Below are 144,179 nucleotides of genomic sequence, written 5' to 3'. Positions count from 1 at the left end.
ATTATGTGGCAGAACGACTAATACGGAAAATATAATGAATTTCCAGTGGATAAAGTTATTATGTGTAAAAGTTTGTATTAAGGGCGAGATGCTAAATCTTCCTGCAGGAATTTAACCAAAGAGAACCCAAACCCGAACCTAAACAACCTTACTGTTGGGTTATGCCATTAAAGTTGCGCATTCTGGAGAATAGGCCTAGATGGCTACTTGTTGTTGCTTTTGAGATTTCAAGAAGTGGGTTTGCTTAAGAGGGAAGGAAAAGATATCCTATTGATGCATGCTTTTCTGCCATGCTTACTCTATTTTCTTTTTACTTCGCTCTTTTCTCATTTTGTTATTTTTCTTTCAGCTCTCTCTATTTTTCTAACCTTCGTTTTTTGTGGCTACTAATCCTATTTATACTAGATTAATCTCATGGGATTTCACTATTTAACCCAATGGGCTTCACCAAGTGTTTCTGGTCTGCGGTGGACACCCCTTCAGAGTTACCCATCAACCCATTGGTTGCCCGTCCACTACCACTACTGGACTGCCTAGTGTACTCTCTTTCTTCCACTACTTGTTACATGACAAACTTTCCTATTGTTCCCTCTTATTAAGACCCTTTCCTCTCCGTTTTAATGAATAAGGCCTTAGGGTTTCTCATTACCTACCTCTCTGGCATGCATCAAGTGGTCCCAGTCGTTTATCACATCTTTTGGGCAAAATGCCATCCCAGCAAAGCATTCCTAAAAGAGGCCTTGGCTAGAAATCGAAAATAGGCTCTTTTCCCCCCTTCATCAAACCACACCCTCTAAAACCCTTGATTGTGGGCCTATCTTCCTTGTATTGGTTGGGTACAGGTTGGTGGTACTTCGACCATTGTGTACTTGCTCCATTATCCTCTATTTTTATTTTCTTTCATTCCACGTCATTTCTGCCATTACAGATTGGTTTTGTTTTGTTCTGCTACGTGTTTCATCTGCTCGTGTTTATCCCTTGGGGAAAAAGGCATGGGTTTTTGGGTTTTCCTTATGTCCTTTTGTCTCTTCCTGGGCTTATGAGTTCGCTTGGCATAGCTCCCTGCCATAACAGCCTATTAGGCTTTTATCCCTTTTCTTCTACCTTTTTGACATGCTAGCCCATTGAGCTTTTACCTTTTTCCTTGGGCTCTCATGGCCTATTTGTCTTACTTCTGCCTCTTACTACTCCCGTGGGCCTGCTGGCCTGTTGGGCTTTTACCTCTTTTTTTAGGCTCTCATGGCCCGTTTATTTTGCTTTTAGCTCTTGCTATACTAAGTAAGTTATATAAAAATATTAGACTCTTTTCTAAATGAATGCTATTAATTTTTATTTTGATAAGTAATAAAGATGTATATTCCAAAAAAACTACCTCATGCTGAAAATCATAAGGCAGATATAAAAATTACAGAAAAAGATGATAAAAAACAGAAAGAAAAAGATACTAATTACAAAGAAGGGAGCTAAGGAACATAGGGAGAGAATCACTAGGGGTGAGTCCCCAAGCCCTAGACCAATCAAAAAGGGAATCATTGAAAGAAGCCAATAACTGATCATTGGAACTTTCCATGTCCTCAAACATCCTCCAATTTTACTCCCTCTACAGACACCACATTAAACACAGCGGAGCTAAATTCCAAATGCTAGACGAATGCTTTCCAAGACAATTCCACCAACCAAATAAAGTATCCGCAATTAATCTTGGCAAGACCCAAGAAATCTCAAAAGATCTAAACACCAAACCCCACAAACGGTAAGTCTGACCATAATGTAGTAGCAAATGATCCATTGTCTCCCCGTTACAACGACACCAGTCAACAAAACCCATCCCTCTACCCTTCAAATTATCACCTATAAGGATTATATCCCATACAGCAATCCACACAAAGAAAGAAACACGCTGAGGGGCCTTAACCTTCCAAACACCTTTCTAAGGAAATATAATGGGCGAGGGTCCTCTTAATTTATTATAAAACAACCGGATATCAAAATTCTCATTCTTTGTCAACTTCCATTGCATACGATCTCCATTCTCAGTTAGAGGTAAATTAGAACCCAAAGTACAGAGAAATGCATCCACATTACCCATTTCCCAATCATTTGGTCTCCGAATGAAATGAACATCCCAGCTTCTCTATTCCTTTATCCCCAACTGCTCAAGAGAAGAGGCCACTTAAGCCCCTTTATTGGAGGAAATCCCATACACAACTAGAAAGGTCAATTGAAATGGAGAATTCCCACACCATTGATCTATCCAAAGCTTCACTCTATCCCCCACCCTTACCTCAAACCGAATATTTTTACTAAAAACTTCCCAGCCCATTCAGATGCTTCTCTATAAACCACACCCATGTACCCCTTTATCTAACTCGGAAGTCCAACCCCCCCCCCCCATTCTTCCCCAAACTTTAGAGATACTACCCTTCTCCAAAGCCTTGTCTCCTCAACCCCAAATCGCCATAACCATTTTCTAGTAAGGTTTTATTAAAAGTAGTTAATTTCCTTACTCCTAACCCACCATTTTCCAGAGGTGCACACACCTTATCCCATCCCACCAGATGTGTCTTGGAGTCCCCCCACAAAACATCCCGTTGCAACCTCTCGATTTTATTGGCAACATGCGTAAGGATTGTAAAAAGAGATAAGAAGTAAGTCTAAAGACTAGATAATGTACTCTTAAGCAACACTAGTCTTCCACCCTTTGACAAATATATCTTCTTCCAACGAGCCAACTTACGCTCAATTTTCTCCAATATTGGATTCCATATAGTCGGGGATTGTAGGACGCCCCCAGTGGCATACCAAGATAAGTTATAGGCAAATACCCAATCCGGTAACCCAAGATCTCTACCAAGACATGAATATTAGAAACCTCCTCAATGGGAACCATCTCACTTTTCAAAGCATTAACCTTTAATCCTATCACAACCTGGAAACAAAGAAGGAGCATCCAAACATGTAGAATCTGCTCCTCATCTGTATCACAAAACAAAATGGTATCATCTGTAAACAAAAAATGTGAGACACATACCCCTTCACCACGTCTACCATCAGCCCTGAAACCTCGAAGTAAACTAGCACCTTCAACTCTTTTCAACATCTTACTGAAAACCTCCATCATTACCAGAAACAACATAGGAGATAGCGGATCCCCTTGTCTCAATCCCATCAAACTCCCAAAAAAGTCAACTAGAGACCCATTAACCAAAACAGAGAATTAGACTGTAGATATACATGTATGGATCCACCTACACCACCTCACCCTAAATCCCATTCTCTTCAGCAAATCTAGAAGAGCCTCTCAATTCACATGATCATAGGCTTTCTCAATGTCCATCTTACAAATAACCCCCAGAATCTTACTCTTCACCCTACTATCCATACACTCATTAGCAATAAGAACTTAATCAAGTATCTGTCTACCACCCACAAAACTGTTCTGAAACTCAGATATCAACTAATCCAAAACCTCTTTCAGGCGGTTTGCCAAAACCGTAGCCAAGATCTTGTATACACTCCCCACCAAGCTAATAGGTCTAAAATCTCAGATATTAGAGGCACCATTCTTCTTAGGGATTAGGGCTATGAAGGTTGCATTAAGAGATTTTTCAAACTTACTATGTTGATAAAATTCTTCAAACACAACTAAAACATCTCTTTCTACGACTTCCCAACAATGGTGATAGAAAGCCATAGAGAAACCATCAGGACTTGGAGCTTTATCTCCTTCCAACTCTTTAACAACACGAAGAATCTCCTCCTTTTCAAATCTCCGTTCAAGCCAATCCCTCTCCAACCCTTCAATCTGATCAAACTCCAAACCTTCCACAAAAGGCCTCCACTCCTCTGTCTCTTTGTACAAGTTTATATAAAACTGTACCACTTGGTCCGCCATCTCTGATTCGTTCTCATAAATAACCCTATCCACCTTCAACATACTAATATAATTATACCTTCTTCGGGAGTTAGCCACCTTATGGAAGAATTTGGTATTGTTGTCCCCTTCCTTGATGCAAAGCATCCTCGATTTCTGTCTCCACGAAACTTCTTCCAAAGAAAGAAGGTTATGTATTTGAGATCTCATCACAACCCTCTCATCTATCTCCACTTCAGAAAGACCAAACTCAATTTCCTTAGCATCCAATAATTTCAGGGCCTCCAACAACTCTTTCTTCTGACAATCTACATTTTCAAACTCATTATGGTTCCACTGAATAATGTCTCCTTTCAGAGCCTTCAACTTCTTAGCAAGCACAAAACTGGGAGTACCTAAGAAAGAGTATTGATTCCATCACGAATGAACCCCATCTGTGAACCCCTCTGTCTTTAACCACATGTTCTCAAACCTAAAAGGACACTTCCCCCTCAATATCCTCCCTACCTCCACTAAAATGGGGAGGTGGTCTGAGAGATGACGAGGTAAGACCCGCTGGATCACATCTGGATAGTGGTCCTTCTAATCATGAGAAACCAAAACCCTACCTATCCTAGACATCGAAGGCTGATCCGAGCCACTAGATCAAGTATAACTCCCTCCCTCTAACGGCAAATCTATCAAATTAAGATCCTCAATGAACTCATAAAAATTCTCCATAGCTTGAGTAAGGTGCGATCCCTCCAACCATTCACTTGGGAAATGAACAACATTAAAGTCCCCTATGTAACACCATGGAACATCCCAAAGTTGCTAAATTCCAGTAAGCTCATCCCACATATGCCGCCTTAAGTTATTATCATTTGGGCCATAAACCCTAGAGCATGCCCAAATAAAACCATCCCCCACACCCTGCCACCGAACCGATATGGAAAAGTAACCCACCATTACCTCTAATTTTTCTAAAGCCTTCATATCCCACATCATCAAAACCCCACCAGCTGTTTGATCCGCATCCAAAGCCACCAAGTCAACATAAGAACAACTCCACAAGCTACAAACCAACTGTCTATACATACCAACAAGCTCAATTTCTTGAAGGCAAACTACATCACAATTCCACTCTTATAGTAAATTTCTAACCACCAAACGTTTCTGTGAATCATTTAATCCTGGAACATTCCATGACACCATTTTCAACTTCATAAAAACTATGAATTCCCTACTCCAATCTCAGTGTTGCAGTCAAAGAAGACTATCTACCATCATAATTAACGGAGAAAATCAGATTCCTTAACTCCCTCTTCCCTTTGTCCTTGGACACAGTTTTTCGGTAGGCTGCATCTTTTCTATGTAACAGATTGGCAGCCTCAATCTCCCTCTCAAGCCTTTGTAAAAGCATAATACACATCTCCTCATGTCGACCCTAGAAAAAGCCCCATCATTTTACTAAAACCGGGGATTCTATGTTTCACCCAATTAAAAATATTCAGCGGACTTGCAAACCCCATCACCTCAATAGTATTATGCAGCTCCATAGACATAGCCAACCCCATAGGATTGATAGTCATTAGAGGGGAGAGGCTATCCATATTACCCAAATCCAAGGCTGCATTTACTGCTTCTACCTCAGTCAATACTCCTAACTCAAAATAACCATAATCTGCCAGCACCGATAACTGCCCAACTTGATGGGAAGTATCTATCCCCTGAACATCACTTGCACAATAAACCCAACCACCTTTGTCTCCATCTTAAACACCCAACCCCACAATCTCATCTCTCGACAAAATCAGTCCAAAATTGGACGGTAAAAGCCCAACTAATGCCCTGACACCCTCTAATTCTGCCCTATCCACTGTGCTTAAAGGCTCACCGACCTGAGACCCATTGGAAACAGGACACAAAGCCTCCTTCGGTGACTTCGCAAGGCAACCCATCATCTCGGAATGAGGATCGGGCTTCTCGTAGTCACCCTCAGGGTTCCTCATTGTCCTCGTGGAGTGGGTTAAGTCTGCCTTAGGTTTGTCCAGTATCCTCAGTGTGTCCCTAGTGCAAAACCCATCGGAAAAAGAGCACTTGGCCACTACTGTGGGTTTCGCAAGACGACTCGTTGTCTCAGTTGGGCCAACCATGATCACATTGTCATCATCAGAGCTTGTCACCGACGTCGATGTTTGGTTTTGCACTTTATCAGCCTGAATTTCTGGCGCTGGTGAATTCCCGGCGTGAAATCCACCAGTAGCTGTGACATCGACCACCATCGATGGCTCAACTTGTTGACCTAACTCCTCATTCTGACTTACAGAAGCTTTGTGAAAAGCATTGGAGATCACCACCGTCGCTGACACATGGGCTTCTGGCGTTAGTGATCTTGGGTCAGTCAGCAAGGAGCTATCATCCATTTCCATCCTTATTGGGCTTGTGGGCTCTGAGTTAGGCAGATTTGGGAAGCCCACCTATTGGTCATTTAGGTCCGAGCCCACCACCTCTTTTTTTTTTGCCCATGTGTCTTTAGAATTGTCAAAACCCACCAAGCGCTCTTTTTGACTTCTTGTGACCCTTTTAAAACTCTTTAATCCACCTTTATTGTGATTCCATGCAGCACGCCTTTTTCCTTCCCCCTTTACCTCCACAATCAAGCCTTCTTCTGTCCAGAAATACTTCATTAGTTCACGTTCTATCCCATATACAGGTTCATTCGAATTTGAATTAAATTTCAATGGGAATCTCTTTTTTTTCCTACTGGATTTTCCTCTCCCAAATTAAAGTCCACATTAATGCATCGAGAAACCACATCTCCTCCTCCCAAAGTCGTCAAACCTGGTTTGCTTATCGGCATTTCACTTAGCCCCAACTTTTCTACAATCGAGTTCTGCTTCACCTCCCTAGTCTCCCCTAATTGTAATTTCCCCTTATCATGAACGCTGGATAGATGTGACAGATTTCTGCCCCTTGCTTGCACCTAATGCCCACGAACTGTATCCGCAAAAGTCTTAAACGGTTAAGTCCTTGAAATATCCTTCCAAGTTTGAGCAACAAATTTCGAGTGACCAAATCTACCATTCACAAATTGGTCAGGTTCCAACATCTTCCTTAATTCCAATCCAAAAACTCTCGATCCATTCTTTGCTTTGCCCTCTGGACTAATAACAGACCTCTTAGACCCGCCAACTTTGAATTCAGTCAGTAGTAAAAAAAAGCCAAAAGAGTTGGAACTCTGTTGCAAGGTATACACTATATCACCCTCCCTGAACGTATAGAAAAGCTTAGGACTAATCCCAACGACAACCTATTCTATACTCTTCATCAACCATTGTGTCGCATTCTTACCCATGAAGACCGATTTCATAAAGTATTTCCTCAGTTCAAAAATCCTTAAAGAAAAATACCGTCCCCCTTCCTCAACCCCTAGCTGAAAAGATTTGGATTCGATAAAAAAAACTAAGAGAACCACCCATAATAGATAGACTAAAAGAAGAAAACCACTAATTATCTGGCTAATTTGAGGTAGCCGGGCCTCTCACAAGTTTCAAGCATGAATCATGAAACAAAATTGCATGAAACAAAATTTGGTCTATCTATTATGAAACAAAACTCCAAGAACCACCCATATTAATATTTGTAAAAATTGCGCATGAAACAAAATTTTAAATTAAGTGCATAGTTATTTGAAATCAATATGCTATTAACATCTTCCCATTAAAAAAAAAAATTGCTATTAACATTTGAATACAAAACCTTCATTATGAATTTTACATCTCAAAAAGTGGAAAAAAAAGATTTTAAATAAAAAATTAACTATATTTTTTAATTATCTGATATCATAAAAAATTGTATTAACCTCAAAGTATATTAATACTAGTATTATGCCCGTGCAATCATGCACGACTTAATAAAAAAAAAATTTTGATAATATAATTAAATTGAATAACAATTAAAATGAAAAAAAAAGTTACATGGAAGATGTATATTATGTAAGTTCAAGTTTGGCCATTTTAAAAAAAATATTATAAAATATTTTAAAAAGTATGGCAAATTGTAAAAATAGTATAACAATTATTAATGAAATCTCTCTCTCTCTCTCTCTCTCTCTCTCTCTCTCTCTCTCTCTATGTGTGTGTGTGTGTGTGTATATATAAATATAGAAGATAAAAACAAAAAAATATTTTTTTTTTTAAATCTAAAAAGTAATTGAATTTTGTTTATTTGTCCTTATATCTAATTACAATGATCAATAAAAACTTTTATAATTTTTTTTAATAATTCCTATTTATTTATGAAGAGGGGATCATCCTAAAAGAATTAATTCAAAATTTAAGATTAAAAAATAAATTGTACTTGTACACCTAGAAGAAATTTAATTTTTATTTCTTATTTAATATTTAAATACATTTTTTTTAGTGTTGATTTTATTCAAGTGGTTATAAGTTATATCACACATTCTAACTGTGGGGAGTAAAAGAACCCAAGTGGGCATATGGGCCTTTGGACTGTAGTATGGAGGGTCGACCTGCTCCAGAGTTAAGAATTTGTTGACTCTGCGAATTGGCCCATCTGCCGAGGGTCCGAGGATACAGCCGAGGGCGAACTTCTCCTCGAACAGATCCAAGAGAACTCAAAAGCTTCATTATAAAGGTCAAGGCACAGTTCTGGAAAGACTAATGGTTAAAGGGGGAAACTCTGAATCTTCGAGGTACACCGGTGTTAGAAAAATACCAAAAGAAAAGGCTGCCACCTCCACATTAAAGACTCTGCACCTATCTCCCTGGCCGCATTAATGGGGAAGTGACCCCTGAACAGTAGAACTGAAACTTCTGGTCACTATTCAAAGGCACTAAGAAAAGAAATATCTAGGGGGGAGGAGGTTGGAGTAACACGTGGATAAAGTATCAGGAAAAGAAGTATTTAAGGGGGATGAACGCTAGAGAAAAGGGGGGCGGTCGGTAACTAAGAAAGAAATTAAGAATTGTAACTTTTAAGAGAGAAAGAGAAATAATACAGAAGTAGTCCTCGGCTTACGTCCGAGGAGGTCTATTTGCAATTATCATTTGTTATTTACAAGTGTTTGTAACTCTTAGCCTGTTATCAAGTTCTCAGTACCTCTAACCTAGATTTCAAGCCCACACTCTACAAATTTTATTGTTTAAGGCTCTTTGGGCCTGAGCCCGTAATTGTCTTTGGGTCCAGGTGCAATTGTGCACTTACACTAACTTAATAATAAATAAAAATATAATACCCTAACTTAATGTAACATTTTAACTTACTAATAAATAAATATAACACCCTAACTTAAAGTAATGTTTGTAATTGTATTGTGCTTTATCCTTTAAGAACACATATATTATTTATTTTTTCTCATAAAAAAACACGGATATTAATATTACACATGAAAAAAATAATGAATTCAATAATTCAATAGATGGCGACTTTGATGAGGTGGCGCTTAATACCTTTAAGGTAGGCCTCCCTACAGATCACTACCTGAGAAAGTCTTTGACTAAAAAGCCTGTTCGCAGTGTACGTCGCCTCATGGACCGTATTGACGAGTATAAGAGAGTGGAGGAAGACCAACAGCAAGGAAAGGGAAAGGAGAAGGTTATCCCGCAGGAGAGAAGGGATTTCAGGTCGGACAAATACCACAATAATAGGCCGAGGAGAGATTACGTTGGACGGCCGCCTCGGCGGCACCTCGAGCCGTGAACCTTGTATTTCGGGAACCGCACATCGATTCTTGGAGAAAGTTCGTAAGGAACCCTTTTTTAAATGGCTCGATAAGATGGCGGGGAGACCCCTGCGAAGAGGAATCGTAACCTCTTTTGCCGATACCACCGGGATGTGGGCCACACCTACGAACTCGGGACCCCGTGGAACCATCTGGAGCACTCGTCGGTGAGGGAAAATTGAAGCAAGCGGTACTTGTGTCGGCCCGGCTGGGCGGTGTCGGTCAAGTTGGCTCGAACAACCAGAGGAACAATACATCTCGGCCGGCATTGGGAACAATTAATGTTATCTTCGCTGCCCCGGTAGGACCGGCTCGGGTCCCACTAGGGTAATGGCGGTTTCCCATCCTTCGGCCGAGGATGTGGGTCGCAGGCCGAAGAGATTGAAGTGGCACTTTGCCCGTCTTAGATTTCTCCGAGGAGGATAAGGTGGGGACTATCCGGCCCCCGTGACGATGCTCTTGTGGTCACCCTCGGAATAGGGAACTATGATGTGAGGAGGGTGATGATAGATCGGGCAGCGGTGCGATATCATGTACCACGATCCGTTTAAGGGGTTAAGGTTGAAGTTGGAAGACCTTACTCCTTATGATTCGCCGCTTATAAGCTTCGAAGGGAGAGCCGTTGTGCGAAGGGACAAATCTGTTTGCCGTTCAATCCGCTCGGAAACGGTTGAGGTGGATTTCATTGTGGTTGACGCGTACTCACCATATACAGCCATCCTCGCCGGGCCTTGGCTGCACGCGCTTGGAGCCGTCTCCTCTACCTTACATGTTAAAGTTAAGTTCCCCTCGGGGAATGTGTTGAGGAAATCCTCGGCGACCAATCGGTAGCCGAAAGTGCATATCGGGCTGCGATATTGCATCGAACGTAATCCGAGACTTCAGCCTTTAATCACCAAAGACTTATAGCAGTTAATAGCTCCTGATTCATCTGGAGTGGTGACAGGAGATGAGACACATTGCGAGGGGTTGGAGAAGTTTCCAGTAGCCGATGACCCGTAGAGATTCTTCCAAGTCGGAGTACTTTTGCCACCCCAAGAGAAGATGGAATTGTTAGAATTCTTGAAGGACAATGTTGATGTTTTCGCGTGGGATCCTTATGAAGCTCCAGGCGTGGATCCGGGCTTCATTTGTCATCACTTAAATGTCAACCCAGCTATTATTCCGAGAAGGCAGCCACCTCGGCGCTCCTCTAGAGAACATTTCCAGGCTGTGAAGGAAGAGGTGCTTAAACTCAAGAGGGCTGGTGCTATCAAAGAGGTTTTCTACCCCGAGTGGTTGGCCCATACGGTTGTTGTCAAAAAGAAGAATGGAACGTGGAGGGTATGTGTGGACTTCACTGATCTGAACAAGGCCTGTCCTAAAGATTGGTTCCCAATGCCACGTATTGATCAATTGGTTGATGCCACTGTCGGACATCCTCGGATGAGTTTTTTGGACGCCTTCCAGGTTTACCACCAGATTCTCTTAGCATTAGAGGACCAGGAGAAAACTGCCTTCATTACACCGACGGGGAATTATCATTATAAGGTCATGCCATTCGGCTTAAAGAATGCTGGGGCTACCTATCAAAGAATGATGACCAGAATGTTCGAATAGCAAATGGGGAAAACCATTGAGGTATATGTTGACAATATGGTGGTGAAAAGCAAAACAATACCCTCACACGTGAAAGATTTGGCCGACACTTTTCAGATATTGAAAAAGTACAAGTTGCGCCTCAACGCCTCGAGTGCTCTTTCGAAGCGTGGGGTACGGAAAATTTTTGGGATACATGATTACTCATAGAGGCATAGAGGTAAATCCGGTGCGAGTGTCAAGGCTATTCGGGACTTGCGGCTCCTTGGAACCCAAAAGAAATCCGAAGCTAACGGGAATGATTGCCGCCTTGAATAGATTCATATCTCGGTCGGTAGACCGGTGTCGTCCTTTCTTCCAAGCTGTTGAATAAGTGGAAAGGGTTTCAATGGACCGAGGAATGCGAGTCGGCTTTTCAACGGCAAGCGATATCTTTCTCGGCCACCCATTTTGTCTCGTCCGGAGGCATATGAGATTTTGTTTGCTTATCGGCGGTGGCGAGTCCACGCGGTCGGCTTGGTCACGATAAGAGATGATAACGGGGTGCAAAGACCGGTATATTATGTTAGTAAGTCTTTAGGTGAAGCGAGGTGCGTTATCAACCACTTAGAGAAAGCGCTCCTAGCCGTGGTTCATGCCACGCGAAAGCTTCCCCATTATTTTCGCCTCACACAAGGGTTGTTCCGACCCGATTGCCCCTCGGGCGGTGCTACGTAGTGCCGACTACTCGGGCGGGGATAGCAAAGTGGGGGACCATCCCGAGAGCTTTTGGTGTTAAATACAAGCCTCGCACCTCGGTGAAGGGCCGTGTCCTCGCCGACTTGGTGGCGGAATTTGCCGAGCCATTGCTTTGGAAGAAACTCTAAAAGAGGCCCGCATGGGTGAAAAATCGGTTGGTGTGATCACATTGCGGTGTCTCCGATTTGGGAAGTGTATGTGGATGGGGCTGCTAATCGAGAGGGTACGGTATTGGACTTGTTCTAATGTCCCCGAAGGAATTGTCTTTGAAAAATCTTTAAGATCGCCTTCTCGGCCACTAACAATGAGGCCGAGTATGAAGCGCCTTGGCGGGCATGCGAGATGGTACGTAAAATGGGTGGAAAAGAAGTTCACGTCTTCTCGGACTCTCAACGGTGGTCGGCCTGTGTCATGGGGACCATGGAGGCTAGAGACCTGCACGTGCGGGAATATTTGGCCCAAATCAAGCGCCGACGGCTTTGAATTTGACTCCTTCGCCTTAACTCGTATCTCTCGGAGCGGAAACACCCATGCACTCCTTAGCTACGGCCGGCAACTACCTCGGCTCAAGGTTTACCTAGGGTCATCCTCGTTGAGGATTTACTAGAACCCTCTGTTGTCATTGCTAACGCGCCTCACATCCATCCCCTAATAAGGCCGGGACCTAGTTGGATTGACCCGGTCATATCTTTTCTTAGGAATGACGTCCTTCACGAGGACAAATCCGAAGCGATAAGATACGCCGAAGGCGCGCGTTTCTGGTTGTCCGAGGACGTAACCGTACTGGCCGATCCTTTTCGGGACCGTACTTGTTGTGTGTACACCACGACTCAACGGAAGGGCTTGGAAGAAGCTGCACGAAGGGATTTGTGGTAGCCACAGGAAGATCCTTAGCCCACGGAGCTCTAACTCGGGGTTATTGGTGGCCCAATATGCAAAGGGAGGCTCAAGACTATGCCGGGGAAATGCGATCGGTGTCGAGGTTCGCCCTAATATTCATCAACTTGGAAGAGTTCTTAACCCCTTTCCGATCCTTGGCCGCCGCACAGTGGGGACTAGACATAGTTGGGCCATTCCCAAGGGCAACAGGTAACAAAAGATGGCTCCTCGTGGGAACGGACTATTTCACTAAATGGGTTGAGGCCGAGCCCTTAGCAAACATTAGAGATGTTGACTCCAAAAAGTTTGTCTGGAAAAATATCGTCACTAGATTCGGTATACCACACACACTCATCTCAAACAATGGTGTTCAGTTCGATAGTAAGGCTTTCAGGAAGTATTGTGGTGACATGGGTATCATAAATAGATATTCCACTCCAGTTTATCCTCAAGGAAATGGGCAAGCCGAGGCCGTTAACAAGGTCATTGTCAGTGGGCTGAAGAAAAGGCTGGACGATGCAAAAGGCAGATGGGTAGAAGAGCTCCCTCATGTTCTGTGGACATATCGGACCACACTGCGCAGGTCCACTGGAGAAACGTCATTCTCTATGACTTATGGGGCCGAGGCGGTGATACCTTTGGAATACGGTTTCCCTACCCTAAAGACAAGTTCTTTTAGCCCGGAGAACAACGATGGACTCCTGGAGAAATGTCTCGATTTACTTGAGGAACGACGCGAGGAAGCTATGGTTCAAATGGCTTACTATCAACAGAAGCTAAAACGAGGATATGATGCCCACGTGAGGCTAAGGCCATTTGCACCTGGTGATCTTGTGCTAAGAAAGGTTGTCGGCACCTCTAAAAACCCAGCCTGGGGTAAGCTAGGACCCAACTGGGAAGGCCCCTATCGCATTGTGTCAGTAGCAGGCATAGGGTCATATCGGCTAGTTGACCTGGACGAACGAATTGTACCACGTCCATGGAATGTAAATAACCTTAGGAGATATTATTATTAATAAAGTATGCTTTTGTCAGTTAATATTTCAAAGTTATGAGTACCTCTGATGCTTGCAGCAGCTGTTCTTAAGAATCAAACAGAAACTTGGTTAAGTGTAGTCCTCGGACCACGAACCTTGTGGAAATTGATGTCTTCTCATTTGTTAAACAGAACCTTAATTATGCCCGGTCCTCAGACCTCCTACTTTGGGGAAATTAACATTTGAAGTTACAATTTTTAAGAATCAAACAGAAACTTGGTTAAGTGTAGTCCTCGGACCACGAACCTTGTGGAAATTGATGTCTTCTCATTTGTTAAAAACGTAACCTTAGTTATGCCCGGTCCTCAGACCTCCTACTTTGGGGAAATTAACATTTGAAGTTACAATTTTTAAGAATCAAACAGAAACTTGGTTAAGTGTAGTCCTCGGACCACGAACCTTGTGGAAATTGATGTCTTCTCATTTGTTAAACAGAACCTTAGTTATGCCGGGTCCTCAGACCTCCTACTTTGGGGAAATTAACATTTGAAGTTACAATTTTTAAGAATCAAACAGAAACTTGGTTAAGTGTAGTCCTCGGACCACAAACCTTGTGGAAATTGATGTCTTCTCATTTGTTAAACAGAACCTTAGTTATGCCGGGTCCTCAGACCTCCTACTTTGGGGAAATTAACATTTGAAGTTATTGTTCTTAAGAATCAAACAGAAACTTGGTTAAGTGTAGTCCTCGGACCACAAACCTTGTGGAAATTGATGTCTTCTCATTTGTTAAACAGAACCTTAGTTATGCCGAGTCCTCAGACCTCCTACTTTGGGGAAATTAACATTTGAAGTTACAATTTTTAAGAATCAAACAGAAACTTGGTTAAGTGTAGTCCTCGGACCACAAACCTTGTGGAAATTGATGTCTTCTCATTTGTTAAACAGAACCTTAGTTATGCCGGGTCCTCAGACCTCCTACTTTGGGGAAATTAACATTTGAAGTTACAATTTTTAAGAATCAAACAAAAACTTGGTTAAGTGTGGTCCTCGGACCACAAACCTTGTGGAAATTGATGTCTTCTCATTTGTTAAACAGAACCTTAGTTACGCCGGGTCCTCAGACCTCCTACTTTGGGGAAATTAACATTTGAAGTTACAATTTTTAAGAATCAAACAGAAACTTGGTTAAGTGTGGTCCTCGGACCACGAACCTTGTGGAAATTGATGTCTTCTCATTTGTTAAACAGAACCTTAGTTATGCCGGGTCCTCAGACCTCCTACTTTGGGGAAATTAACATTTGAAGTTACTGTTCTTAAGAATCAAACAGAAACTTGGTTAAGTGTAGTCCTCGGACCACAAACCTTGTGGAAATTGATGTCTTCTCATTTGTTAAACATAACCTTAGTTATGCCGGGTCCTCAGACCTCCTACTTTGGGGAAATTAACATTTGAAGTTACAATTTTTAAGAATCAAACGAAAAATTGGTTAAGTCTTATCTTCGGACCACGACTGTGATCAAAGTTAACTCCTTATTATGTCTGGGTGTTAATGCGTTACTGTTTATTAACTCGGATCTTAAGTCTTATATCTTTAAGTGATAAGCAAATTTGTGTAAGGAATGGTCCTCGGACCTTACATCCTACTAGAAACGGTGCTATACATTACAAGGGTTTGATCATTATATGAGGTTTTTTCTTCTTTTTAATTAAGGCATTGTTTAAATATCTCAACCATGTCACCTTCTGTTAACTCTTCAATAACATGCGCGTGATTATGTGGAAGTTATGATTGTGCAATCCTTGGAGTTAGATTTGTGTACTCTGAGAAACTTTTGCTATGTATTAGTGGGAAACTTTTGCGATAAGTATAAAAAGAATAAAGTAAAAACAGATGCAACACGCATGAAAATCAAATAAAGTTGTTCTTCATTAATCATTTGGACATGCATTACATATAAAGGCTGAACATGGAGAAAGAGAAGCCCTAAGCTAGGTCCTGAGCTTTTGGAGGAGGATCTCGCTGAGAAGTGCTGGTTCCCTCTGTCTCTTTTAGCTCCAACTCAAAAGGAGACAGAACATTTTTTCCTTTGTCTGCTACTTTCGTTGGAGGGACATTGGATTCCATGGCTTGGCTAAGGCCCTTCTCGGCATCTCCGCCTCCTTCCTTGTCTTTATTGGAACCCGAAGGTTCTGTAGGATCTAGAATTGGCTTCAGGACCACGGGAGGAAGAGCAGGAAGAGTTGTCTCGGGGGTAGGAGTAGCAGCAGGAGCCTCTTCAATCTCCTGTATCTCCAGGGGAAGCCAAACGTTCTCGGACTTCCTCAGATCCGAGGATAGAGGAACTCCTGCTACGTTTAAAGCTTCCCCCCAGACTTTCTGACAGTACTCCCGGCACAAAGCCGCGAAGTCCTCTGTCAGCTGCTCCTCGGTGGTTGCTACCCCTTCCTCGAAACTCGCCTGCTTGGCCGCTTGTAAAGAGAGTTGAAATGAGCTGGCTTCTTCCTTCATCAGCGCAAGTTCTTTTTCCAAATCCGAGCGTTCCCGTTGGGCTCGGGCGAGCTCATCATCTTTTTCGCGAAGGAGCTTGCGCTGCCCTTCTATCTGGGTTTTCATAGTCTTCAAGTTTGACTCGACCCCATTTTTCTCTCTCCTCAGCTCAGCCGCCTCCGAGGTAAGCTTTTCATTCTCAGTAAGAGCTGTGCCCAAGGACTTCTCTGTCTCCAGCCTAATCTCCAGCTCAGTCCTGGGCTTCTTCCGAGTGTCTTCTATAAATTTCTCGGCTACAAAGACCTCCTGAATGGCCTGTAACAAAGTGTGATGGAATCAGGAATAGTAAATAAACTTATGAATGTTGTTAAAAGTGGAATCTTCCTAAAAAGGGGTAAACTTACCAGCGCTAAATCCCTTTTTAAAGAGAGGAATAGTTGTGGCTGGCTCATTTTTTCCAAGGTCTCCATGTCCTTGGGCAATAGAAGAGGGCGCTCCAACACTTCGGCCAAGTGGTGGGCATGGCCTTGTTGAACCGCCCTTATACTGGATTGGCAGGAGATGGGTGCGCCGTCCAGTCTTAAGTCGGGGGACCAGGTGGTCGGTGCTCGGCGCACTTCGGCCTCGTCCCTGATTTCCCCGCTTTCAACTGAGCGCGCCCTACCCTTGCCTTTGTCCAGCTTCTGCTGCTGAACCGGTGGGAGTTGTTGTCGTGGTTTCTTGGGGTCCTTATTGATTGTCCCCTCAATATCCCCCTTTCTCTTCTTCTTGGGATCCTCGGCTGGAAGTTTTGGCTCAGCTGGAGGAGGGGGAGGTGGCAAAGATGGGGGAACTTGGGACGTCCCCGTCTTTTTCTCCATAACCTTCGCAGCTCTATTGGTTAGGAGACCCTTCATTCTGCCCATATCTTCCTCGGATTCGTCCTCGGGTAGAGCAACTACTAACCCAGCAATTCCAGAGGCCTCGGTGGCTTCTTCCTCCTCGTCGGAAAGTACGACGAACTGATTCCCTCGAGGTCTCTTGGTGTCTTCAAAATGGAATTGATCTATCTCCTCGTCTAGTGTATGCGAAGAAGACACCTGCTCTTCTGGAATAACAGTTGCCTGAGAGTGCACGACGAGGGGGATTGCCGGAATGGGCTGTCCATATAAAACGGTGTTAGGGGCGTCAGGGAGATCGTGGTCGTCCAGGAAGTGGGGCCGGGCTACGTTTATCTTCCTTCGCCTTCGGTCACCGGCTACTATGGCGTTTTCTATCTCCTGGAAGTCCGAGGAGATGGGAGTGTACCCCAGAATGAGATGAGCCGCTCTGAGTTGTAGGTCCTCGCTGACAAACACCTCGGAGCGCAGTACTCGGTTAAGATCTGCAACGTTGCAGTGGCTTAAGCGTGGGCGCACGTGTTGCTTATCTGTGAAGAAAGACGTGAAAGTAAACAACATGGTCAGATTCACATAGCAAGTGATAAAGTTAAACAAATGTAAATACATGTTAGTGTGCATGTTTGTGAGTATTAAGGTAAGTTTTGAGTTGGGGAGATTAATCCTAAGGTGTCGCACCTGGCTTTCCCCACTCAACTGGGCAGTGGAGGCCGTCGTGCCAGTTTCCAGAGACGATCAGGTAGTCATCCTTCATGCCTTTGTTGGATTTGGGCAGACAGGAGATTAACCTAACGACACTAGAACGGGATTTAATGTAGTAACCTACATTGGAGAGTTTATGGGACTCGTACAGAAAAACGACATCATGCCAGGAGAGGTTTAGACCCATTTGCTCGTTTAGAGCATCGACGCTACCCAAAACTCTAAAAACGTTTGGGAGGCACTGATCGGGACACAACCGGTGGTTGCGAAGGTACTCCCTAGTTACAGGTTTCATTGGGAGGGTCATCCCACCCTCTATAAAGGCTATCATTGGGATGATAACCTCTCCCTTTTTCCTAGAATCGGCCACGGCTTCCGCCGGACAATATTCTAGGCCTACGTCGCTGGGAATACGGTACTTGGCCCTAAAGCCTTCCATCCCAGCGGCGGTAACAACTAGACACTTGAATCTTTCCATTACAGAGGGACGAAAGATTAAACTCTAAGAGGGAGAATGCTTATAGTGAGAGCCGAGGACAAGGACAGAGGAGAAAAGGTTAAGAATAGAAAGAACAAAAACTTACAAAGTTGAAGGTGTGCAAATTTCCACGGTTTTCTGCAGGTAAAGTATGATGGATGATGTTTTGATGGGATTAACCCCTGGGGAATTAAATGAAGGCGCAGGTTCCCGAAGCGTCATGGCGTGCGGAAAAGCGGCCTCGAAATTATGTTTATCCCGCCCAAATTTTCGTGGAGAAACGAGGGCCGTTGGATGCCCATCTCGCCGTTGAACGTGGGGGACAAAGCGTAACTTGCAGTAATAAATGCGTGCGTTTTTTAAAATAAAAACCGCCAAGTGGCATCTTCTGGGACGCGAAACGATTTCCACACGTGCCATCACTCACGAAGTGTGTGGAGTGGGTTCTCGTCAGGTCAAAACCCTATTTTTCTCCTCGGACGTCAAAAATTAGAGTTTTGAGGGGCTATTGTGGGGGGTAAAAAGACCCTGATGGGGATGTGGGCCTTTGGGCTGTGCTAAAGAAGGCCGACCTGCTTTTGGATTCAGAATTTGTTAGTACTACGGGTCGGCCCATACGCCGAGGATCCGAGGGTCCAGCCGAGGGTGATTTTCCCCTCGGACGGACACTGGAGAACCAGGGACTTCATGGTAAAGGTTAGGGAATGACACGGTCAAGACCAATGGTTAAAAGGGGTGAACTCTTGAATGTCCTAGAAGCACCGATGTCAGAGAAATACCGAAGATAAAGGCTGCCACCTCCGCATTAAAGACCCTGCACCTACCACCCTGGCCACATTAATGGGGAAGTGACACCTGAACAGTGGAAGGGAAACTTCTGGTTACTATTCAAAGGCACTGAGAAAAGAAATATCTAGGCTAAGGGGGAGTTGGGGCAACACGTGTACAAAGTATCAAAAAGAAGAGTATTTAAGGAGCAACCTAGAACAGAAAGGGGGAGACTTTTTGGTAATCTAAAAAGGAAAAAAGACAAAAAGAGAAAGTGATAATATAAAAACAACTCTTGGCTTACGTCCGAGGAGGTTGATTTACAATATTCCTGATTGTCTCCAAGTGTTTATAGTCTTTGGCTTGTCATTTAATCCTCAAACACTTCTAACCTGGGTTTCAAGCCCACACTCTACAAATTCATATTGTTTAAGGCTCATTGGGCCTGAGCCCATAACTGTTCTTGGGGCCAGGTGCAATTGTGCGCTTACAGTATTCAATTCTATCTTTTTTTTAAAAAAAATTCTATCTTATTGGCTTTATTTTATGTATTTTTTATTTATTGAAATTCTATACTTTTTTTAGGTAATTTTATCCTATTCATTTTAGGCTTTGCTGATAATATTTTAGATAGACCAACCAACTAAATTTAATCTCTTTTTGAAATTTTAGAAAATACTTATTGTAGGTTGCACGTTTTGTTAAAACACTTAGTGTGCGTTTGGATTGGGATGGAAAATTAAAATTATTTTACTATTTTGCTTATTTTTGTTTCTATTCATGGGTCCCACTGCATTTTTTAATACTATTCATGGGCCCTACTGTATTATTTTAATTAACTTTTACCTTTATCTATAGTATTTTCAGTAATAAGTTTTCAATTTCAGCAAAATAAGCGGTATCTAACAAATATATTGTAAAAAATAAGGATTAGATAGATTAGATGAAGAATTTGGATTGTAATCAAATTAAGATTTTTATCAACTTAGAAATTATAGGAGAAGAAAAATAGTATATATTTTTTCTTAAAATTTAAAATTCTAAAAAAAATTTCTACAATTTAGTGAAACCACTTGGCACAACCATGGTTTCTAAACCCAACCTTTATTATATAGTATATGATGATATGATATGATATGATATTATATGATATGATATGATATTTAAGACCAACATGTCATCAACCAAGTTTATAAACAGCACACATGAATAAAATTCTCTAAGAAATAAAGCCATCATTGAATTTCTAAATTCTTATCTATCCATTTAATATATTTTTTAAAGCCCTTATCCATTTTAAAAATAGGAGATAGAATTTAGGAACTTTATTATAATTCCAAAAAAATTGAAGGATAGAGTCCTAAACTAATTAGACAGTCCCCACCTCTAGCCCATCTTGGCCCATATCTAACTTCAACTTCAAGCTTGCCAACAGTCCACAGTCCACAGCCCAAACTATCAAAACAAGACGCATTCACTTCAGCAAAAACTCATTCATCGGAAACTTGTTCAGCCTGGCCATGGAGTCCTCCTCATCTTCATCTTTTTCTTCTTCAAAATATTCTCTTTCTTATTGGGAGTACCTCGCTTTAATCTTTATGCGCCCCATCCTCGCAATCGCATTCGTAATTTCATTGATCTCTCTAGGTAACTATTTCTCTCCATCTCTTTTCTTCACAATTATTTGGTTTTCCATCACCTCCGTTGTTTTTGAGCGAAATTAGGATCTGGGTCGGTGAATATTTTCGCTATGATTGTTGTTTACACCTAAAGTTTCGATTTTTTTAATGGGGTTTGTGTATAGGTTGGTGGTTGGCGTGGAAGCTAGTTCTGGTTCACGTGCCTCTGGTGCAAGAGATATTCGGTTTGAGAAAAAAAACTTTCAAGGCAAAACCTCCTACACGGCGGCTATCTAAGATTTACAACAGCATGAATGCCCGAAATTCATCAGCTTCTTGATGGTAGTTTTATTTTGTCCTTTTTGTTTTGCTTTTTATATGCTTGATTTTTCTTCATGGTTCATATCAAGCTGTGTCTTGGAGTGTTTATTTTGGCTTTATTGCCTTTTGATTTTACTTTGATTGCTAATTTGTTGCTTTCTGCACAAAGAAGATGGTGTTTGTGATTATGCTTAAACTGCATCATCCCCATGGTTCCTTATTATTTGAAATTGGGGGTTGTGGCTGGTGCTAAAGACTAAAGTGATTTTGTATTGATAGTGTAGCTGCCTTGATTTATGCGGAGGATTGAATTCGAATATATCTTTGAAAACTGAAAATATTGTCCTTAACATCACTGAAATCGATATAGGGGTGCATAAGAACAATTATATTCCAGGTATATTTGTTCTAGCTACGTGAAAACGAATATTGTGAATAATGAAAGGCATGTGTTCAGAGAATGGTGATGTAGAGCTTGAGATATGATTGTAGCTTTTGTGATTGTTGCATATTTAGAATGAGATCGATTCTTTTTTCACATTCTGTATGCATAATAAGATGCATCTGGTGATGATATGCTTATGTTGCCTCTATTAGAGCTATTTGGTGTGGGGCCTTAATGAACAAGTGATGTTTTCATACTTAATGGGTAGGATTGAATTGATCACTTACCGTATGTTTGGACTTCGGATGGAAAGAAAGGGCAAGGTAATCTAAATACGGTTCCCCTTTCCTTTTCCTCCATCTCCTTCCGTTCCTAACAACCCTTAGGTTCATTAATTATGAAAAAAATCAAAGCTAGATTGGAGTTGCTTGGGTGCTCAATTTGAACGCTAAAAGCTATTTCAGGTAGTTTGTATTGTGTTGTTGACATAATATTAGGTTACTGCAAATAACTCTTGCGGTTTCTGTTTAATTTGCTTTTTTAATTATCAAAAACACTCTCGCGGTTACACTTGACTTTGGATTTCAATTTTATATCAATTTAACATAAGAACTAAAGGATTTAAAGAGCTAAAGAAAAGGAATTTGAAATAGCATCAAGCACAGGAACTTGATAAATTACCTGTCATAAACAAGGGTTTCCCCTCCCCCCTTTCCCTGCCCCCCCCCCCCCCTCCCCCACCAAACAAAAAAAGAAGAAGAAAGAATTCCTGCTTATTTAACCATTATCTCACACTATATAAAGGTAAAGGGACTCGATAAATTACCTGTCTTGGTGTAGGACTGTTGGTTTACAAAAGCTATCCCTAAGTGCGCCTTTTTGTGTTGGCTAGCTTTGAGAAATAAGCTTACTACTAGACAGAGACCTGTAGGTTACAAGGGCGATCTCCTCTGCGTTTTTTGCAGGAGTAGGATTGAGTCTTTGGAGCACTTATACTTTGATTTTTGAATGTCCCTTTTCCAATAGAATCTGAAAAGAGGTGTTAAGAAGAGGCTTATTCAATAGAAACTTTGGTTCTTGGAATGAGGAGAAGCGGGCTGTGAAAATGCCAAAAGGGAAAGATTTTTCAGAAGGTGATTGGGAAATTGGCCTGGGTTGCAGTGCTTTACATCTGGCTTGATTGATATATAAGGACTCACGATGGCAGATTCAGATCTCAGAGGCTGAAATCATTCATGTTATTGGTCAACATGTGAGGTTTAGGTTAGCTTAGTGGAAGAATGTGAGAAATACCATTAAGAATCGAGTTTTATGTAGCTTGTGGAAGTTTTTTTTTTTTGATAAGGAGTAGTTGCTCTTTTGTTTTGTTAGTTGGTCTGGTTGTCCAGTTTTTGTAATGGGGTTCTGTGCAGCTTGCTGCTTGTTGATTTCTTATGTTTATTGATTAAAATTTAGCTTATTCATAAAAAAAGAATTAAATAATTAAAAAGAAGAGGAAGAAGAAAAAATACCTGAGTCTTCTTGCAGTGCGCTTGACCTACTAATCATTTGTTCATCACGTTGAGATGATTAGTTCTACAGAATATATGACACAGGAGACAATTAAATTTGAAAGTACATGGAGAAATTAGAGAAAGGTGTCATATAGGATCCAGATTGCTAAACTTGTAATTCCTTATATTTTTAAATACCATTGCATCTTCTTATTTCCATAGCTTATAAATTTTGTTTCCTCTTTCTTTCCTGAAAGATAGAAAGCTTAGAGAGTGTTTGTTTATTCCTTGAAGTTTGAAGTCATTGAGTTTGCATTGCATTACAAGGCATGAATCTATCAAATGGTATTTTCATTTTTCAAATAATTGAAAAGAGAAGCCAACAGATTGATGGTTTGGTATTGCTATATGATAGCTCTATTTTCTATGATGGCCCTTTCTGATTGATGAGTTTGTACATAAAAGATTGGTGTCCTTATACATGCATTCTTACTACATGGTACTTGAAGTTCTGGTTTTGTGGATTATGTAATCTAACTGTGGCATAAACGGGGCATTGCAGAAAAGAAAAGGCAGCTTTGAATGAAAGAGGGATCAAAATTCTGAGTCTTGGTATGTCCTGATGGGTTAGGATTGGAGCTTCAATAGTAGCGGGGGTGAAAAATAACAAAGTGATCATATTATGCATTGAAGATATTGACTTCAGAGATTCTAGAGACTTGGAATTGGGAGATTTATTATACTCCAGTTGTATATAAATTTGTGGTCTCGTGAAAACCATGATGTATAAATCAGCTTTATTACAAAATGTATTTAAAATTAGTGGGCTTTCCCAATTTCTGACCTTCCATGTCAAATTAAGAAACAAGTGAAGAAGGAATTGGTGCCTTCCAAAGGCCATTATTCAACTGAATGTTTTTTATGTCATAAACTTGTCTGTTTGGAAGAATACAATTGATTTTCATTATTTTCCCTTTGGTAACATTTTATGTTTAGAAAATTGGTTCTAAATGGAAGATCATTAAGAACAGTTACAGCAAATAGTCTTCATACTTAGTCCACTTTGCAATAGCACGAGCTACCCAATTTGCTTTAACCCAGCCAGAAGTACAAATAGGCAAAGCTCAGTGGTTACAACTTTTAATATCCCCTCCCCCCCCCCACCAACCAAAAAAAAAAAAAGATTTAAATAAATCCGACATTTGGGTACCCTCACAAATATTTTTCTGGTTTTAACCTAAGGTTAGAGAAACTTGATAATAAAATAAAACCATTTAAAAAAAAAAACTAAATTATCTTTTTCTTCTAAATTAGTGTGGAAAAATTTCCTCCAACTCATTACATGACGATTTATAAACCTATATATGTCTATTATTTAAGTATATTACATTACAAGATTCATTGAATAAGTTATATGATTAAAAGCATATTTGGATGACTTTCTTAAAATTTATTTATTTTATGAAATACTAGGATTATTTTATCAATAGTTAACTGGGGTTATTGGAATTTTCCTCCTAACCACCAACCAATTTAACCTTACCCCCCACAGTTTTAGCATTTTAGGCCGCGGGAGCTCTCTCTCTCTATCTCTCACACACACACACACACACACACACACTCACACACGTCACAAGCACTGCCGGAACCATATACACAGTCACTGAAACTTGAGTTTGTGTTAAAATGTCTCTCTTTACCATGTCAATTCTACAGAATAGTTTGCTTCCTTCTAAGTCCATCCCTGACATTTCATTCTATCATAGTCATAAGCTCAACATCTTCCACCACCACCGCACACCCACTTTCAAATTTCAACCTCCAACGTCCACTACCGACTCAAACCATAGATACCCACAAGCCCATCTTACTTCAATCGCTTACAGAACCACCAACCATGTTAATTCAAGCTCAGAAATCAATGACACTGACATTGCTCACTGTCTTTCTCTACTGAACACTGACTGCTTGTCTGATATAAGACAAGTCCATGCTCAAGCTGTGAAGCTAAACGCTTTTGAATCAAATAGTTTGATTGGAAACAAGCTGACCATTTTGTATGCAAAGAATAAGGAGTCTCTAAAAATTGCACTTAAGGTGTTTGATGATATTCCTGAAAGAACAGTATCTGCTTATGCAGCGTTGATAAGGGCGTTTTGTCGGTTGGAGCAATGGGAAGAACTTTTTTCAGTGTTTGGATCGATGATTGATGAGGGTCTGCTCCCTAATAAATACTTGGTGCCCACAATTCTTAAAGCATGTTCCGTGATGGAAATGTTAAGGAGTGGTAAAATGATTCATGGTTATGTGATTAGGAAGGAATTGGAGTCGGATGTTTTTGTTGGAAATGCACTTATTGACTTGTATGCAAATTGTGCTGCTTTGAGACTATCAAGAAATGTATTTGATTCGATGAAGGAACGAGATGTAGTTTCATGGACTGCCCTTATTTCGGCTTGCATGGATGAAGGCTATTTGGATGAGGCAATGGAGATTTTTCATTCCATGCAGTTAAATGGAGTGAATCCTGATTTGATTTCTTGGAATGCACTTGTATACGGCTTGGCAAGGAATGGAGAGATTGCTTTGGCCCTTTTATCTTTGGAAGAGATGCAAGAAAAAGGGCTCAAGCCGAGGGTTAATTCTTGGAATGGAATCATCTCTGGGTGTGTTCAAAATGGATATTTTAAAGATGCTTTGGATACATTCAGTAATATGTTCTGTTTTCCTGAGGATCCAAATTCTGTTACAATTGCAAGCATCCTACCAGCCTGTGCGGGCTTAAAGGATCTGAATTCAGGCAGGGCTGTTCATGGATATGCTCTGAAATGTGAGCTTTGCGGAAATGTTCATGTGGAAGGATCATTAATTGATATGTATGCCAAATGTGGTAGGATTGATTATGCAGAAAAAGTTTTTGTCAAGGTGGAGAACAAGAACGCTGCTATGTGGAATGAGATGATTGCAGCTTATGTGAATGAGAGAAAAATGAAGGAGGCATTAGACCTTCTTAGATTGATGAAAAAGGATGGCCTAAGACCTGATGTGATAACTTACAACACACTACTTGCTGGGAATGCAAGAAATGGGCAAATGAAAGAGACATATGCTATGCTGTCTGAGATGATCCAGATGGGCTTGAAGCCAGATATAGTATCTTTTAATGTTTTGATTTCTGGTTTTCAACAATCTGGACTTAGTCATGAAGCTCTGAAAATGTTTCAGATCATGCAATCCAATGGTTGCTTTCTTAATCAGGTGCTCGTGGCAACTAGTCCAAATGCTGTCACAACCACTGGTGCTCTTGCAGCTTGTGCTGATCTAAATTTATTGAAACAAGGGAAGGAAATCCATGGATATGCATTGAGGAATGGGTTTGAGTCTAATATCTATGTTTCGAGTGCCTTGATTGACATGTACATGAAATGCCATACTATGGATTTGGCAACTCAAGTATTCAGGAGATTAGAGAACAGAAACACAATTTGTTTGAATATTTTGATTGCTGGCCACGTCAATAATGCACAGCTAGAAGAGGCTCTTGAACTTTTCAATGAGATGCTGCTAGAAGGAATCAAACCTAGCTCAATTACATTTTTTATTCTTCTCCCTGCCTGTGGTGATATGGGAGCTCTTAGAGTTGGGAGAGAACTACATGGCTACATCATAAAGAATCAGTTTGTTTATGATTCGAACGGTACTCTTGCAAGTGCTTTAATTGGCATGTACGCCAAGTGCAATAGCATTGTGGAGGCCAAATCAGTGTTTGACTCTGGAGTTGTAGAAGATGGTGCTCTATGGAACTCTATGATCTCTGCTTATTTGATTCATGGAATGGACAAGGATGCCATTGCCTTATTTAAACAAATGGAGTTAATGGGAATTGCACCTGACCATACCTCTTCTGCACTTCCTTCAGCTTGTGCTCATGATGGTCTAGCAGAAGAGGCACGGAAATAATTAGTTTTGATGGAGAATAGGTTTGGGATCACTGCTGATTTAAAACATTTAACATGCATTGCTGGTATTTTGGGTGGTGCTGGTTGAATTCATCATACAATTGCCATATGTGCCTGATTGTTGTGTCGGGGGTCTACACTTAACAGAGCTGAACTAAGCCCCTGATAACAGAGAATGGTTATGGTCGCATGCGCCTACAGACTCTCTTCGAGATGCAGGAATCGGCTCCTACAGTGATGAGCTTTGTAATTGTAAGGACCCCTGCCTAACTTTATAAATGTAGACTTAAAATAACCACTAGGCAAACTACTAGGCAGCAAAAGGGAGAGTGACAGATGTTTTTCCTTTGACCCAGTTTTGAGAATGAAAATGGTCCGAGCCATTCTCTTGCTTGCACACTGAGACGGTGGCCATGTTTTGGCACTAACTCTTCTACCGTTCACCATCCTATTGCCTAAATCAAAAGAATGGTTTTAACTCGCATGTTCATCTTCTCTTTCTTCCCCACCTTGCCGCAAAAGATTTCCTTCACTACTCGAAGTGGATGAGCACCTTAAAATTGAAGCCACGGGAGCATTTTGTCCATTTGATAGGTCAACACTAAAACGAAGAGAGAACATTCAAAGTCCATATGATACTAAGTTTGAGAAAAGTATAGAATGTTTTAGCAAAGCTGGCAGCACAAACAAAATGGGAAAGGGTGAACTAAAATTTTCCTATAAAGAATAATAGGTCAACACATGAATGTTCTCGAAGATACAAATTGAGTCATTGCGGCCTTCTGAAAACCAAAGTATGCGAAGTACCTGGATGTGGCAAATCAACACTAACTTGTAAAGCCTGGATGCCAAGGACCACATTTGTGTTGGCATAAGATAAGTATAACAAAACAATGTTCAACAAAGCTTCACAAGCTGATGGAAAGATCAGGCTGGCTTATAAAAAAAAGTGGCTATACTGGTACAATTTGATCTTGTCTAAAAACTATCGTTCATCTATCCCTGCAGCTGTTGCAGGGTGCTCGGTGGATTTCTCAGTGGCCACAGGGGCTTTCTTTCTACCAGGCCCTGCAGAAACTTTAACCATAGCTGGTCTTAAAAGCCGATTTCCAAGCAGAAATCCATGACGGAATTCTTGAATCACAACCCCTTCCTTGAACTCTTGAGACTCCTCACGTGCAATGGCTTCATGCAGCTATAACCAAAAAGAAAGGGGAAGCCAACAAATAAAATTAGATAGCATGTATAGATGATTTATCAAGTTGCATATCAATTCAACTAGTAACAACGACAACAAATTACAAGCATTAATTACTGCGTCGGTCATCATGATTTGGACAACTCCCAGGTTAAGAGTAGTATAATCACCTTACAACAACGAAATTAAACCTAAAGCAATAAGAAGCAAAATTGACTTTTCAATATATAAAAATGATATGATATAGAGGACGTCCTACTCTTTGTTCTTATTTTCCCCTCTAAAGTAAAAGGTGTCCGAGCAGATGCCAAACTCTATTCGACACTTATTGATTTTTTTTTTTTTTTTTTATATATTTGACAAAGGGAATGCACTGGGAATTACTTATCAAAAAGATAAAGGAAAAAAAATTGCACTGGGAATTCAATCAAGCTATGTGATCCGAAGAATGCTAAGTTTTGGCCCTACAGGGAGGGAGAATGAGAGATCACAGCCTAATGGTAACTAACCCCATTCAAGTAAGAGGAGGTCCTAGCTTTGTAGGAGAGGGATTTGGTAGTGGGAAAGGTACCCCTCATTTTGTAAGCTGCTCTTGCAGTTTGATGAGAATAGCTACAATGTGAATTCAATCAAACTACAGGACCCTAACAATCCAATCAAAATTGAATAAATCCCTAAGGAATTGACCATGAGAAAATTCCGTGTTGGATTCTCAGTGTGTACCCTATATCTAGCTTAGAATAAAGTTAAGTCAGCAACTCCAGAGAATAATCTCTCTCAGCCAGGCCAGGGTACTTATGCCTGCTTAATGGAGTTGCGTGATTCTGTTCACAGTTGAACACTTTTGTAATCTTTTACTCTTTTATCCCTGTATCCTTCCTTGTCTTAATGAAATTGTATTATTATTCAGCCAAAAAAATAAAAAACTAACAACAAAAAGGATTAGCAAACAGACATGTTGAACCTTGTTTCTGTACCTTGTCACTCAAGCCCTCAACCTCATGGTTTGAATTTTCATCCCTAATTCCCAACAAATCTGGTGCAAGAACTTTCAACCCCTCTCATGACATTAACAATAAAATCCTACAAGTTTGGTACTCACTAAAAAAAAAAAAGGCTCTCACATCTCAGATTTCTGTAAGGAGTCTCTTATCCTTGACACTTGGGAGAGCTCACAAGAATGAACAATCAAGCAAAAAGACAACATAAATACTTAACAGAGAACATGAAACTGATTTAAGTAGCAAAAGCTTTCACTTACTGAGGGATCAAATGGCTTTCCTACTGTGGCTACAACAGCCACATGTAAATTTCTCATTATCTCCACAAATTGCTTGTATATACCCTGATAACTTGCATCGATCTTTTTTTCCTTTTCTGTTTCTAGTTTAAGCTGTTGCTTGGCTCTCTCAAAATTGTCCACCATTGGCAAGAGACTCTCAATAACTTCTCCTTGGGCATCAGACCTTATGGTAAGTCTCTCCTTCTCCGATCTTTTCCTAAAATTGTCAAAATCTGCTTGTAGGCGGATATATTTCTCCTTCCCAGAAGTAATTTCTGTTGATAAAGTTAATACATTCTGGACCAATTCATTTTTCTCATTTTCTATTACATGTATCCTAGCCTCAATATCAGATATGATCTTTTCATCCCCAGCAAGAATGGCTTCCTTGTAAACTTTTATGAGGGTCGTTAAACTGGATAAATGTTGTTGATCTGCTCCGCTTTCTGATGTTTGTACATCATTCTCACCTGCCTCCTCTAAATCATTTGTCTGGGTAAGGAAAAGATAAAATGTTTACAAATTATATCAGTAAAATATTTAAAACACGATAACAATTTGAATTCATGTATGCTGATTAATGAAAATAAGAGACTTCCAACAGATATTTTCACTCATACTGTCCTATTTAGTGTCAAAAAGGAGAGAGATACAGCATGGATGACAAATTTAAAAAAACACACACACACACACAAACACAGATTCAAATAATAGAAAAAGTAAAATTCAAAATGTTGAATATTCAATATTGAAAAATTAGGACTTTGTATTAACACAGAATCCAAGATATAAGCTCTTGGGTGATAGGTGGGTACTGTGAATGTATAAAATAAAAAAAATGCAATTGGGAATACAATTAAGGAGATGCTTGATATGATGACTGAAGCATACCAACAGCATGTACTGGATTCCTGGCATTGTTAAATTTCAAAATTTTACACGTACCCTTCCCTTTCTCTAGCAAAGTAAATTTTGTTTGCTCTCTGTCATTAGTACATTTTTGCTATTAAAATAGCAAGATAATATATGTGTGTATAATTGCACCCTCAAACACATTTCCAATCAGAATGCTCACATTTCCTCAAACAATAGCTTGAGATTCAGAAAAACTCACAATGGGCAATTAAATTAGCACGTCAAAAGACGTTAAACAGGCTATTTTGGTACTTACACCATTACACATTGCAGATACAACCCCCCCTCCCTTTAGAGTAAATTAATAAATAAAAAACCCTTAATTTTAAACATGGTTAGAGTTCAAATAGACTTCGCACATTCAACTCTAGTAGGACCTATACACATCCATTGAGTCATTACAAAAGATCACTTATACCCATTTGACCTTTTATATCCGTATCACAAAGACACTTCCAATGAAAGCTACTATCATTCAGACAATATTTTTCAATAAGGAACTATAAAGGGGTTTTTATTTATTTATTTAACACACACATCTAGTCCACCATGACCTCACTTCCATCCCATTTACTATAAGAGGAGAAAGTAACATTTGAGCTAGAGCTGATTGGCAATTACGCAGCATAATAAAACGCATCCAAAGAAAAGACAAGAGAAGAGAAACAATTGACTTAACTCTCATTCAATTATCAATAAAACTATACTTTACAAAAGGCATAACATGAACATAGCTATTTATACTAAGAGTGTTTGTGTGTAACTAAATCTGTAGCAACATAGTCTCCTAGCATTTGATTGGTTAAATGGGTAACTAAAACATGCTTTGTGCAGTCCAAACATGGATTAAATTCAAAAGCAAATTGTATTAAAAGAAGTATATAACTTTTGAGGGGAAAAATAAACTTTTAAACCCTATAATTTAGGGGTTCAACAAATTAAATCAAATAATTTGAAAAGTAACTAATAATAACAATGATATAAGATTTATAATAAGTAAGAGTGAGAAGTGTACGGTGGTGGGGAGTTGGGAATCTTGGGCAGCGAGATAAGATTTGAAGGAACGGCTGCTGCGGCATTTGTTGGTGAGTGGAGATGAATTGGCGAGAGTAAAACCTAGAATCGGTCGATGAAAAAAGGATAGGGTTTTGGATTTGGAGGAAGACGAAGAAACAGAAAGGCGAGGAGGAGCGAAGAGAGAGTGATAGTGATAGTGATTAGAGAGAGAGACTGCCATTAATTACTCTTCTGTCTCTGTCTCTCTCTGTGATTGCCTTATTTCTCAGAAAAATGAAAATGAGCTTTGGGTTTGGGTTGGTGAACTACTATTCAATACACTAGTCGTGCTCGTTTGGTTTCCGGTGTTAAATTAAATAAAATACAGTTCCACCGTCTTCTCTTCTTTCTTTCTTTCTTTTTTTTTTCTTTTTTTTTTTTTTTTTTTTGCGTTTTAAAAGGGATTTTATTGCAAACCAACTACTACTTTGTAATGATTTCTATACCTCCAAACAATTCCATCAAAGACACACAAAAAAAAAAAAAAAACAATCGAAAGAATTTCATGGACCTCCATTATTTTGAATATAGTATTTGTACGAATAATCTTTATTGCCCATATCATTTTATTGGTTATCAACAACCCCCATATATATATATATATATATATATATATAGTTTTGTTTAGATCATGTTCAACCTAGATTTTCTTTTTATAATTATGTTGTCATTTATTTATGCTCATTAGGGAGTGTTTAACCTCAAATAAAATAACATGTTTGTGAACAAACACATAAGAGCATCCACAGCAGTGGAGCTAAATTTTTCGCTTTTTAGCTACACACAAAGTTACTTTATCTATTTTCCCTTCTCACATCCTACAGCAGTGGAGCTATTTTTAACTTTTAACAGAATAAAATAATATAAACACTACAATAAAATAATATTTCATTCATCCACCAACTTCCAACCACAACCACCGTCAAACCCATAAAAATTACTGTACAACCACAACCCACCGTGCCATCAAATCCCATCAAAACCAGTGAAGAAGAACAAAACAAAAACTTAGAAAAATCAACACAGCATCGAGGGGCACGATTTTAGTATCAATGGACGAGACCCATGCCCGATACTCTGTCCGATTCAGTATCGGTGGACGATACCTGCACCGAGGGGCACGGTTTCATGGTCTTCACTGACGAATCGAGCCTTAACTGATACGGACCGCCCGATTTTGCTGCCAACGGCGTGGCTCGGTCCTTCACGATCGAAATCGAAGCAAGGCAACACAGTGGATTCAACACAGCCAAACCGAAACCCATGCCCGATACTCTGTCCGATTCGGTACCGGCCGACGAGACTTGCGCCAATCATCTCTCTTGGCTTCGATCTCATCACTCTACTCGTGGGTCTGAGGCGGATGGCGGATCGGCGGCGTGGGTCTGAGGCCGATGGCGGATCAGCGGCGTGGGTCTGAGGCCGATGGCGGCGTGAGTCTGAGGCTGATCGGCGGTGGGTCGGTGACGTCGAGCTTCGGAGTTGAGAGAGATGAAACCTTCAGTGCACAGAGCACAAAGCACAGAGATGAGAGTGACTGAGAGAGAGACAGAGACAGAGACAAAGACAGAGAGAGGCTTTGAATTATTTTAATCAAACCCGAATAAAATAGTTTTTTTTTTTATAACTTTCAGCTACAGTGCTCATGTATTGATACATGAGCACTGTAGCGCAAAGCTAAAAAAATTTAGCTTTGCCTCCACTGCTGTGTATGGGATTTTGTGGTTTGAGTGGAGCTAAAATAGCAATATAGCTATTTAGCTCCACTGCTGTGAATGCTCTAAGTAATAGTTTTGACTTGAGTATTTATAATATTATATGCATATGTTTTTAATAATATACATATATAAATTTGAGATTGAATTGTATATGCTTGTAAATAATTTCATCAAATATCAAATTATTATGTGTAATTTATTAATTATTTATATTAGTCTATTTTTTTTACTAAAAATTATATAGAAGGCCCTAAGTTTATATCATGTTTCATATTAGGTTTTAGATTTTCAATTTTGTCAATGAAAGTTCCAAACTATGAACTCATTTCAATCTCAAGGCCTTTATGCTTCTATGCTATTCATTATATATTTATATTACCATTTTTTTAAAAAAACTGAAACAAAGCACTTGATTAAACTTACTTTGTGTTTCATTTATGACTTGTTCATCATAAATCAAGTTGCAACCATTCAACAAAGAGGTAGAGAGAGAAAGCAGCACACGCTTAAGAGTGAGAAAGTGAGTACCAACAAATCGAAATAAATTACTTATATGGTATTACACAAAGTTTTATTAATTGTTCCCCTTTTTCTCTACTCCATTCCTACCAAAGATCGGGTTGAATTGGCTCTGGCTCTCTCAAAGTTTTAATAATTCCTAATACAAGTTTCTACAAATCATGATTCCAAACAGTCCCCCCAACTACCCAAGCGATACGTATTTGCCCTCTTCTCAATACTTTATCAATGAAAATTTTAATTTAGATTGGTTTAAAGGAAAATACATCCAAAATCCACTACTTGGCAATCCAAACAACCATCCATGTGTATTTTAAATCATATGACCTATTACATGTGAGTCACATGATTAGTATTTAGTTTATCCAATTTAATGAGTCGCGTGATGTTTTATGAATTGTCAAATAATTGGTGATTCCTCCAAACCATTGCATGGCAACTTACAGATCCAGCAAACCATGTCCTCCAGAATAACAATTTTGAGAACAGCTTCCATTCCAGAACATGCAGATACTATATGGTAAACGGTAACGAGAAAGAAATGATATTTGCCTAATGAAATGATATTCACATGAATGAAATGTGAATTACTCTAGGATGCTTTCTGTTAAGGAATTATAAGAATAGGCTTTAATCCCTTCCATTCACAACCAAATAAGACCAAATAACCACAAATAAGGCAAACTACCGCAATTAGAAATATTGCATAACATCTCTCAAACTGACATCTTACCCTTGAGTTAAACATCCAAAACCAAGTCTACCACAGTTTCAAGTTCCTAACATAGCAAAACTAAAATAAGCCAACATAATGAAGTGACCACTGGAAGAGTCAAATGCTAATCAGCTTCCTCCTGCCTGCCTTAAGTACCTGCAGTAAAGAGGAAAGAAAGATATAGGTCATCAAAACCTTTGAGTAATGCTATGGATATTACAAATTTTACTGCATAGGCTTTACCAACTTATGTGTTAACTTTTAAACTCAACACACCAAAATTTAAAAATAAATAAAAAGGGTAAAGAGAAGATTTACTTATTATTTGAAAGTGAATTTTCTAACCCAACCTTCTTTTTTTTTTGGATGAACCCATACATATTTATGAGTGTTCTAAAACCTATGAGCTCCAACATTTAGTTTATCACTCTAATTTGGATCAAAGGATAAACTGACCTCAAAGCCAATCATCAGTAAGGCTTCAGCAGCTGTACTTTATGATCCTCACACCAAAGTATCAGTCAAATATCTTATATACATGCTAGTTTCTAAAATGTTTTAAGGACAAGCCAAGACAATTTTAAGTTCTGGAAGGAGTAGCCAACTTTTTTGAACTTCAAACAGGTAGCTGGTAATGACTTTATTGCATGATTTTTCCACTGCTTAGTAAATTCATAATATCCATCTATATGCCATAAATTAAAATGACCCCGAGTTTCTATGCATTGAACAATAAGGCAATTACAGCATTCTGTTGCACAAAATGCAGGCCCTAGATGGGCATAGTATGGAAAGCATATTCTGTAACACGTAATGCCTGAGGTAAGTGATAGAACATTCAAATTATAAACACCAAGTAAAATATTTAAAATGGACAATTATTAGTAGCCCTATATATGACACTAAGTACAACCCACATGTACCTGCTGTCACAAAAAGGACATGTACAAAATTTGAGAAGATTGATACTACAACTAATTGTACAAAATTTCTTTGGGTACTAGCATCAATTGATTTTATATGTGAACCTACAGGTTAGTCAAGTCCAGTGTGCGCATAGCGTACCTGTACAGCTATTTATCCACATGACATAGATGCAACCACTAGTTCACAAATTACATGCCCCAACAGCTGAGGCTCTCTGGCATTGGACATCAAGCCTGTCAAGCAGTTTAGTGTAACTCAAAGAATGATCCAGTGGGTTGTTTGCATCATCAGTTTCATTGTACCCTTTACTGCCATCATCTTCTGCACAACCAATGTCATCGAAGCCACTTTCAACAGGCTGATTCGTATGAATAATCTTACCAAACAACTGAAAGGACCCAGTACTAACTTTTGGTGAGCTGCAGTATTGGGTTCCAACGAATTCAGTGCCAAAGGAGGAGTGCATACTACTCTGGCTATCAGGTGATAAGTTTTCAGACTGTGAACTTCCAATATTCAGCTCAGTAGACACACTTTTCAACTTTGGCACCGTGTTGTTGCCAAAGGAATTATCAATGCACATATTGTTTTCACTTTTGAAGTTGGATAAACTGGATTTGCTGAATAGATTTTGCCTGGCTCCCTGCATGCTAGCAGGAAAAGTGTTATAATTCAACAATGTTTGGTTCATGTGTCCCATTGTTGAATTAGTATATCCTGAGAAAGGAAAGAAAAGATCACCCTCTCCATCAGTTAGCTGAACAGAGCTCTGAGGGGTTCTGAATTTCTTTGTGGGGGGTAATGCAGTGTGGACAGGTGCTGTTGGTGAAAGAACCTCAACTTGCCAAGGACTCACTCTCTTGGCATTATGCAGAACTTCAGGTTCATCCCATGTGACCTATAATATAGAGAAAGGATTACAAAAACTGAATTAGTCAATACGTAAAGCAGGTAAGAAATTTTGTGATTTGTTGTAGTATTTCAATATTATCTCAATAATTCTAAGAGATATCAAAAGTCATAATCTACTATGTCACCACAACCATACTAAATACACTTTTTTTATATAAGTAATACTAAATACACACACATATAATCATATTATTAACTTAGAAAGACAATTATACAGCTGAAACCAAGTTTCACAGCATAAAGCAAAGAAGCAAGTTGCCAGTATCCTTATCAACATTTTTTTTTTTAAAGAATAAGCTAAATTTATTCATCAAAAAACAGAGCAGAAAAAAAAAGGTACAAAGAGAACAATCTGGAAACCAAAAACAAGCTAAAACATACTACCCCCAATCAAAAACAAAAAAAAGGAATTCTCCATAAGCTACAAAGACACTTATTCTGAATAGAGCACTAGAAAACTATACTCACTATTAACTTGTATCTAACATCCTTCTTAAATATCTTAAGAATTTCACATTCGGAACAAACTCTGGTTGTATGAATTCTAGCATTATGCTTCATTTATATATGGTTTAACACAGCAACCCATGCCACCCTACCAATCAACTTTTGAAAACTTTTCATTTAAGCTCTCTCACAGCTCAATGAATCTTCTCAAGCCAACTTCCAATTCTTCTATTGAAAAGAAAACTTTATTATAGCACACCATATCCAATCAGAGAACGAGCACAAAAATAAAATATGTTCAATAGCTCAATTCTACTTCTACAAAAAAAGTCACATAACAAATCTCCTCTATATCCCCAGCCAACAAGCCACTGCCTAGTGGAAAGACTATTTTTCAGAGCTAGTCAACATAGAAAAGCATGCTTGGAAATAGCTTTAGGAGACCAAACCAGCCTCCACCAAACAACAAAAGATCTTTTCACACTACAACTAAACACCTTATTTGTAGGTGTCAACCACTCTGCCTTATCCTTCCCCACCAGCTGAATCTCATTAAGTCTGTCCCTGCACCATAACTAAGTCATCTAATCTGGCAGGATGCCAAAGCTCTTGACCATTCACTAAGCACCAAAGAAACTTTTGCAAAGACACTAGCAGCATCATAAACCATTCTAAAAACCAAACTTTGGTAGCAAAGGAATACCCCTATCAACATTAGTTCACTTTCATTGTATAGTTTATAGATCAGAAGCATAAATTCAGATAATCAGAGCATATACATGTTACACATAAACACTACGTGTACGTTTAATCTACCAATATTGTTAGGTTTGTAAAAGTGCAACAAAGCTTGCAAACTTCCAAATCTCAAAAGGTAATCAGCAAAATATAATAATATCACACACAAACAGCTTAAAAATATAGTTATACAGTGTTCACTCAAGCACACACAGAAGCACAAATGTATTTTTTTTATATAGGTAATAAGAGTATTATTAAACAAACTGTAAAACTAAAGAAAGCAAATACAAGGTGTTCATGATGGTGAACACAAGAAAATGCAACAAACAAACAATCAGCATCAACCAACAAGGAAAAACTTAAAGTGCAATACTAAGGGAAGAAATAAACTCCAAGATAGTAGAACAATCTGAGAAGCCCCAATGCCTAGACCAATCAAATAAAGTATTTTGGCATAGAGCTTGTAATTGAACCAAGGATTTCTCAGTATCCTCAAAAGAGCGCCGATTTCTTTCCGTCCAAACAATCCACATCAAACAGCCAGAAACCATATTCCATAATTATATGTATGTATGTATGTATAAAGACTTAATACATCCCCAAATCTGGATCATAATTATAAGGACTGTTTGACCTTGTAATGCTCATCCAGGACCTATAAACTAATCTTGACTGCAGCTAATGCAAAAATAACTCCAATCTGCTTCATTCTAGGAAAAGAAAACTGTATAGGATGTAAACATAAATCTTAAGGTAAACAGGAAAAACGATTTAATCCTCATCAATAAAAATATTCCCACCACCCAAAAAAAAAAAACCAGAGCCTATGCCCATGTTGATAGCATCTCATGAGACGTAACAGAAAAAGGGCACATCTGTTCCATGAGTGTACTCAGACCACCTACTTCAATGCATCAATAGAAGCAAATGCAGAGAGCTTCATCAGCCGAAAAAGAGAATGCAGCAGCTACATTACTAATATTTACCTCGATATGTTAGACCCTAGATTTCTGAAATCAGCATACGACTGCATAATTCCCCCTAAAACAAAATGGGTTCCAGTTTTTTTTTTTTTTTTTTTTTTGGGATAGGTATGATAGATTTGAACCTATGGCCCACTCCATGATTATTGCTCATTTTCGTTGGACCAATACACCAATTAGCTTTTGGTGTTCTAATACACCAATTACAGCACAGACTCAATCAATATTCAATAATTTTGGAATAAAAATCAGAAACAATCCAATCACACATAATTACAAAAATCAATGTAACAAATGAATGAATGTATGTATTGCATTATACCTGAAGCATGCGCCAAGGAGAGCCCTGCCATGGCCCACCATCCGGAACACCAGCAGCTGAAACCGTTCCCTGAAACCACGTCATCCTGGAAGAATCCTCAGTCTCCATTGCCATCCTCACTTTCATCCCAGAGGTCCAGAACACATTCAAGGCTTCTTCAACCACTTCTGCCTTCACCACAAAGTCCGACCACCCGGCCCTCGGATAATACACCACCTCAAATGGTAAACCCTGCGCCGCTAACTCCGCCGCCTCCACCACCGCCTCTGCCGATAACTTCCCCATCCCGCTCCTCGAGAATCCGTCTCTGGCACAGGCATTATCGTCCTCGGGCTTCAGTCTCGTAGTACCGCCGCCTATCTGCGAGCTCCACCTGGCGGCGGCGGCGCAGTCATTGTTAAACCGCACGGCGCGTCGGACACCGACGAACATCTGGCCCCTCGTGTTCCTCATGAACACGACGGAATCGCCGGCGACGAGCTTCTTGTGGTTGACGAACTTGCTCCAGCCGGTGGTGAGCAAGTGGCGCCTCGGAGTTCCGCGGTAGATGTGACGGAATTCCCAGACCACGCCGTGAACGTCGGTGACGGACAAGGTCTGCACCGGCGGCTCGGCCTGGTAGTTCAGCGGAGGAAAGATTGAGTCAGCGCAAAACCTCGGGACGGAGAATCCGCCGCCGTTGTTGGCATCGGACGGCGTGAGAATCTTCGCGAAGGACAAGATTTTATCCTCATCCGCAACAGCGACGTCGTTTTGGCTCCTCGAAGGCTCCGACGGACAGCCGACGAAGTTCTGTTGAGCGTGAATAGGCTGGAGGACGAGCCTGGCGAAAACCTCGTCGGTAACGGGATCGGCGAGGAAATCAACGGCGGAGATTCGGCAATGAATAAGAGGCCTGGAGAGAGCGTTAGGGGAGAGAAAAGTCGGAGGAGGAGAAGATTGCTCCACGTGGCCTTGAGGGAAGTAGTAAACCCTAGAATAAACGATGGGGATTTGGACGGAGGTGCCGGCACAGGCTCGCCAGATTTTGGAGTCGAGGCGGCGGAGATTGCCCGGCGGCGAAGGTGGGTGAAGCTGAGGTGGCATCTCGCAAAAATCTCAATCTTATTTGTTCTCTAGGGATTTGGAATAAAGATTTGAAGCATTGGTTTTGGATTTTGGGGTTATGATCAATTTATATACATAAAGAAAGTCTCCGAGTGCGAGTGTGAGAAGGAGAAAGAGAATGAGTGTGAATGGGAATGTGTGTGTGAGAGAGGGAGTGTGAGTGTGAGTGTGCCTTTCTCTCTCTAAAAAGCGTGTCTGTCTCTCTCTCTCTCTCTCTCTAAAATGTGTCTGAGCTGTGGGAGAGTGTGAGAGTGCCGTGAGAGAGAGTGTATGGGTCGGAGACGGGCACAGAAGCAAAAGCCGTGGGAGAGAGCAGTACTAGTAGTAGTAGTGGCAAATTAGAAGGATATCCTCTGATTGGTTAGAAAATTACAGTTTTAGCCACCACAACGTAACTATATCATTATCCCACTCTCATCTTATAGCGCGTTTTCTTTACGCGTTTATAATAAATATAGTATACGCCAAATACGGTAAGCTTTGTACTAGATGTAGTTCAGATGTAATTATAACTCTTTGCAAAAGCTATCTTTTTTTCGCTTTTAAGTATATCGTTTATGTTATTTAACGCTTCCCAACTCTATTTTGGCGTACACTAAGTATGTGATAAATAAAGATTCGATAAAATAATTTGGGATCAGTTCTTAGGGTGTCACAAATCAGTTTCATCTATCTGAAATAATCTAGTTTACAAATTATGTTAATTTTTTTTTCAACTAAATTTGAGGGTCAAGAGTTTCTAATTTTTTGGACTTGAAAAGAAGAAGATAAGTAGTGTAAATAAATTTGTGGGTATCAGTTAGATCAACTGATTACTGTCTGATGATGATAATGAGAGATAAAGATAATTAGTAAATAAATTTGTGGGTTTTAGTTAGTTAAATTGGTGTCTGATGATGATAATGAGTAATGATCAGACATCGAATGTCATAAGTTAAAATTCTATCGTATCTATCGAAATAAGTGTAGATTGTAAAATAATCAATGAACTATATTTATATCAACCTAAAAATTATATATATACACACATAACAAGTGCATTTAGGACATTTGTTAGTAAATCATTTTATAAAAATTTTAATACAACTTTTGGATAAGCTCATGTCTTGTGTTTCCTATGTGTTTTTTTTTTCTTCAGCTGAGCGCATCTTGCACTGTTCAATGTCAATGATCAGTGTATTTAGACATGTGAACAGTAAAATTTTGTGAACAGTAACTTTTTAATTATTATTTTTTATTGTTTTCAGTTTCATTTTTCTAGCAAAATAAACAGTATTCAAATGGACCCTAAATAAATAAAATTGTCAAAATATAAAATTATTTTTTTCCCTTTTCATAAAAAGTTTTTTTTTAAAAATGGTTCACTTAAGGGAGTGAAACATAAAGTTGGTGGTATTAAATTTTTGTTTCAAGCTTTGTCACAGCATAAAATAAAAGAAAGAAAATGCTAATGACTTGCCTTAAGGGAATAATTAACAATCAATTTTTAAAAAAAATTATTAAAAAAAAGTAATTAATGTTTTAATAGTTTTTTTTATTTTCTATAAAAGTAATGTTAAAACATTCCTAAAATATATTGTTAATCATTGACCTAAAGACATTAGTTAGTATAACCCATATAAAAGAATGTAGCGGGATGTGAAAGTGTGTGTATATTTGTGAGTGAATATTTAGATATGTACTTCAAAAAAAAAAAAATAGATATGTGAGAACAATAAAGAGAGTAGTATAAACCATTTAAAGGGTACACATGGTATTATCCATTGTCATTATATAGTGTGGAGTAGATAAATGCACACAAAAAATCATTTTTATTTAGAAAAAAAAACCGTTTAAAGAGTACAAACAGTAATACAACAGAGTGGGGGTACACTATACGGCCCTATCTGCTGATGATGACATCGAGAGATCTCATAATAATGAGAAAACATACGCATGTCTATTATACAAATTACTTTAAAGCCCCTGTCCCATTGCTGGAATTACTCGTACTGCCCACTTGGCATTAGTGACACTGACAGTAGTGTATGGAATAAATGAGACACAGAAAAAAAAATCAATGAATGATAATGAAAGCAGTGACAGAGTAAGTGGAGTCAACGAATCAGGGGGTTGGGATTTGCTGTTAATAAATAGTTGCTGTTCTGTTAAATGTAAATCTTTATTTTTAGTATTAAGGGCCGTTAGAGAGAAAATTGTTTACGGGGGAACGAAAATCGGAGAGGAAATTTGACTTGAATAATGTTAAAAATATAAATTATTTTAAAAAAAATTTTATAAACTATTAAAATAATTAGTAATTATTAGTAAATAAAAAAATAATATTAATAATAAGTCTATATAAAAATTAATAAAAAATTAGACACAACAATACATTATAAAAATATTATAAAATAATTTATGTCTATAATATCTCTCATTTGATTTTGGAAACGAAATGCGACGGCTCATTAGCACGGACTGGATTATTATGCTGTGCTGTCGTTATTTGTTTTGTGCAGACAGGACTTCTTTCTTTTTCTTTTTTTGGAAAAAATAGTAAAAAATAAAAACTTTGTTTGGTTCCAACAAGTACGGAAGTACCCAAAGGGTGTGGACCAAGTTTTTTTTTTTTTTGATAGAAAGTGTGGACCAAGATTTTGTGCAACCTTTCTAGAAGAAACAAAAAAATAATAATAATAATAATTAAAAAAAATTAGCAATTTGGTCAGGGACTTGGATGAATGGGTTCAATGCAACTCTTACAAATTAATTATCACTTGAATCTTGGCTCTTATTTTCACATTTCACAAATATTTATAGTTGTAGAGTGATTATTGCAATAAAACATGCAATTGTATCCTTTAATTACATTAAATTATGTTTGTATTATATGTATGTGTATAGGTCAAATAAAAATTATTGTTTTGTGTACTAAACAAAAATATTATTTTAAAAATAAATGTTTTTTATGATTAAACCTATAAAAATACGAGTCGCGTCAATGGATGTCTTTATAGGATTTGTTATTTGACAATTTTTAGAAAAATGATAATATCACTTTAATGAAAAATGTAAAAAAAAAACTATCAAAAAATTATATATTTTTTAAATTTTTTAAAAGCTTTTAAAAATAGTTTATAAATCAATGACCGTTGAGGCTGTGTCCATAAAATTTTTTCCTAAAAATATTTCAACTTGATGTGATTTCAATACTTTAATGACAGTATAATTGTGCCTTAAAAATGACAATATATTAATGTCTACTTTGTAAAGGTCTATGAGTCTATCATTATGTACAACAATAAGATGATCAAAATACATATTTTTACTTTGTGTTTGACAATTTATGTTAAACGTTAATATTTTCATATTTCTATTATGATATTCAGTTTAATTTTTTATATTAACTTTTTTTGTATAATTTAAATAATTAGATCTTATTGTCATATGTAATATGTATATGCATGTTAAATTTTAAATAAACAAAAATGAAATCATTTTAAATTATAATAATAATATGAGACAATTATACTTTCTTGTCTTTTTTATAGGTGAAAAAGGAATATATGAAACATTATCTCCCTCGTTAACTTATTTATATATTTTAGAAATGGTAAATTACAACTTATCCACTTATAATTTGACCAAAATTTAAGTTGGCTACATATAGTATGAAATTTGACACTTTACCTACTTGAAATTTGACCAAAATTTAAGTTATCTACTTGTAGTTTGAAATCCTATGATGCAAGTACTCTGTTGGATTCCTTTTGATCTTGTATTTTTAGGTCTTTTGTGTTTTAGAGGAGAGAGACATAAAAATTAAGTAAAATTACATATATAGCTATGTATTAAATAAAGGTGGGTTATAAAAGTCTAATTGAATTAATCTCAAATAAGTAAAGTATCAAATTTTAAATCACAAATAGGTAACTTAAATTTCAGTCAAATTACAAACAGATAGATTTTAATTTGCCCTTTTAGGAATTTGGTAAATAAATTGTATAAAAGAAGGGTGAAATATAGGTCTCTCTAGTATTGCCCTTTTAGGAATTTGGTATCTTCAATGGCGAATTACACGGTCACATGGCAAGCCAACCAACTACCATGTAATGTAAGAATGAAATTCGATACTTGGACCATCAAACTTGGCGTGAATTTTTTGTGCTTTTGTTTTTTTTTTGTTTTTTTTTGGGCTCGCTTTGCAACGCAATTTGGTTTTTTATTTTTTATTTTTAACTTCCAGACGTGGTTTGTCACTTTTATTTTTATTTTTAATGCAATGCGATGATTTATGCTTCGATAGGTGATATTAACTTTTTTTTTAATTGAGATTTGTTGCGAAAGTATAGTAATATGCTTTACATTAACGGTCATTAGACATAATTTTTGGAAAGTAATATGTTTACAATATTTTTGCATTACATTTTTGCAATGCAATGAGAAACTTTATCCGTCAATTGGTAATGCTGATTTTTTAAAATTGAGATTTACAGCGAAAGTAACAATGATTTGCTTTACATTAATGGTCATTAGACATTATTTTTGAAAAGTAATATGTTTATAATATTTTTGCATTACATTTTTGCAATGTAATGCAATACTTTATCTGTCAATTGGTGATGCTGACTATTTTAAATTGAGATTTGCTGAGAAAGTAACAGTGATTTGCTTTGCATTAATACTCATTAGACATTATTTTTGGAGAGAGTAGTAGTAGTGGCAAATTAAAAGGATACCCTCTGATTGGTTAGAAAATTACAATTTAGCCACGACAACGCATCTATATCATAATCCCACTCTCATCTTAAGGCGCATTTTCTTTAAGCGTCTTTAACAAATATGGTAAGCTTTGAACTAGATGTAGATATAGTTCAGATGCAATTATAACTCTTTGCAATAATTATCTTCTTTCTTTTTTTTTGCTTAAGTATATCGTTTATGTTATTTCACGCTTCCTCAACACTATTTTGGCGTACACTACGTATGTGATAAATAAAGATCCAAGAAAATAATTTGGGATCAATTGGGGTGTCACAAATCAGTTTCATCTATCTAAAATAATCTAGTTTACACAATTTAGGGGCCGTTTGGTAATGTTATTCTAGTAACGTTGTTTGTATTTTTTGAAAATACGTGTGGATGAAAAAGTGTGTGAAAATACGTATAATATTGTTTAAATACTGAAAACTGTTACTCAAAATACCTTACTAAACAGTCCCTTAGTCTTTTTTTTTTTTTTTTTTTAAGTTTTAACTTCTAGTGTGCGAAACGCGCTTCCCAAACGCACGTTTTGCGTTTCAGTAGTTTTTTTTTTTGTTTGAGCCGAAAAGTTTGACTTTCCCCGTGAACAGTGCACATCTTGCATTGTTCACGGACCCACAAATTTCACTTTTTAACAACTTTTTCATTAAAAATGGATCCCACGGCACTATTCACATATTAAAAAATTATTTTGCTACAGTATTTTCCAGTTTTCAGTCGTGGTTTGTGACATTTTTGCAATGCAATGCGATACTTTATCTGTCAATTGGTGATGTTAACTTTTTCATATTGAGATTTGTTGCGAAAGTTGTGGGGAGTGGAAGAACCTAAGTGGGTATTTGGGCCTTGGGTTTTATCAATGGGCGCTAGTTCGTTCTTAACTAAAGGCCTTTAAGGCCATGAGTTGGCTCACAAGCCGAGGGCCCGAGGATTCATCTGAGGAAGAGTCACTCCTCGGCCATACCAGTAACTACTTGGAGGTTCACTAGAAAGATCAGGGCAGAGTTCTGGAAAGACTGTAGGTTACAGAGGGAGTCCAAATACCCTCTAGACATTTCGGTGTAAGAGAAATATCTCAGGAAAAGGCTGTTGTCTCCACATTAAAGACCCTGCACCTACCTCCCTGGCCGCATTAATGGGGGAGTGACCCCTGAATAGTAGAAGTCAGCCTTCTTGCTATAATTCAAAGACTTCCAGAGGGTGGTGGACGAGACAGGTGGCTAATAGGGTGATTTGTGTGGCACGTGGACAAAGAGGGAAGAAGAAGAAGTATTTAAGGAGTAAAGAGGCCAAAGAAAGGGGGGCAAAAAAAATATGAAGAACTGTGGCCTTTGAGAAAAGAAAAAGACAAATAATATATAATTTCTCCTTGGTTCACGTCTGAGGAAGTTTATTTTTCCCGTTTGTCTTTTATTTGCAAACACTGTAATAATTTAGCCTGTTCATCAAGTTTCGAATATCACTAAACTAGATTGCGAGCCCACACTCTACAAATTTCATTGTTTAAGGCTCATTGGGCCTGAGCCCACGTGTGTTTTTGGGTCCAGGCGCAATTGTGCACTTACAATTAGCGCCGTCTGTGGGAATCTAGGGCGGGAGAACTCGAACACTATGGCAGGCTTAGGCTCACACCATGCAGAATCGCAGGGATCGCAACCTGAGAATCTTTTCGAGCGCCTTGAGCGCCGGAGGGATCGAGAGGGTAGCGTTCATACCGAGTATCCTAGAGCAAGTCATACTCACAGTGGAGGGGCCAGTACTGCCCATGAAGAAGGTGCTAAAGCCATGCAGAAGGAGATTAATCACCTTAAGAAGAAGCTGCGTCGCGTTAGGCGGAGGCGTGCCTCACCCTCATCCAGTACCTTTTCCGGGAAATCCCGGGGAAGTAGTTATAGTTCGAGGTCATGGTCGCCCCGTAGCAGAACATCCTCTTGCGAAGAGGATAACCTATCGGGTCGTAGGAGCAGGAAGCTCCCCTCCAGGGGCTTAGGGAATGATGCCATGAGCCGGGCGTTGCACCAGCTCTCCAGATCGCCATTCTCATGCAAGATTGAGAATGGGAGGCTCCCCAGGAGGTTCACCCAGCCTACTTTCACCATTTATAACGGCCGGACTGACCCGGTGGAACATGTGAGCCACTTTAACCAGAGAATGGCTCTGCATTCTCACAATGAGACCTTAATGTGCAAAGTCTTCCCTTCTAGCTTGGGACCTGTTGCTATGAGGTGGTTCAACGGTCTCAAATCAGGGTCTATAAGTTCGGTCGGGGAACTGACCAGAGCATTTGCGTCAAGGTTTATTACGTGCAGCAGAGTTCCTCGACCGTTGGACTCATTGTTGTCTATGGCTATGAAGGAGGGCGAGACGTTGAAAGCATACTCCGACAGGTATTGGGAGATATTTAATGAGATAGATGGTGATTTTGATGAGGTGGCGATCAATACTTTTAAGGTGGGCCTTCCAACTGATCATGACTTGAGGAAGTCCTTGACCAAAAAACCCGTACGGAGTGTACGTCGCCTCATGGACCGTATTGACGAATATAAAAGGGTCGAGGAAGACCAACAGCAGGGGAAGGGTAAGGCAAAGGTTATCCCGCAGGAGGGAAGGGATTTTAGGTCGGACAGGTATCACAACAACAAGCCGATAAGAGATTACTCCAGTCAGTTTGGCTCGGCGACACTTCAGACAGTTAATACTGTATTCCGAGAGCCGGTGTACCAGCTACTCGAGAAGGTCCGTAAGGAACCCTACTTCAGGTGACCCAGTAAGATGGCGGGGGATCCTGCCAAAAGGAATCAAAATCTCTTTTGTCAGTACCATCAAGACGTGGGTCATACTACCGAGAGCTGTCGGACTCTCTGGAATCACTTGAAGCAGCTTGTTAGCGAAGGAAAATTAAAGCAGCACCTGTACCAACCTAGCAGGCAGGGCAGTCAGTCTGGCTCGAATAATCAGAGGAATAACTCATCTTAGCCTCCTTTGGGAACGATCAACGTTATCTTTGCTGCGCCGGGCAAGACTGGCTCATGTCCTACTAGGGTGATGGCCGTTTCGGACTCCCAGGCCGAGGAGAGGGGCTCCAAGCCGAAGAGACTGAAGCTAAGTGTACTCGTTTTGGGATTTTCAGAGGAAGATAAAATTGGGACCATCCAACCCCATGACGACGCCCTAGTGGTTACTCTGAGGATAGGAAACTATGATGTGAGAAGGGTAATGATTGATCAAGGCAGCGGCGCGGATATCATGTATCCTGACTTATTTAAGGGGCTAAAATTGAAATTAGAATACCTCACCCCTTACGACTCATCGTTAATAAGTTTTGAAGGGAGAACCGTTATACCAAAGGGACAGATTCGGTTGCCCGTGCAATCTGGCTCCGAGACGGTCGAGGTGGATTTTATCGTGGTCGATGCATATTCCCCAAACACTGCCATCCTTGCCCGGCCCTGGCTGCACGCTCTAGGAGCCGTTTCCTCCACGTTGCACGTTAAGGTTAAGTTCCATTCGGGGGAGTGCATTGAAGAGATCCTCGGCAGCCAATTGATGGTCAGGCAATGCATATCGGCCGTAATGCTGTATCAGACCGAACCACAGTCCTCGACCTCGGCTATGAAAAACTTATAGCAATTAACGACTCTGGATGCGCCCGACGTGGTGACAGTAGAGGAGGCCATATGCGAGGACCTTGAGAAGTTTTTGATATCGGATGATCCCGAAAGGTTCTTCCAGGTTGGGGTATGTTTACCACACCAGGAGAAGATGGAATTGGTGGAGTTCCTAAAGAGCAACGTCGATGTTTTTGCCTGGGACCCCTATGAGGCTCCGGGGGTTGACCCAAGCTTCATTTGTCATCATTTGAATGTCAATCCTGCTATTCCTCCTAGAAGGTAGCCCCCTCGGCGTTCCTCTAGGGAGCACTCTGAAGCCGTTAGGGAAGAGGTGCTCAAGCTCAAGAGGGCTGGGGCTATTAAGGAAGTTTTCTATTCGGAGTGGCTGGCGCACACGGTTGTGGTCAAAAAGAAAAGTGGGAAATGGTGAGTGTGTGTGGACTTCATAGATTTAAACAAAGCCTGTCCAAAGGACTCATTCCCGATGCCGCGCATCGACCAGCTAGTGGATGCGACCATGGGACATCCTCGGATAAGCTTTTTGGACGCCTTCCAGGGTTATCACCAAATTCCACTGGCAGCAGAAGATCAGGAGAAAACTGCTTTTATTACTCCAACAAGGAATTATCACTATAAAGTGATGCCGTTCGGATTGAAGAATGCTGGGGCTACTTACCAAAGGATGATGACCAGAATGTTTGAGTTGCAGCTTGGAAAGACCATTGAGATATACGTGGATGACATGGTAGTGAAGAGTAAGACGATATCTGCACACGTGAAGGATTTAGACGACACTTTTCAGGTACTTAGAAAGTACAAGTTGCGTCTGAACGCTTCGAAGTGTTCTTTTGGTGTGAGTTCTGGGAAGTTCTTGGGTTACATGGTTACTCATAGGGGTATAGAGGTGAATCCAGCGCAGGTCAGAGCTATTCAGACCTTACAGCCACCTCGAAATCCTAAAGAAGTTTAGAAATTGACCGGAATGATCGCTGCTCTCAGCAGGTTCATTTCTCGGTTGGCTGACTGATGCAAGCCTTTCTTCCAACTTTTGAATAAGTGGAGGGGGTTCCAATGGTCCGAGGAGTGCGTTGTAGCCTTCCAACAACTTAAGGAATATCTTTTTCGACCACCTATTATGTCTCGGCCTAAAGTAGATGAGGTCCTGTTTGCATATCTGGCAGTGGCCATTCATGCGGTCAGCCTAGTCCTCATAAGGGACGACGGTGGGGTGCAAAGACCGGTCTACTACGTCAGTAAAACTCTGAATGAGGCCGAGGTGCGTTACCTACTTTTGGAGAAAGCACTTTTAGCCATAGTTCATGCCACGCGGAGGCTTCCTCATTATTTTCAATCCCACACCGTTGTGGTTCTGACCCAACTGCCTCTCAAGTCAGTTTTGCGCAGCGCTGACTACTCCGGAAGGGTGGCTAAATGGGGAACTATTTTGGGAGCTTATAATATCAAATACATGCCGCGCACCTCAATAAAAGGCCAGGTTCTTGCAGATTTGATGGCGGAATTCGCGGAACCATTGTTGGAGGAAGCCGTGAAGGAATCACACATGGATGAAAAATCAGTTGGCGTAATCACGGGCATAGGACCTCCCACTTGGGAAGTGTACGTTGATGGGGCAGTTAACCAGAAAGGATCTGGCATCGGACTTGTCTTGGTATCCCCTGAGGGAATTGTCTTTGAAAAATCTCTGAGGTTGGCATTCTCGGCTACCAATAATGAGGCCGAGTACGAAGCAGTCTTGGTCGGTATGAACATGGTGCATAGGATGGGCGGAAAGGGAGTTCATGTGCGTTCGGATTCTCAGTTAGTGGTCGGCCAGGTGATGGGGACCATGGAGGCTAGGGACCCTAGAATGCAAGGATATTTGACTCAAGTCAAACGTCTGCAATCTAAATTCGATTCCTTTATCCTGTCTCACGTCCCTAGAAGTGGAAATACACACGCAGACTCCTTGGCTACCTTAGCTACATCCTCGGCCCAGGGATTGCCTAGGATTATCCTTGTTGAAGATTTGTTAGAGTCAGCTCTTGCCATCGTCGGTGCACCCCGTATCCAGTTAACAAGGTCTGGGCCTAGTTGGATCGACCCTGTGATATCCTTTCTGAAAAACGACATTCTTTCCGAGGACAAGTTTGAAGCAGACAAGATCCGTCGAAAGGCGACGCGTTTCTGGTTGTCTGAGGATCAGAAGTTGTATAAACGATCGTTCTCCGGACCATACCTGTTATGTGTGAACCCCGAGTCAACGGAAGCACTTTTAGAAGAACTGCATGAGGGGATTTGTGGAAGCCACACTGAGGGAAGGTCCCTAGCTCATAGGGCCCTGACTCAGGGATATTGGTGGCCCAATATGCAGAGAGAAGCTTAGGATTATGCAAGAAAGTGTGATCAATGCCAGAGGTTCGCTCCTAACATACATCAGCCTGGAGGAGTCCTTAATCCTCTTTCCAGTCCTTGGCCTTTCGCTCAATGGGGATTGGACATAGTCGGGCCATTCCCGAGGACAGTAGGAAACAAAAGGTGGCTACTCGTGGGCACCGACTACTTTACCAAGTGGGTCGAGGCCGAGCCCTTGGCAAATATTAGGGACGTTGATTCGAAGAAGTTCATCTGGAAAAACATTGTCACTAGGTTTGGGGTACCGCATACACTCATTTCGGACAATGGGGTTTAATTTGATAGTAGAGCTTTTAAGAAATATTGTAGTGACATGGGCATCATAAATAGATACTCCACTCCAGCTTATCCTTAGGGAAATGGGCAGGCCGAGGCCGTCAACAAGGTCATAATTAGTGGACTCAAGAAAAGACTGGACGATGCGAATGGCAGATGGGTGGAAGAACTGCCGCATGTCTTATGGACGTATCGAACTACGCCGCGTAGATCCACAAGAGAAACGCCATTCTCTATGACTTATGGGGCCGAGGCAGTGATCCCTTTAGAGTCTGGTTTCCCCACACTAAGGACGAGTACTTTTAGCCCAGAAAACAACAACGGCCTCTTAGAGAAGGGCCTAGATCTAGTGGAGGAACGGCGAGAGACAACTATGGTCCAAATGGCTTATTATTAGCAGAAGCTTAAACGAGGGTATGATGCCCGTGTGAAGCTCAGGCCCCTAGCGCTTGGGGATCTGGTTCTGAGAAAAGTCATGGGTACTGCAAGAAACCCAGCTTGGGGAAAATTGGGACCAAACTGGGAAGGACCATATCGGATTATTTCTGTAGCAGGCATAGGGTCATATCGACTAGCTGATTTAGATGAAAAAGTTGTACAACGTCCATGGAATGTAAACAACCTTCGAAGGTATTATTATTAATAAAAGTCACTTTTGTCATCCGTGGTTTAAGTTATAAATGTATATGAACTTATCAATTACAACGCTTGAAGTATCAAACAGAAACTTGGTTATGCACGGTCCTCGGACTACATGCCTTGTAGAAATTGATATCTTATTGTTTGTTAAACAGAACCGTAGTTATGCCGGGTCCTCGGGCCTTCTACTTTGGGGAAATTAACATCTTAAGTCACTATTACTAAGTATCAAACAGAAACTTGGTTATGCACGGTCCTCGGACTACATGCCTTGTGAAAATTGATATCTTATTATTTGTTAAACAGAACCTTAGTTATGCCGGGTCCTCAGACCTTCTACTTTGGGGAAATTAACATCTTAAGTTACTATTACTAAGTATCAAACAGAAACTTGGTTATGCACGGTCCTCAGACTACATGCCTTGTGGAAATTGATATCTTATTATTTGTTAAACAGAACCTTAGTTATGCTAGGTCCTCGGGCCTTCTACTTTGGGGAAATTAACATCTTAAGTTACTATTACTAAGTATCAAATAGAAACTTGGTTATGCACGGTCCTCGGACTACATGCCTTGTGGAAATTGATATCTTATTATTTGTTAAACAGAACCTTAGTTATGCCGGGTCCTCTAGCCTTCCACTTTGGAAAAATTAACATCTTAAGTTACTATTACTAAGTATCAAACAGAAACTTGGTTATGCACGGTCCTCAGACTATATGCATTGTGGAAATTGATATCTTATTATTTGTTAAACAGAACCTTAGTTATGCCGGGTCCTCTGGTCTTCTACTTTGGGGAAATTAACATCTTAAGTTATTATTACTAAGTATCAAATAGAAACTTGGTTTTGTAAGGTCCTCCGACCACATGCCTTGTTAAGATTGATGTTTGATTTTTTGTCGAACAGAACTGTGGTCAAATTGAGACTTAAGTTATATATCTTCAAGTGTTAGGCAGAAATTTGATAAGGTAGGGTCCTCGGACTGCTGAAAGTGAACTTATTTATTTCACAAGTTTTGATTGTTCCGGACTGCGGAAAGTGAACTTATTTATTTCACAAGTTTTAATTGTTCCAGACTGCTGAAAGTGAACTTATTCATTTCACAAGTTTTAATTGTTCCAAACTGCTGAAAGTGAACTTATTTACTTCACAAGTTTTAATCGTTCCAAACTGCTGAAAATGGACCTATTTATCTCGTTCTTTCTGTTCTCTGTGTGCTAATGAGGACTTTGTGGTAAACATAAAGATGAAAAGATGAAGTAAACATAACTCAGATGAAAATCAAATAAAATTTTCTTCCATTAATTATGTCAATATATATTATTACATGGAAAATTTCAAGTATAGAGAAAAAGAAGCCCTAAGCTCGGCCCTAAGCTCGCGGAGGGGGGTCTTGCTGAGAAGTACTGCTAGCCTCGGTGCTTTTTAGTTCCAATTCAAAGGCAGACAGGACTTTTTTCCCTTTGTCTGTTGTAGTGATTGGAGGGACGATAGGCTCCATACGTTGGCTTAGGCCCTTCTCGGTATCCCCACTCCCTTCCTTCTCTTTATTGGAATCTGAAGGTTCTGTAGGATTTGGAATGAGCTCTGGGACTATAGGAGGAAGAGCAGGAGGAGCTGCCTCAGGGGCAAGAGCAACAGCAGGAGCCTCTTCTATCTCCTGTATGTCAAGAGGAAGCCAAACGTTCTCGGATTTCCTCAGCTCGGAGGCTGAAGGAACCCCTGCTACGTTTAAAGCTTCCCCCCAGACCTGCTGACAGTATTCTCGGCATAAGGCCGCGAAAGCCTCTATCAGCTAGTCTTCTGTTGCAGCTACCCCTTCCTCATAACTCGCCTGCTTAGCAGCCTCCAGAGAGCGCTCGAAGGTGCCGGCTTCCTCCTTCATTTGCGCGAGCTCCTTCTCCAAGTCCGAGCGTTCCTTCTGGGCCTGGGAGAGCTCATCATTCTTTTGGTGGAAAAGCTTGTGCTGCCCTTCTACTTGAGTCCTCATAGTTCTCAGGCTGGCCTCGACACCGTCTCTTTCTCTTTTCAGATAAGCCAGCTGAGAGGTGAGTTTCTCATTTTCTGCGAGGGCTTGGCCTAGGGACTTCTCAGTCTCCATCCGAATGTCAGCCTCCATTCTGGCCTTCTTCTGAGAGTCCTCTACAAACTTCTCGGCTACAAAGACTTCTTGAATAGCCTACGACAAAGTGTTAGAGAATTAGATATAGCTGAACACTCATTAATAATTCGATATTATGAAAAATGAAATATTCATAAAAAAGTTAAACTTACAAGGGCTAATTCCCTTTTTAAAGACAGGAATAGCTGAGGTTGACTCATTTTTTCCAAGGTTTCCATATCCTTGGGCAGCAGAAGAGGGCGTTCCAACGCGTCAACCAGGTGGTGGGCGTGGCCTTGTTGGACTGCCCTGATGCTGGACTGGCAAGAAATTGGTGCTCCGTCTAGTTTTAAGTCAGGAGACCAGGTAGCCGGTGCTCGGCGCACTTCGACCATGTCTCTGATCTCCCCACTCTCAATTGAACGAGCCCATCCTTTGCCCTTGTCTAGCTTCTGCTGCTGACCTGGCTGTGGCTGTTGTCGTGGCTTCTTTTGTTTTTCGCCACCAGTCTCCTCGGCCTCCCCCTTTCTTTTCTTCTTGGGCTCCTCAGCTGGAAGTTTGGGTTCGGCTGGAGGAGGGGGAGGTGGCAAAGATGGAGGAACTTAGGACCCTTCCACCCTTTTCTGGGCAACTTTCTCGCCTCTCTTAGTTAGAAGGCCTTGAAGCTTGTCCATGTCCTCCTCCTCGGAATCGTCTTCTGGATGGGCAACTACTAACCCTGCAACTCTGGAGGCCTCAGTGGGTTCTTCTTCCTCGTCAGAAAGTACGACGAACTGGTTTCCTCGGGGTCTTTCGACGTCCTTGAGCTGAAACTTGTCTATCTCGTCGTCCAATGTGTGCGAAGAGGACACTCGCTCCTCCGGGACGGCAGTTGCTTGAGAGTGCGTCGAGAGAGGGATCGCCGCAATGGGACGCGTGTACAGAATGGTGTTAGGGTCGTCGGGAATGTCGTAGTCAGTAAGAAAGTTTGGTCTGGCTACGTTTATTCTCTTGCGCCTCCTATCTCCCACGATAATCGCGTTCTCTATCTCCTGGAAGTCCGAGGATATTGGGTTGAATCCCAGTATTAGGTGAGCCGCTCTCAGCTGTAAATCTTCACTCACGAAAACTTCTGAGCGCAGCACACGGTTCAGGTCAGCGACGTTCCAATGGCTCAGGCATGGGCGCACGAGTTGCTTGTCTGAAGAAAAAGACACCCAAAAGGGCACATGTGGTCAGATTAGTAATGCATATAACAAATTAGAGTTAGACAGTTTGTGAAAGTAAATAAGCATATAAGGATTTTTAGATGGAGTTATGGGGTTGGGAAATTAGATCCTAAGGAGTCACACCTGGATCTCCCCATACGACTGGGCAGTGTGGGCCGTCGTGCCAGTTGCTTGAGGCGATGAGATAGTCGTCCTTCATGCCTTTATTAGACTTGCGCAAACAGGAAATTAACCTAACTACACTAGACCGGGATTTAATGTAATAGCCTACGTTCCTAAGTTTGTGGCATTCGTACATGAAGACAACGTCATGCTAAGTGAGGTTCAAGCCCATCTGCTCGTTTAGGGCGTCAACGCTTCCTAAGACCCTAAATACATTGGGGGCACACTGGTCAGGGCACAATCGGTGATTGCGAAGATATTCCCTAGTTACGCTTCTCATAGGGAGGGTCATCCCACCTTCTATGAAGGCAATCATAGGGATAATGACCTCTTCCGTATTCCTGGAACTACCTACGGCTTCCGCCGGACAGTATCTCAAGCCTACATCGCTGGGAATCTGGTATTTGGCCCTAAAACCTTCCATCCCAGCGGCGGTGTCAACTAAACACTTAAATCTACCCATCTATGAGAAAGGAAAGGGAAAGTTTTAAGAAGGAAAATGGTTAGGAAGGGAGCCGAGGATAGAATCCGAGGAGAAAGGATTAAAAGAAAAGGTAGGAACTTACGAGTTCGTAGTTATACGAGTTTCCACGGATTTCTTGAGAGAAAAGGCGATGACTGATGTTTTGATATGATTGAGTTCTGAAGAAATAAATGAAGGCGTATATTTCCAAAACATTATGACGTGCGTAAAGCGGCCTCGAAATTGGATTCATCCTGCCAAATTTTCGGGGGGCAATACGGACCGTTGGATGTTCATCTCACCGTTGAACGTGGGAAACAAGGTGTAACTTGCGGTCATAAATGCGCGCGTTTTTGAAATTCGAAGCGCTAGACGGCATTTTCTAGGAAGTGAAATGATTTCCACATACGTGGTGAGGTATGAAACATGTGGGGGAAGTTTAGGTCGGATCAAAACTCCATTTTTCTCCTCGGATGGGGAAAAATAAAGTTTTGAGGGGCTATTGTGGGGAGTGGAAGAACCTAAGTGGGTATTTGGGCCTTGGGCTTTATCAATGGGCGCTAGTTCGTTCTTGACTAAGGGCCTTTAGGGCCATGAGTTGGCTCATAAGCCGAGGGCCCGAGGATTCATCCGAGGAAGAGTCACTCCTCGGACATACCAGTAACTACTTGGAGGTTCACTAGAAAGATCAGGGCAGATTTCTGGAAAGACTGTAGGTTACAGAGGGAGTCCAAATACCCTCTAGACATTTCAGTGTAAGAGAAATATCTCAGGAAAAGGCTGCTGCCTCCACATTAAAGACCTTACACCTACCTCCCTGGCCGCATTAATGAAGGAGTGACCCCTGAATAGTAGAAGTCAGCCTTCTTACTATAATTCAAAGACTTCTAGAGGGTGGTGGACGGGACAGGTGGCTAATAGGGTGATTTGTGTGGCACGTGGACAAAGAGGGAAGAAGAAGAAGTATTTAAGGAGGAAAGAGGCCAAAGAAAGGGGGGCAGAAAATATATGAAGAACTGTGGCCTTTGAGAAAAGAAAAAGACAAATAATATATAATTTCTCCTCGGTTCACGTCCGAGGAAGTTTATTTTTCCCGTTTTTCTTTTATTTGCAAATACTGTAATAATTTAGCCTGTTCATCAAGTTTCGAATATCACTAAACTAGATTGCGAGCCCACACTCTACAAATTTCATTGTTTAAGGCTCATTGGGCTTGAGCCCACGTGGGTTTTTGGGTCCAGGCAAAATTGTGCACTTACAAAAGTAACAATGATTTGCTTTGCGTTAATGGTCATTAGACATTATTTTTGGAAAGTAATATGTTTACAATGTTTTTGCAATGCAATGCAATACTTTATTTGTCAATTGGTGATGCTGACTTTTTTAAATTGAGATTTGCAATGCGATACTTTATCCATCAATTGGTTATTACTGGTTTTAAATTTATCTAAAGTTATCATTGAAATTATTTTTTTATCCACTAATAATAATCTATAATCTAGAATTTGTTTTGAAAATATTGTCTGCATGACATAACATTTTACAATACTTTAACCATTGTTTAAACTTTTATTTAACTAATCTCGCTCCCTCTCTCAACTCCTTCATTGTAAGGTTTTAGTTTCCTCTTTTTCTTTTTTGGGTCAATAAAACCGAAAATTATATCTTGCACCCGGCATATGCCGGGTGCAGGATATACCGGCTCCAATAAAACGACACGTACCATTTAACTTGAGCAAAGATTTGTGTTGATATGTATACAGTAGGAGACATTTGTTAAGTGTTATCATTTTCTATGAACTTTATATTACTACTTGAAAATTTGTGTTAATGACTTGTTAAAAACTTTAGATTTCTTTTACTTGTATGTTTGTACTAAAATTTGGGAAAAGAAGTTGTGGGGAGTAAAAGGACCCAAGTGGGCATATGGGCCTTTGGACTGTAGCATGAAGGGCCGACCTGCTTCAGAATTGAACTCTACGAATTGGCCAATACGCCGAGGGTCCAAGGGTGCAGCTGAGGACGAGCTTCTCCTCGGACAAGCCCTAGAGAATTCAAAGCTTCATTATGAAGGTCAAAGCTCAACTCTAGAAAGACTAATGGTTAAAGGGGGAAACCCTGAACCTTCTCGATACCCTAGTGTTAAGGAAAATATCTAGAGCAAAGGCTGCCACCTCCGCATTAAAGAATCTGCACCTACCTCCCTGGCCGCATTAATGGGGAAGTGACCCCTGAACAGTAGGGCAGAAACTTCTAGTCAGGGTCCCAAAGGGCATCTAAAAAAGGGATATTTAAGGGGGGAGGAGGGCAAAAGGAGGGGGATCTGAATCTTTTTCTCTTTCGCTGACTCTCTCTCTCTAAAGAAAAAGAAAAGAAATTAAGGATTGTAACCTGTAAGAAAGAAAGAAAAATAATAAAGAAGTAGTCCTCGGCTCGAGTCCGAGGAGATTCATTTGCAATTATCGTTCGTTATTTACCTGTATTCGTTTATAAAAACCTGTTATCAAGCTCCCAGTACTTCTAACCTAGGTTTCAAGCCCACAGTCTACAAATTTGATTGTTTAAGGCTCATTGGGCCTGAGCCCATAATCTTCTTTGGGTCCAGGTGCAATTGTGTACTTACAATTGGCGCCGTCTGTGGGAAATCTAGTCTAGAAAGGGTTGGGATACCATGGTAGGCCTAGGTTCTCACCATGCAGAGTCACAGGGATCACAACCGGAAGATCATTTCGAACGTCTTGAACATCGAAGGGATCGTGAGGGAAGTGTCCATACAGAATACCCAGGCGCTAGCCATACTCATGGTGGGGGTAGCACCACCCACGAGGAGGGTTCTAAATCCATGCAGAAGGAAATCAATCGTTTGAAGAGAAAGTTACGCCGTGTTAAACGAAGGTTTTCACCGTCCTCGTCTAATCCTTCCTCAGAGGAGGACAGGGGAGGTGGCTACAGCTCAAGATCGCGCTCCTCCACCAGTGCAACGTCCTCCGGTGAGGAGGACGACCAGCCAACTCGCAGACGTAAGAAGCTTCATTCTAGGGGCTTAGGCAACGATGCTATGAGTAGGGCGTTGCACCAACTCTCCAAATCTCCGTTTACACGGAGGATTGAGAAAGGAAGGCTTCCCAGGAGGTTTACCCAGCCCACTTTTACCATCTACAATGGCCGGACTGATTCGGTGGAGCACGTGAGTCACTTTAACCAGAGGATGGCGGTGCACTCTCACAACGAGACCCTGATGTGTAAAGTTTTCCCCTCTAGCCTGGGACCTGTTGCTATGAGGTGGTTCAACGGCCTTAAATCGGGGTCTATAGGTTCGTTTGGGGAGCTTACTAGAGCATTCGCTTCGCGGTTCATTACGTGTAGTAGAGTACCTCGGCCATTGGACTCGCTGTTGTCCATGACCATGAGGGAAGGGGAGACATTGAAAGCATACTCCGACCGGTATTGGGAGATGTTTAATGAAATAGATGGTGACTTTGATGAGGTGGCGCTTAATACCTTTAAGGTAGGCCTTCCTACTGATCACGACCTGAGAAAGCCTTTGACTAAAAAGCCCGTCCGCAGTGTACGTCGCCTCATGGACCGTATTGACGAGTACAAGAGAGTGGAGGAAGACCAACAGCAAGGAAAGGGTAAGGAGAAGGTTATCCCGCAGGGGAGAAGGGATTTCAGGTCGGACAGGTACCACAATAACAAGCCGAGGAGAGATTACGTTGGGCAGTCCGGCTCGGTAGCACCTCAAGCCGTGAACACTGTGTTCCGAGAACCAGTACATCAGCTGCTGGAGAAAGTTCGTAAGGAACCCTTCTTCAAATGGCCTGGTAAGATGGCAGGAGACCCTACAAAGAGGAATCAGAACCTTTTCTGCCAATACCATCAGGATGTGGGCCACACTACCGAGAATTGTCGGACTCTTTGGAGCCACTTGGAGCAGCTTGTCAGTGAAGGAAAACTGAAGCAACACTTGTGCCAACCTAGCGGGCCGGGCAGTCAATCTGGCTCAAACAATCAGAGGAATAATTCATCTCTGCCGGCTTTAGGAACAATTAATGTTATTTTTGCTGCACCTGGCAGGACCGGTTCGGCTCCCACTAGGGTGATGGCAGTTTCCCATTCTCAGGCCAAGGAGGCAGGTTGCAAGCCAAAGAGGTTGAAGGCCATTTTGCCCGTCTTGGGATTCTCCGAGGAGGATAAGGCTAGTACCATTCAACCTCACGATGATGCTCTTGTGGTCACTCTTAGGATAGGGAATTATGACGTGAAGAGGGTGATGATAGACCAGGGCAGCGGTGCAGATATCATGTACCCTGATCTATTTACAGGGTTAAGACTGAAGCTGGAAGATCTTACTCCCTATGACTCGCCACTTATAAGCTTCGAAGGGAGAGCTGTTGTGCCGAGGGGACAGATCTGTTTGCCCATTCAGTCCGGATCAGAAACGGTGGAAGTGGATTTCATTGTCGTTGATGCGTACTCTCCATACACGGCCATCCTTGCCAGACCTTGGCTGCACGCTCTGGGGGCTGTCTCCTCTACCTTGCATGTTAAAGTTAAATTCCCCTCGGGGGAATGTGTTGAGGAAATCCTCGGCAGCCAATCGGTGGCCAGGCAGTGCATATCGGCTGCAGTACTGCATCAGACAGAAGCCGAGTCTTCGGCTTTAATCACCAAAGACTTATAGCAGTTAACAGCTCCTAATTCATCTGGGATGGTGACAGGAGATGAGACACATTGTAAGGAGTTAGAGAAGTTTCCAGTAGCCGATGACCTAGAGAGGTTCTTCCAAGTCGGCACACTTTTGCCACACCAAGAGAAGATCGAACTGTTAGAATTTTTGAAGGACAATATTGATGTCTTTGCGTGGGGTCCTTACGAAGCTCCAGGCGTCGATCCGAGTTTCATTTGTCATCATTTAAATGTCAACCCAGCTATTGTTCCGAGAAGGCAGCCACCTCGGCGTTCTTCCAGAGAACATTCTGAGGCTGTGAAGGAAGAGGTGCTTAAATTCAAGAGGGCTGGGGCTATCAAAGAAGTTTTCTACCCCGAGTGGTTGGCCCATACAGTTGTTGTTAAAAAGAAGAATGGAACGTGGAGGGTATGTGTGGATTTTACTGATCTGAACAAGGCTTGTCCCAAAGATTCGTTCCCAATGCCGCGTATTGATCAACTGGTGGATGCCACTGTCGGACATCCTCGGATGAGTTTTTTGGACGCCTTCCAGGGTTACCACCAGATTCCCTTGGCATTGGAGGATCAAGAGAAGATTGCCTTCATTACTCCGACGAGGAATTATCATTATAAGGTCATTCCATTTGGTTTGAAAAATGCTAGGGCTACTTACCAAAGAATGATGACCAGGATGTTCGAACAGCAATTGGGGAAGACTATTGAGGTGTATGTAGACGATATGGTGGTAAAGAGCAAAACGATACCTTCACACGTGAGAGACCTGGCTGACACCTTTCAGGTGTTAAGAAAGTACAAGTTACGCCTTAATGCCTCAAAATGCTCTTTCGGCGTTGGGTCTGAAAAGTTTTTGGGGTACATGATCACTCATAGAGGCATAGAGGTAAACCCAGCACAGGTTAAGAAATCCAGAAATTAACCGGAATGATTGCCGCCTTGAACAGATTTATATCTCGGTCAGCTGACCGATGTCGTCCTTTCTTTCAGTTGTTGAACAAGTGGAAAGGGTTTCAATGGACCGAGGACTGCGAGTTAGCTTTCCAACAGCTTAAGCGATATCTCTCTCGGCCACCCATTCTCTCTCGCCCGGAGGCACATGAGATTTTGTCTGCTTATTTGGCCGTGGCCGTCCACGCGGTCAGTCTCGTCCTCATAAGGAATGATAACGGTGTGCAAAGACCGGTATATTATGTTAGTAAGTCTTTAAATGATGCCGAGGTGCGTTATCTACCCTTGGAGAAAGCGCTTCTGGCTGTAGTTCATGCCACACGAAAGCTTCCTCATTATTTTCAGTCCCATACTGTGGTGGTTCTTACCCAATTGCCTCTCAAGGCAGTGCTACGTAGCGCTGATTACTCGGGCAGGGTAGCAAAGTGGGGGACCATCCTAGGGGCTTTTGACGTTAAATACAAGCCTCGCACCTCTGTGAAGGGCCAGGTTCTCGCTGACTTGGTGGTAGAGTTTACTGAACCATTGCCAGAAAAGACTCTAAAAGAAGCACACATGGATGGAAAATCAGTTGGTGTGATCACGGCCGCAGGGCCTTCGACTTGGAAAATGTATGTGGATGGGGCAGCTAATCAGAGAGGGTCTGGTGTGGGACTTGTTCTGATATCCCCAGAGGGAATTATCTTTGAAAAATCTCTAAGGCTGTCATTCTCGGCTACTAATAATGAAGCCGAATACGAAGCAGTTCTGGTAGGCATGAACATGTTACATAAGATGGGTGGAAAGGAAGTCCATGCGTTCTCGGACTCTCAATTAGTGGTCGGCCAGGTCATGGGGACCATGGAGGCCAGGGACCCAAGAATGCAAGAATATTTGGCCCAGGTCAAGCGTCAGCAAGCAGAATTTGACTCTTTTGTCTTAGCTCACATCTCTAGGAGTGGGAACACTCATGCCGATTCTTTGGCTACGTTAGCAACGTCCTCGGCTCAGGATTTGCCCAGGATTATCCTTGTGGAGGATTTGCTGGAGCCAACTCTTATCCCCGCCAAGGCGGCTCGCATCCATCTAATAAGGCTTGGACCTAGTTGGATGGACCCAGTCGTATCTTTTCTTAAGAACGACATCCTTCCTGAGGACAAGTCTGAAGCAGAGAAGGTGCGTCGGAAGGCTCCACGTTTTTGGCTATCCGAGGATCAGAAACTGTACAAACGATCCTTCTCAGGACCGTACTTGTTGTGTGTGCACCCTGAATCAACGAAAGCACTTCTCGAGGAACTGCATGAAGGGATTTGTGGAAGCCACACTGGGGGAAGGTCCTTAGCCCATAGGGCCCTGACTCAGGGTTATTGGTGGCCCAACATGCAGAGAGAGGCTCAGGACTATGCCAGAAAGTGTGATCAATGCCAGAGGTTCGCCCCAAATATTCATCAACCTGGAGGGGTTCTTTACCCTCTCTCCAGTCCTTGGCCTTTTGCGCAGTGGGGATTGGACATAGTGGAGCCATTTCCAAGGGCAGCAGGTAACAAAAGATGGCTGCTTGTAGGAACAGATTATTTCACTAAATGGGTTGAGGCCGAGCCTTTAGCAAATATCAGAGATGTTGATTCCAAGAAGTTCGTCTGGAAAAACATTGTCACTAGATTCGGTATACCACACGCACTTATCTCAGACAATGGCGTTCAATTTGACAGTAAGGCCTTTAGGCAATATTGTGGTGACATGGGTATCATAAATAGATACTCCACCCCAGCTTATTCTCAGGGAAATGGGCAAGCCGAGGCCGTTAACAAAGTCATAGTCAGTGGGCTCAAGAAAAGGTTAGACGACGCGAAAGGCAGATGGGTGGAGGAACTCCCACATGTCCTGTGGACGTATCGGACCACACCGCGTAGGTCCACTGGAGAAACACCATTCTCTATGACTTATGGAGTCGAGGCGGTGATACCCTTAGAATTTGGCTTTCCCACCCTGAAGACGAGCTCTTTTAGCCCGGAGAATAACAATGGACTCCTGGAGAAAGGTCTCGATTTACTCGAGGAACAACGCGAGGCAGCTATGGTCCAAATGGCTTACTATCAACAGAAGCTAAAACGGGGATATGATGCTCATGTGAAGCTAAGGCCACTAGCACCTGGTGATCTTGTACTAAGAAAGGTTGTAGGGACTTCTAAGAACCCAGCTTGGGGTAAGCGAGGACCCAACTGGGAAGGCCCCTATCGCATTGTTTCAGTAGCAGGCATAGGGTCATATCGGCTAGCTGACCTAGATGAAAGAATTGTACCACATCCGTGGAATGTAAATAACCTTAGAAGGTATTATTATTAATAAAACGTGCTTTTGTTGGTTAACATTTCAAAGTTATAAGTACCATTAACATTTGAAGTTACTACTCTTAAGAATCAAACAGAAACTTGGTTAAATGTAGTCCTCGGACCACAAACCTTGTGGAAATTGATATCTTTTCATTTGTTAAATAGAACCTTAGTTATGCCGGGTCCTCGGACCTCCTACTTTGGGAAAATTAACATTTGAAGTTACTACTCTTAAGAATCAAACAGAAACTTGGTTAAGTGTAGTCCTCGGACCACAAACCTTGTGGAAATTGATATCTTTTCATTTGTTAAACAGAACCTTAGTTATGCCGGGTCCTCGGACCTCCTACTTTGGAAAAATTAACATTTGAAATTACTACTCTTAAGAATCAAACAGAAACTTGGTTAAGTGTAGTCCTCGGACCACAAACCTTGTGGAAATTGATATCTTTTCATTTGTTAAACAGAACCTTAGTTATGCCGGGTCCTCGGACCTCCTACTTTGGGAAAATTAACATTTGAAGTTACTACTCTTAAGAATCAAACAGAAACTTGGTTAAGTGTAGTCATCGGACCACAAACCTTGTGAAAATTGATATCTTTTCATTTGTTAAACAGAACCTTAGTTATGCCGGGTCCTCGGACCTCCTACTTTGGGAAAATTTACGCTTGAAGTTACAACTGTTAAGAATCAAACAGGAACTTGTCTAAGTACAGTCCTCAGACCGCAAATCTTGTCACTGCTCTTATTCTTATCACATGTTATAGGAAAATTATTATCTCTCCATTCGTTAATTTGGATCTTAAATTCTTCATTTTTGAGTGACAAATCAATTCTTGTGAGGAATGGTCTTCGGACCTTACATCATACTGAAGGCAATATGTCAGATTACAAAGGTTTAACTGTCATATGAATTGTTTAACTTTAACATTATTTGATGTCTAAATTAAGTTGTGCGGCAGTTCTGAAGTCATAGTTATTTGCATAAGTGGAGTTGTACTTATTTATCCTGTTTTCTCTTTAACTATTTGTTATTGAAAGCTCTCATGACAAGCATAAAAAGTATAAAGTAAAACAAAGACAACTTGAACGAAAATTGAATAAAAATCTTCTTCATTAATTATATATAAAGAAGGGGAGTACAAAAAAAAAATTTCTAGACTAGGCCCTAAACTAGGGAAGGGGGTCTTGAAGGGAGCTGCTGCCAGCCTCGGTACTCTTCAACTCCAATTCAAAGGTCGACAAGGCCTGTTTCCCTTTGTCTGTTGAAGGAATGAGGGGCTCCACACTGGGGACTTCCTCCTTTTCGGCACCATCACACTTGTCCTTCTCTTTATGGGAACCTTCAGGTTCTGTAGGAGTAGGAGCAAGCTCTTGCACCATAGGAGGAAGAGCAGGAGAGGCAGGAACAGGAGGGTCTTCAATTTCCTGTATGTCTAGGGGAAGCCAAATGTTCTCGGGCTTCCTCAGTTCGGAAACTTGAGGAACCCCTGCTGCATTCATGGCCTCCCCCCAGACCTGCTGACAGTACTCACGGCACAAGGCTGCAAAAGCCTCTGTCAGCTCCTCTTATGTTTTGATAACCCCTCCTGATAACTGTCCTTTTTCGCGGCCTCCAGGGCATGCTTATGGGCGTGAGCTTCCTCTTTCGCCCGTGTAAGCTCCTTTTCCAAGTCGGAGCGTGCCTGTTGGACTTGGGCAAGCTCGTCATCCTTTTGACGGAAGAGCTTACGCTGCCCCTCCACTTGACTCCCCATCGTCTTCAAGCTGGCCTTGTCGCCGTCTTTCTCTCTTCTCAGGTCGGCCAGCTGTGAAGTGAGCTTCCCTTTCTCTGCCAGGGCCTGGCCTAGAGACTTTTCTGCCTCTTGTCTTAACTCCTGCTCCATCCCAGCGCGCTTTCGAGAGTCCTCCACGAACTTCTCGGCTGCAAAAACCTCTTGGATGGACTGCAAAAATGTTAGGAGGGTCAATGCAGTAAAGTGTTTATAAATAAATACATAATATAAGTGCGAGGTGGAACTTACCAGAGCTAAACCCCTTTTCAGTGAGAGGAACAGCTGCGGCTGGCCCATCTTCTCCAAGGATTCCATATCCTTGGGCAACAGAAGAGGACGCTCCAACACCTCGGCTAGATGGTGGGCGTGGCCTTGTTGGACTGCCCTGATGCTGGAGTGGCAGGGAATAGGGGCGCCGTCCAGCCTCAAGTCAGGAGACCAGGTGGCTGGTGCTCGTCGCACCTCGGCCACTTCCCCGATCTCCCCACTCTCAACTGAGCGGGCGCGCCCTTTGCCTTTGTCCAGCATCTGTTGTTGGGCCAGCGGCGGTTGTTGTTTTAGTTTCTTTGCTTTCTCCCCACCAGCCCCCTCGGCGTCCACCTTTCTCTTCTTCTTAAAATCATCTGTGGGAGGTTTTGTCTCGGCTGGAGGAGGGGGTGGTGGCAAAGCAGGGGGAGCTTGGGCCCCTTTTGCTCCTTTCTTTGCCACTCGGGCACCTCTATTGGTCATGAGATCCTTAAGCTTGTCCATTTCTTCTTCGATTGAACTGTCGTCTGGACGCGCTATCACTAGACTCGCGATCCCAGAGGCCTCGGCTTCTTCTTCCTCCTCGTCGGAGAGGATAACAAATGGGTTTCCGCGAGGTCGTGGAGAGTCCTCGAGCTGGAAGTGGTCTATCTCCTCGTCCAATGTGTTCGAGGAAGACACTCGCTCCTCTGGGACGTCAATAGCTTGAGAGTGCACAGCGAGGGGAACTGCCGCTATGGGCTATGTGTACAAGACGGTGTGAGGGGCGTCAGGGATGTCGTGATCTTCCAAGAAGTGAGGTCTGGCTACGTTGATTTTCCTACGCCTTCGGTCACCCGCGATTATGGCGTTCTCGATCTCCTGGAAGTCCGAGGAGACGGGATCGTATCCGAAAATCAAGTGGGCCATTCTAAGTTGTAGGTCTCTGCTAACAAACACCTCGGAGCGCAGCACCCTATTCAAGTCTGCAACGTTGCAGTGGCTCAAGCGTGGGCGCACGTGTTGCTTATCTGCAAAGAAAGACATCAAAGCAAACGAACGTGGTCAGATTCACACAACATATAATAAACTTAAATAAACATGAATACATGTGAATACGCATTTTTTGTGAGTGTTAGAGGAAGTTGTGCGGTGGGGAGGTTAATCCTAAGGTGTCGCACCTGGATCTCCCCACTCAACTGGGCAGTGGAGGCCGTCGTGCCAGTTCCCAGAGATGATCAGGTAGTCATCCTTCATGCCTTTGTTGGATTTGGGCAGACAGGAGATTAGCCTAACGACGCTGGAGCGGGATTTAATGTAGTAACCTACATTGGTGAGTTTATGGCACTCGTACAGAAAGACGACATCGTGCCAGGTGAGGTTTAGACCCATTTGCTCGTTCAGAGCATCGACGCTACCAAAAACTCTAAAAACGTTTGAGGTGCACTGATTGGGACACAACCGGTGGTTGCGGAGGTACTCCCTGGTTACAGGCTTCATGGGGAGGGTCATCCCACCTTCTACAAAGGCTACCATTGGGATGATAACCTCTCCAGCCTTCCTAGAACCGGCCACGGCTTCCACCGGACAGTATTCTAAACCTACATCGCTGGGAATCTTATACTTGGCTCTAAAGCCTTTCATCCCAGCGGCGGTATCAACTAGACACTTAAATCTTCCCATCAGAGAGGGATGAAAGACTAAACTCTAAAAGGGAAAATGTCTACAAGGATAGCCGAGGACAAGATCCGAGGAGAAAGGGTTAAGAAAAAAAGAATAAAAAACTTATGAATCTCAAGTTGTGCAAATTTCAACGGTTTTCTGCGGGTAAAGTATGTTTACTAATGTTTTGATGGGATTAGTCCCTGATGAATTAAATGAAGACGCAGATTCCCGAAGCGTCATGGTGTGCGGAAAGCGGTCTCGAAATTATATTTGTCCCGCCCAAATTTTCGTGAAATAACGAGGACCGTTGGATGCCCATCTCACCGTTGAACGTGGGGGACAAGGTGTAACTTATGGTAATAAATGCGCGCGTTTTTTAAAATAAAACCGCCAAGTGGCACCCTCTGGAACGCGAAACGGTTTTCACACGTGTAGTTATTTACAGAAAGGGTGGGGAAAGTGTTCGTTGGATCAAAACCCTATTTTTTCTCCTCGGATGATGAAAAATAGAGTTTTGAGGGGCTATTGTGGTGAGTAAAAGGACCCAAGTGGGCATATGGGCCTTTGGACTGTAGCATGAAGGGTCGACCTGCTTCAGAATTGAACTCTACGAATTGGCCAATACGCCGAGGGTCCAAGGGTGCAGCCGAGGACGAGCTTCTCCTCAGACAAGCCCTATAGAATTCAAAGCTTCATTATGAAGGTCAAAGCTCAACTCTAGAAAGACTAATGGTTAAAGGGGGAAACCCTGAACCTTCTCGATACCCTAGTGTTAAGGAAAATATCTAGAGTAAAGGCTGCCACCTCCGCATTAAAGACTCTGCACCTACCTCCCTGGCCGCATTAATGGGGAAGTGACCCCTGAACAGTAGGGCAGAAACTTCTAGTCAGGGTCCCAAAGGGCATCTAAAAAAGGGGTATTTAAGGGGGGAGGAGGGCAAAAGGAGGGGGATCTGAATCTTTTTCTCTTTCGCTGACTCTCTCTCTCTAAAGAAAAAGAAAAGAAATTAAGGATTGTAACCTGTAAGAAAGAAAGAAAAATAATAAAGAAGTAGTCCTCGGCTCGAGTCCGAGGAGATTCATTTGCAATTATCGTTCGTTATTTACCTGTATTCGTTTATAAAAGCCTGTTATCAAGCTCCCAGTACTTCTAACCTAGGTTTCAAGCACACACTCTACAAATTTTATTGTTTAAGGCTCATTGGGCCTGAGCCCATAATCTTCTTTGGGTCCAGGTGCAATTGTGTACTTACAGAAGTATCATCCCAAATAACAAATGTGCATTTCTCTACAGATTTTTAAAGGAAATCTATTTGTTGGAATTTTCCTTAAACAACTCAAATTTAGGTTATAATATTCTCACATAATCAATTGAGGACATTAGATAACATGTAACATTAATCTTTGAGCAATGTACAAAAATCATTGTGTAGTGAGATTATAAAATAAATCATTGTGTAGAAATTATGAAACCACAATCATTTCTTTTGGATAATCAAGAAATATTTTATTACCAAAAAAGGATATACAACTAGGAAGTAGGAACTGACTGACTGCAAGAGACATTGAGACTGATTACTGCAAGAACATCCATTTCAATACTTAATGCGGTGATAAATCATCAATTGCTATCATTACATTAGCTATGAATATCACTACTTGTAGATTTGTATTAACAACTTACTAAAAACTTCTAATTTTCACTTGTAGGAATTGATACTACTGCACCTACAACTACTACTATAATGACGATAATAATGAATTTCCTAAAAAACTTATTATACAAATGTGCATTTCTCTACAGATTTTTAAAGGAAAATCTATTTATTGGAATTTTCCTTAAACAACTCAAATTTAGGCCCTTCTAAAAATTATAAATAAAATAAAATAAAATAAAACTCAAATTTAGGTTATAATATTCTTACATAATCAATTGAGGACATTAGATAACATGTAACATTAATCTTTGAGCAATGTACCAAAATTATTGTGTACTGAGATTATAAAAATAAATCATTGTGTAGAAATTATGAAACCACAAGAACATTCATTTCTTTTTGATAATCAGGAAAAATTTTATTACCAGAAAAAGATATACAACTAGGAAGCAGGAACTGACTGCAAGAGACACTGAGAACATCCATTTCGATACTTAATGCGGTGATAAATCATCAATTGCTATCATTACATTCGCTATGAATATCACTACTTGTAGATTTGTGTTAACAACTTACTAAAAACTTCTAATTTTTACTTGTAGGATCGAATTGATACTACTGCACCTGCAACTACTACTATATTGACGATTATAACGAATTTCCTAAAAAACTTATTATACCATGAAAAACCGGCGATTTTTTAGAAAAATATAGAACCATACAATTTTATTCTCCGATTTTTTAATGTTGAGTTATTATTATTATAATATTTTTTATCAAATAACGATACTTTCATCCAATTTTGTTATTTTATTCATGAGTTTTTAAGCCTTTTGCTTTTAAACTTGATGAAAATGTAAATGAAAATGGTATTAAAAAAAAAATCAATTCAAGTTTCATGTTTTAGTCATTATTTATATATTAAAAAAATTAAGTTCTATATGACAAGGGTGTTTTTAGGAAGAAACAAGCTCGTTGCATGCAAAGAAGTCGACGACTCCATTGAGCTCGTCAGCTTCATATACGTGTGAAGAAATACGAATTTGACAGCCATAAGCTGATGACATCACCTCAATACCTAACGGCATCTACATGAGACGACGGGAATTCCCAGACCGACGAGAAGAGAGAGGCCGATGGGAGTAAAAAAGGCCAACGGGAGTAAAAGAAGCCAACGGGAATAAAAAGCATGACGAGTCCAGCATGACCTTACTTGACCTCCACGAATATCTATACAAGGAAATATCTTGTACCCCACAATTAACCTTAATAAAGAGAATCCCTATAAGGAAAGGATCCCACAAGATACGTGTATTTATGAGGATCTTCCCTACAAGGAAAAACCATTTCTGCCAAAAAATGAATGTCAGTTCTACGCTACTATAAAAATCCCAAAACCCTTACAAACCAAGGTATGCATAATTCACCCTAACTCTGGCACTCTAGAGTTGTGAAAGTTCTCTAACTTGACCTTCTGAGGGTATTTGACCGGCACCACACTAGTACTATCTGTAGGGTATTCTTCTTCTTTTTTGTGTTGTGCAAGTTTTGTCTAGAGCACAGTGCGGCTTACTGACGATTTTTGGCATCATCACTATATTTAATATATATATATATATATATATTTGAACAATAATGTTCAATTAATTTCAAAGAATTTTTAGTATACTTGCATATTAGTGTTTAAATTGAATATCATCTCAATTTTCATATTTTATCTTCGTTATATATATAACAGTTGAATCAATAAAGTTTGAGAAAATTTTATTTTTGTCACGTAAAGTTTCAAAATTTGGATTTGTACTTCTAACATTATTTATCATTTGGATTAAAGTCCTTCCATTAATTGGTCATGATTAGGTGTTTGTTAAGTGCTAACTAAGCTCAATATTTTTTTTCTCTCAAAATTACGTTATTTTAATCATTAGTTTTGTGGGGGGGGGGGGGGCGACGATAACTCAAATGATTAGCAAAATTCATATAGTGGTAGCCTCGGGGAGCTTGAGCCAATTGTCCTCGGAAGGTGTGAACGTAGCTCCCCCTAGACCGCCCAAACAATAAACTGACGAGGATACCGAAGACGTTTGCCTAACCTCAGACAGTCGAGGGGCAGAGTCAAAGAACACATGGTGCAATCCCTAGGAAGATAGAGGTAACTAGATTCCAAATAGAGAAGAGAAGAAAAAGGAAGGACATGGTAGTCATCCCCTCCGCATTTAATGTACTATAACCACTTAGCTGGCCGCATTAATGGAGAAATTACCATGAACAGTATCCATCACAGCTCATACTTTGTTGTAAAAACCTTCTAGTAAGGCCTTGATGGGACAAGTTGTTAGAAAATTTGGTTTTGTATCTCATACAAAACACACAGCGGAAGCAACAAATATGGAGTTATTTCATTCATGATTGATAACATGCACTATGTAAATTTCAGAATTTAAGAACAAGATATCGTACCTTGGTGTGGTGAAATTAAAAACAAAATATTAGAAGTACTTGGGAACACTTTTAATTTTCACTCTAATTCCACTTTACGCTTAAGAAGTGTAGTCTCTCAATCAGTTTAGTCTCTCAATCAGTTTCTAAGGGAGAATAAAGGAGTGGCTTCACTCACACATACACACTATTTTATAATGATGTTTCTCTCTCTCTAATGAAAAATTATGTATGTTTCTCCTTTTATATCTAACTGATTATCTAATTGGGCTGGCCTATTGGGCCTTACCAATTGGGCTTTAGTGTGTGGCTTGGAGTGAGACCAAAAAAGACCAATAAGACACTAGCTCTAATGGGCCTTAGGCTTTTCTATCAACTCTTGACAAGTCCAAGGTTACCATTAATTATATTTAATACCACTATATAAATATAATTGCACTCTATGCCTTATTAATAAATTATATCCCAAAACTTTATTGTACATGCAACCCTTCATAAAATATTTGTAGTAATACAAAGTCATGAATATAGACTGCCACTTTGAAAATTACTACATCTTAATTCCTTGAGTACCTGGTTTAATCCTTTAAGTTATTCATCATATATTTATGAAATTCAATTTCATAAATACATACTTTAGTAACTCTTTACTAATATGGTTAGGCCTAACACTATGAATAACCAAACCCATTAAACTTATCTCAATGAAATATTTTACATCCTCGTTAAGAGACTATGAATTCCATCTTGAGAATATATGTTCCATCAATACTAAATGTGGCTGTCCAACTTACTAAGATTTTGATCGTGACTTTAGATCTCACTTCTGACATATCAAAGCAACCTACACTTCATGATCAGGTTCATTATCCTATCAGAATTAAGAGTTCATGTAAATAGAAGTCGTGAGTTTATTATTCATTTAACAATCTTTAGAAGAATAATAAATCTCACAGCGGTCCAGTTCAATATATTTTAACTCTTAAAATATATTAACATACCAACTAGAAATCTTCATTTCCGTAATCAAGACAAATCATCTTAGTTGATATGTTTTAGTCTTCGCAGATGAAATGCCCAATTTTATCACCGACTACAAACTACAATTCTGAGTTTACAAAGAACTTGTGATTTATATCTTCTGTGACTAAATCACATATTATGCATCTCATGGACTATATGATAATATCCTAATATTCATGTTACCATTATTTTAGATAATAATAAAACAATTTTATTAATCACAACATTAAGTCATACAAAATGTCATACACAGCACCATACAATAGGATTTAAAGGCACACATCCTATCACAAGTATCAAGGAAATCTGATCTCAACCTTCCAAATGTAAGATCCAAATGCATCCTTGCTAGTATATATTAAGCTCAAGAGCATCTGGATCAGTGGTAAAAAATAAAAAAACCAAGAAATAGAAGGAAAAACCATTCAATTGTATCTCCATCCTCGAACTGAACCCGAGGATAAACACTTAGCTTTTTTATACCAATTCTAGTTGAAAATTTCTACATTATATACACAATATAACTCTAATCTTCGCTACATCTTATATAATAGATACTACAGGTTTGATCTTGCATCCCATCTCTATAAATTAGTTGTGTGACTAAACTGGAACATAATTAAAAACAAGCCTTAATTTAATTACTTAACTTCTCACCGCCACAATTGGCACCGTCTGTGGGAAAGTCTCCTGAAGTGTCTGCATAAAACTTGTGGTTATGGCTGGTCCTAGGTGTAGAGGATCACTAGAATTTGTAGGCTCTCAGTGCAGAGATCATTTCGTTAATCTTGAACGTAGTAGGGATCAAAATATGGCGCATACTCACAGCCAAGGAGCACCTTCCTTCCATTTTGAACAAACTGGACAGCATGAGGCTAGTAATTATTCACGTGATGAAGAGCTCCATAATTTAGAGAAGAAGGCGAAACGTTTACGGCGACGTCTCCATCAAAGAACTTGGAGAACGGAAGATAGGATTCCCTCTCCAGATCAATATTTGAGTACTGGAAGTGATGGAAGCTACCGGCCTAGAAGCAGGACTCCACCCAGTGAGTCATTCATGTCATCATCTCGTCACACTTTGGGACGAAAGCATTATCGTAAGAAATCCAAAACACCACCAAGAAGAGGCCAGGGGCATGATGCTATAGGAAAAGCTCTCCTTCAAATTTCTCACTCCCCTTTTTCTCAACGTATTGAACGAGCTGAGCTCCCTCATCGCTTTAACCAGCCAACTTTTATTATCTATAATGGTAAAACCGATTCAGTTGAGCATGTGAGCCAGTTTAACCAACAAATTTCCATCTATTCAAAAAATAAAGTCTTAATGTGTAAGGTCTTCCTCTCGAGCCTTGGCCCAGTAGCTATGAGATGGTTTGATAGTCTTGAAGAAGGATCAATACATTCCTATGAGGAGCTAACAAGGGCCTTCAGAGCAAGATTTGTAACCTGCAGCCGGGTTCCCAGACCCCTAGACTCTTTACTTTTGATGTCCATGAGAGAAGGGGAAACGTTAAAGAGTTATTCTGATAGATACTAGGAGATCTCTAATGAAATTGATGGTGATTTTGAGGATGTCGCTGTACGAACCTTCAAAATGGGTCTCCCTACACATTCAGTCCTATGGAAATCTCTTACCATGAAACCACCTCGGGGTATGCATCAATTGATGGATCGGATTGAGAAGCATAACAGGGTCGAGGACAACCAGAGCTTTAACAAGGGGAAAGCCAAGGTTTTCACCACTGACCAAAGGGATAACTCGACAGGCCGGTTCGCATCTTCTAGGCCGAGGAGAGAATTCTACAACCCAACATCCCACAGTATCGCAGGCCCCCAAGCTGTAAACTTGGTGTTCAAAGAACCAATATATTAGGTATTAGAAAAGATAAAACATGAGCCCTACTTCAAATGACCAAATAAGATGGGAGGAAACCCCGTTAAGAAAAAATTAGAATCTATATTGTCAATATCACTAGGACAGAGGTCACACGACCGAGGACTGTAGATCTTTACAAGTTTTTTCGACCAATTGATTAAAGCTGGTAAGTTAAAGCAATTTCTGCAACAACCAAATAGTCGAAGGGACCAGCTTGCGATTGGACCTTAGAGAAATGGAGCACCTCAGTCATTGTTGGGAACGATAAATGTTATCTTTGCAACTCCAAGAGGATCACCTCATCCAGTTAATAGGGTGATGTTGGTATCACCACAAATGGAAGAATTTATAAAAGAGGCACCATGTAAGAAGTCTAGGGTCTCGGAGCAGCCAATCATAGGATTTTTCGAGGAGGATAAGGTGGGAACGATTCAGTCGCATGAAGATGCCTTGGTGGTCACATTGCAGATAGCGGGGTTCGATGTTAAGAGGGTGATGATTGATGAAGGTAGTGGGCTAGAGATTATGTACCCTGACTTATTTGAAGGTTTGGGGATTAGACTGGAAGACTTGGACCATTATGATGCTCCGTTAATTGAGTTTGATGGGGACACTACTATTCCAAAGGGGATGATCTGGCTGCCCGTGCAGATGGGGGATAAAGTGGTAGCAGTGAGTTTCATAGTGGTTGGTGCTTTTTCACCATACACCACCATCTTGGCCAAGCCATGGCTACACGCTATGGGGGCGGTTTCATACACGCTACATGTCAAAGTGAAATACCCTACCAGGGCGAGGGTGGTCGAGCTGGTAGGATGACAATCGGTGGCCAGACAGTGCATGGTCGCAACGATTGATCATTGTATTGCTGAAGTTAGTTCTTCGGAAGTGGCTCCAACGTCGTAGCAATCACAGTTCGGGTCGCTCGCCTCCTTGGATGGTCCAGTATCATGTGAGAAGTTAGAAAGAATAACCATTGGAAAAGATGCAGACAAGTACTTTCAAATTGGGATTTAGCTCCCAATGCAGGATAAGAAGCAACTGGTGGACTTTCTTAAGGACAATTTGGATGTATTTGCATGGAGTGCTTATGAAGCACCTGGGGTTGATCCCGAGTTTATCTGCCATCGATTGAAAAAACAATCACCTCAGCGTTCGTCTAAAGAGCATGCCAAGGTGGTAAAAGACGAGGTCCGTAAACTCAAACAAGTTGGGGCAATCAAGGAAGTCTTCTACCCTAAGTGGTTAGCTAATACCATGGTGGTAAAGAAAAAATAGGGAAAATGGAGAGTTTGTGTAGATTTTACAGATCTTAATAAAGCCTGTCCGAAAGACCCATTTCTTGTCCTAAGGATAGATCAGTTGGTCGATGCGACATATGGACATCCTAGGATGAGTTTCTTGGATGCTTTTCAAGACTACCACCAAATCCCATTGGCGTTGCTAAACCAAGAGAAAACAACCTTTCTCACTCCAACAAGAAACTTACATTATAAAGTAATGTCATTTGGACTTAAGAATGCAGGATCCATATATCAAAGAATGGATACTAGAATGTTTGAAGGCCAGTTAGGAAAAAACATGGAGGCGTATACTGATGATATAGTGGTAAAAAGTAAAGAAGAGTTCGAACATCTCTCAGATCTTGGTGAGGTTTTAAAATTTTGAGAAAGCACAAGTTACGTCTAAACGCCTCTAAGTGTTCTTTTGGCATAGGTTCTGGAAAGTTCTTGGACTATATGATCACCCATAGAGGGATCGAGGTTAATCCCGATCAGATTAAGGCTATCCATGATTTTCATCCTCCTTGGAACCCAAAGGAAGTTCAGCGCCTTACTAGAATGACAGCAACTTTGAACAGGTTCATATCAAAGTCTATTGAACAGTGTCGACTATTTTTTCAGTTATTGCATAAGTGGAAGGATTTTTCGTGGTTCGAGGATTGTGATAAGGCTTTTGATGAATTAAAAGCTTACTTAGCACATCCGCCAATCTTGTCCAGGCCAGAGAAAGAAGAGGTTTTGTACACGTATGTGGTTGTTGCCAGGCACGCAGTGAGTTTGGTCTTGATATGGGTGGATGAAGGAATTCAAAAATTAGTGTACTATGTTAGAAAATCCCTCCAAGAGGCCGAGGTCAAATACCTCCATCTTGAGAAAGTAATACTTGCTATCATCCATGCCACTAAGAAGCTACCCTACTACATCCAAGCCCATACCATGATCGTCTTAACCCAATTGCCCTTACAGGCATTGCTCTGAAAATCAAATTATATGGGAAGAGTAGCAAAATAGGGGGCTATGTTTGGCACTTTCAACATTAAGTATTTGCCCTGAATTGTTGTGAAAGGTCAGGTTTTGGTAGATTTAGTAGACGAATTTACCGAAGAGTTGGGTGATCCGGAAGGGGTAGAAGGGCCCGAGGAATCTAAAAGAGTGGGTTCAGCGACAATTCAGTAGGTATGACAATTGTTTGTGGATGGTGCGGCCAACCAGAAGAGGTCAAAAATAGGGATTGTAATGATCTATCCAGATGGTATTACTTTGGAAAAGTTTATAAGGCTTGGTTTTTCAGCAACAAATAACGAAGCAAAATACAAGGCTTTACTAGTAGGGTTGATCGTTATGCGAAAACTCAGAGGAAAGATTGTTAGGGCATACTGTGACTCAAGACTTGTCGCCGCTCAAGTTAAGGGCGATTTTGAAGCCAAAGACCTAAGGATGCTTTGGTACTTAAGCCAGGTTAACCGATTGGCAGAGGGCTTACATATCTTTTCGCTTGAACATGTTCCTCGTGGAAAGAATTCCCATGCTGATTTACTTGCAACTCTTGCAGCCATGAGTAAGGAAAATCTGCCAAGAATTATACTCTTGAAGGATTATGCATTACCTGCCTATGATGTACCGAATCCAATTGGAGTTAACTTTACGTGGGTAGGTCCCAGTTGGATGGATCCATTGGTAGTGTTCCTTAAAAACGGAACATTGCCCGAGGACAGGATCAAGGCAAAGAAAGTTCATAGAAAGGCTCCAAGGTTCTGGCTATCCGAGGAGCAGAAGCTATATAAACATTCATATTTGGGCCCATACTTGTTGTGCATTCATCCTGAGGGGGTGGAGATATTGTTGGAAGAGTTGCATAAGGGGATTTGTGGTAGTCATACTGGGGGAAGGTCACTTGCCCATAGAGCCTTAACCCAAGGCTATTAGTGGCTGAGCATGCAGAAATCCTCCCAAGAGTATGTCAAGAAATGTGATCAATATCAGAAATATGCTCCCAACATCCATCAACCTGAGGGGGTTTTGAATCCGTTGAGCAACCTATGGCCTTTTGCACAGTAGGGGCTGGACATCGTTGGTCCGTTCCCTAAGGCAACAGGGAACAGAAGATACCTCTTGGTTGCTACTGATTATTTCACCAAGTGGGTAGAAACCGAGCCATTGGCTAACATCCGGGATCAAGATATTAAAAGATTCGTTTGGAGAAATATTGTAACTAGGTTTGGAGTTCCGAGCACTCTTATCTTGGATAATAGACTTCAATTTGATAGCAAAACATTTTGGAGGTATTTTTGCGATTTAGGGATAAAGAATAGATACTCCACCCCATCATATCCCTAAAGTAATGGACAAGTAAAGGCCACAAATAAGGTTATTGTGGATGGACTAAAGAAGAGACTAGAGGATGCGAAGGGAAAATGGGTGGACGAACTTCCCCATGTTTTGTGGACATATCGCACGATGCCTAGGAGATCCATAGGCAAGACCCCCTTTTCCATGACATACGGATCAAAAGCGGTAATTCCTACAGAAATAAGTTTCTCAACTTTGAGGTCCAACCAACTCCTCGGTGGCAGCAATGAACAACTCCTTTCCTTTGACCTCAACTTAGTTGAGGAACAAAGTGAAATAGCTGTTGTTAGGTTAACACAGTATCAGTAAAAACTTAGACAAGGATTTGAGAAAGGGATAAAAGTTAGGGTGTTCATTCCAAGAGATCTGGTTTTGCGAAGGGTAGTTGGAAGCATGAAAAATCCCTCTTGGGGAAAGTTAGGACCTAACAAGGAGGGGCCTTATCGGGTGACCTCTATAGCTGGAACGGGGGCTTATCGGTTAGAAGATTTAGACAAGAATGCAATCTCACGACAGGAATGTAAATAATTTAGACAGGAATGTGAATAATTTATGAAAGTATTATTTCTAGGGAGAAATCTTGTGAACAATTACTTGTTATATATATAATCAAATGTATTATTCAGCTCTGTTATTATCATTTTGATTGAGTATGCATCTAATTTATCATCAAGGGTTAAACGGAACCTCGGTCGGGTTCGATTCCTCGAATCACCTACCTTGGGTAAATTAACGTCTAACTTACCATCAAGGGTTGAACAGAACCTCAGTCGGGTTCGATTCCTCGGATCACCTACCTTGGGTAAATTAACACCTAAATTATTATTAAGGATTAAACAGAACCTCAGTCGGGTTCGATTTCTCGGATCACCTACCTTGGATAAATTAACACCTAACTTATCATCAAGGGTTAAACAGAACCTAGATTGGGTTCGATTCCTTGGATCACCTACCTTGGGTAAATTAACATCAAACTTATCATCAAGAGTAAACAGAACCTTGGTCAAGTTGGATTCCTCGAATCACCTACCTTCAGAAATTTAACTCCTGTCTTATTAAAGAAAACTCCATGAGCATCACCAAAGGCATTTGAAAGTATATCCATAAAATATTCTTTGGGGATACCTCTAGAACTTAAAAGTGCAATCAAATTTCGTGACAGATATTTTTTCTTTGATTAATTACTTGTTCCCATTATCTTTAATGAATTTACCATTTAGCTATTTTTAAATTTTTGGGTCTGTCTCAACTTTATCAATTACCTTGTTATATAGGACCTCAACTAGGATAAAACTCTTCGGGCCCCATTTGTTTGTAAGTTTTTTACAATTAGACATTAAGCATGAAAGAGTCAAAGGTCATCCCTAAGGAAGAATAGTTCTTTAAAGAAACTAAACATATTTAAGGCAAGCGAAGTTGCACAATAGAAGGCAGAAGAGTTATCATGATAGAATGGAAAATAAAGAAAAATATATATATAAAAAAAAAAACGGTGAAGTAGAAAGCCTTCTTCAGTTTCTTTGGGACTAACAATATTAAGAGAAATAGCAAGGCCATAATACAAGAGGCCATACAACAAAAAGAAAAAAAGTGGATTACACAAAGCCCAACTCTTAGGTTTCTTTTGCTTGTTGATCTTCGGGTGCCACCTTTTCCACTACTTCCTCATTAGTTTGCGCTTCAACTGAGGGTTGCGGCATTAACACATTAGCTTTGACTGTTACGGGAGTCTGGCTCATGGAAGGAGCCTTCTTCGCAGCTGTGGATGTTATGGTAGTTTTAACACCAGGTTTCGGAGGTCAGTCTTCAGCCTGAGTGGAAGTGGTCTAGGCAACAGTGCTAAGGAGAGGAGTGGTAGTTGCCTTTGTCTTGATGGCCGAGGGGTAAAATACCCTCTTTGGGTCCCTCAGTTTTGAGGTGGGATCAACACCAGCACATCCAAAGCCTCTGTCCAAGTTTGAAGGCAGAAGCCTCAGCACACGGTGGTGAGCTGGGACTTTAGGTGTGCTGCTGTTCTGCCTTGGTCATCTCCTCGCTTTTTGTGCCAATTCTTTGGTCAAGTCAGCAATCTTAGCCTGAGCAAGGGTGAGCTGACTTTCTGCCTCTCTTAAGTGGTGTAATTGTTCTCAGGCCCGTCTCTCCGTACTCTTGATTAAGGCTTCGGCGCTCTTCCGAGCTTTATCGCATTCAACCAGCTTGAGGAGCGTATCCTTCACCTTTTTGTATGTTTGGGCTTGAGCCTTTTGAGAGGTGTAGCGCTTGGATTCCTCCTCCTTTTTCTCATAAAGAGCTTGGTCTACCCATTCCTCGGCGACATATGTAGCTTGAGTGGCCTAGAAAATTGTGGGTACAAAGGAAATGAGGGTCTAAAAAAAAAACAAAAAATAGTGTCTAAAAAAAAAAACGAAAGGGCTAATAATAGTATAGTATGGACACATACCAGTGCCAAGTCCCTCTTTAGGGATAAAAACATTTCATGTTTTTTCAATTTGCGAAGCTCGGCCATGTCCCTAAGAAGGAGAGGCTTGTTCAACCGAGTTGGCCACATAGCCTGCCCTCTCGTTATCAAAGTGGCGGATTGAAGAATTCGAGGAAAGGGGAGACCCATCCAATACGAAAGAGAGATCCCAGTTGGAAACATGTGTACGACGCTCTGGGGTCAAAGCTCTTCTTTGTTAGGCCCTAGTTACCTTGGCAGCACTGGGTGCTCGGGAGGAGTTTCCTCTTGGATCTCCCTCTTCTTGGTGGATCCTTTTCCCCCTTTCTTTTCCCTCTTCCGTTTCTTGTCAGCTGGTTCAATTTGAGTTGAAGGGGAGAGGGAATTGGTGTCGGGGGCCTCGGAACTATAGCCACTTCAGGAGTAGCGTCCCCTGCATGAGATTCTAGTAGTAAGAGGAGGTCGGGCAACTTTTTCTAGTACCATGGCTTCCGAAATTTCAATTGGCCCTTGATCTTCGCTAATTGCGACAGTAGCTTGAATTGAGGTAGAAGCTACGTCCTCAGATTCACGTTGGTGGTAGAAAACTTTGAAGTCCTCGTCTCGTATGAGACTTTCGGTGCTCTCTTCTTCAGAATACTCCTCAACTTCTTCGGATCGTGCTTCAAACTCTTTGTCTGAGGAGACAACCTCTTCGATCACGGGTTGGGGATCTCATAAAGTAGGGAGTTCGATAGGATGAGTGCCAGCAAAAGGGGGTTTTCGAATAAAACCCTCAATGGCCACATCGACTAGTGCAAGACGTGCGTCCCTAGCTTTAATCACATGCTTGGACACTTGAAAGCGGTTTGAGATGGGTCTAAAAACGAGGATGACGTGAACCACTTAGAGCTAGTCGTCTCGGTGTAAGAAGATATTAAATCTCAAAACTTGGTTTAGTAAGTTAAAATTTACCAAACCACGCTTTTTGGCAGTAGCTTTTTTGTCTTAAAAAAAAAAATTTGTTATTCATCTGTTTGAGAAAAATAGAAATAAGGGGTAGCAAAATAAAAGAAGAATAAAAAAAAAAAGTAGTAATGAAAAAATATTTAAAGCATGTGTAATTTTACTAAATAGCATAAGGTCCTAAGGACACTCCTAAACTTCTCCACCTGGAATGCCATCCGTGGTCGGGCAATGAAGTCCGTCATGCCACTCCCCATAAATGATAAGAAAGTCTCCGTCCATGCCTTTGTTCATCTTAGGGAGGTAGGAAATCAGCCTAATAGCAAGAACCCTAGTTTTTAGGTAGTTATTTGCCTCGTTATTCTTTTGACAACTATAAATCCAATTAATATCGTGATGGGTGAGGTTTATACCCATTTTTTTCATTCAACGCATCTACATTACCTAATATCCTAAACATATTTGGGACACATTAAGTAGGGTAAAGTCTAAATAGAGTTAGAAAATCCCCAATGACTCTACCCATAGGAATCCTCATTCCTCCCTTGATGAAGGCTATCATCGGAATTACAGCAGTTTCAGTGGGCCTTTTCTCGTGCCACTCCCCTAGGCTACAGTTCTTTATTGATTCGTTGTTAGGAATCCGATAGTGTCTTTTAAACTATTCTCTATGCTTTGGAGTATCAACTAAGTAGAAAAATCGACCCATTTGGAAATGGAAAAATAAGAAGGAAGGAAAATCTAACAGTATGAAGGAGAAAAGAATAATTTAGATTTTTTTAAAAAAAAATTACAAGATTTGGGAAGGAAGACTCCTCGGGCGATTTATTGGGAGTAAGGAGTAAATTTTTTGTTGTAAACAGAGAAAAATGGGGGTAGGAGGTCCTTGACATCCTATATATAAAGGATGAAAAGGGAGTGGGCAGTTTTCCTGCTTTTTTGATGGAGGAATTTGGACCGTGCGATGAAGATCTCACCATAGAACGTGGGGGACAACAAGCCACCTACAGCATTTATTAAGGCATCGTGTTTTCCGAAGCGTCAGGAGTGTGCACTGGTCAGTTGAAGGGACGTTCTCACGTGTGAATATTTTTAGGGCACATCAGAAGAAATAACACACAAATAACAAAACCTCTCTCTCTCCTAACTTGTGAATGGAGAAGTGAGGTTTTGGGGGGCTATTGTGGGGGGACGAGGACCCAAATGATTAGCAAAATTCATATAGTGGTAGCCTCGGGGAGCTTGGGCCAATTGTCCTCGGAAGGTGTGTACGTAGCTCCCCCTAGACCGCCCAAACAATAAACTGACAAGGATACCGAGGATGTCTACCTAACCTCAGACAGTTGAAGGGTAGAGTCAGAGAACACATGGTGCAATCCCTGAGAAGACAAAGGTAACTAGATTCCAAACAAGGAAAAGAAGAAAAAGGAAGGACATGGTAGTCATTCCTTCCGCATTTAATGCACTGTAACCACTTAGCTGGCCACATTAATGGAGGAATGACCGTAAACAGTGTCCATCATAGCTTATACTTTGTTGTAGAAACCTTCTAGTAAGGCCTTGATGGGACAAGTATCAAGGAAATCTTATCTCAACCCTCCAAATGTAAGATCCACATGCATCCTTGCTAGTATATATAAAGCTCAGGAGCATCTGGATCAATGGTAAAAAAAAAAACCAAAAAAAAAGGGAAAAACCATTCAATTGTATCTCTATCCTTGAACTAAACCCGAGGATAAACACTTAGCTTTTTATACCAATTCTAGTTGAATATTTCTACATTGTATACAAAATATAACTCTAATCTTCATTACATCTTATATAACGGATACTACAAGTTTGATCTTGCATCCCATCTCTATAAATTAGTTGTGTGAGTGAATTGTAACTTAATGTAAAACGAGCCTTAATTTAATTACCTAACTTTTCACTGCCACAAGTTCACAATTTATACCTTAAAAATTTGGGGTAATTTAGAATTTTATCTTTAAAGTTTCAAATCTTAGATTCATTAAATTATGCAATTTTAAGTTAAGAGAAAACTTAACAGACACCTTACCATGACTCATAAATGAAAGGGCTTAAATCCAAATGTCACACGTAGCTTTAAGGGTACGAGTCCAAATTCGGAACTTCAAAAGATAAAATGAAAACTATTTCAAACTTGAAGGGTGTAAAGTACAAATTCGTCTTTATGATAACCATGGTTTTATGTTATTTGGGCCAAGCAAATTGGAACGTATGAGATTGAGATCACCTATCAAAAACTGGGTAAAGGTCATAGCCAGGTTTCGCAACATGTTTTTTTTAAGTTCGACCCATTTTTGACTCGTATCCAATTTAGCATGTACCTCCTGACAATGTCAAACCCAAGCTCACCGGTCACATTTATCAATTGGACTCCTTTTTTGAAATGGATTCAGAGCCCTTCCATCTCCAAACTTATTGTCCACATTTTAAAGACAACAAAAGTTGGTGGCGCAGAACCACAACCATTGGCATTACAGTAAGGCCCCAAGGTTTGAATTAGAGACAATATTTGGGAAGCGGAGTTGGAAGACCAATGTTGGGGCAATGTCTAGTTACTACTTACTAGTAGGTCACCAATGGCACACATTCACACTGTTGTTGAATCTGTTTAAATAATACTACTAAATACAAACTATGAGAAGAGGATAGAAACATCTAATTCCCTAGTAAAACATTCTACTAGTTTATACGAACTTTAAGAAGTTTCGTTGGTCCACAATTTTTTAGGGCGAGTGCGTCACTGTGTGTTAGGAGCATAGACACCTTCATTTAACCAAGATTAAAATCAAAGATCAAAACTTTTAGAGTTTGTCGATTGCCGCAAGAGAATGAACATAAAATTACCATCATTTGACGCAAAGCAAAATTCACACAAAAAGATATAAAACCAAACTCAACCGAGACAACAAACACTTCATTTAACACAATACAATACAAGCATTCACTGTCTCAACTCTTTTTTAAGTAAAATACACGTGCCTGCACACAAGAAACAAAACACCAAAGAGTAAAGACGACGACAAGAGCGTAACATTGGGCAGCTTAAAGGCCCATAAAAGCCATCCCAATGCTAGTAAGTGTACCATAATACTGAAACCAAACCAAATTGACAACTAAACATCAAACACAAAACGAAACCATTTTATTTTTGTAGACTAGTGGCAAACTAAGTGAAGGAATTCAGAATCACTCCTCTTCTGATTCAGACTCAGCACTCTGGAGCCAATCAATGACGGGTCTGACGTTCTTCCAAATTTGAGAGGCTTTATTGCCACCGCTCAAGCCCTGCTGGTACCATTCCATTATAAAAGACTCCTCCAACACATCATGGTCATAAAGCGCTTTCAGAACAAGTGCTACCTCCTTAGCAGCCTCAGGACTTGCCTTAGCACAGTAAGATTCTATAGCATGCAAAAGAAACCTCTGAGATCCCTCTTCTTGAGTGGCTGCTGCAAGGTAGTTCTTCTTCTTGGTCACCTCTTTAGCAAAACCCTTTCCAAGGCCCTCAAAGAGAGCTTCAAATAGAGCATCCATGACTTCTTGGGGAGTCCCAGAGAGTGAACCCAAAAAGGGTTTCAGCTTACTTGCAGAGGAACCCTTCTTCAGGTATTCCCTAATCTCATCAACAAGGCTTCCATGGGCAGTGGCAAGACCATTTCCGTTCTTGTGTCCATTGATCTCAGTCTTCACTTCATGTACTGGGGACTTCTTTGCAGACTTTTGTTTCTCTTCATCAGTAGAAAGCATGACCATTTCAGCAGTAGCAGCACTTAACTGCTCCTGAATGCGCTGCCGAGCTGCCTCTAATGAAGTGTCTGTCTGCCACTGGACATCGTCATCGTCGTCATCTACTTGGTCATTCTCATCAGCCTGGCTGTGGGCTGGGGAGCGATCCTCATCAGAGCTATTGCTTTTCTTTTTTGTTGATGCTTTGGAGGCAACATCCTTTGAACCACCAGAGGTACCTTTCTTCTTCACTGCCTCCTTTTTAAGCTTCTTCTGCTCCTCATCAGCAGCCTCCCCCTCCTTAAGCCGCTCCTTTTCAGCCCTCCTCATTGCCTTCTTGTCTTTTGATCCCTTCTTCTGCTCAGGTGGGTTCTTGAGAATAAAAGAAGTCAGTTTGTCCCTCATATCAACATCTGAAATAGCTCCACATGCAGCACATTTCAGGGTTATCATCTGTGTTTTAGTGATCAATATCTCTGTTTCAGGGTTGTTACAGTAGTAGCACTGAACATATTTCTTAATGAAGTTCTCAAGAAGTGCAGCAAGTTTTGCAGTCTCATGGGAACCATTAACAAGGGAAGTTCCAGTCTTCTCATCGAATTTGGATTGGGCTCCAAGCTCACACCCAAAGTACTTTGTGGTGTAAGAAGCAGGTCTAGCCAGGGCCTTTGCAATCTCAACCATATTAACCACATTAGTCTTGATGCCATTTCCGCGACCTTCAATCTTAGTTATCATTTTTGGCATTTTATACCTGTAGAAGGCATCATCACGGTTTGCAGCACCAATGTTTTGCAATGCCATCTTGTTACTAACAGTGTCAAGCTGCAGGATTAAGTTTATCAGAAGATGCACAAGTCAGCAGCAGCAGTATTTCTTGATTCTCCTTTAGCAGTAAAATTCGCAATTGGAAAAGGATGTATAAACTGGCTACCCAAACACTGTGTGTTATAGCCCTCTAATAAGCCAAGATGCATGCAGCCAACTTTATCAGCACTATGTCTGTTCTTTTTTCTTGATTTCGGACAGTACTCCCCAAGCAAGCCAATTGACAACAAAAAGAGAGTAGCCCGTTCAGACATAAAAGAAGCTTCAAACTTTAAACTCTCCACTTTGGTGAGCTGCAGAAATAGCAGACAAAATTGCCAACTTCCTGAAAGCAAATAACAAAGTTATATATGATTCTTGAACTGATACAGAGTACAATTACAAACATAAACAAAACTCATATAGCAAGCCTAAAAGACAATTCATCCAGCCCAAAACACAATTTGAATTAATCACAAGTATCAACTTGCAATTTCTTTATGTCACTGTGAGCTAAAAATTCCAAATGTATAATACAATTAAGTCTCCATATCTCTCATTCATGCACCATTTTATAAATTCAGTTTCTCATAAATTCAATGGAGCTTCAGTTCAAAAAAATATATCAATACAAACTCATATCTGAAAATAGTAAAGCTTCCATGCATACCAGCATGCATACAGGTTCAAAGCCCAATACAGATTTATAAACATAACACACATATAGCCAATGACACTGTTTAGACCAATCGAACAATAAAACATCAATGCAGGCAAAAAACCTTATAATGAACTAAGCATCAAAACCAACCAATATATTTCCAACTACTTCATGTCAAACCCTAATCATACATAATAGAAACAACAATCAAAGAATCAAAACAAGTTATTCGAAAATATCAGGTGCCAAGCAACATAATAGAAACAATAATCAAAGAATCAAATCAAGTTATTCGAACATATCACGTGGCAAGCAACCTCAATTCAGAACCCAGTACGTTTTTAATTATTTTTTATCATCATTATTATTATTATTTTTATTATTATTATTATTATTTTTTTTTTTTTTTTTTTAAGACAAGTTTATATGGGGAGGTGGGTCTGCATTGGAATGACTAGAAGGTGTCGATTGAGCTACAATTCACATCAGAAATTGCCAAAACAAAGTTGTGAAAATCTTTATGGGTAAATTTATTTAAATAAAAAGTATTTTAGCATTAATTCACACAACCCAGCCCAAATATTAATAATAGTTTTTTTTTTAAGATTACACAACCATGTTTTTCTAACTATTAAAAAGAAAAAAAAGGGGGATTAAGACTTTTAAGTAATGTTTAAATTGAAGTCATTCAATAATTTGATGCAATATTATTTAACAGCTCAGAAGGAGAACTATATGTAATACCATTGTAAACTCAAATCCAAATTTATAGATCCAAGTCAACAGAAAACAACAATCAACGATCCAGATTCAGATCAAAACCCTAAATTCAAAAAATAAATAAATTTGCACAAAGTTCTACGACAACTCCAGTAATAAATAATAATTTAAAAAAAAAAAACAAAGAACATTAATTAAGAACGATAGAACAAAGTAACATCGTTGCATCGAACTAGTATACGATCCAAATACTAAAAGCTACTAGCGATTACCAATCAAAGACGATGCAAAAGAAAATCAAAGCTTAAAAAAAAAAACACAAAAAGGCGCAGAGAACAATCTAGATGGAAAATTAAATTCAAACTAAAAAAAAAATGAAGAAGAAAATTGATACCTTAAACTTTGAAGAAGAAAGAAGAAGAAGAGAGAGAGAGTAATGGAGGTTCTTGGTTTTGGTATTGGTTTGTTGTGGTTGGGTTGGGTATGGTGTTATGTGAGAATTGAAAGAGAGGAGCGTTGGTTTATATGTATATATAGGGCTAAAACTAACAAACCCTACACGTTTCTACAGAGCTTTTTTTTCTCAAATCAAATAATTTCCTACACGTCACGCCTTAACTCTGCTTTTTTTCTTTTTCTTTTTCTTGTTCTTTTTCTTTTTCTTTTTATTAATTAATTTTCTCTACCGACTTATTGTACTCGACTTTCAGGAGACAATGCGATCTAAGCTGGTACACTGAATATATCATAGATTTTGTTGATGTGTGCCTTAAACATACAATAATTTATCATTTTTAGAAAAAAAATTTTGAAGATTAAAAAAGTTTTGACATTTTTTTCAATTCTTGAGAAAATTTTTTCAAAAATAAATAGGTTAATGTGTGCCCTAAAGCTACACATTAACCAGACTCAACTTTAATTACTGTGAATAAAATGTGTTATAATGAAATAATTAAATTTATTCATTAACTTGGTTGTGAGTTGTAATATTACAATAAAACTTATGATTTATTTTAGAAAATATTTCATTCATACAATTATTATATTTCTTAGAAAATAATATATTTTAAATTTTAGAGAGATGATTTATTTTATAATAATTTTTTATTTCTATAATTGTTAGGTGAATATAGAAAGTTTATTTATTTAGAAATATATTAATGTTATAAATTATTACATCTACTAAGGAATAACTATTACAATTCATTTAGGGAGGAATAATTATTCCTCATTTTAAAGAATAATTATTCATAAATAATGATTATTCTCTGTAATAAAAATATAACCAAATTATTGAATAGCTAAAATATAGAAATACCCATTACATTACCAAACATACCTTAAGATTTAATTTTTGTCTACACTAAAAAATTAATTAATGTCTCTAATAATTTTTTTTAAAAACTTCTATGCGAACATGATTTTACGGTTTTGTCCACGTTTATGATATATAATCTTTTATTTTTTTTAAGGTTTCGAAGATTTAATTATTTTATTTCTTGACCAAGAAAATGATACGAAGGTCCTAGAAAAGGAAAAGTATTCCATTGTCACAATCATTACACGTCTTCTATCAATAAATAAATAAATTATTACCTAATATAATCTCTTATTTTATCATCCTTTTCATATATACACGAATATTCGTATGTGTTTATCAAATAAAAAAAGATATTTAGTGTCATAAAATCATTTCACATCGGTAAGATATAATATGAGAAAGAGTTTATCACCTACTCTGCGACATTAACAGTTACTTGTAGTTTTGGTATTGATATGTGAGTGTATTCTCTTATTTCATCCTCATTCTCCTATATATATGTGTGTGTTTATCAAATAAAACAAATTATTACACGTCGTTTTTTTAATTTTCCTATATACAATAGATTGGATTTATGGCACAAATAAAAAATTATCACTTTTTTTCGTCGGACAAATAAAAAGTTTATGCGGTCCTTAATAGCCAGCAAATTTATAATTTTTTTAATCAATAGCAAGTTAGCAAGATGCAAGTACTACTATCATAATTCACTAACTATATTTTAGATAAGATTGTATATGCATCTTATACTATATAGTATGTATATACACACACGTTTAATTGTCGTCCTCTTAGCTGGCTCTTATTTTATTTTTATTTTTTTTCAGGAACGCTTTGAGTTTTTTTTTTACAAAATAAATTTTACTATAGTATAATTCAAGTGTATATGTGTATGAAACTCTCTCCTAAAAACTTAAAACTCAACCCTTACCCTTTCACACCTCACAAACACTTATACTTATGAAGTAATTATCGCATCAACGCTTGAGTATTAATGTAATCATCATTGTAAACGTGCTTCACATGCTTAAGTAAAATACTTCTTAATTCCTAATTACACCAATTTACATCTGAATATATAGAAGAAAAAAATTCCAAACTTATTCATAATAAATTCTGAAATGCATTGAATATATAAAAAAATATATATATTTTTCATATTAGGTATGTGTTCTCAGTTAATTTGAAAAAATTGAGAACTTGTTAATCTATTTATTGTATGATATCGGTATTTAATTGGTAAATTACTAAATCCCCTTTAAAAATTATATCTCTCTTTTAAAAGCAAAATGCTCGACTTTTGAGGAACATCGATTATGATAAAAGTAATTTAAAAGTACATCATGCCTCACAAATCTGTTAATTTTAATATATAATTAATTTTTAAAATTAATCTGTCGTGTTTCAGATATAAGTAAATTATGAGGGCACTATCACACATTAATTAATACAAATTTTTAAGAGAAAAAGGTGCTTAAGATCTAGAAATTATTGTGCTATTATTAGTCCTCAATGCTGAAATATGATATTACAAATAAAAAAGCTCAAATTTTGAATTTAAGAAAATAGGTATTTTCCGTATCAGTAAAAGACGATTGAGATTTTTTTTTTAAAGGGGAAAAAAAAAAGAAGAGGATTGAGATTTGAGACCAAATACTTTAACCATTGCCACTACTAAAGCAAAACTTTAGGATAACATGAAAATTGATTATTTCACTAAATATGTATATAGAAAGAAAAAGAGATCACTAGGAAACTTATACATAATCAATTATAAATATTTTAGTACTATAAAAGAACGTAGAACACTATTTTATTAAAAAAAAATTGAGAATCCTACTTATTAAATTAAAGCTAAATTGTGAAAGCAAATATTTGTTTTAGTCATAAAACAATTATTTTTATATAAATTTTGCAACGTTTGGAATAAAACAAATGGTGAATCATATTAAAAGAGAATTCTGAAAAGTTATTTATTTGACGTAAAAAAATATTATATGTTAGCTTAGCTTATAAGTAATATTTACCTTCTCAAAAAAAGTAGTATTTAAATATTTTAATATTAATATAAAAAAATCACAGAAGAAATATTTTCTCAAATATTATTGCAGCTTTAAAATATTTGGTTGCACATTATTCTTTAATTGGGGCAGGATGAGATACGTAGAAAGTTTTGCAGATACTTTTCTTGGCCAAAATGGAGAAAGTATAAAGTTACCAAAGTTCGTTTTCCTCTGAATGGTACTGTAGAACCTTATAAAAGCTTAACACAAATGCTTCACTACCCTCCCGCCTAATAATGGTCTATTTTGATTGAAAGGGAAAATGGAGAGTAGACTAGAGTAAATTTGGTCGAAAATAAATATTTTTTTTGGCTAACTCAACTCTACTGCCCTCCCTCCCACTCCCTTTCTCTCTCCTCAATTCAAATAGGTCATTAGTATTTTGCCAAATTATATATGATAGTGAAACAAGGATAATATTTAGAATAGCGCAATGACATAAAACGTTATTTTCACTTCCTAGAAACTTCGCCTTGTGAAAGTTGTCTCCTTTTTTGTTTGAAACTACAATTTCATTAAAAATCTGAAGCAGCACATCAATTGCTCCTGCATAATTTCAAAACCGGAAGAGCTAGATTGCAATTATTATAAGAGAAACCAGTTTTAAGAGCAAGGAAAGTTTAGCAATAAAATAAACTACCTAATTTAGAGGATTAAAAAAATACTAGAAATATAAACTTTTTTACAAAAAATTTTACAAACTACTAATGTAAAGAAAGATTATTAGTAGATAAAAAAGAGATACTCTTAATAAGCCTAAATAAAAATAATGTAAAAAATTTGCCACAAAAAAAATTTGTAAACATATTGTAAAATAATTTACGGTACACCCATTTTAGTAGCAATGCCCCTAAGCCAGTAGGTCTCGTTCAAAAGCCACTTTAGTTGATGTGTTCTAATCAATGTGCTCGATGATGATGATGTTGTCATCCCTGATGTGCAAGTTGCTAAAGTTTATTTTCATTGTCTTTAAAAATTAGACATATTTTAAAATAATTTATGATTATAACATTATTCTTTTTTAAATTAATATCGTTGTGAAACGGTAATATACTACAAATTAATTATAATTTGTCGTGTCAACAAATTGCAAAAAAAGATTTTGAAATTCGCTGGGTCGCTTTACTCAAATCATAATTGTGTCCCATTATGATCGTTGAGGACTGAGGTGGCATCCAACGATGCGTGAGTAGTGACTAGTGAGAGTGTGCACATCGGAGAACTTTACCACAGCGTACAAGCTTATCAGATGATTTGTCTAAATCAAAAGATATTCGGTGCCAGCTTTTTTTGGCTAAAGAGATATTTTTATGTTGCTTTTGTTTTGCAAAGTTTTGGCCACGTGGGAAGAGTATGATGATTGAGGAGGAGAGGAATTATTCAGCGAAAAAATATATATAGTTTCAGAATATTGTGTTGCTTTATTAACAATTAAAGGAATTTTTTTAATCCTATAAAAAAAAAAGAGTAATTGTTTTAAAACAAAGAAACAATTAAAGGTGTCATAAAAAAAAGAAACAAAGAAAGGGATAAGAATGACACAGGTCACACAGGCTTTAAAATTTGAAAATTTTCATTACTAGGAATTCGGAGATCAATGCCTCAATAATTAAAAATTAGAGACGTGCTACGTCCTCAGATTCTTTCAATTAAAAAGAAGGAAGATTGAAAAATTATTCACATAAGCTATGCAGGTCCTCAAGATCAAACCTTAAAAATTCTTTATCAACAAAGAAATAATATACTAGATCCGTAATATATGATCATTTCTCTTTTTGAAAGAGAACACAGGATACGATCTTTCCCCTTTTTATAGGGAAAGGAATCAGCTTATTATATGGAAAAGGCATCACTACTCTATAAAAATTGGTAATTAAGATATAGTTACAAATAATTGGAAGTACTTATTTTTTTGATGATTAATTAATGGAAGTAATTGGTGACGCATACCAATCACACCAAGCCGATCAATAGTACTTTTTTAACGATCTCAGCACAAGCTTTTATAAATGTAGGTCTGTCCAATGCATTTGACTTTCAAATCAGTCAACCATTTGAGTAAAGAAATACAAACTTGCAAGACGCAATTTGACAATTTTCAAACAAAATGAAACCTGGCCAAACGACTTGGAGCTACCGCATCTTTTATTGCATTCAGAAAGCAGGATTCTCAACCAGAAGCTGTTTTCCTTTGCTGGAATACGACGGCAACGACTGGAACGGCCACACCAATGCTGAAGGCAGTAAACACTGCAAGAGTCATTGTCAGCTTCTGGTGTTTCATCCTGTCCAAGTTATACATGTGCTTAGCATGCAAGTAATATGGTTCATCATGACCATGTCCTCCTCCCATTCTCTTCACTCCGGTTGAGTGGAATCCCCTCTTTGCTGGAAAATAAATTCAAATAAGAACGGCCATTGTTCTAGTTTAGTAACATGGATAAGCATTCAGATTTGACAATCAGTGACCTGAAATTAGACAAACTTGATCCTCGTAACAAACCACAACATAGGTTTAAATATAGCCTTACATTTAAATACAATCGCATCATAACACACTAGCATTATCACATGCGTTTCGCGTGTGCGATGAGGCCGCTTTTTTTTTTGTAACAAAAAAAGTGTATTATTATATATATATATATTTTTTTTTGAAAATTTAATTTATAAGTGATGCTTTTTTTAAGTGGTCCTATTTTGTAGCAAAAAAAAAATGTTTTTATTTTATATATACATATATATAATTTTTATTTTGAAGATTTAATTGATAAGTGGATAAAGCAATTTGAAAATCAATAGGAGAAGTCTTAGTCTGATGATAAAGAGCATCATCAGGAGCGAACGTCATAGGTTGAAACTCTTTAAAAAAAAACAATAGGAAAGTGATCCTATTTTTTAAGCAATGTTTCAGTAGGAGTTAGAGTTGTATTTTTATTAGATTGTCCTTTAGTTTTGTTTCTACTTAAATATAGGGATGTAGGGGCATTTTAGAACCATGAAAATGAGGAATCTAAACTGAGGAAGCCCCTTAAATAGTAGTAATATATTTTTTTTATTTTTCTAACAAATAAAAATGATAAACTTTAGAGATAAGCAGTAGCTGTAATTTCTTTTTGAGCATAAAGAGAAAAAAATTCTAAATTTAGGAATTTTCTTTTTGAATTCAAAGTGAAATTTGTTATTTAACATTTATGACCTTATTCCTAAATGAAGCTACCCTTTATTAATGAGTATTTTTGAAGCACATAAAAGTCCAGTTTAAAGAGAGGAATCCTCTTTTATATATAGTATAGATTTACATTTTCTACATTTAAAAAAAAAGATGTTACATCCACAACATTTTTACAACAAATCACAAGTGGTTAGTTGTTATTGGTTCAAATTTGAACCTAACACTAAGATTACTTTTTTGCCTCAACAATAACAACTAGTAACAACCTGCCACTTAAGATTTGTTGTAAAAATGTTGTGAACATATCATTTCTCTTTTCAATATTGAGTTCTATTGTTTCGATTAAAAAAAGTTAGTTCAAATATATATTTTTTAAAACCTCGAATGCTATCTTTACATTGCCACCACCACTATTGTTGCTAGTTGCTACCACTACCATGCCTGCAGTATGGCCACCACCATGACCATCATTGGTACAACTACTATACTACTCTAGTGTCTTAATTCTCATCCTAAAAATGGAAATTAAGATTGCAATTCTCATTAATATTTTTTTTGATAAGTAATTCTCATTAATATAAATTCCATCATTTTGAAAATTCTAAGAAATGTTCAAATTCCTCATCTAACAACAACCTAACTTCATGGTTTCAAATCCTCAAATCCTTAATATATAGAGCTCTTGACTTTAAAACCTACATCAATCTTGGTTTAAAGATTTTAATGCAATGCACCCTAACTAAACATGAATTAAAACATATATTATTGGAGAATTTTTCTAGTATTTTTAATTTGTAGGCACTCAATAAACTAATACATTTATTAGCAAATCACAAATAGGGCGCTGAATTGTACGGTTTTGTTGAAAGTTCTACCGTACACATGCATCTTTTTAAGCTCAAGTTTTATATAAACCAATGGATAAAGATGGAACCCAAACTTAAGACATTTGCATCAACAACAAATTCATAAAAAACAGTAAATAAAACATCATTCAAAGAGTTTTCACAATATGACTACCTCACTGTGATGCGCAGGTTTACACACATCATATTCAAAGCAACATAGCATACAAGATTTCAAGGGAAGTCATGTCTGATCATGATTAAGTTATTAGCTTTATTAAGTATTGATAAAATCCTTGGACAAACAAGAATCAGCATAAATTCAAGTTTTTGTTTCATTTCCAAATATCATTTTTAGTATAATGTTGTGCAAATAATAAACTATAAAATAAGACACAATAAAACAGAACAACATAAACTCGTGCAAAGAATGGTCCATAAATAAGTAGCATGAATGGCATGGGGATTGGGGAATGGGGAATGGAGGAATACCAGACAAGTTAACAACCAACAACAAATGGCATAAAACTAACCTGATGCTTGCAAAGCTGCTTCTGAAGACATCAACAACTTCGCACAGGACCTCATTCCATTGTTCCAAGACATGGTTGTAAAACAAATACAATCTTGCTTCTTACTTTGCCTGCTGAACCATTAATTCATTCATATAAAAAGCCAATTAAGTATAAAATATACACATTCGCAATACTTCAAACAATCAAAAAGACTTGCACTTATCCCAAACTTTTCCATATCAATTATTAACATCATAATATTTTAAACTATTTAAAGTGGGCACCCCCCCAAAAAAAGGTAAAATTTGATCGATATTTGGATTGATATAGCTAATTAATTTCTCCAAACATTTAGAAACTGAAATTTTATAGTGCATTTGGTAGGGTGGAAATTGGAAAATTGAAGATAGATTCATATTCTCTTGTTTGGTAGAGTTAAAAAGTGGAAGGAAGAGAAAGAGGGATATGGCTATTTCAATCTGAGCCCACCATTTTTAATTTTCCCAAAATGGGACAGAGGTGATTTGACAATCCTAATTCCTATCCCTCAAGTTCATTAAAAACAATTCAATGCAAGGGTATAATACTTTAATATGAATCTGATACAAGATGATTAGTTGAACTACCTCAATAGAATAGGGAAAATATGAATCTGATACAAGGGTATAATATAATATGAATTTGATATAATATGAAAAGGGAAAATATATCCCTCCTTAGCTTTAGGCTTAGTCCTTTTAAGTTGAACTATCTTTATAGAATAGAACCTATGGACGTTTTCAACTTAAACCCAAGTCATAAAAGACTCTAACAACTTCATAAGTTGCCAACAAGAACCAGAATTTTAGTACAATTTGTGGTCTCTAAGCATTTGGTGTATGCTTGATCTTCCAGCTATGAAGAGTCAAATAGAATCCATCGAACTACAGCCAGGTATCTTAGTGAATCCCTTCTCCCCCACAACCTTTCTCAATCTCTTAGCATTGTCCCACCTCTTAACTGAAGCATATATGTTCGCAAGAAGAGAACAATAACCAGTTGTATCAGGCTCCAGCTCAAAGCAATGCTGAGCAGCTATCTCAGCAAGCTCAACATTGTTATGTAACCTGCAAGCCAAAATCAAAGCTCCCCAAACCCCAGCATGAAGCTGCATGGGCATGGTCCTTATTAGCTCAAATGCATCTTCTAATTGTCCTGCCCCACCTAAAATATCAACCATGACTCCATAATGATCATCCTAATGCATAAGTCCATGGTCCTTCATGGAGTTAAAGCATTGGTAGCCTTCTTCAATCAAACCAGCTTGGTTAAAGGCAGTTAGTAGTCCAGTGTAGGTGACTAGGTTATGGCAAATGTGGGAAATTAGCATCTCTTCAAATAACCTGATCGCATCAACTGCCTTACCATTTATCCCATATCCAAAGATCATTGCAGAGTAAGCAATTAAATCCCTTTTCCTCAAGCCACGAAACAGCTCATATCCTTCATCAATGCTCCCACACTTTGCATACAGGTCTACTAAAGCAGTAGCCAAATGATCATCAAGTTCGATACCAAACTTATTCATATATGACTCAACCGAAGACCCAAATTTGAGTTGTGAACAAGCAGATATAACACTAGACAAAGTTAACCCATCAGGCTGAACGTTTATATTTCGCTCAAGCATCAGGCTGAACAGCTCAATGGTTTCCTTAGGTTGGCTATTTTGAGCATAGCAAGCTATCATTGCATTGAAAAAGAGCAGATCTCTATCATTCACCTGATCAAAGAGTTTCCAAGCAGACTCAACATCCCCACATTTTGAGTACCCAGCAATCATCGTGATCCAAGAAACATTATTTCCTTGAGACATTGCATCAAAAATGCTTCTTGCCGATTTATGTCCCCACAATCAACATAACCACTAATCATTGAGTTCCAAGAAGCCATGTTTTTCTGTGGTATCTGCTGAAACAAAGACCATGCCTGATCCATATTTCCTACTCTCGCATACCCCAAAACCATTGAATTCCAAGATATAACATCTTTCCTTGGAATTTTATTGAACACCCTCTGAGCCTCAGCTAAACTCCCAGATTTCAAATACTTAATTAAGATTGAATTCCACGAAACCACATTCTTCACCAACATCTCATCAAAAACCTTCTGTGCAGTTACCATATCACCCAGTTTCAAATATAAATCCACAAGAACTGTGTGCACGTAAACACAGCTACAATGTCCATATTTATGAACCTGAGCATGTACTAAAACTCCACCTATCCTATACTCAATCCTAGCACATGCTCTTAAAGCAGAAGAAATAGCAAATGTGGTTGGAAAAAGTCCTAATCTCTGCATTTGAACATAAAGCAAAAAAGCCTCTTTGAATTGGCCATTCTGGGAAAAGAACTGGATAGTCCAAACCCAAGAAAAGGCATCTGGGTTTTGCAGTTGGTAAAGAACTAGTTTTAGATATTGAGCTTGAGCAACACTTCTACAGTGAATGGAAGTTGAGGGGTGATTTGGCGGACTAAGAGGGGCTCCAAGTGGTTGAGACTGTTTATGAGGATTTGTGCATGGATTTGCTTTGCCTGATTGACAGTTAGGTTGTTATTCAACAACGCTGTTAGTCTTGGCACTGCCATTCAGAGTACGGGGTATTTTGTTCCTGTGTGATCAAATGCTTTTGCGACATGTTGTAATGCTTGTGACTTGTTAGATTAGGAGAAGGGGGAAAAAAAACCAAAAACAAACAAACTCATAGACCTCACGTCCTCATCCACACCCTCACGCCAAGATTCTTATAGCTCAATTGGAACCTCTAAGACATCTATGTGACTATGCTCAAACCCCCCATCCCTCAAAACTACTATGAAGCATGGACGCTTCATTTAGGATGCCATACCCATGTCAGACACAGGACATGCCTGGGACACTTCTACGTATGTGTCCTAGTTGTGTCCTCCTTAAAAATTTTAAAACAAAAATTTGTTGGACACAGGAACAAGAGCCCTTTCACAAAACAAATAAAGCATTCATGCTCCAATAGTAAAAATGCATTTGAAAATTAATAAATTTTCTTATTCTCGGTTTGTATTCTAATTTATAAACATCCTTTAATAGTCATGAATTCATTTTATTATCCATTATTGCTCTTAAATGGATATATATCTTAAATTGATATGTGTGTGTGTGTGTATAAATAGATGATTAGTAATATATAGAAAATATTAAATAAAAATATATTTAATAGACGTTTTTGACATACCCATGTCCTATGTTTTCAAAAAATGGTGTGTTGCCATGACGTACCTGTACCCATATCCATACTTGTGTTTGTGTCCGTGCTTCATAGCAAAACTATTAAATATTTTATATATAAATTAGTTGATTACACACTAGATCTTTTAGGACCACATTATTTGTTACAAGCTGGTATCTCATGCGCCTAGCGCATGAGAGATTTTTCCTGTTTGTTACAATTTTGTTGAACCAGTCAGTGTTAAATGGAAGACAATCATTTTCACATGGGCTCACCCACATCAAAGTTATGGCACACAAGTTGTGTTTCGAGAGTAAATAATTTTCAATGGAAAAGATAAAGGATGAAATCTTAGAGGGAAAAGATTAACACACACACACATACACAATATACCACTGCTTTCAACTTTGATAAGTTGTTGGAACTAAAAGAATTTTAGCAATTCTTATTCATAAGATGACCCACTAAGCCTTCTGTAAAGCCAAAAATGATGTCCTTGAAAAGATTATCTCAGTAAGAGAATTACATCCAAACCAGTGGCAGCCCTACATGCAAGCCTGTGACCACCCTGACTTGGGAAAAAAAGGTCATATACACTTGCCAAAAAAATATTATATGCTAAACTAACTTATTGTGACTACCCTAATAAAAATTTGAACACCATAAGTTGAGAATTACAAAAATTTGGGTTCAAAAAAAATAATAGTGCTACTACATTCACAATATTTTCACAATAATTTCACAACAAATCTAATGTGGTAAGTACCAATATTATTTTTTTACCCACCAATAACAGTTTTTTGCAAAAGATTTATGATTAAAATGTTGTGGACGTAGCATTACACCAAAATTAACTCTGCCCCCAAACATAATTCTTAATCTCTTTTTTTTTAAAGTTTAAATAGCAACAATAAATTTAGCCCAAATAACAACAAACATAAACCAAACAAAAACAATACAAGACCAAACAACAAGAAGTGACAAAATTATTCAACAAAAAACCTATTATAAAACAAAAATATAAAATTTGTAGCTCGTCCAACCTATTTAACAAAAATAATTTCTAATTTCATTTTTTCTTAAAAAATGGTACTAAGAAAAATATTGTGGTAATTTAAATTTCGTAGTAACCACCCTAAATAAAAATCCTAGAGCCGCCATTGATCCAAACAGATATGATAGTGAAATTCATTATGTTAAGCCCAGAAAAATTTCAAAAACGGGTAGCAAAATTTACAGCCGCGTGAAGCTTAGGTAGCCGTGAAACAAGGCAGTCTAATCCTCCTGTTTGGTTGATGAGAAAAATTCATAAATCTAACAACTGTTAAGTTTAGTGGATGTGCTTTGACAAAACAAACCGAGCATATACAGATTGATATTGAAATTAGCAAAAATATATCACAGAAATGAAAAAAAAAAAAAAAAACATAGATCTAAAGATTAACTGGAAATGTAAATATTTAAGGTCCGATCAACTAAATCTAAAAGCCGATGAATTAAGAATTGAATTATATGCTATACCAGTCAACAATTATATAAAAAGAAGAAGAAGAAGAAGAAGAAAATGTTACCTAGGTATGTAATGGAAGACAGTAAAGAACTTGGGATAAAGAAGAGTTGAACTTCGCAGACCAAAACGAGAGGACCGTGCTATATTTTTAGGGCAGAGTTCGCAACATTTTGCCCAATATGTGGAGGACTCAATTTTACCATTTTACCCTCAACCTCACCGAATACAATTTTTAAGCATAAATTTTGACAGTTTTTAGTAAATTATTTTATGCGCATAATATAGGGATATTTGATAAATATGTTTAAATATATTTTTTTAATTTATAAGAAATATTATATGTATTTTTATATATTTTTTCATTCACATATATTTTTAAGAAAATTTAAAATTATTATTTAAACTCACATACCAAACAGTTTTTTTTTTGTTTTTTTGTAAGTTTTATGCTAGATGCCTAATGTGTGACAAAAAAGTTAAAATTTTATTTATTTTTAAAAAATTAAAACTAAATTTGTTATTAAGTAGTATGTTTTTATAGAAAAAAAATGCTTTTTTTTTTCTGAATAAGACGTAGAAAAAAAATGCTTTGATTAAATGAGTATAGTCCCTAGCCAAACAAACTCTAAGCAATAAACTATGTTCTTCTTCTTATCCAAAAAAAAAAACTACTTTTCCTCTTTTTTCATTATAAGTAGTACTTAAAAAAAAAAGAAAAAAAAAAAGATAACTCTATCCACATGTTTAGTAAACTGTAATAGGTACTATAATATAATAACTATTCTTATGGCTTAGTTATTTTTTAGTTTGGTAATTGATATACTTCAAAATGAGGAATATCTATTTCTCTATAAAAAGATTGTAATAGCTATTCCTTAGTAAGTGTAATAATTTCTAAAATTAATATATTTTTAAATAAACAAACTTTCTATATACACATAACAGCTGTAAAAATAAAAATAAATCATAAAAAATAACTTATTTTTCTTTCAAAATTTTTTTTAAATTAATTATTTTTAAGGAAAGTATTTTATGTTTCCTCAATTGAATTTAGACATTTGATTGTACTAGTCAATAAAAAAATATCAGTGCTATCTTTTCAAAAAGATAATTAAACTCAAAACAACAAAATGTTTGTATTTCTCTTTTCTTTTTTTTAGAGTCACCAAAGCTTATAAATCTAATTGTGAAAAACTAATACACCACACTTATGTTATTGTACTTAAGTTTTAATTGCATATTTGTTTATTAACCTTCCATTTTTATTTTAAAGTTGCTTCTATACTTTAAATTATTTCACTTCAACTATGGATTTTTTTTTATATATAAAAAAAGATACACATTTTTGGCGGAAATTAATGATAATCTTGAAAACTAATACATTTTTGGCATCACTACTTAGTTATACAAACTGAGAATTGGATGATCCACAATGGGAAACTTCAACAAGCATATAATTTGAATAATATCAGTTTTTGTTTGATTACAAGTATAATACAAAACTTGCTAAAGACATGACATCCAAAAAGTAAGGATAAAAGTCACTCTCCAGGATCTCTCTCTATTTTTTCTCCAGGTTTTATTTTTTATCCCTCACTCACGTGCATGAAGCCGTTATTTATACCCCCACCCCTCTCCTCCTCCTTCCTGGAATGTGCAATCATCATGTAGGTTGTGAGATATTTGTCCCATTAAGCATCTTTTCCATTATTTTCATGGTGAAGATGGACTTTGAAGCTTGAAGTACTGTTTAAGCCGGTCATTCAGTAATAAATGTGATTGTATCAGGCAGGTATACCTAATTAATGCGGATATGATTGTTGCTTTATTCAGGAGTTCATCTCTTTTGGCTTGTCGGATTCAGGTCTTTCCTTGGCTACTTCTAGTATCCTCGATACAGTTTATCCATGTTGTCATACCAAAATGGGCCTTGGTGAACAAACACGAGACTCTGACTAAGGTTGGGCTTTTAACATGCTCATTGGGCCTAGGATCTTTCCTTGGCAATAGTTTTTGGTAACTTACTTTATATACAAAATATATTTGTTTTTTGTAAGTTTTATGCTAGATGCCTAGTGTGCAACAAAAAAAAAATGTCAAAATTTTATTTATTTTTAAAAATTAAAACTAAATTTGTTATCAAGTAGTATTTTTTTTTTAAGAAAAAGAAGGCTTTGATTAAAAAAGTATAGCCCCTAGCCAAACAAACTCTAAGCAATAAACTACGTTCTTCTCCTCATTTTCAAAAAAAAAAAATCTTTGATTTTTTTTCTTTAGAGAAATGACTATAGGTAGTACTTAAAAAAAAAAAATTAATGGCATGTTTAGTAGACTGTAATTATTGTAATGTAATAGATATTCTTATAGCTTATCTTTTTTTTTAATTTGGTAATAGCTATTCTTCAAAATGAGAAATAATGATTCCTCTATAAAATTGTTGTAATAGTTATTTCTTTTTAAGTGTAATAATTTCTAAAATTAATTTATTTCTAAATAAACAAACTTTCCATATTCAAGTAACAGCTATAAAAATAAAAAATCATAAAAAATAACCGATCTCTCTATCAATTAAAAAAAAAAGTTTTAAGGAAAACATTTTTATGTTTCCTCAATTAAATTTAGACATTTGATTGTATTAGTCAATAAAAAAAGAGAGGTGCTACGTCCACAACATTTTTATAACAAATCATAGGTGGTTAGTTGTTATTGGTTCAAATTTGAACGTAACACTAAGATTACTTTTTTGCCCCAACAATAACAACCAGTAATATCCTGCCACTTAGGATTTGTTGTAAAAATGTTGTAGACATATCATTTCTCTTAAAGAAAATAATTAAATTCAAAACAAACAAATGTTTGCATTTTTTTTTGAGTCACCAAAGTTTATAAATCTAATTGTGAAAAACTAATGCACCGCACTTATGTTATTGTACTTAAGTTTTACCATTTTTTAACTGCATATTTGTTTATTAACCTTCAATTTTTATTTTAAAGTTGCTTCTATACTTTAAAATATTTTACTTTAATCTGTACACTTTCAAAATTGTTTTAAAATTATTGAAAATATTGGCGTCACAAGCAAAATTTATGCCATATTATAAGTTTCGCTTCAAAATATTAATTGCTTTATTTCATTTTCCCATAAAAACTTTATTTAAATGGATTATTAACCAATACCCTTAAGGCATTCGTTAGCATTTTCCTTTGTATTTTTTACTCTCTTTTTTAGCATATTCTGAGGTTTTATCCTCAAAATCTTTTATGCCATTGTGGATGTAGAAAAAACTGAAGTAATGATTATTAATGAGATTTTTTTTCTTTTTAAAAATAAATATGAAATGTATTAAATAGGAGATAATAAATTAGATCAATTAAAATATTAGTATTAATGATGATATTTTTTTTTTACTATTGAATCTACTTAAATTTAATGGTTTAAAAAGATCCAATAGTAAAAAAAAAAAATGTAACTTAAACCCATCTCTATATATATTAGTCGGTACTATATCACAATATCAATACAACTTATAACAATTCAAGTAAAATCATTTCAACTAATAACAACCTTGTGATTTAATAGGTTGGGTCCAAAAAAAAAAAAATACTCAACAAGTTTTTTCATGTGTCAGGTTTCAATTTAGAGTAGTACTACAAACAGTCAACACAACTGTTTTCATTCAACAAACTAAGCTTATGAGTTCATCAGCGATATTACTTGATTATTCATCATTAACAACTAGCTACGTAAGACAATTATGAAATTTGTTCTAAACTATGTGTAGACTCTAGATTTATTTTGTCCGTTTATTCCTACCTGCTTTTTTTTTCCCCTCAATAATTTAAGTCAAACCAAAACCTAACATTTTTTTTCAAACAAAAAAAAAATCAAAACCTAACAGAAGAAAGTCGTGCTAATAAAATAAAGCCCTTTTTTCAAATGTAATCTCATAATGGTTCATGGAAAATGCTCAACGCTGCTTTATTTTGTACTTAAATTTGCCCCATCCCCTCGGTTTCCCTCAAACATGGGCCTAAAGGCTAAAGCCAATTTTCAGGTTGTGCCCCTCGACTCTACGTAACTACAAGTTGTCCCTATGAAGTAGGGATGGCAATGGGGCGGGGCGGGGCGGGGCGGGGCGGGGCCGAAGGATGGGATCTTCGCCCCCGTCCCGTATAGATTTTTCTTGCCCCATTCCCGCCCCGCCCCGCATGACGGGGAAAATTTCTTGCCCCATCCCCGCCCCTTAAGGCCCCGCGAAGCCCCGTCCTATACCGTAAAACTTTATTTCTTGTTAATTTTCCCTATAACTATTACCATTTTTTTCAAATAAAATGACATGTTTCAATATTAAAAATATACTTGAAATTATAAATAAATTTATCCTATCAAATCAAACTAATTTTTAGCAAAAACTAAATAATATTATCTAAATGTTTAACAAGACAATGTCACAACAAAAATCTCATAGTATGACACAAAAATCTCATATTATGTTAATGATGAACAGTAAGTTGAGAAAGACATTTGAATCATGAATGAAAAAACAAAAAAAATAGTTAAAATCGGTACCTTATTTACAACTTTGCTTGAGAGAAAAGAGAAGTAGAACCACGTTAGGTAGAATAAAATAAGTTGATGATATTTTTGTTTAAATAGTAGGATTTTAGAGTATGAAAAAATTATAACTTAATCCTTATTAACGCAGGGTGGGGCGGGTCTAAAAAGTGTAAACCCATCCCCACCCCGCCCCGTGATGCGGGTCTAAAATCTCACCCCATCCCCGCCCCATCACCTTTGCGGGGTGGGGAAAACCCGCACGGGGTGAAGCGGGGAGGGGCGGGTCAAGCGGGGCGGGGAAAAATTGCCATCCCTACTATGAAGCTCTCTAGGCCTCAAATTAACGAAGAGTACAAGTGGAATAGTCATTGAATGAGTTTTGAAGATTCAAAAACTCTGTAGAGGAATTAAATTTTGGATGCTGCTTAGTACATTAGCAATACTAGTCAAGTTCTGAGAAGTCAAGGATTAATGATATTTACCAAATGGCGAATATGATGGGAGACAAATAAAGAAGTTTGATAACTTCAGTTCTCCACCTAGACTGCTAGACATTGAAAATTATTCTTTGTTGAAAACAGACCTTTGTATTTAGCCAAAAACAATAATAACTTTGTGTGCATTGTAGACGAGTTAAAAGAGCATAAGTAGGTTCCAGTTAGTCCAACTGGTAAAATTTCTTATTATTAAATAAGAGATCTGGAGTTGAATCATCGCTTACACAAAAAACCGATTGGTGTCTTAGTTTAATGATAAAAAGCAAAATCATCAGAAGCGAACGCTATATGTTAAAACCTTATAAAATAAAATAAAATAAAAGTTAAAAGAGCATAAAAAAAATTCCACATCAAATGATCAATAGTTCTTGATTGCATCAGCATAAATATGGAAATGAAGGCCTAGTCCATGTCCATTTTGTACAGAATACATTCAAATCAGATGGTGACTGTTTCCAAACAATGATATCGAACCTGTTATAAAAACATATTTGCATAAAAGTAGAGGAACAGCTTGCCAAAACACACAACATGTTCAACTGTTTATCATAACCAGGAGAAAATGTGAAAGAATTAAGGAACCATATGGATTGAATAAAATAAAAAATGGAATCTGGAATTTCGTTGGATCAATTTTATTGAACTGTGCCTGTAGAGGTCCGGTTAATGTAAAATTTATTCGTCGGCTGGACTTAACTCAAGAATAACAAAAGAAGCAAATGACAGGTGAAACAAGAAGTGGAGAATGCATTTTCATTATCTTGGTAGATACTGAATCCCTTATTGCTGCCAAAATGCATCATATCTCAAACAGAAGCTCTTTTCTTTTGCTGGTATAGGACAGCAAAAACTGGAACACCTGCTCCAATAGAGAAGACAGTGCACGTTGCAAGGGTCACTTTCAACTTCTGGTTTTTCATTTTGTCCAAGTTATACATGTGTTTGGCATGTTCGTAGTATGGTGCATCATGACCATGTCCCCCCATTCTCTTTATTTCAGTTGAGTGGAGTCCCCTCTTTGCTGTTCCAAAAAAAAAAAGGTAATTGTTATAGTTAGTAACATTGATCAACATTTGGAATTTGACATTTTGACAATTCAGCTATGTGTAGAGATTGGGAAAGTAGACAAACTCGACGCCCATAAGAACCCACGGCAGACTAAAAATAAACACATTTACAGTTTTGCTGTTTTGATATCATTTCAATTCACTAATTTCACATTTCAAATTGAAGCCTACAAATATGCATCTCTCAAGAATCATTGTCTTGTTAAGTTTAAAACCTACATCAGTGTTGGTTCAAAGATTTTAATGCACCTGAATAAATAGGAACTAGAACATATATTACTGACCTTTTTGCTAATATCTGTAAATAGTAGGCTCTCAATATACACAAAATATTTATTTATGCAAATAACAGGTGCATGTCCAATAATTTATGTATTGCTTTGTCTAAAATTCTACTGAAAACTGTAAGCATGTGGCTTTTATAACTCAATTTTTATGGCAGCAGTGAATAAAGATGAAACTGAAACTCAAAATTATGCATTACAACAAAATCTTCAATTTGTCACAATATGATCACCTCATGATGTACAAGTTTGCACACATAATTTGTCCAAAACATTTCTGGTATAACATTGAGCATGTGCTTTCTTTCTTATTGCTGAATCTTAAAACATGCTTAACTATAACGTAAGATGCAATTAGAATAAAACAGAACAAGCTCAAGAAAAGTATTTTCCATCAACAGTTGGTGTAAATGACAGAGGGTAATATTAAATTTGTGGTTACCAACAAAAGGAATCAAATGAACCTGATTTTTGGAGAATTGCTCCTGAAGACATCAACAACTTTGTGCAGGACTTCATTCCACTGTTCCAGGCCATGATGGTAGAAAAAGAATAAGCTTTTGCTTGTTATTGGCCTGCTAAATCATTGGCTCATTCAATTAAATGCCTCTTAAACATTCACTTAAGTCACTGCTCAACCGGAAACATCCTTGTTCTTCTCCCTAGAATTCTCCAAGGAATCTACTGAAACCTTAAATCTACTATACAATTCAAACTATATCTCTTATGCAGAGCTAACAAATTTGTAGAAGTTTTAATTGATAATATCAAAGATAATAGCTAACCAAAAATTTAAAAAAAAAAAAAATCAGTCTTGTCAACTTATATTTCTCCATATAATTCAAATAGAATAGAATTATGGAAAAGAATACATGTAGATAACCTTGATTTCTTTGTTGAGGATTCATAGCTGATCTTAAAATTTCGGGACTAAGACTTGGTTGTTGTTGTTTTATTTATTTTGGAGGAAGGCTAGAAAGTTGAAGCAAATAAATCAACTTCAACTTAATAATGTTCACACAAACCAAACACACATTATAGTAAACTACCGCTTTCAACTTTGATAAGTTTGTAGATGTTATTAAAAAAAAAAGTTCCTAGATGTTACACACTTTTACAGGTTCTTGTTCATAAGCTAACTCATATCTATCTTATTTAGTGCACAAAGCTCCACTTTTATGGGGTTTGTAGTAGGGATGGCAATAAGGTGGACTTGTCTCTTTGGGGAGGGGCATCGAGCAAGAACGGTGTAGGTCCAAATGATGTGGATGACGGTATTTTGTTATTCCTAATAAGGTGATTTTAACATTACTAAAATGCAAGTGCTTTGAAATGATAATAGAATATGTAAAAATAAAAACATAAGTCATAAATATAAATATGGCATGTACAAAAAAAAAAAATTAATTTTTATATATATATATATATATGGGTTACCTCCAGTATTTTTTTAAAAAGAATTTTCTTTTGTTTTAATGAGATACTGTCATCATTCACTACTACTTGTTATTGTATATTTAAAATAAAAGTACATGTTCAATTAAAAAAATACTGAAGGTAAATCACATCCTATACACACACACATTCAGATTACTAGAAGATGTCCCATATCTATCTATCTATTCTATTGTTAATGTAATCAAAACATGATATGCTGATGCCCTTATAGATTCCAATAAAAAAAAACTCCTTGAAAATCAAATCTCAATGAGGAAATGGATCCAAAAAGATGACGGTGAAATTCAAAATACAAAATGGAATTCATTTGGTAACAACAACGTCGGTTTAATTCTCATTCAACCCTCCTATCACTGTCCAATTTCACAAATTTTTACAGACCCACCAAACTAAATTGAAATTAAACATAAGTTTCAATGTGACAAGACAAGCTACATTGAAATAAAAGCAGCAGTTTTGGTGCTTTAAAGACTTTAAAAACCAGTATTGAAAAGTTTCAGTTCGAAGCATAATTATTGATTAAGAAAATGAGAACCTTAATTAACTTTCATAAATAAAAAAAGGTGATAACTGATAAAGGTGATAACTGGAATAGAATACCTTTGATGAAATCGCAGGTAGAAGAGTTGGAATTGGGATCTCTGACTTTTGTGGCTGTAACAGAAATGATGAGTAATCTTAAAGTCTTATTAACTCTTAAAAATAGGAAGCAGCCTAGTAGTAGTATGCTAAAATAAATGCGCGAAATTCTCGATTATAGTTAGGTGGCTGTAGACTACTGTTTGGCTGCTTCAATAGTCGCACTCCCCTTACAAATTTTCTTGTACCCCCTTATTTTCCAAATTCACGTGTCCATATAACTCGAGGGAACTTTTTTAAAATTTTTTTTTTAATATTTATTTTAAGCGTATAAATTGCTATGTCACGTTTCTCTCTTTTTTTTTTTTTTAAATGTGTCACTAATGATTAAAAAACAATTCAAACATTCATAGTAACTTTAGCAATTTAAAAAAAAAAAAAGAGAAGAGAATTGCTCGATACAAGGGAAATGATATAATGAAATGTATTTAAGTAATAAAAATGAAATAAAAGAAAAAAAATTGATGAAATTGAGTAAAATTAAGTACCTTTGTTTGGATATTTTGAAATAAAAGGGTGAAAAATAATAGATTTTTTTTAATAAACAATAATACTTATTAGAACACACACGAAAAAATAATAGAATATGAGTAACCTTATTTGAGATTAACACTATACGTAATAGTACCTAATTATTTTATATCAACTTTACTATTATACATATATTTTAAAATAAATGGTTGAACGCATATGGGTATTTTAGGAGTTTTAGTGAAATTTTCAATAAACCTAATTTCATTTTTTGTGATTCCTCCCAATCACGAGGCAAGTGAAAATTTCAAATTTTGAGGGGAAAATAATGGATAGGCGTTTCCTATTCCCTCCTACTCATTCTATTACATCCTACTTAAGTTCTCAAATAAGAGGTGAGTTCCAGTTAGCTCAGCTAGTAAAGTCTCTGATAGTTGTATAAGAGATCTGGGGTTCAATCTCCGCCTACACTAAAAACTGACTGGTGTCTTAGTCTGATAATAAAGAGTTATTATCAGGAGTGGACGTCATAGGTTGACACTCTCTAAAAAAAAAAGTTCTCAAATAAGTAAATGGTTTTTCCATTCCTTCTATTTTTATAATTCAATGGTTGGAGAGAGAGAGACTTGAACATAGACGCTCTGATTGTTTCAATGAAAAACCTTATATAAAGATAGTTTTCCGTGTTTTCTAGTGTTTTGTAGTATTATTTTTAAAGATTGTTTTTCAATAAATTTTTTTGGAAAACAAATCTATTTCACAGCAAGGTAAATAAGAGAAGTTAGTAGATTGTTTTTCAACTCATTTAAGGTTGCTACCAAACATAAGAAAATGATATAATTTTATAGAAAATACTTTTTAAAAAATGACTAATTGTCTAGAAAACATTATCACCAAAACAAATGAAGTGACAATATCTTCATAAACATCAAGAGGTGTTCACTAGTTGAATTACTCAATAACAAGGTTTTGGCTCATTCTTTTCATTAAAACTCTCAAACAGGGTAATAAAATGAGTGTTAAAAAATTATTATTTTTATTCAACTCCTTTCCTTAATATCTAGAGTGTGATCCTTAATAACTTCACCTTTTTTTTTTTGTTGAGAAACACACACACGCACGCGCGCACACGCACACGCGCGCACACATATATATATATCTATGCTAATATCTATTTTTATATCTATGCTAATATATCTAATTTATGGAGCTTAATTGTTAAAAAAAAGTATGAAACTTAATTTTATGTAATTTTGACTGGATGGTCAATAGTAAACAATATATATATATATATATATATATATATATATATATATATATATATATATATATATATATAACCAAAATACATATTAATTTTAAATAATGTAGTTGTTTTGGGGAATCCTTCTCTATTTGAATCGGGCGAGAAGGGAATGAAATAAATGAAGGTATTATGAAATATCCCCTTTCTAAAAGTATTAACCAACTCTCTTTTTTTTTTTTCTTTTTTGTGAGAAACAAACCCACACACAAGAAAAATTTTAGCTTTTAAGTTCCATTTTTGTTTTTTGTTTCGACCGGGATTAGATCACGGAGAGGTGGAGTTCCAAGTTTTAACAGCAAATATGAGATTCAACTGCCACTAAATTATCACTTGAATTTTTTTTTTTTTTTTAAAATTTCTTAGTCCAAATGCCATATTTGAACTTGGACTACATGCATCGTTACGTCAATGAACTGAGAGTCAATGACAAATGGGTTCCTTCCCAGAAATTTGGCATGGACACGAACCTTGTCTAGTCAAGTTAACCTAATTTGACTATGCTGAAAAGGGCTTTACTTTTTAGAAATTTGCATTCCTTTAGTTGATGCCATTTATTCTTTAAAAAAAAAAAATTATACTGATTACATAATTAACTAAAAAAAAAAAGAAATTAAATATTCTCTCTCTCTCTCTCTCTCTCTCTCTCTCTCTCTCTCTCTCTCTATATATATATATATATATATGTATGTATGTATGTATAAAAAATTGATGTCCTAGTTTTTTGCCACTGTTATACTCTTTGCCATGAGACACCTTAAGTAAGTTTAATATTATTAATAATTATCATACTATTAAATTTTTTTTATTTATATACAAATAAAAGAGAGATAAAATCATTTTTTAGATAAAATAATATATCATTGATCTTTTCCATGCATTGCATAGGTTGTTGGGTAGTAATATATTAAAGTGAAAATTTCAATTAATAATATAAATTATATTTTTATTATACTCCAATTTTGTGTCAAGTGTACTTCTAATTTTATGGCAATTAGATTATAATTACCTTTTTCTCAAAAAAAAGAAAAATTACCAAGAGCTTTATAGCTCATTCACATTGTTTGATCTTTTTATATGGAGAACCAAGGTTTGTATCCTCTTTTATGACATATGTTCGTACCTATTAAAAAAACAAAAGCATTATAATTAAATACGTGTAAGTGCACAATCGCACCTGGACCCAAAGACAATTATGGGCTCAGGCCCAATGAGCCTTAAACAATGAAATTTGTAGAGTGTGGGCGTGAAATCTAGATCAAAAGTACTGAGAACTGAATAACAGGTTATGGTGTGCAAACACTTGTAAATAATGAATGATAATTGCTGATGGATCTCCTCGGACGTGAGCCGAGGATTACTTCTGTATTATTTCTCTTTCTTTCTTAAAGATTACAATTCTTAATTTCTTTCTTGGTTATTGACTGATCCCCTTTTTCTTTGGCCTTCACCCCCTTAAATACTTCCTTTGCTGATGCTTTATCCACGTGTTGCTCAAACCCCCTCCCCTCTAGATATTTATTCTCTTAGTGCCTTTGAATAGTGACCAAAAGTTTCAGTTCTACTGTTCAGGGGTCACTTCCCCATTAATGCGGCCAGGAAGGTAGGTGCAGAGTCTTTAATGCGGAGGTGGCAGCCTTTGCTCTTGATATTTTTCTAACACCGGTGTATCTAGAAGGTTTAGGGTTTCCCCCTTTTAACCAACAGTCTTTCCAGAATTCTGCCTTGACCTTCGTAATGAATCTCCGAGTTCTCTTGGGTCTGTCCGAGGAGAAACTCACCCTCGGATGTGTCCTCGGACCCTCGGCGTATGGGCCGATTCGCAGTGCTAACAAATTCTTAGCTCAAGAACAGATCGGCCCTCCTTGCTAGAGCCCAAAGGCCCAAATGCCCACTTGGGTTCTTTTACTCCCCATAATACGTATTATCATTTCCAAAGACAATATAATTCAAAACAAATATATGTTTGAATTTTTTTTTTTTTTTGAGAAACAATATGTATTTGAATTTAATTGGAAAAACTAATGTAATGCATGATATACCTAAGTTTCACATTTTTGTACATAAATTCCAGAGATGGCATAATTTATTACACTTTTTGGGTGCCTTTCTATGTCCGTCATGTTTTGTGGTTCGCATGGTTTCCCCATTTTATAAATTCAATCAACATTAGACTCAATTTTGCAAGCCACTGTAGGGGGAACTAAGTGTTAGATTGGACCCAAAATTATTTTTAAAAAATTGTAATATATATATATATATATATATATATATATATATATATATGCGATAGCTTCAAGTTACACATTTTTTAAACCATTAGATTTAAGTAGATCCAATGGTAAAAAAAAGACCCTCATTAATGCTAATATTCTGATTAAGATCTCATTAATTATCCCTCATTTATTATATTTTATATCTATTTCTAAACCCAAAAATAGTGTTATATTTGACTCTCTCTCTCTCTCTCTACATTTCTCTTTCTATCTCTTTCTCCTCCACTGTTGTTCAACCTCCATGGATAGATTGCCGGCAGAAGAATGAAAATTATAAAAAAAAACAACCGCAGAACATTGACATTAGAAGTACGAACTTAAATTGGGTCATTGGACCATTCGCACATTGCTATGTGCAATTGCAAAATTGTGGCAAAATTTAATATGGGCTCGTAGAACCACATATAAAGGGGCTGACCCTGTGATACAAGAAAAATAAACTCTCTTCCCGCTATTCCCTCCAGCAAAATAATCCTTTCAAATCAAACGAAAGCCTGAAACCTGCTAGCATTTAATCAATACTCAAAACTCAAAAGCATTTGCTTGATATTTCCCTGTTAAATGAAATGATCTGATCAATCGTGAATTTAATAATTTTACCCATTATTATCTCAACAAAAGCAGCCACTTTTTCCCAATAACTTGTCCCCTTGTTGCTCTAAGCCATTTTACAAAAGGCAAGACAGCTAAGGAGAACTTTGGATATAGCCAATTTCAGTTTTATTTCTTCTCCAGCTTATTTGGCTTATCGCCCATTGTCTTTAACGACTCATCAAACATAGAAAGAAAGAAATACAGGATAAAAAGTTTATAGTAGTTTAGGTCGGCCAAAAGTTTCGCCAAACAATCTCGAACAATCTCGTCACAAAAGAAACTCAAACTCAAATATGCCTTAATCTCATTTGGTTGGATCTGCTACATGAACTTCTTTGTTTCCATTTAGCTCTTTTAAAGGCTATACATATACTCATGGTGTTCATAACAAAAGCTGAAGTCTAATTACAATTTTTCTTGAATTATTTCCCTATGGCAGTGGAGGTGGAAGAGTGATGGAGGAGAACGAGAGAGGAGTGAGAAACATATACCTATTTTTGGGTTTAGAGATAAGTATAAAATATTATAAATAGGGATAATAAATGAGATCCTAATCAAAATATTAGCATTAATGAGTGTCTTTAAAAGAGTTACACATATTTTAAACCATTGATTTCTCACACATCTAACGATAGAAAAAAAAAAAAAAAAAAAGGATAGTATTTATTGCTTTCCAACTCATCTCATCTAATTAATACTAACATTTTTGTCTCTCTCTTATTTATTACATTTATAAGTATCTTAACATTTAGGGAGATAAAAAAGTATTATTACATTTACAAGCATCTTAACGTTTAAGAAAATAAAAAAGAATTGCAAAATCACCGAAAACTAAGAACCTGGATTACATCCAAAACTAAAGAAACAATGAAACAGGAAATTGTGAAGCTAAGTAGGTTTAGTTAGTGTATCAGGTAGGGAGAGAAAACAAAGATAACGACTTTTCAACATAAACTTTGCTAGAGCCTCTGGAAATGGATTTTTATTGGGTACCAAAGAATTCCTTTTTTATTTTATGTATGATCTAAGCAAACCTTATTTGATTTTTCTCCTACCAAGGCGACTTGAGCATGGTCTTCCTAACCACCTTTGGGCAAGGCAGCAGTGACTTTGGCTTGCTTTCCATTTCCCATGTTGTTTATTTATTAAATATTTGGGCCATGGGCATGTAGTCAGTGAGGTAGTCGCAAATATTGGCTCTTGATTTCACTGAAATTGTCGACTATCATTGAAAATGTTATTGTGATGGACATTGGCAAACTCCTACATTTGGGTTTGAGAGTTAACCAAGAAATAATTTTCTTTAATGGTACAGACGAGAGAGATAGAGATTGGAGAAGTTAGCTGACTTTTACTTTATTATAAGATGCTTATAAATGGTTATATTTAATTAATAAAAGAGAGACAAAAATGCTAGTATTAATTAGATGAGATGGCTTAGCAAAAAAAAAAAAAAAAAAGATGAGATGAGTTGGAAAACAATAAATATTAGCATTTTTTCTACTGTTAGATATGTGAGAAATCAATGATTTAAAATAGGTGTAACTCTTTTGAAGTTACACTAGATGTTAGTTGAATCAATTTCTCTCTTTATATATATAGTTATTAAAGATTTGAAAAATCTTGCCTACAAAGTACAACCATAGGAAGTTATACCCTTACATCACGGTTTAAAATTCAAAATCTAAAAACAATGCTTAGGCTTAAAAAAATTGACTTTAAGAAAAAGAAAATAAAAAAGCATTTGAACACACGTAAGTTAAATAATTGTTAATTAACATAAAGTTTGATGTGTACGTTAATAACAAATATATATATATATATATATATATATATATAGAGAGAGAGAGAGAGAGAGAGAGAGAGAGAGAGAGAGAGAGAGAGAGAGAGAGAGAGAGAGAGAGAGTTGCGTTCAAGTTACATTTGGTATAATTTTAAGAAATATTACACCATCCAATAACTTGTTATATAATTCATATTTTGAAAATCTCACCGTTGAATTACATGTTCTATATGTTTTTAACATTTATGCCAATTTTTATGTCAATTAGATGTTATTTACTATTTGATTCATAAACTCGTCTTTTATGTATTATTTTAAAGTACAAAAACTTGAATTTAAGCAATTGATTGATGACTTAATTATTAATTTTTTATCACCTTGAAATTTTACAAGTATGGAGAATATATGAAGATAATGTAATTTAACGGTGTATTCAAATTCAATTAAAAAATATTGAGTGGTATAACATTTTGCTTAAAGTTACACTAGGTGTAACTTTAAGAAATGATACACTATCCAATAACTTGTTATAGAATTCATATTTTGAAAATTCTACCGTTGAATTATATGGTATTAACATTCATGCTAATTTTCACATTAATAGAATGTTATTCACTATTCGATCCATAAACTCGTCTTTTATGTATTATTTTAAAGTACAAAAACTTGAATTTTAAAAATTGATTGATGACATAACTATTAATTTTTGATCACCTTGAAATTTTGCAAATATAGAGAATATACGAAGATAATGTAATCTAATGATGGATTTGTCAAAATTCACATTCAATTAAAAAATATTGAGTGTTGTAATATTACTTAAAATTATACCAAATATAACTTGAGAGATGTAACATCACAAATAATTATATCAAGTATAATTTTTTTTTTTTATAAATAAAGGGTAATCTCATCGTAACCCTATCTATGAATACCTCCCTTTATAAGTTATTATGTACCCCTTTAGTTAAAATATTGTTCTAGTCCAAAGTTTTTATGAATTTCACTTTTTGTCCATACACTTTAAAATATATATATTTTTATTTTTAAATTTGTTAAAGAAATTCTTTTTCCAAATAGTTTATGAACAAACAAAAAAAAACTTTTTACAGTAATTATTATTATTATTATTATTATTATTATTATTTTTGATACAAGATAGAATTCTACTCTAGCCTAATTTAAATGTATATGTATGTGAAGCTCCTTCCTGGAGACTTGAACCCCGACCCTCACCCACATACTCCACAAACACTTATATTTGTGAAGTGACCATCGCACCAAGAGTGTGCGGTGATTACAGTAATTTTTTTTGAAATTGGCAAATGGGATAAACATAATAATGTATTCAATGGTTTAGGGAAAAAGAACGAAATTCATGCAAAAAAATTATAGAGGAAAGTAATAATTTAAACCATTCCATTTAAGAAAAGTCAAACAGTTTGGGTTTCCATGAAATTGGCAAATGGGATAAATATAATAATGTATTCAATGGTTTAGGGAAAAAGAACGAAATTCATGCAAAAAAAATTAAAGAGGAAAGTAATAATTTAAACCATTCCATTTAAGAAAAGTCAAACAGTTTGGGTTTCCATGATTATAGTCCAAAAAGCCCAAAAGAGGTTCTTGACTCGTGCCGTGACTGGCGTGGACGTTACTATAGGACAAAAATATTATTGATGGAATAGTACACCAGGCCGCATATAATAACTGCCAACTTTGACGGTCCAAACTCTCCAAAGGCAACAACAACAACAGCGCGCCTAAAAAAAAAAAAACCAAGCGAAAACCAAAACAACAATCAAACTCAAACTCGTTTTCCTATCAAAAAAAAAAAAAAAAAAAAAACTCAAACTTGTTTAAATAGACTTTTGTTTCTTAGCTTCGTGTCACTCTCTCTCTCTCTTACACACGCTCAGAAAATGAAGAACCGCAACTCTGGTTCTGGTAGAATCTCAGCCAAATGGATACCCATTATTTGCATCGCTTCCTTCATTCTTGGCGTTCTCATCACAAGCAGGTTCATATATATTTTTTTTTTGGTGACTAATATTTAGTGTTTACATGTTTCATGGTTAAAAAAAATAGAGTCAGTTTGGTTTTGATTTTTTTAAGGTTTGTTTGGGTTGTAGTTGTTGTTTGTTATTGTTGTTTTCGAAAGCCGACGAGGTTGTGACTTCGGATCGTTGGTTGCACAGGATGTGGGCCCCATCAGAATCCAACGGTCAGCTCATGTCTCACCGTCGACACGAACAAGAGTTACCAACTGTCGCCGACGATTGCAATACTAAAACGGTATATTTATTCATTTACAATAACAAAAATTCTCAACCCCATTTTATTTTATTTTTAAATAGTTGTATTTGGTATTTGAATTTTCGTTGTTTTACATTAATATATTTTTATTTGTTTATGTTTGGGATTGGTTTTTAATTAAAATCAGAAACCGGCACCGAATAGCGACGTAGTGGAGAGTATTCACAGAACCCAAGACGCAGTTCAGTGAGTTCGAATTAACTAGCAATTGTATTAGTTTCTTAGATTTTTTCTTTTTTTGGTTAACAATTATGAAGCTCTTAATTACTTTGTTAATAATTTGGACGCTTTTGTGGGGTTTTTTTTTTTTGTGGAGGCTTGTTAGATCTCTAGACAAGCAGATTTCAATGCTCAACAAGGAGTTATCAGCAACTCGGAGTTCTCGGGAAATGGGGATCTCTGATGGCTCTGCTGCCACATCTTTTTTGCCTAAAAATGGTGCACCAAGGAAGAAAGCGTTCGTAGTTATTGGAATCAACACTGCTTTCAGTAGTAGGAAGCGGCGTGATTCGGTTAGAATGACTTGGATGCCCCAAGGTAATCGTTACATCATATTATAATTGTGGAAAAGGCTGGCTACTAATCAACTTTTTTTACCCTGCAAAAGTGATAGTTTTGTGTACTGAGTGACATTTGTTTATTATTGTAGGTTCATTTGTTAAGATTGTCTGTGTTTTTATTTTGATTAGGTGAAAAGCTTGTCCAGTTGGAGCGTGAGAAGGGAATTGTGGTCCGGTTCATGATTGGCCACAGGTAAATTACTTGTCTGTTTGGTTCCTTTTGTAAGCGCTAGCTCTGTAATAGATATCCCTGAACAAAAGAAACTTTTGGTATGCTTTGGAAGCTGGATTGATCATATGCTTGGTGATTTCAGTCTGTTCTCTGTAGGATTTGAAATAATGGGGTTAATGGAATTTCTTTGAGCATTTTCATGCCAAAAATTCCAGTAAAATATATATTTTTATTTTAAAATTCAATTTGGTTCATTAAAAGATATAGAAAAATTTAATTTCTCAGCGAATTGACATTTTGGATTTCTTTTCTCTATGTTATAATCCTCGCAAATGTAAAAACTTAACAGAAAGCAGAAATTGCTTGATAATTCTTTTGTATGTCACCATGACTTCATGCCCAGGAAGACTTTAATTCCTGAGCAGAAGAGATATTTATGAGGTTATTATGAAATATTTCGATCAATGGAATCACTCCTTTTGCAGTTCTTAATGATGACAAACAAGTATGGGCAACAATACTAATGAATTCTTGGTTGCTTCATAATTATATATTTTTAGGAGCAAATTTGAGACAAAATTACTATCCACTAGCTCTACTCCCATTTTAAATGTAATTATGAGTATTGGTTAGTGCATGACTAGATTTCTGCATAAACTGTTCACCAAAATATGAACTTGCCTAACCTTTTGAAACTTTTGGTGCCTTACAAATTCACTGTATTGTGGGCAGCATCAAGAAGGCTTGATGTATCTGCACATTTTTTTTGCTCTTTCTTTCCTGCGTTGATGGTCCCTGAATATCTTAGTTTGGATTGATAGCAATACTTGCTTGAATTCTTCCTGTATTTGAAGCACCTAAAGAGCAGCTCCCACATTAGCCTTAATAATTTACACCATTTCTTTCCCTGTCTTCTCACCATTTTGTTGCCAAAACAAAATAGGTTTGCATGAAGCAAACTGTTAGCTATCCATTCATTTCACTGATATCTGCTACATTTGCTTTAACCTTCAGTCATTTAACCTGAATGCAAGCTGCTCTGCTCTGCTGTAACAAAGCCTTTTACTGAAATAACTATATTTAAATTATATAACCTTAGACCATGCCACAGAATATGACATGGTAATTCATGATGACTGCATTTGTATCTATAGGATCCATCAATTGTGACATTTGCCATATAATAATCTCTTTACAGTCTGTGCTATGTAGTTCTTCCACTGCTGGTTCTTTTTGTCAATAACATAATTGGTTTCACACTACTTATAAAAAAAAACAATTTTGGTTTCAGACTAGTTGTGTAACTTGTTAACTAATCAAGTCAATTATTCTGTATCAGAGACACTTTGGTGTCTCCCAGTCCTGGACAATCAATCTGCCCATTTTGTGGGAGCCTGTTCTGCATCGCATGCTTCATCAATTTAGTTTTAGAATATAGAATCACATTTTGATTTTTGACATCAGAAATTATGGTTGAAATTTCTTTACAGAATCTCTGTAGTGTATGCTGTGATCTAACATTTGGGCTCATGCTTTTTCTGAACATCTAATTTAAGTATCATATTGTCATTGTTTCTTTGTTGCTTTTACTCATGAAAAAAAATTATTTTGCTTTAAATGGAATTGAACTGATTGATATTTGGATGATTGGTTCAGTGCAACAGCCAACAGCATTTTAGATCGAGCTATTGATTTAGAAGAGTCTCTGCACAAAGACTTTCTTAGGCTGGTAAAAAGATGTACATAAAGTTGTGTATTAAATATGTAAGACATTCTGCCATGAAAAGGTTAACAAACTTTCAATACGTTCCATTATGTTGTAGGAGCATGTTGAAGGGTATCATGAGCTGTCTTCAAAAACAAAGATTTTCTTTGCAACCGCAGTTGCAAAATGGGATGCTGACTTCTATGTCAAAGTGGATGATGATGTCCATGTCAATTTGGGTACGCACGGCCTCAACATCTCTATTGCGTTATCGGAAAGAAAAGAGTATTTCACCCTTGCTTTGGTAGTTTGGTTGACTTTCTTACATGTCTTACTTCTGTAGGTATGCTAGCTACAACTCTTGCCCGTCACCGTTCAAAACCCAGAGTCTACATTGGGTGCATGAAATCTGGACCTGTTCTTTCTCGATCGTAATACTTCTACAGATTATATGTTGAATGAAAATATTACCATTCCCTTTGTTTCTGCCCTATCACTGTAGTGTCATGTTGACATTTTAAGTTCCTTTGTTCTTTAGGGATGTCAAATATCATGAACCAGAGTACTGGAAATTTGGAGAAGAGGGGAATAAATACTTCCGACATGCAACTGGGCAGATATATGCAATCTCAAAGGATCTAGCCACATACATCTCCATCAACCAGTAAGGTTTCCCATATGAAAGTGCCTAATTTGGTACCCTGTGAGCTGCTATATTAAGGGTCATGGACCTCATCTTCAAAGATTTTATGTTTAGAGCTTTTGTTCTGAGATAACCAATAAATTGATATTTTTCTTACCTATTAAAGCACGAAATTATTTTGAAACTTGATCACTATATTATATCTTTTTTCTCTGTCAAAAAGATATGCTGAAAAAAATTCATTGAAACTGGAACGACAATTTTGACATTATATTTGGTCTTTGCCTAGGTCAAAAAGATATTTTGAAAATTTCATTGAAACTTTGAAATTATGTTCATTAGTTGAAATTAACATAAAATTTTGAGTGTTCAGAAGACTTTGTATTGGCCCAAAATAATAACAATGTGCCCAAGAGTATTGAATCTAGTCAAAAGAGAACTGTTTATGGGTCTATATTTTCCTGGAAACGGCAAGACTTTTTGGGTGTGGTAGTGTTTATATTTGGAACAGTTTCACATACAAGCATTCTTCTTTGTGCAACACAGTTTAATTATGAGAGGTGGTGATTGTGATTGCAGGCATATATTGCATAAGTACGCCAATGAAGATGTGTCACTTGGTTCATGGTTTATTGGTCTTGAAGTTGAGCACATTGATGAACACAATATGTGCTGTGGAACACCACCAGGTACTGCTTTTGAAAGATATATGAAATTAGATAATACACAAAGGGGAAAAAAAGAGAATAATTTTCAGAACTAAAAAAGAGGTGGGGACTAGTTTACTGCTACTAGATGATACACCACAAGATAATTAACTTTGTTATACCAATCTGAGCTTTGATTTTGCCAGAAAGTCCTTTGGAAGTTCTTACTACTTAATACTTGTTGCATCTTGGGTTGGACGTTTAAATGTTGGGGTCTTTAGATTTTGGTTTCTAAATGCAACTCACCTCTGTCAGGCATGATGTGTTTATGGACATCGGTGTAAACTAATGGCTGTGTTTTCTCTCTTCTTAACTGAAATTAATGCTCCATTGTTGCAGATTGTGAGTGGAAGGCACAGGCAGGTAATGTTTGCGTTGCGTCATTTGATTGGAGCTGCAGCGGAATCTGCAAGTCAGTGGAGAAGATCAAGTCTGTTCACTCGAAGTGTGGTGAAGGAGATGCTGCTGTTTGGAGCGCTGTATATTAAATCAATTCAAGGTCCTTACACAGACAAGGTTTCAGAAAATTTATAACCAGGTTCAACAACATAGACACAGGCAGTTTAGAGCATTAAATTGGTGAAAGCTGTGCATATATCTATGACATACAAGTCCATACGCTGCTTCTTCAGCCATGTAAAAGCTGGTGCGCAAAATCCAGTGCATAAGTTATATGGAGCTGTTCATTCAAACTTTTAGCAGTTCAGTTACATCAATACTTGTCAGATATCTCAAGATAGGATTTTTTCTTTTTTTGGGGGGGGGGGGGGGGGGGGAGCATAGCGTAGCCCCCATTAGCAGAAGTAAATTACTTGTATTATTAATGTTTGGTTGAACTGGTTTTACTTTGTGTAGTGAAATACAAAAATCGCATTGCTTTTGCTGCAACACCATATTGTGTAAGTGTAATTCCAATTTCAAGTTTTGTGATGAAAATCATCAAGAGGATAAAATAAATAAAACCCTTATTCAATCCTTTATCATTATACCCTTTATCATTATACTAAAACACCAATTAGTTTTTGGTGTAGGTGGAGGTTGAACCTTAAATTTCTTATTCAATCATTAGAGACTTTACCAGTTGAGGTAATTGGAATCTACACACACACACACACACATATATATATGTTCTGAGTTGCTTGGGATTCCTAATTTCCTTGACTTTTTAGAAATTGAATTATTGAATATCCTTGCACAGACTTAAGATAGGCTTAAGATTAACTTAATGCACGATTATGGCAGATTGAGTTTATGTACTTGCTAGCTTGGACTTGTCCATCAAGCTTGAGTTTTTCTTAAGTACCACCTCTATGTACGTTTGGATTTGCGGCATTTGCCATATAATTTAAAACTAAGAGTATTTAGTGTTTGTTTGGCATGACTTAATTTTGCTAGCTTATTTTAGTATTCAGATTATCTTTGTTACTATTTATGGGTCCTACTACACTTTTTGGTACTATTCATGAGTCTAATTGTACTATTTCAGCTAACTTTTATCTTTATCTTTAATACTTTCAGTAAAAAGTATTCAGTTTTAACAAAATTAGCGAATTCCAAACAGGCTCTTAATTTGAATTTGTAATAAGTTTTTTAAAAAAGAAAATTTATTTATGAGTATTTTTAAGAGGTTGATTACATTGTGACGTTTGAGTTCCTAAATAAACACAATTCTACAAAGCTAACTATAATAGTAATTTATGGCAAGAGTTTTTTTTTTTTTTTGCTTAATCAACATTGATTAATATCTTATTGAGAACTGCTTATTTGCATGAGCCAAAAACTAAAAATTATTTTATTTTTAAAAGTCAGAAAATTAAATTATTTAAAATAAAGCTGAGGCAAAAAGTAGTAGGAGATCCACAAATAGTAATTTAATAAATGAATTATCTTAGCTTTTGTTTAACCTAAATAAAAAAAGAAAAAGAAAAAACCGCCAGTTGGTATTGGGCTAGGCCCAGTCTCTCAGCCTCATTATAAGGCCTTGGATTGGGCCTTGGCAATTCAATCGTAAGCGTGATTAATTTTTAAACGTTAATTAGAACTTAAAAAAAAATCCAAAAACTACTCCATCATTATTTTCTTTTCTTGAGTGAGTCTCGTCCACGGTCCACCTCGAGAGAGAGAGAGAGAGAGAGAGGCTCCGGAATCCGAGATTGATAGTAATCGGACGGTGACAGTGACGGTGACGGTGGTGGTTGAATGGAGAACTCCGACGGGTTCTTAGGTTTGCACGATTTTCTGGATCGCATGCGACAACCCTCCGCCGCCGATTTCGTCAAATCCATCAAAAGGTACTTTCACTTTCACTTTCACTCTCTCACTGTTACTTCCATTCAATTCCATCAATATCAAAATGCATGCTCCAGCATAGCCAAGCCAACACGCCAGAGTGTCTTAGGACTTGGACTAGCTTAGCTATTTTAACTTACGACTTAGAATTTCAATTTCAATTTCAATTTAGCATGAGATTTTGAAGTAGAGATCATTAGCTTAGCTATCTTATTATCTATAAAATGTTTGCAAAAATATCATGGAAATCGCTGTCCAACACCTATTTCATCTATGAAAATGTTTTAATTTCAATTTTTTCTGGTGCTTTAAAATTATATATAAAACATGAATTTTTTATTCAATTAACACGAAATTTGATGTGCATGTTAAGAACAAAAGGAGTGTGTAAATCAATGGTGATATTTCTAAAATATTAATTTGAAAAGTTATTCAGTGTTGTGATGTTAAATAGTTATACCATGTAGCTTGATCCGACCCTGAATAACTTGTTGAGGATTCATAGTCGACCACAAAAAAATTGGGACTAAGGCTTTTTTTGTTGTTGTATATGTAAATATATATACACGCACATATAAATGAAGTGTTAATTGGGGAATATATAGGGAAGCTGATCGGGGAGCATTTATTTGACTTATATGGTATGTATGATGTATCATAAGGATTTCCAGGCAATGGATGTAGAATTCCTAAGTTGACCTTACGGACATTTCATGGGGAAGTTATATTTTCGGCTGAGTCATCTTCTGTTATGAATTCCTTTGCATTTAGAGACTGTAAAGTAGATTGTGTAAAGATACTTCCCCTAAATTATTGAATTCCGAGCACTGAAAATGAAAAAGACACATAATGGAAATCATATAGAGCATCTGAATTTTGGTCACACTCTTTTATAAAAGTTTCAGAATTGTGCTAGTCGAACATATTCAAAGGAGAAATAATTTTAAATGTTGATTGCGCGTGTATGATCTTTCATCGAATGTTATATTCATTTAAGTATTCTATCCATTGACTAGGCATGTGAGTCATTATATGTGGAAGGAACCTAGAGAGGAAGAGAGCTCATGGAGTCATGATGACTAGAATTCTCGATAGCCTTTCCATAAAAGATTTGCCATGTCTTTGTTTATATATTTATTTACCTAAAAAGGTTCTTTCCTTCTACATATTTTGGTTGGTTAGATGACAATACATTTCCTTTTACAAAACAGTCATGTGCAATGTTTTGAATGTGATGTGTTCCATATGGCAGTTTTATTGTCTCCTTTTCAAACAATGCTCCTGATCCAGAGAGGGACGGTGCTTCAGTACAGGAGTTCTTTGCCAAAATGGAAGTAGCTTTCAGGGCTCACCCACTCTGGGCTGGTTGCTCAGAGGAGGAGCTGGAGAGTGCTGGTGAAGTGAGTTACTGGACGCTTACCTAGTATTTCCACACTTTGATAGGATTGTTGTTTTATTATGATGTCCTATTTCTGTTTTTGGTGGAACGCATCTTCTCTACCTGACCATATTATAGAACAATATTATTTATAGGTTACTGAAAAGGTCTTCAAAAAGATAACAATTTAATATATTTTGCAATAGTGAATCCAAGAATCTTGATCGAAATGACCAAACAACAATTCTTTTTTTGGTCCTTCTGGGAATTTCGCCAAGAGGTAATTGTAGTTGTTGAAGTGACATCACCATAGTAGATTGATTATAGAGACTTTTCAACTTGCATTTTACTGTCTATGTCACTTTAGCATGTATATTCATGAAACTAACATAAATGCTTACTGATAATAATGATACTTCAAAAAAAAGTACACGGAATGTAAGTTTAGTAAAAGTAGAAACAAAGAAGAAGGAGAGTTGCATTAGATAGTTTAGTCATGTTCAAAGAAGAACGATTAATGCACCAATGATAAAAAGTTAGTTAATTCAAGTTAAGGAAACAAAAAAAAGGTAGAGGAAGATAAAAAATAACATTAATAGAAATAGCAAAAAGAATATGTCAATTAAGTAAGTAATATAGAGTATGATTTTGAATAGAATAGAATGGTGGAAAAGAATACATGTGATTGACTTTGACTAGTCTGTTGATGATTCATAGCTAAACCCAAAATTTTGGGACTAAACGTTAGTTGTCTTAAATAATTATTATTAACAACAACTAACATAACTTTTTGAAATCCTGAAAATAAACAAGTTCTGAGAAAGCTACCAAACCAAATAGCATTTTCCCTTGCATTCACAGCTGGCTTTGCTCCCCCCCCCCCCCTCCTTTTTTTGATTCGCATGGCAGGCTTTACCATACAATGCAAACAATCTACCTGATTGCATAGAGGCATGACCCTTAACATTGCACATTGTACGCGCTTATTCTTTCCAAAAGTATTGTGTTAAAATTATAGCTCAAGCAAAGAAGAAATAAAGACATAAGGGGATGGAGAAAGAAGGCTATATGACTCTGGATATAATTTCTGATTTATGTTACTTTATAAATAAATAATATCTAACTTCTGTATTTGGGGTTATGACACTGCTTATCTTCTTAGAGTGTGTACAGGGAAGGCCAATATAACGGCCCTAATAGAACAAATGAACTCAGTATGTCTGCAATGAAGGTTGCAAAGTACTCATAAAAAAAAATTAATTTAGTCTCTGTTAAAGCTACCAAGTTAAAATTTAATTTCTAGGCTCCTAGGCCTCAGGCCTTTGGCTAGGATGGTATTAGGGTGGGTGGGTGTTGGATTAGGTTTAAATTTAACTAAAGAAAAATTGAAATGTCTGCGTGGTAAAAAGGTCTGTTTTCTGTTGGGAAATAGACTTGTTGGCCTGTTGTGTAGGTCTTTGTATCACAATAAGACTTCTTACTGATTCATAAAAAAAAGAAAAAAAGAAGAAGAATTTTCTGATAGTTCATAATCAGTTTTGATCCAATGAAATTCCCACGTTTCTTTTCTCTACAGTGATTTATGTTATAGTTGCAAAGGGTATTAATATTTACCAAACGTAATAGTAAGAAAGCCATATACACTATGCAGGAATACTTGATGAGTTCAAAACTTCGAATTGAAACATCTGAAGAACTTTACACAGGCTGGTTAAGTAAAGCTTTTAAAAGCTCAAAACCCAAGCAACTCTTTCTCACTCTTAATTGTATTTTTCTTTAAAATAAGTACTAACTGTTTACTATCCTAGAGTTAGTTTATGTCTTTATGAACTGAAACACGAGGTGAGCATCTCTGACTTCCTAGTTTTGGCAGTAGAGCTCTGGAAAACGAGTGGAAGCTACATAGATAAAAAGGAAGCAAATTCTGATAGCAACAACTAGCATATAACCTTTCTTTAACGATACTAAGGTGCCTGTGTTCACTGTTATGATCAGTAAACATACACACCATGCACCAGACCAAAACACCATCTCTGTACAAAACTCTAATGAGTATAAATATGCAGGTAGACAGGCAGGTGACTGTGAGTCTGTGGGAGTCTCAGTAGAAGTAAGGCTGTGGAAGCTTTTTCTAACTCCTTTTTTGGTTGGTTTTCTCAGTGATTACCCCATCCTACATATATGACCAGCTTTTCCTTTTCTCTTCTTCTTTCTTGCTATATTATTTTTGGTAATAAAGTACACTAACATTAAAAAAAAGCTCATTTAAAAAAAAAAAAAAATCCTTTGTATTTTTCTCAGTTGTGATTTTTTGAAGTTTGAACAGTAATTTTGATTTAGAGGCAACTTTTACAACCCTTGATACTGTGTACTCTTTGAGATCAAGAATTAGTAGCTAGTATGTAGCATATGGAGAGGGTGTGACCCAGGACACCTGATGTATACTGCAGGAATCTTTCTCTTGTGCCTGGAATTAGCAACTGGTTCAGAAATCAGAAATGACCTCAATTCTATTCTCTTCTTCTCTGAGTATGCTAAGCAACTTTATCTTTGGTAATTGCATTGTAGGGTTGTGGGATGGATTATGATTTCATCCAAAATGAACCAAAATAATGTCATTTGGTCAAGAATCAAGATGTATTTATTTTGTTAATTTTGCCACCTAAACTATAAGTTTTTGGGGCTAAGGATAACAGAATGTCTAATGCTTTTTCACCCGGAGAACTAATTGAATTGTTGTGGGCGGAACGAACAGGGCGCGCTTTGGAAGAAGAGATCTGTTAGCGAGCTATCTTATTGGGAATAACGAAAGCATCTCTAAATACTCAAAGTTTTAAGCAAGTTTTCAAGAAACTGCTTGAGTTTTTGGCCTTTTGCCCAAAATGGCTGATATTTTCCCATTTGTTGGTGCAATTATTTATGAGATCGTGTGTGCAATAGTTAACATATCATCCAAGTAGTAAGAAACTGGGTACTTCAGACTTACTGAACTGTACATCATTTGTTCGAATGAATTTTATGTATTTTTAATTTTTTGGTAATTTTATTCTTTTATCTCCTTTTTTTCTTGGGTGTGTTTTTTCATAATGTAATCTGTTATAGGATAATACTTCTTCCTAAAATGATTTGTTACCTCTGGGCTTTATTGCAAATGCAGGGACTGGAGAAGTATGTCATGACAAAGTTATTTACTCGTGTATTTGCTTCACATCCAGATGATGTAAAACTTGATCACCAACTTTCTGAGAAGATGGCTTTGATTCAACAATTCATTCGTCCAGAAAATTTGGATATTAAACGGAACTTTCAGAATGAAACATCATGGCTAGTAAGTATAGATTCTATTCAATACTCCGAGTCTGTGTGCATGTTTACATCCTTAGAGTGACATTCTTGGCATGTTTGCGTGTGAAACAAGGCATTTTTAGATCTTTTTCTTTTTCCCATATCCAATATGTCTTCAATGATTTTAGGCATGGGATCCAGCAAGACACACTCAGGTATTGTATATGTACTGTCTATTTCCTGTCCTTCTAACTCTAATTCCACTGTAAGGCGCAGCTTTCATAGTTCTTCAGCATGTGGACAAATAAATGTGCTAGTTATTGCACATACAAACTTATATGTGTGGCTTTGCATATGGACAAAAATAAGCACATAGCTATTCTTTCCCTACGAAGTTTTGTGACTAATTGCTTTTTAAGTTTTCCGTCTGTGTCAAATTGTTTTGTTCTTTTGTCCAAGATGATTTGTTATAGTTAAGCCCTCTCCGTCCTAAAGGGGTTTATTCTTTTTTTGAATAAAACTTTATTTTAGTATCAGTTTTATATCTAAATAAATGGAAATCAACCTATCCAAAAAAGGGGGGAGGAGGTAAGGCTGCTTACCAATCACCTCTCCTAAACCCCTCAAAAGTGAAAATTTGTGCACTAGATACAACCATTTTTTTTTTAAAAAGATCTAAATAGCATTTTGAAATTTAGTTTCCATAATAGTATTTTGGACAAGTATATGAATCAAAAATTGTCCCAGTTTATGCCAGTACTGTATATATTAACTGATAAATTGTGGTTTCCATCTTTGGTATAGATTGACTGCTATATTTGTTGTACTAATATTAATTATGCACAGAGCTGATACTTTACCATGTAGTTGCATATCAGTTATGGCCAGTTTGGATGGAGCTAATTTCCGGCCAATTCTACTCTACTTCCCTCCACTCTCCCTCCATCCAAATTGGGCATTATGGCACAAAATATCCCTTTCCCCATTATTTCTTTTGGATTATTTTCTGCCTATGATTTATTACTTCATCTTCCTCAATTCTGAGCTTGATTGACCTTTTTTTTAAAATTTCTTTTAAGAGCAAAGTAATGAAAATCCATCAAAAGAAAAAGTGCCAAAGGGAATTCTAGTACATGGTGAGGTATACAAAGGAGAAGCCCAAAAAATTAAAATGAAAGTATATATAATTATAAAAAAAATGGTCCAAGAACTCCAGAAAGTCCAGTGGAATAAGCCAGGGAAGTTGAAGTACAGTCATAGAAAATCTTCATGACTGAATACTTCAACTTCACTGTATGCTTCTCTTGCCCCTCAAAGCATCGAGCATATCTGTCTCCAACAACACTGCATTATACACACAGGAACAACGTTCCAAAGCTCCCAATCCCTTCTCTCACCAAAATGTTTCTTTCAACAAGACAATAATTCCAACACAGAAGGCACTACCAGCGACACACCAAACAAGCAAAAAAATCAGAGACCACATTTCCCAAGCCTCCCTACAATGGAGGAAACGATGAGACACTCTTTTCCTGGCTTTTGCACATAAAGCACCAATCCATAATGATCTTACCTAAAAAGCCAGCCTTGATGGAACACAAACTTTGGAAATACTCTGACAATGAATACCTTAAAAAAAAAAAAAAATCGCTTCCGAGGAATAAAAATCGTGCCTCCTCTTAGTGCTTTATAATAACTCTTCACTTTAAATCCTTGTGTCTTTGAGGGATCTATTCTAATATGTCTTCCTCCTGGTGACATAACTCTTTTGTATGTAGGTCATCCTCTAACTGAACCGTATCAGTTCATCCTCCAACTGAACCGTATCTTCTAATTCCTGATTATACACCTATCTGATGAATAACAGGTTCCTATGAAAGCACCCATTAAATAATCTGCCACCATAGTGTCTCTATCCTTAGCAATAAGGAAAAGGCTAGAATAAATCTCAATAAGGATAGTGTAACCATTCCACAGATCATGCCAATACCCTATTCTAAAGCCATAATCAATGACATTTCTAGTAAAGCCTAAAAAGCTGTCCCATCTTTTTCTTTCATCTAACTCATGAACTCAAATTAACTACATCTAACTCATCATCAAATTAAGAAGAACTTATATTTTCTCAATTCAAAAGAAATTCTCCCATGCTAAAAAAATTACCAAAAAAAAAAGGTATGATTTCATTCCGGCTGAAACAACGGTATAGGATTAAACACCCTGATATTTAAACCAGTACATGTCAAGGGGTTAAGTGTATGGAATGATCTACCAATGCAGAATATTGTGGAAGATATGGTATGATATTTATAACTATGGTTGAGAGTATATATAGGCATGTTAAACTTCAATCCTTAACTTGGGGCTATCTATTTCTACTAAATTGAAACTCAAGGTGTTGAGGATCCTCCTTAAAGTAATGATCTTTTCTTTAGCATGAAAAAACCAAATGAAGTGACAGGAAGAGATTGTAACTTGCTCCCATAAAAATTCAGTACCTGTAAAGTGTGATACAATTAATTTGTTGGTTTTTATTGCACTTAAGTTATGTAGATTTCACTATTGTGGCTAGTGAGCTCTAGCTTAAATGGCAGCTGCTCCCAATGTGCTAGACCTCTTGGTGTTTCCAACAAAGACGTCCAGTGTGCAAATTTGCCCACTCCCAACTATTAAATTATATGAAAAAAGAAAAAAAAGAGACCCTTGATGGTTGAGAAAGGTGGCTGCATGTGGTGGCACTTGCATCCATGTCAGCCACACAAACTTATGGGCATGAGGGAGGCATGCCATGAGCTGTGTAAGGCTCCTTGAGATAATAATAGGCCGTATTGCCTTATTGTAGTGCATGAATAGACGAGTTGGCTTAATGGCAGTGTGATAGTGGCTTTGCAAAGGCAATGGTTTGTGGTCATGGCTTGGCAGGTTGCAAGCCATGCATGTGTTGTGGGCAGCAAGTGCAGTAGGATAAACCATGGTAGCCTTGTGTGGATTTAGTATTGGGTAGGTTGTCATGCAGCGTGTAGGCTGTGTGACTGCTGCCTGAGTGTAGCATGATGGTTTAGTGTACATGAAATTGGGTTGTGGTTTGCATGGCCAAGAAAGGTTGAATTTGCATATGGGTGGTGATGTGTGGTTAGACTAGAACATGGCACTGGCACTGGCACTGGCACATGGTGGTGCATAGACTAAGGATGCATGTTGGCAAAGTTTTGGGGCTGCCATGGAAGAGCAAGGTCTGTGCTGGGCTGGACATGTGCATAGGTTGTGCATGTGTTTAACAGGTGGCAGTAGCATGTTGTGGCAGTTATCAAGCAATGGCATGCTATGTGAACTTTTTTGATGTGCTAATAGCAGGGTAAAGGCTCCAAGACAACAGGGCTGTTTGTCTCGAAGACTGCTCCTGTGATTTGGTAGCAAGTCAAGGGACAGTTATTTCCTGCACATAATAAACATATGCTGTTGGGGGTGTCGACAACATGTAAGGTTATGTTTGAGGCAAAAACCAGAGTGTTCATTGTGGGGAAACATTGTAATACTCTTTGGGTTAGTAAGCATTGGTAGTTGTCATTAGGCGAAGGGAGGTTTTGGTGAGGAAAAGCTTTTTGTGTTTCATTTGTGCTTTGAGTCAAAATAATGAAAGGTTGGAAGGTTTTCCATATGCTTTGTGTGTTTGATGTGCATGCTTGTTTATGTTGTGTTTACTTGATTCACACAAATTGTTATAGTGTCCCTTTATGTGAGTGTTGGGTGTTGGCTGTGACTAAGTAGGTATACTTAGTGCCATCACAAGGCTGAAAAATCTGGGTGCAATTCTGTCTTGTGGCACCTTGGAAGAGCAAGGTGGAGAATGAGGTTGTGGATTAAAGGCCCAACAAGTAAATGTGTAACCATACCAATCAAGGAAAAAAAAAATGTTACTATATTTGTGAGTACCAATTATGGGATAATGATGTCATTACAAATTTACCATTGTTGAAGTTATACATCATTATTTGTTACCCCGTTGATTCCACAAATGGAATACTGAGTGTTGAGTATTTGACAATTAAACAGAATCACTGGCTTCATGTTGGTCCTTCCATTTTATATCTTTTGGTGACTGCTAGTTCCCAATATAAAATAGTTCCCAATATAAAAAATGTTGGCTGAATCATGTCAAATGAGGCATATTGATTAGATCATGAATACAAGATCTGTTATATCCATTACAGAAGTGCATAATGGAACACCCTTAAAATTGTGGGACGTGAATCCACAAATGGCTAACAAACTAGTTTCTATTCCTATGCACTTTCTTACCCACTTAGTTGTAGTTGGAAACTGGGGTAGGGGTTTATGTTGGGGTCTTACCTGCATCTCATGCTCTGTTTTGGCAGCTTGCACAGAAAGAACTGCAGAAGATCAACATGTACAAGGCCCCACGAGACAAGCTTGTTTGTATCCTCAATTGTTGCAAGGTTATCGGTAACTTGCTGCTTCATGCTTCTATTTCTTCAGAAGATGTGCCTGGAGCTGATGAATTTCTTCCTGTTCTGATTTATGTTACTATAAAGGTGAGATTAAATATATACCGTTACATAATATACCTGTTGAAACCATACAGTTATATATCCAGAAAAGAGAGAGAGTGAGAGAGAGAGAATCTTACAATTGGTTCCAGATATAGGGTATTTGTGTTCAACACTAAAATTAGTGTCTTCAGTCTGTTTTGTATTCTTTATGTTGATTGTTGCTTACTCTCATAAGCATTGACTATGAAGCATGGACATGGGAGATGGTAAAATCTTGAAAGTAGGTTATGACATGGGGACAAGAAATATGTGAAATCTGTCAAAGTTTCAGAAACCAGACAGGACCAGCTGGTTGGACTAGTTGAATGAACTGCCGATTAGTCTTTATTTTGGTCTGATCTTACCTCTGTTGACCCCTTTGACTATGGGCTTCTTTCTTAAGGTTTTGTGGAAAACGTTTTACTATTGCATGTAGGAGGATTTGAACCCAAACATCCAAGTAGTTATTCAAAACCTTCACCAAGAATTATGTTAAATGAATAAAACATACGTATATAATTTTTATTTTACAAATTAATTTAAAAATATGAAAATTTTATATTTACAACTTTGAACTTCAAACCTAATAGAGGTTTATCACACCCCATTATCAAGCTGATTATTTATATATTACTTCAACTTGGCTAGATAGATAGATAGATAGATAGATAGATAGATAGACACACACACACACACACAAAAACATTTATAATGTCATGTTCTGACCCAATTGACTTGGTGACAGGACCTTGACCTCTCACTTTTTCAGTTCTTTCAACGGTCTGGTTTATAAAACATTGATGTCTATGTGCCTGCACGTCTGTATCCTAAAGATGCTATGCTTTCTAAAGTTGCATTTAAAAATAAAACCCCATTTTAAAAATTTGGATATCAGAAAGTTAGCTAATCTAATTCCTGATATTTTCATTGGTATCAGCACTACTACCACTCAGTCCTGATATATTTTCAGGTATATTTTCTTTTTTTGGCTGTTTGCTTTCTACTCCAGTACTCCTATAAAGTTTCTACTCGTTAACCACCATAGATGGGTCTTGAAACATTTTCCTTCAGATTTTTTTTGGTTATATATTTTATGTCTTCCTATTCTTTCAAAAGTTAGAATTTAAGGATGATAAAGTTATAGAAGTGATTCTACTGTGGTGATACAATCAAAGACATGTATTATATCTCATGATATTATGAAATGAAGTGTCCCTTTAAACTATATGTTTCAGGGGGAGAGGATGCGGAAGGTGGAAAGTTCAAAATATTAAAGGGCACAAAGCCTGATTTAGTATCATTAGTGCTTTGCAAACTAGTGGCTTCCATGATTCATAAGATTACTGTTGGTTAATGGCCCTTGAAATGTGGCATTTAGAATGTTGTACTTACAATTGCATTGACAATATTATGCAGGCAAACCCTCCACAACTGCACTCAAATCTGTTGTATATACAAAGATACAGGTGTCAATCTCGCTTAGTTGCAGAAGCATCATATTTTTTTACCAACATGCTTTCTGCTGAGTCCTTCATTTCAAACATTGATGCAAAGGCCCTTTCAATGGATGAAACCGAGTTCGAAAGTAACATGGAAACTGCTCGAGCACTTCTGTCTGGGCTTTCTTCTGATTTTGATGGTCAATCTGATCAAAGTGATTATAGTTTTGGAGGAGACATATCTAGAGCAGAACCAATGGAATCTAAACATCAATCTTTGAATGTTTATAAGGATAAGGACTCCACAATACGACCCAAATCATCTGAATCAAAATCCCGAAGTAAGGAGGTCCCATTTGCAGAAGATCAGTTAACAAAAATTCCATCCCTCTCGGATTTGGAGAATAAAGGGGCAACCATGCTTTTGAAGGAGGATATGGTAAGGCAAGCTTTTCGGGATTATCCATATGTTTTTGCCAATGTTGGTGACCTAACAGTCAACGATGTAGAGGACCTCCTAAATAATTACAAGCAACTTGTTTTCAAGTATGTTAGTCTTGCCAAAGGGTTGGGTGTCACTCCTCTTGCTTCATCCAATTCACAATCTCAGAAACAACAGCATCCAGAAGCCACAAAGGAACCTGAAGATACTAGAGCTGTAAAACTCAATGAGTCACCTCTTGCTTCATCCAACTCAGAATCTCAGAAACAACAGCATCCAGAAGTCACAAAAAAACTTGAAGATACTAGAGCTGAAAAACCAAATGAGTCAAACAAGCAAGCTAGGACTGATGGTGATTCAGAGAGAGTTACACTATTGGAAGAGGAAAATTTTGAATCCAAGTTGCCACAGGATGAGGCTCCTCAAGCTGGGGGAAATGATGAGACTTCACAATGAAGTTTTTCTTAAATCATGTTTCTTCTAAAAGTTTGTTGAATTTTTGAATAAATGGCAGTCATCAAGATATTTCCTTTCTCTTTTCCTGTGCTGAATGTGAAACTGTCAGTTGCTTTAACTTCTGTTGGCAACGAGTGACTGCCATGCTGTCTGATTGGGAGTGCAATGAGAAAAATCTGGAAAGAAATGGGAAATATAGCCTATGGCTTGGAAATCGTTAATTAGCATTTCCATGAAGTTACAAGGTCACTGCAACTCAAGTTGGCATAGCCTCAATCCTAACATGCAATGACATGTACTTGTAGATGCATGTTTGTAAAAAGGTTGTACCCAATGCATAAACTTTCACAAGGTCTAGGAGAGGTGATTGGTAGGTTAGTTTTATCCCTCCACCCTCCCCCTTGTTTTTTGGTAGAAGACACTTGTCATCATACCAAGGACTTTTTTTTTTGTAGTTGCATATTTGTAGAATTGAAAATTGATAAGAATGTATTAAGACACATGGACTATCTGGTTTTTGGTTTAGTTTGCCTCTGTGCCATTGATCTTCTTCTTTGAAGGGGGCACATTTTTGCCTTTTGTTTCCCCCACTTCTTTGTGGGTTCTTTTTTTATAGGCTCTTGAAAGGCCTTCTATAACCTGGGCCCCCATAGCATGCAAGCCCTTTTATGTTATTGGACTGCTATGAGTTCCTAGAGGCTTGACTGCTTTGCGGTTCTGTTGTCTGATTGCTCAAGTAAACCAAAGAGAGTGAATTTTCCACAGTAAGTATGAAAAAGGTTTTGTTAACTTCAATTTTCAGATTGTTACCTCTGGCTCAGGGGAAGAATATTTGTAGTACTTTCTAGTGAGCTTTCATACTATATGCTCATTCCGGACCCATATTTTGAATGCATATTCACGCAATCACTGCTTTTCAAAGTTTGTATGAACTACTACAATTCGGACTGCTTAGTCTGACTTTTGCATTTCTGGCACGTGCACACTAGCAGTCTAGCACCACGATTAGATTAGGTATGGACTTTGTAAACATACCGACCGCGACCAAGCATGAATAAGAGGAGCCCATGAAAACCATACCAGGATGTGTACAGTACAACTACCTGCTTAAAGCAGCATTTTTCAACAGTCAAAACTAATACGTAGAAGATTACACAAGATTATTTAATTTCATACATAGTACTTCTTGTTGTTTAAACTACCAAGCTGCCGGAAAAAAACAACACGGACTGATCTTTCTACTTCTTGTGACGCTTAACTTTTGCAGCCAAGTCTTTGGTCAATATATATAGGCCAAAATGTTTTTGAGTAGACGTGGTTTCTGGGTGGAAGATTGGTGTTATGCTCACGTTACACTCCTTAGCAAAGATAGCTGTATTGTCTTATGTGAAGATATGGAGGGTGAGGAATAATTGCACTTTTGAATTTGATAATGTGGAGATTTCAATTTTACTTTTCATAAGGTGTTGGAGTAGTCTTGAAAAGTATTCTCTTGTAGATTTCATAATCTCTCTTACTTTATTTCTCTGCTTAAAATTTTAGGAAAGTTTATGCATACATTGCTGAACATAAGCTTTTCTTTCTCAATAAAATAATTATTAAAAAAAATTAATATCTCACTTCTACTGTCCATATTAATAAGTCTACCTAAGCTTTCTTCCCTCAATTGTTTTTGCAATTGCTGTAGTGACAAATTAAAATTAACAAAGATAAACATTAAAGTGATATCACAGTAGGCTCTTGTAAGAAAATCAGTAACCACTAACCTTATTTTAGTTGAAAACAAAAATCATGAAAATAAGTTGTGCAGTATTTTTAGGATACTGAAAATATGTCGGTTTGAGCTTTGCATAGTATTTTCCAGCCATTAAAATTGGATTAGAATCTGGAGTCCTAGACCAAGAAATTTCCACAACCATGTGAGATCTAAAAGTTAGTAGTATAAAAATTGAGTTAAGTCAGATTGCATGCATGGCATCGGATCTCAAACCAATAAAATATTAAAATCGAGTTGAGTCAGATTTCTTAGGCATTTCCCAAGTTAATATTTATTGGGAATTGTCCTAGTAAAATTTTATACTTATAGAGTAAGACTTTTATGACTCTTTGACCAACAAATTTCGATATTCCATGTCATATCCAAACAGTAGCGAACAAAGCATTAAGACGCCGTCAAGGCTTGCGCACAAAACCAAAAAACTAGGTGGTGTTATTCCATCGTCTACTTAATACTTATTCGTTTGTGACCATAGGATAGGAGGGGAACAGCACCACTCTTTGGTCCTTGTCTGCTTCTCTCTGAAATTTTTCTCTAGGCCTTATTCCTTTAATAATTTTGTATCATAAAGAATTTGACCCTTTCAACACAGTCTTCCAGAAAAATTATTTTTCTTTGAAATAAATCGAATTTTATGTTTTGAAAGTATGATTTTAATTAAAATTAAAAAGTTGTGCATACGAAGTGTGCAATAATGAGTGTGTAATAAAGTAACTATGAGCTAATTTTCCAATAAGGTGTAAGGGTGCGATTTTCTAAACCTTTCCCTCACTTTTTTAGCTATCGATCTGGATTTTTCTGGATCATGCTGGCTCGTGCATGCTAACCTGTAAGGCCTCTCTATGTATTGTAGGTGGACAGACCAACAAGCAGCGAATCAGCCTCCACATCTCGTGCTTTACAACTACTACATCTTTGGGACAATGTTTCTATCAACAAGGGAACCTTTTTAATTATTCTTTTGGGACCAACAACCTTTAATAATATGAACGTGGATGTGAGTCAAAGACAAAGCATGTTCTTTTTTACATAGCTTCTCACAATAGCAGTGTCTCCAAAGTAGTGCGTATAACTCTAATCTACCTCTACTTGTTTTCTTTCTGCACTTGCTGTCCATTGCAGACTCGCACTTTACCAATGTTTTTGGGCTTTTTCTTCTTTCAAAGCCTATATAGGTTTATGAGTACCTTCATTCGTAGGCCAACTTTATCTCCATTGTACTTTTCCTTTCTACTAAGTGTTCGAATTTGGGAGGAAGTTGAGAATGGTGTACAACATTTCAATTATCAAACTATCTAAAGATTCTTAATATGAATCATGGATTGTCACAGATGATTATAGCAATAAAATTGTGGTGGACTGGTGGATAGTCATAGGACCTTGTTGGTGATAGTGGTGTTAACAATAATAATGGCGAGAAAATAATAATTGTAATGCCATAATAAACCAATAATTGTAGTAATGACTGATCAACAAGAATTAATAGAATGAGACTTATGACTCGCTCTAATTTTGGTTTTTGCATTTTCTTAATAATAGAAGCGGGTGATTTAAAAAAGGTGAAATTGTAACAAGAATGTTTGATGAGATTGAACTTGAGTAGCTCTAATTGAAGGTTCAATTCTCTACAAATAAAAAAAAAATCTTTAGTACCATTAGGATCAACTGGTGGAGGGTTGAACGAGAGTGCTTTGATGGTTAAGTCAACACAAAAGTGTAAAATGATACAGTAATAGTATTTGAAGAGTTACATACCTTAGTTATTTATAGGGCAAAGATGACTTGGATTTGGTTGAAATAGTTCCCTAAAATCAGGTTTCTTGACATGAAAGTGATTATTATTTTTGGTTGGTTGGGAGGATGGGTGCCAAGATAGCACCCCCAAAATTGCAATCATAACGACACAAGGGATAGGTTCAACCATGTCAAATACGAGTGATAATTAGTGATGTGCAATAATTGTTGATATGCAAGAGAATTAGTCGCATTTTTAGGAGAATTGTATCAACTAACCAGTTAAGGAGAAGACGTTGTCGAGAAAGCAACTATATTACCCTCAAACAAGTTGACCGTTATGGTCACTTGAATTGAATAACCGAGTAAAGTCCAGTAGCCAGATATCCATTAAGAGAATCAAGGGTCCTCCATGAAGTTCAAGCCACAACTCGCTTTCAATCAAGATGCCCTATTGAACCAATCCTAGTGGGCCCATAAATGGTGGGCCTGGCTGTGAGTTCAAAGGCTCATTGGGGTGGAGTAGAGTCCTGCTTTGGGCTTTTGAGGCCCAAACCAACCCCCACACCCCTCCCCCCCCCCTCCAAAAAAAAAAAAAAGGACACAAGTTTTTATATAAATCTCATTTTTCCACAAAGAAAGGACAAAAATTCTCGTTCTTATTTCACAAAGAAGAGTTTTCCCACTCAGGCTTCCAACTTCCAACTATAGGCTGCTACAAATCAAAGTGAATTTTCCACTAGGCCGGTCAGTGGTCATATTCTTTGATGGTCCTATCACCTCTGAGAAGCATGTATTTGTCCTCTTATTCTTATAGTCTAAAAAAATAGTAGCCTACTATTCTATTTCTATCCGGGGAAGGTAATAGCCTAATAGGCTTGTGCTAGAATGGAAAAAAAGAAGAAAAAAAAATTAAATCAAAATTTACAATTTTTACCATAATTTATTACGTGACAAGTTATAAGTGATAAAAAAAAAAAAAAAAAAATCTATGTAAGTTCATATTTTCACGGCTCACAACCTAGCAAGTTATAATAAAAATGGTGTACATAGTTGTAAATTTGTAATCCTAACATGATTTTACTAGAACTAATAGAGGACAAAATGAGCCTTTCACGTGCCTCCCACGTGCTGACGTGCATGGCGTGTCGGTCGAGATGCATCAACCATTTATTTTCAATTTTCCACACACGTGATCTGCATGTGATCTGTCCCCTTCCGCCTATGGGTGAGTTTTTTTTGGTACTATATTTTGCAACCAAAAATAAATAAATAAGATATCCTTTAGCCAATTAGTAAATTAATAATATTTACAACAATACTACTGTCAACGTAACCATTCTCACACTCAATTTTACAACTCATAAATTTATACAATTGTGAGTGATTGACCAAAAGTAGTAAGTCACACAAGTTAATAATAAATACACCATTCACAATTGCATGAATTAGTAAATTGTGAATCTAAACATATCTTTATATTTATTCTGGTATTTAACATAGTAGTTATTATAGCTTTAAATTCTAAAAAAGTGATTCAGTATTAGCATTTTATTTTTCTTCCATTATCGCACACTTTATCACAATTTTTGTTTTGACAGTACATGTGGGTGTGCGATTGTAAATTTGTAACAGGTGAAAAATCTTTTTTTCCCTTTTTTTTTACATGTAACCACAATTTTTCTTCATCATTCATGACATGGTCGAGTAAGGATTGTGACCAAAAAAAATAGGCACTCTCTCTCTCTCTCTCTCAAAATTGAAGACAAAGAAATAAGTGTTTGTCTCTAAACATTGAAGACAGAAATAACTGTTTGTGAGAGGGATTTTGTAGTTGCCACAAATGTGTGACGTGGCAAGGGCATCCAGATCCGGATCCGACAGTGGATGTGGGGTCGCCCTCTAATTTCATTGCATGTGGGCCACACGTTTGGGAGGCCACTTTGAATTTACACCTAAAAGAGTGAGAGGAATTGAATAACAATTACTCCAATTTCTTCGTGAATATATATGGTTAACAAAAGACTACACTATCTTAATCAAATCTCGACCTGCACCATATCATTATTAGAGTATGTTTAGATACGGTTTATTATTAAAAATTAAAAATTAAAAACACTATAACAAAATAAATTTTTAATATGCAAATAGTATCATGGACTCAATTTTAAAATAAAATTTACTGAAAAAAGTACTTGTAGGTTCCATAAATAGTGCACAGAACCCACACAAAAAACGTAAACGCACGTCTACTTTCCTTTTCACTGCAATCCAAACATGCACTTAAAAGAACCCAAAATCCAATTATGTTGGCATTGGTTTTGTAATCTATATATATGTGTACTCTCAATTAAGTCAGGTCTTACTTTCAAATTTATATTTGAGCTTAACCACATCTCAACTTGCACATATATTGTTGACAGTCTTTTTTAATGTTCTTAGGTTTTTTTTTTTTTATGGATAATATTTTTAATGTTGACAGCTTAATTAATCTCATCTCAACTTGTACATACATTGTGTTGGGAAATCATTGACTTGGGGTCGAGTTGGGTAGGGTCTTCAAGTTGTGGTTATTTTGTCATGCTTGATAAAAAAAGAAAAACATGAAATTTTTATTCAACTATTTATGCTTACTCTTCAATAAATTATTGCAGCATACGTAATTGGATCTAGTATTTCAATTTCATCAAAACTAAGATTTAAAATACTGAAATAAAAATTAGTTAAAAAATATATATAATAAAAATCAAATGGCAAATTTAAAATTTAGTCACTAAATCCAAAAACAGTCGCACTGATTAACTTAAAGTACATGTATTTATTAAACTATTAATAGCATGAGTTTGGTCTATTTACTTTGGTTAAATATATTGACAATCCAATCTCGAACCAGCCTACCAACTTGTCAAAAACCAACCCAAAACCTGGGGTTAGATTGGGTCAATTTATTAAGTTTGTGGGTTAAATGCACACGCTTAATTAACAAAACACATCCACACAACAAACTAGCAATAATGAGTGAAAATTAAAGGAGAAAAAGAAACCTTTAAAAAAAAAGAGTGTAGAGAAAGATATGTGAAATATATTCCATGATTATTTCCCACATTATATTATTAAATTATTTCATAACAACATAAACAATAACAACAATTTGATTACTATAAGCCCAAAATACTATGTGGATGATGCAACAAAATCAACACTATCAAAAATCACCAATTAAACAGGATGATACAATGTTGAATTGGAAAAATTGGACTTGAACCTGTTAACTCGACCCGACTTAAAAAAAAATATTCAGCTTAAGATGACTTGACTTGTTATCCTCTTTAAACAATTTAGGAGAAAAAAGTATTATTTTTATGAGAAGAAAATTCTATTAATTTTGAATTGTTTTAACTTAGGGAATCATAATTTAACATAATTTGTTTTTGTTTTTTATTTTAGCCGAGTTCGAGTAGAGACAAAGGAAGAGATATGCATTGGCTAGCTAGTCATCATGATCGGTCCTTTAATTTTCAGAAAGAATTTCGAATTGCATATGTAGATTTAGGCCCCTTAGCTTTAAGAGCATGATCTACTCATAATTGCTACTTAGACTTTGTGCTCTTGACCCTTGTCGATCATGCTTTCTTAAGTTCAATCTAAAGGAATGTCACCAAAAAAAGAAAAAAGAAAAAAGAAAAAAAAAGGTTCAAGCTAAAGGACCGCAAATTAAGAAGCAAGAACAGAAGTTTTGGCTCAATTGCTTTAATATATTGATCCCCTATTCTTTCAACATTTGCACAGACATTTACCATTTTATAGGCTGACCCAATTGGTTTGTCAAATCACAGAGAGAGAGAGAGAGAGAGAGAGAGAGAGAGAGAGAGAGAGCCAACTCTCAATGATTTGATAGGGTTTCCAAAACCATTTGATAATGTGAGAAGGAAAGTACCAAATGATATCTTTTGTCTAACAAGAGTGTAAAGAGCTTTTCAAATTGTCAAAGAAATTGGTTTAAAGATAGTATCATTGAGGGGGACTCTGAAACCATACTTTCAGTAATTAAATCATTAACACTCAAATAGATCCCGGGTGAGTCATTTGATTGAGGCTGCCATAGGTGAGACCAAACACTTTGGAGAAGTAGTTTTCAACTATACTAACAAAAGTTGTAATAAAGTTGCACATACTCTAGCTTTTTAGGAGCTCAAAACTGTAAAAGTTGGTAAAAATTCAAATTAAAGAAACACCCCAATTGCTTCAAAAAAGAAAAAGAAACATCCCAATTCAGAAAAATCTGAGATTGATCAAAAGAACATTGCAATTAACAGATTAATTGTTACTCATGCCCTAAGTTAATAATTTAATAAAGCACAACCGCAATCCAAATACATAAATAAAACAGTTGAAGCAATACAAGGGTTTTGGTGACGAAATTGAAAACTTTTGAAGAACTCTTTGAAAGAAAACTTTTTTTTAGAGAGTTTCAACCTATAGCGTTCACATTTGATAATAACTTTTTATCATCAGACCAAGATATCAATCAGTTTTTAGTGTAGGCGTGGATTAAACTTCAGATCTTTTATACAACTATCAGAGATTTTAACAGTTGAGCTAACTGGAATCCACAAAAAAAAACTAATGCGAGTTCACCAAATTCAAGAAAATTCACTATAGAACAAACACGTTACAATCAATCTATTCTCACAAAATGTTTCACAGACTAAACTCAATTCTTATCCTTTGGCAAACAACTTAATTATTTGCCTCCCTCTGTAGTGGGCCTAGTGGCCCCAAAACTCATAAATCTTTTATAGAACTACCTTGACAAACAAATGCAGTCCGCATCAACTTGAAAGGAGAACTTACAATGTGAAAGGTTCTCGATCTGACAGTTTAGGCTAAAATAATTGAGGTTCTCTCAATGTTGAAATAGTTACATCCCCGTGATAAAAATGTGCAAGGTGGAGCCTTTTATAGTTATGTTAAAATCTAAGCTTGATAAGAAATTAAATAAGGTAAATATCTATGCAATTTTGCTCGAGCAATAGTCAAGTGAATTCACAATGACACTACATTTGTGTCAACTTCAAATGATTGTGGTTATATTTCACTCATTTTAAATCTAATTAGGTTCAGATTTATGTCTATTTTAAAATCTCATATATTTAATTTTAAATGGAACAAGTTTGACTAAAAAAAATCATTATAGTGTTAAAGAGTTTGCTAAAAAGATTATCAATTCATCATCTTTAAATGGATCTTAATCTCGTCAAATTTGAACAACTTTTGAACTATACTCAAATTATAACAAAATTCTATTGATAGAGGTCAACAATAAAATATAAATGGCGTCTTTATGGAACCAATAAAAAAAAATTAACAATAACAAAGCTATAGTCATGTGGTCAAATAATAGGAACAGATAGAAATTTTCTTTCTATTATATATTTAAGACGGGACAAGAAAAATGGGGATAAACTTACAGAGCAGTGGCGACGCCAAGGTGTTCCTAGGAACACACTGGCTTGAATTTTTTTTATTTTTATATATAATAATTTAATTTTTTTTATTTGTTTACCCTTCAAAAAAAATAGGAACACCCTCAAGCAATATTAGGAACACCCTCAAAATTTTTATGCCAAACAAATTTTGAACTAAAAGGCATGCAGAGGCAGGGGTGTGTGCACACAGTGTGTGCTTACGCACAGTGGGGTGTGTGCTAAACTCCTAATAGTTAGTAAAAAAAAATGAATAAAGCAACTAAACACCAATAATTAATAATTTAATTAACTAATACATTATAAAAGACAAACAAATTAAATTATGTTAGGCTAAACAAAAATTAATAATTTTATAATTTAATAATTAATGAAACAACAATACAACAAATTATAGTTTATAAAAGACAAACAAATTTATGAAACAACTAATCAACAATAATTAATAATTTTATTAATATTTCAAATGAACTTATAGTTTATTGTACCGGTACCTTTGTTCATTAATTTCTTTTCTTTTTATTTTTTTTTAATTTTTTTTTCTTTTGAGGTTTTTCAATGTGCAGAATGCAAATTTGTTTTGGTTTTAAGAATTTTTTTTTTTAAGTACAAACTTCATGCTTGCCAAATTTTGAATTGCGGTTAGTATTTACTGAAATGTCCCAAAACACCTGAAATAGACCGAAATGACCCAAAATTTTTTCAAAGTGGAATAAGAATACCCTGAACAAAATT

The 144,179-nt window shown here is 37.4% G+C and overlaps 10 protein-coding genes, 1 long non-coding RNA gene and 1 pseudogene across 18 annotated transcripts; 6 read left to right on the top strand and 6 right to left on the bottom strand.

Annotated features, from left to right (window-relative positions):
* The first annotated feature begins 20,530 nt into the window (after positions 1–20,530).
* LOC142612850 (uncharacterized) lies at positions 20,531–21,050 on the top strand. The gene is made up of 2 exons (XM_075785016.1): positions 20,531–20,736; positions 20,894–21,050. The coding sequence occupies exons 1-2, from the start codon at positions 20,610–20,612 to the stop codon at positions 21,046–21,048; spliced, it is 282 nt and encodes a 93-aa protein (XP_075641131.1). The 5' UTR covers positions 20,531–20,609; the 3' UTR covers positions 21,049–21,050.
* Positions 21,051–24,593: 3,543 nt separating this feature from the next.
* LOC142612400 (pentatricopeptide repeat-containing protein At1g19720-like) lies at positions 24,594–26,867 on the top strand. Its single transcript, XM_075784496.1, has one exon. The coding sequence runs from the start codon at positions 24,594–24,596 to the stop codon at positions 26,865–26,867; it is 2,274 nt and encodes a 757-aa protein (XP_075640611.1).
* Positions 26,868–27,558: 691 nt separating this feature from the next.
* On the bottom strand, positions 27,559–31,643 carry LOC142613675 (uncharacterized). The gene is made up of 3 exons (XM_075786123.1): positions 31,277–31,643; positions 29,326–29,838; positions 27,559–28,061 (listed from the first exon to the last, which is right to left on the bottom strand). The coding sequence occupies exons 1-3, from the start codon at positions 31,496–31,498 to the stop codon at positions 27,852–27,854; spliced, it is 945 nt and encodes a 314-aa protein (XP_075642238.1). The 5' UTR covers positions 31,499–31,643; the 3' UTR covers positions 27,559–27,851.
* A 2,526-nt stretch (positions 31,644–34,169) lies between these two features.
* Positions 34,170–40,041, bottom strand: LOC142612429 (auxin response factor 17). 2 transcript variants are annotated; one of them, XR_012840143.1, is made up of 4 exons: positions 38,602–40,041; positions 35,606–36,094; positions 35,335–35,517; positions 34,170–34,425 (listed from the first exon to the last, which is right to left on the bottom strand). XR_012840143.1 is itself a non-coding variant. In XM_075784526.1 (3 exons), the coding sequence occupies exons 1-2, from the start codon at positions 39,685–39,687 to the stop codon at positions 35,378–35,380; spliced, it is 1,803 nt and encodes a 600-aa protein (XP_075640641.1). In that variant the 5' UTR covers positions 39,688–40,031; the 3' UTR covers positions 34,170–34,425; positions 35,335–35,377. The 2 variants fall into 2 exon arrangements, 1 of the variants encoding a protein (XP_075640641.1); XM_075784526.1 differs by having other exon boundaries at positions 35,335–36,094; positions 38,602–40,031.
* A 34,239-nt stretch (positions 40,042–74,280) lies between these two features.
* LOC142612398 (uncharacterized) lies at positions 74,281–75,222 on the top strand. The gene is made up of 2 exons (XM_075784494.1): positions 74,281–74,754; positions 74,974–75,222. Exons 1-2 carry the CDS (start codon positions 74,281–74,283, stop codon positions 75,220–75,222), a joined length of 723 nt encoding a protein of 240 aa, XP_075640609.1.
* Positions 75,223–76,463: 1,241 nt separating this feature from the next.
* Positions 76,464–77,153, top strand: LOC142612397 (uncharacterized). Its single transcript, XM_075784493.1, has one exon. It carries the CDS (start codon positions 76,464–76,466, stop codon positions 77,151–77,153), a length of 690 nt encoding a protein of 229 aa, XP_075640608.1.
* A 6,717-nt stretch (positions 77,154–83,870) lies between these two features.
* LOC142613345 (eukaryotic translation initiation factor 5-like) lies at positions 83,871–87,435 on the bottom strand. The gene is made up of 2 exons (XM_075785660.1): positions 87,297–87,435; positions 83,871–85,867 (listed from the first exon to the last, which is right to left on the bottom strand). The coding sequence occupies exon 2, from the start codon at positions 85,516–85,518 to the stop codon at positions 84,175–84,177; it is 1,344 nt and encodes a 447-aa protein (XP_075641775.1). The 5' UTR covers positions 85,519–85,867; positions 87,297–87,435; the 3' UTR covers positions 83,871–84,174.
* A 4,742-nt stretch (positions 87,436–92,177) lies between these two features.
* Positions 92,178–99,779, bottom strand: LOC142612900 (uncharacterized). 2 transcript variants are annotated; one of them, XM_075785075.1, is made up of 3 exons: positions 99,637–99,779; positions 94,837–94,946; positions 92,178–92,674 (listed from the first exon to the last, which is right to left on the bottom strand). In XM_075785075.1, exons 2-3 carry the CDS (start codon positions 94,907–94,909, stop codon positions 92,457–92,459), a joined length of 291 nt encoding a protein of 96 aa, XP_075641190.1. In that variant the 5' UTR covers positions 94,910–94,946; positions 99,637–99,779; the 3' UTR covers positions 92,178–92,456. The 2 variants fall into 2 exon arrangements, with proteins under 2 accessions (XP_075641190.1, XP_075641191.1); XM_075785076.1 differs by having other exon boundaries at positions 94,837–94,949; positions 99,637–99,765.
* LOC142612899 (pentatricopeptide repeat-containing protein At4g22760-like) lies at positions 95,584–97,578 on the bottom strand (annotated as a pseudogene).
* A 5,470-nt stretch (positions 99,780–105,249) lies between the features above and the next one.
* Positions 105,250–106,558, bottom strand: LOC142612729 (uncharacterized). Its single transcript, XR_012840179.1, has 2 exons — positions 106,446–106,558; positions 105,250–105,651 (listed from the first exon to the last, which is right to left on the bottom strand). It is a non-coding gene; the product is annotated as an uncharacterized LOC142612729 (long non-coding RNA).
* Positions 106,559–116,337: 9,779 nt separating this feature from the next.
* On the top strand, positions 116,338–121,496 carry LOC142611534 (beta-1,3-galactosyltransferase 7). 5 transcript variants are annotated; one of them, XM_075783591.1, is made up of 11 exons: positions 116,341–116,525; positions 116,638–116,800; positions 116,949–117,007; positions 117,138–117,358; positions 117,511–117,574; positions 119,210–119,282; positions 119,377–119,497; positions 119,602–119,689; positions 119,797–119,922; positions 120,481–120,590; positions 120,948–121,496. In XM_075783591.1, the coding sequence occupies exons 1-11, from the start codon at positions 116,428–116,430 to the stop codon at positions 121,094–121,096; spliced, it is 1,272 nt and encodes a 423-aa protein (XP_075639706.1). In that variant the 5' UTR covers positions 116,341–116,427; the 3' UTR covers positions 121,097–121,496. The 5 variants fall into 5 exon arrangements, with proteins under 5 accessions (XP_075639705.1, XP_075639706.1, XP_075639701.1 ...); XM_075783586.1 differs by having other exon boundaries at positions 116,343–116,525; positions 117,147–117,358; XM_075783589.1 differs by having other exon boundaries at positions 116,344–116,525; positions 116,704–116,800; positions 117,147–117,358.
* A 1,175-nt stretch (positions 121,497–122,671) lies between these two features.
* Positions 122,672–135,031, top strand: LOC142613259 (vacuolar protein sorting-associated protein 9A-like). Of its 2 annotated transcripts, XM_075785513.1 has the most exons (5): positions 122,672–122,899; positions 124,150–124,297; positions 127,433–127,603; positions 131,937–132,113; positions 133,527–135,031. In XM_075785513.1, exons 1-5 carry the CDS (start codon positions 122,808–122,810, stop codon positions 134,445–134,447), a joined length of 1,509 nt encoding a protein of 502 aa, XP_075641628.1. In that variant the 5' UTR covers positions 122,672–122,807; the 3' UTR covers positions 134,448–135,031. The 2 variants fall into 2 exon arrangements, with proteins under 2 accessions (XP_075641628.1, XP_075641629.1); XM_075785514.1 differs by lacking the exon at positions 124,150–124,297 and having other exon boundaries at positions 122,760–122,899.
* The last annotated feature ends 9,148 nt before the right edge of the window (positions 135,032–144,179 follow it).

This window comes from Castanea sativa, chromosome 10 (genome assembly GCF_040712315.1).
Source record: "Castanea sativa cultivar Marrone di Chiusa Pesio chromosome 10, ASM4071231v1".
NCBI lineage: Eukaryota > Viridiplantae > Streptophyta > Magnoliopsida > Fagales > Fagaceae > Castanea > Castanea sativa.
The sequence above is the reverse complement of the archived record's forward strand: the minus strand, read 5'-3'. Positions and strand labels throughout refer to the sequence as shown.

Coding starts and splice junctions, on each gene's coding strand:
- LOC142612850 (XM_075785016.1), top strand. CDS start 20,610: ATGGAGTCCTCCTCATCTTCATCTTTTTCTTCTTCAAAATATTCTCTT. Junction 20,737..20,893: donor AATTTCATTGATCTCTCTAG/GTAACTATTTCT, acceptor GTTTGTGTATAG/GTTGGTGGTTGGCGTGGAAG.
- LOC142612400 (XM_075784496.1), top strand. CDS start 24,594: ATGTCTCTCTTTACCATGTCAATTCTACAGAATAGTTTGCTTCCTTCT.
- LOC142613675 (XM_075786123.1), bottom strand. CDS start 31,498: ATGGCAGTCTCTCTCTCTAATCACTATCACTATCACTCTCTCTTCGCT. Junction 29,839..31,276: donor ATTCCCAACTCCCCACCACC/GTACACTTCTCA, acceptor TTCCTTACCCAG/ACAAATGATTTAGAGGAGGC. Junction 28,062..29,325: donor GAAAGCCATTTGATCCCTCA/GTAAGTGAAAGC, acceptor TTTTGGTTATAG/CTGCATGAAGCCATTGCACG.
- LOC142612429 (XM_075784526.1), bottom strand. CDS start 39,687: ATGCCACCTCAGCTTCACCCACCTTCGCCGCCGGGCAATCTCCGCCGC. Junction 36,095..38,601: donor CTCCTTGGCGCATGCTTCAG/GTATAATGCAAT, acceptor TCTATATTATAG/GTCACATGGGATGAACCTGA.
- LOC142612398 (XM_075784494.1), top strand. CDS start 74,281: ATGGAAGAATTTATAAAAGAGGCACCATGTAAGAAGTCTAGGGTCTCG. Junction 74,755..74,973: donor GGGCGAGGGTGGTCGAGCTG/GTAGGATGACAA, acceptor CTCCCAATGCAG/GATAAGAAGCAACTGGTGGA.
- LOC142612397 (XM_075784493.1), top strand. CDS start 76,464: ATGATCTATCCAGATGGTATTACTTTGGAAAAGTTTATAAGGCTTGGT.
- LOC142613345 (XM_075785660.1), bottom strand. CDS start 85,518: ATGGCATTGCAAAACATTGGTGCTGCAAACCGTGATGATGCCTTCTAC.
- LOC142612900 (XM_075785075.1), bottom strand. CDS start 94,909: ATGTCTTGGAACAATGGAATGAGGTCCTGTGCGAAGTTGTTGATGTCT. Junction 92,675..94,836: donor AGCAGCTTTGCAAGCATCAG/GTTAGTTTTATG, acceptor TTTATTTTCCAG/CAAAGAGGGGATTCCACTCA.
- LOC142611534 (XM_075783591.1), top strand. CDS start 116,428: ATGAAGAACCGCAACTCTGGTTCTGGTAGAATCTCAGCCAAATGGATA. Junction 117,359..117,510: donor AATGACTTGGATGCCCCAAG/GTAATCGTTACA, acceptor TATTTTGATTAG/GTGAAAAGCTTGTCCAGTTG. Junction 119,283..119,376: donor ACAAAGACTTTCTTAGGCTG/GTAAAAAGATGT, acceptor ATTATGTTGTAG/GAGCATGTTGAAGGGTATCA.
- LOC142613259 (XM_075785513.1), top strand. CDS start 122,808: ATGGAGAACTCCGACGGGTTCTTAGGTTTGCACGATTTTCTGGATCGC. Junction 122,900..124,149: donor TTCGTCAAATCCATCAAAAG/GTACTTTCACTT, acceptor TCCATATGGCAG/TTTTATTGTCTCCTTTTCAA. Junction 132,114..133,526: donor TGATTTATGTTACTATAAAG/GTGAGATTAAAT, acceptor AATATTATGCAG/GCAAACCCTCCACAACTGCA.